At 29.5% G+C, this 118,324-nt stretch overlaps 17 protein-coding genes across 21 annotated transcripts; 10 read left to right on the forward strand and 7 right to left on the reverse strand.

The window, feature by feature from the left end:
- Positions 1-345: 345 nt before the first annotated feature.
- LOC109597208 (E3 ubiquitin-protein ligase SIAH1A-like) lies at positions 346-1,233 on the reverse strand. Its single transcript, XM_049966308.1, has 2 exons — positions 556-1,233; positions 346-426 (listed from the first exon to the last, which is right to left on the reverse strand). The coding sequence occupies exons 1-2, from the start codon at positions 1,231-1,233 to the stop codon at positions 346-348; spliced, it is 759 nt and encodes a 252-aa protein (XP_049822265.1).
- Positions 1,234-4,603: 3,370 nt separating this feature from the next.
- LOC109597221 (PDF receptor) lies at positions 4,604-23,557 on the forward strand. The gene is made up of 15 exons (XM_020012867.2): positions 4,604-4,648; positions 13,660-13,693; positions 13,962-14,063; positions 15,095-15,246; positions 15,501-15,592; positions 18,238-18,361; positions 19,669-19,883; positions 22,066-22,135; positions 22,188-22,273; positions 22,329-22,509; positions 22,568-22,689; positions 22,742-22,816; positions 22,889-22,963; positions 23,277-23,351; positions 23,410-23,557. Exons 2-15 carry the CDS (start codon positions 13,663-13,665, stop codon positions 23,420-23,422), a joined length of 1,413 nt encoding a protein of 470 aa, XP_019868426.2. The 5' UTR covers positions 4,604-4,648; positions 13,660-13,662; the 3' UTR covers positions 23,423-23,557.
- Positions 23,558-25,959: 2,402 nt separating this feature from the next.
- Positions 25,960-28,669, forward strand: LOC126265319 (PDF receptor-like). Its single transcript, XM_049966353.1, has 10 exons — positions 25,960-26,019; positions 26,661-26,685; positions 26,739-26,794; positions 27,320-27,411; positions 27,466-27,571; positions 27,620-27,837; positions 27,893-27,968; positions 28,022-28,107; positions 28,165-28,345; positions 28,401-28,669. The coding sequence occupies exons 2-10, from the start codon at positions 26,661-26,663 to the stop codon at positions 28,605-28,607; spliced, it is 1,047 nt and encodes a 348-aa protein (XP_049822310.1). The 5' UTR covers positions 25,960-26,019; the 3' UTR covers positions 28,608-28,669.
- Positions 28,670-29,077: 408 nt separating this feature from the next.
- On the forward strand, positions 29,078-32,251 carry LOC126265267 (dnaJ homolog subfamily C member 3-like). The gene is made up of 4 exons (XM_049966115.1): positions 29,078-29,305; positions 29,364-29,471; positions 29,526-29,725; positions 30,103-32,251. The coding sequence occupies exons 1-4, from the start codon at positions 29,242-29,244 to the stop codon at positions 30,895-30,897; spliced, it is 1,167 nt and encodes a 388-aa protein (XP_049822072.1). The 5' UTR covers positions 29,078-29,241; the 3' UTR covers positions 30,898-32,251.
- Positions 32,252-32,501: 250 nt separating this feature from the next.
- LOC109597216 (nonsense-mediated mRNA decay factor SMG8) lies at positions 32,502-35,500 on the forward strand. The gene is made up of 8 exons (XM_020012857.2): positions 32,502-32,743; positions 32,800-33,207; positions 33,260-33,472; positions 33,524-33,797; positions 33,926-34,322; positions 34,377-34,968; positions 35,025-35,220; positions 35,276-35,500. The coding sequence occupies exons 1-8, from the start codon at positions 32,703-32,705 to the stop codon at positions 35,456-35,458; spliced, it is 2,304 nt and encodes a 767-aa protein (XP_019868416.1). The 5' UTR covers positions 32,502-32,702; the 3' UTR covers positions 35,459-35,500.
- Positions 35,501-35,813: 313 nt separating this feature from the next.
- Positions 35,814-36,673, forward strand: LOC126265311 (ribonuclease P protein subunit p40-like). Its single transcript, XM_049966309.1, has 3 exons — positions 35,814-35,933; positions 35,986-36,295; positions 36,555-36,673. The coding sequence occupies exons 1-3, from the start codon at positions 35,814-35,816 to the stop codon at positions 36,671-36,673; spliced, it is 549 nt and encodes a 182-aa protein (XP_049822266.1).
- On the forward strand, positions 36,154-38,418 carry LOC109597211 (uncharacterized). Its single transcript, XM_020012851.2, has 2 exons — positions 36,154-36,295; positions 36,703-38,418. Exon 2 carries the CDS (start codon positions 36,706-36,708, stop codon positions 38,269-38,271), a length of 1,566 nt encoding a protein of 521 aa, XP_019868410.1. The 5' UTR covers positions 36,154-36,295; positions 36,703-36,705; the 3' UTR covers positions 38,272-38,418.
- On the forward strand, positions 38,335-39,180 carry LOC109597209 (uncharacterized). Its single transcript, XM_020012849.1, has 3 exons — positions 38,335-38,338; positions 38,476-38,938; positions 38,991-39,180. The coding sequence occupies exons 1-3, from the start codon at positions 38,335-38,337 to the stop codon at positions 39,178-39,180; spliced, it is 657 nt and encodes a 218-aa protein (XP_019868408.1).
- A 72-nt stretch (positions 39,181-39,252) lies between these two features.
- LOC109597219 (RNA-binding protein NOB1) lies at positions 39,253-40,736 on the reverse strand. Its single transcript, XM_020012865.2, has 2 exons — positions 40,579-40,736; positions 39,253-40,525 (listed from the first exon to the last, which is right to left on the reverse strand). Exons 1-2 carry the CDS (start codon positions 40,654-40,656, stop codon positions 39,332-39,334), a joined length of 1,272 nt encoding a protein of 423 aa, XP_019868424.2. The 5' UTR covers positions 40,657-40,736; the 3' UTR covers positions 39,253-39,331.
- Positions 40,737-40,871: 135 nt separating this feature from the next.
- On the forward strand, positions 40,872-46,749 carry LOC109597227 (E3 ubiquitin-protein ligase Su(dx)). 3 transcript variants are annotated; one of them, XM_049966946.1, is made up of 10 exons: positions 40,872-41,019; positions 41,411-41,490; positions 42,197-42,525; positions 42,584-42,842; positions 42,908-43,046; positions 44,048-44,373; positions 44,439-44,761; positions 44,818-45,136; positions 45,191-45,660; positions 45,720-46,749. In XM_049966946.1, the coding sequence occupies exons 2-10, from the start codon at positions 41,439-41,441 to the stop codon at positions 45,987-45,989; spliced, it is 2,487 nt and encodes an 828-aa protein (XP_049822903.1). In that variant the 5' UTR covers positions 40,872-41,019; positions 41,411-41,438; the 3' UTR covers positions 45,990-46,749. The 3 variants fall into 3 exon arrangements, with proteins under 3 accessions (XP_049822903.1, XP_049822902.1, XP_019868431.1); XM_049966945.1 differs by lacking the exon at positions 40,872-41,019 and adding an exon at positions 41,026-41,194; XM_020012872.2 differs by lacking the exon at positions 40,872-41,019 and adding an exon at positions 41,026-41,190.
- A 269-nt stretch (positions 46,750-47,018) lies between these two features.
- Positions 47,019-48,301, reverse strand: LOC109597226 (uncharacterized). The gene is made up of 6 exons (XM_049966118.1): positions 48,173-48,301; positions 47,896-48,113; positions 47,697-47,847; positions 47,515-47,644; positions 47,202-47,458; positions 47,019-47,143 (listed from the first exon to the last, which is right to left on the reverse strand). Exons 1-6 carry the CDS (start codon positions 48,235-48,237, stop codon positions 47,128-47,130), a joined length of 837 nt encoding a protein of 278 aa, XP_049822075.1. The 5' UTR covers positions 48,238-48,301; the 3' UTR covers positions 47,019-47,127.
- A 230-nt stretch (positions 48,302-48,531) lies between these two features.
- Positions 48,532-53,720, reverse strand: LOC109597225 (condensin complex subunit 1). The gene is made up of 14 exons (XM_020012869.2): positions 53,631-53,720; positions 53,102-53,249; positions 52,916-53,050; positions 52,159-52,865; positions 51,769-52,101; positions 51,388-51,710; positions 50,903-51,334; positions 50,738-50,844; positions 50,294-50,685; positions 49,915-50,235; positions 49,669-49,862; positions 49,446-49,616; positions 48,852-49,392; positions 48,532-48,801 (listed from the first exon to the last, which is right to left on the reverse strand). The coding sequence occupies exons 2-14, from the start codon at positions 53,214-53,216 to the stop codon at positions 48,622-48,624; spliced, it is 3,951 nt and encodes a 1,316-aa protein (XP_019868428.2). The 5' UTR covers positions 53,217-53,249; positions 53,631-53,720; the 3' UTR covers positions 48,532-48,621.
- Positions 53,721-54,062: 342 nt separating this feature from the next.
- On the forward strand, positions 54,063-55,160 carry LOC109597218 (60S ribosomal protein L35a). 2 transcript variants are annotated; one of them, XM_020012862.2, is made up of 3 exons: positions 54,063-54,185; positions 54,410-54,822; positions 55,085-55,160. In XM_020012862.2, the coding sequence occupies exons 2-3, from the start codon at positions 54,412-54,414 to the stop codon at positions 55,106-55,108; spliced, it is 435 nt and encodes a 144-aa protein (XP_019868421.1). In that variant the 5' UTR covers positions 54,063-54,185; positions 54,410-54,411; the 3' UTR covers positions 55,109-55,160. The 2 variants fall into 2 exon arrangements, with proteins under 2 accessions (XP_019868421.1, XP_019868420.1); XM_020012861.2 differs by lacking the exon at positions 54,063-54,185 and adding an exon at positions 54,186-54,251.
- Positions 55,161-55,713: 553 nt separating this feature from the next.
- Positions 55,714-58,542, reverse strand: LOC109597213 (dnaJ homolog subfamily C member 3). Its single transcript, XM_020012855.2, has 5 exons — positions 58,135-58,542; positions 57,960-58,070; positions 57,707-57,906; positions 56,294-57,232; positions 55,714-56,235 (listed from the first exon to the last, which is right to left on the reverse strand). Exons 1-5 carry the CDS (start codon positions 58,226-58,228, stop codon positions 56,089-56,091), a joined length of 1,491 nt encoding a protein of 496 aa, XP_019868414.2. The 5' UTR covers positions 58,229-58,542; the 3' UTR covers positions 55,714-56,088.
- A 1,161-nt stretch (positions 58,543-59,703) lies between these two features.
- Positions 59,704-65,350, reverse strand: LOC109597217 (UDP-glucuronic acid decarboxylase 1). 2 transcript variants are annotated; one of them, XM_049965970.1, is made up of 7 exons: positions 65,080-65,350; positions 64,784-65,025; positions 64,443-64,728; positions 64,279-64,392; positions 60,590-60,777; positions 60,399-60,531; positions 59,704-60,038 (listed from the first exon to the last, which is right to left on the reverse strand). In XM_049965970.1, exons 1-7 carry the CDS (start codon positions 65,120-65,122, stop codon positions 59,794-59,796), a joined length of 1,251 nt encoding a protein of 416 aa, XP_049821927.1. In that variant the 5' UTR covers positions 65,123-65,350; the 3' UTR covers positions 59,704-59,793. The 2 variants fall into 2 exon arrangements, with proteins under 2 accessions (XP_049821927.1, XP_049821926.1); XM_049965969.1 differs by having other exon boundaries at positions 64,784-65,034.
- Positions 65,351-65,785: 435 nt separating this feature from the next.
- On the forward strand, positions 65,786-69,868 carry LOC109607137 (E3 ubiquitin-protein ligase RNF13). The gene is made up of 6 exons (XM_020023660.2): positions 65,786-65,976; positions 66,063-66,232; positions 66,286-66,355; positions 66,419-66,843; positions 68,577-68,751; positions 68,808-69,868. The coding sequence occupies exons 2-6, from the start codon at positions 66,152-66,154 to the stop codon at positions 69,248-69,250; spliced, it is 1,194 nt and encodes a 397-aa protein (XP_019879219.1). The 5' UTR covers positions 65,786-65,976; positions 66,063-66,151; the 3' UTR covers positions 69,251-69,868.
- A 1,471-nt stretch (positions 69,869-71,339) lies between these two features.
- Positions 71,340-76,907, reverse strand: LOC109597210 (pickpocket protein 28-like). The gene is given in 11 exon segments (XM_049966310.1): positions 71,340-71,561; positions 71,616-71,707; positions 71,760-71,910; positions 71,913-72,130; positions 73,518-73,702; positions 73,759-73,966; positions 74,017-74,165; positions 74,217-74,331; positions 74,390-74,596; positions 74,648-74,797; positions 76,666-76,907. Coding segments are annotated over 11 exon segments (1,896 nt in total). The 3' UTR covers positions 71,340-71,382.
- Between the last annotated feature and the right edge of the window lie 41,417 nt (positions 76,908-118,324).

Genomic DNA, 118,324 nt, shown 5'->3' on the forward strand with positions numbered 1-118,324 from the left:
TAGGGCTCACTAGTAAATCAATAAAGCTTTTAAATATATTATTCGTAATTACTCGAATTTAATAATAATACTGGTCAACTCTGGAGGGTATGAGATTATTGAATAAAATTACAGTATTATAATAATAAATTATTTATTTATTGCAGTAACTAAATATTACTATCACAATAATTAATAGTTTGTGTGGGTACGCCCTTCTGGCTGACACCTACATTTTAGTTAATTAAAATATTTGTTTTTATGTGATTATCATCATCACATTGATTATGGTCTATTAATTAAAACAAATAAAAACATTAATAGACCACTTACATATTTGGGTATGTGTCACTGGATCTGAACAAATCACAACAATGTACCAACGTACAACTCTGTAGATTTGGTTTGTAGGCCCTTCAAGCCTCCACAGCTGTGCATAATGCGTTTCTACACCTCAGAATACATTTATACAAATGTATTTATATAAATTCATAAATATTTCATTCTGAAGTCTGTTGTTTTACTAAAAGTAATTTTATACCTCATATTATTACCCACCCTAAATTGATTAATTACTTCCATAGGCACATCCTGGTAATTATCAGGACTCAGCTCCTTATTCACATAGTCCCCATGGATTGTACACACACCACAAAACCTCGTTTTCATCTCGGTAAAGTAGTCCAGAAACGTCAGCTTATAATAGTACGGCCCTTCGACATCAGCGACCAGATAAACACCGAAGGAAAACTTGTCGTTCACCACAAAGCAAATAATGAACAAATGCCCGTCGTACTTCACCACCTTCCGCCAATAATGAGCCCCGCATTGAATCCGCTCCAAATAATTAACGTCCCGCGTACCTATCATCATCATGTGCGTATCCCTCAGATGCTCCTCCATCTCGGAGTAAGCCCCCGTCCACCGACAGTTATAACTAGTGAAGGGGCAAGGGTAGCTGATGAAGTCGCACCTCCTCTCGTGCGTCACTATCTCCGAACCCCTCGCCATCTTCATGCACCCGTTCCTCGCGTGTCTGCAGGGGAAGACGATTTTGTTGAACAGCCTTTCGGCGGCCACGTTTCTGGTGATGATCTTGTGGCCTCTGCATTCGGCACAGTTTTTGATTTGTTGGTGGCAGGACTCGCAGCACGAGTGGCCGTTTATGCACATCTTGATCGGCGGCTTCATTATGTCAAAGCAAACGCTGCATTGGAAGTCGGTTGTTAGACGATCATCGAGGGCTTCGGTCATTTTTGCTTTGCTGCCACTTCTGGGCCATGAAATGGAACTACCCTTGATTCAAAGTTGATTATATATTGCGTTCAATCTACCTAAGACTACTACCTAGTGTTCTTTATAGTTTGGATTTACATTAATAACCTATTTCTTGGTAAAATTTTTCAAAATATAGGAACATATAGTTTTTCTATTTTATATACTTCATATTTTATACTCTATACGTTTTATTCTATTTTATATTTTGCTAAAAAATATATTAAACTATATTTAAAATATATTCGAAATGATTTGTTTCAAATATTAAATAAAACTACAGAATTTTACTCCAAAAGATATATTACCTATAATAAGTATTCACAAGCAATAATTGAAAAAGTTTGAAATGAAATATTATTATAAAACAAATTCAAAATACACCAATTTTTTACACAATACAAACAATGTCATGGATTTATTAATTTACTACTAAATTTCTTGAGTTAAAAATTATTAACATGATTTTATTACATAAAGAAAGAAGTAGTAATGTTTCGGGATTCCAAAAAATCTCTTTGAAGTTTCCAGCCATTATCTAGATTAAAAGGAGATATAAGGAACAAAATTATCCTTTAAATAAATCCTTGAAACAATAGGAATATCTATGTGTCTTTAATTAATGACATAATCATGATAATTTCAAAGGAATATTTAATCTTAGTATATTTCACTGCAATAATAATTTCTAATATATTATTATGGACCATATATGTATAAAGAATGTTCATAAATATAATAGAAAATCACCCTTATTTCCTGTTTAAACCCATTTTTCTTGTTGATTTCTATTTTTAGAAATCGATATATTGTTGGGATGCACTCCCATTTACTTTGGATATTTATATGTAAACATTTATTTTACAATAAAGGCACGAAACCCTATGCTTTTGTGTGTTTAAAACAATCACAGCAGCCATTCCTATTAAAGTGGAACATTTTCATTACCTTCAGAGATTGGGATTGAAGAAGAAACTAAAAATATTGAACCTGTAACAATAAGGAGTCTTTTAAAAGTTGATACTGGTCATATTATAAATACATCTAATTAATAATGACTACTTCTACTAAATACTAATGTTTTGAGAACCTGAGTGTCTACTAAAACCTTGTGTGGGTCCAGGGCATCAATTTTTAACATCTTCAATTATACATTTATATGTTTCAGGGATTATTTTGGGTGTCGATACACTGTACACTTATTTTCTATGAAAGGTGTAAACACTGTGAAGTCATAATACATTATGAGGACGCGTGAGGGTGGCTCTAGTAGTACATCCCCATAGGTTAGCCGTTATATTGGTATTCCCCCACCTAAAATAAAGTTTCATCATTCCAGAAAAAATTTATTTTTATCGAAAATAAACATGTAGAAATAATATTCATAGATATTAATAAAATATTTATTTAATGTTTGAATCCATCTTAATCACAATCATAAGTTGTTATTTAATTAATAACATTAAAATTAAGTCTGTAACAATAATAATTAAGGAGTTACATATTATTAACTCTCTTTCAAAAGTTGGTCAAATTAAAAAACATCTAATTAACAACAACTACTTCTAGAGTTACCAATATGAAGCTGCCTATTTTAGGTCCTCTACCTATTGTAGCCTTATGTGGGTCCATTGCATCAATTTTTAGCATCTTCAGTTGTACATATACATACACAAATAATCTATTTATATATTTTTAGGCATTATTTGCTGTGTCGATTCTACAAAAGTTGTAAACACTGTGAACTCGTAGTACATTATGAGGGTGCCTGAGGGTGGCTTCAGCTAACCTTGGTCAGGTTAGTCCCTGACTACCTTAGTATTAATCTTTCCCCACCCTAAAATTTATGTATTTTCTAGAAGGAATAATATTCATAAATATTAAAGTGAACCTTCATTTAATAAATCAAAGAAATGAATAAACTGATAATGTAATAGTGATTACAATTAATTTTTCGTCAGTTTTATTTAATTATGAATTTATAATTATATAATAATAATTAATTATTAATGGGGTGAACAAATATAATAAATTTTAATTATTTTATTACATGGTAATCATAAACTTGTTGTTAATTTATATTTATTGTTATATTGTCAATGTTAATTATAATATTTAAAATTATTAAAATTCTAAAAGGGTGAAAAATTAATGGTAAAAATATATTATTAGTTAAAAATTTCAATGTAACAACAAAAGTGTAACTTTATTCATATATTTTTAAATTTATAATACACAAATACAAATAAAATAATGGATTAAATACTTGATTCTAATTAACAACATCTAATTAACAATAATTACTTTCAGAATTACCAATGATGATAGTAATGTGAGACTACATACTTTAGCCTTGTGTGGGTCCATTAGCCTTAATTTGACGTCCTTTCTCGAATTTTTCATGAAAAAATCCATTTATCTTTTTAGGGATTATCTCCGGTGTCGATGTATTGTACCACTAATTTTCTATGAAAGATAATTAAGTTGTAAACACGTAGTTCATTATGAGGTGGTTTGTAGTTGACTTTATTAGACACCCTCCACAGTTTAACCCCGTATTTTATTATTAGTAACCCCCACCTTAAAAGACACTTCACCTTTTCAAACTTTTCATATTAAACCTTTATTTAATATTTAGATCTGACCTAAAACAAAGAAATTAATAAAAAAATAATGTAATAGTAATTATTGGACATTTTTAACTATAATAATTATTAAATATTAGTTAATTTAATTATTATTTTATAATATAGTAATTATAACTTATTGTTAATTTATATTAACAATTATATATAATTATATGTACCCTTTGTAAAATTCTAAAAATGTTTAAATATGAATGATATTATAATTATTTTTTAGGGTGAATTTTTGTCTAAAAATACAGGGACAAATTTTTAATTATTCAACTAAGTATTTAATAATAAATAATATATAATATTTAACTTAATTGTAATTTTATTGATTATTTAGGAATTATTTTTTTCTATTTTTAATTACGATAAAATTATTAATCTTCACACTGCATTACACAGTTAATTACTGAATAATTTGTTCATAATTAAATTCTTAAACTTCTTGTCTAAGTTAATTAAATGGCAACTAAACCTTCTAATACAAGCATCTAAAAAACAACTGCGAATTTAACTAGTTTTCGTCCAGGCTTTGATCCCGATATTTTCCAAGTTTCCCTCGACCGCCCGTTTAACTGGTAACGCATCGGGGGCGCATGTCCGTGCGAAATTTTCAAATGGACCTGCTTTTCCATGTGCCACGGACACAGTTGGAAATATATCGCGCGTCCCGGTCCACTTTCAGTTAATCACACGTGTTCCCGCCATCCGGAAAGGATAAGTTCTCCGGGGAGTTCGACCGCCGATTAGTTATTGAGAGGGTTAGTATTCTCGCATGAGTTTTATGACAAATTAGGATGTGATTGTGCACGATAAAAATGCATGCATAACTATTATTATTTATCTGTTTATTTATAATAGTAATATTTTAATTTAAATAATTTATTTTAATAATATTTAAAATATTTTTAATACTACTAATAAATAAATACTAAAATTGAATAGATAACTAACTTTATGTTTTATAATAAGTTTACCACTGAAAGATATGATTAAATAGAATGGAATTTCAGCGCTTAATTAATTTTACAATTGAAATCCGTTTTAATAGAATTATGCCAATGTTGAGCTGTTAGCTATATTAAATTCTAATTGTAAAATTAATTGATAAATATAATGCAATCATTTAATAATGCTACATTTGAAGCATTTTTCAGGTTGAGTTTGAAATGGTTAAAAATACATTAAAAAATCTTAAAATATTTATAATTTTACACTATAGTTTTATATATTTATAAATACAAATTTATTTTAAACATTTTATTACATTTAAACTATTTTAGCATTATATTAGGAGTGTTTTCAAAATTCAATACTTCAAAACATTCATTGATAAATTTAATGTTTCGAATAATTTATTTATATGTGCTTTTATAATTACTTTGATGAAATTGAAAACGTTTACAAAAATTCATAATTTATATATACATGAAAATGTCGATGAATAATGATTGTTTGACATAAAAGAATTTATTTATATTTATTGATTTTCCTTACATATAAATTTACATATTTAATTAGCTCTTTTGATGTCATTTAAAATTATGTATATATATATATATATATATATATATATATATTAATTAATTTAATATTAATTTATTTTAAATTTTTAATTGAAATAATAATTTTGAAGAATATTTAAAAAATATTGATTAATGTCTATATTAATTTCAAAAGTACTTAATAACTATTTTTTTTAATTTAATAAGTATATATTTTTTAATTACTAAACCATAGAAATTTAAACAATTTCTCAATATTTCCTTTTTCTGTATTGATCAAATGATGATAATTAGAAATTTTTAAATATAAATTTGGTTTACTATTTTACTGTAAATATAACAGTGTCTAAGATCTGAAGGTACAATACTGAAATACTCATTATATTCGATTTTAATTTTTAAATTTTTAGCTATCTAACTCTCCTTTCTTCCACTGGTTTAAAAAATTTGTTAGTTTGTAAAAGTGTAAAGATATTTGCTCATTTATGGATAATTTGAGAGATGGCGTAACATTATGAACACCAACATTATGCAACTGATATTACATCATTTCAAAAATATTGTAAAAATACTTATATGACACGTTTCGCAGGATTTACTAGGTTGATTAAATTAAATAATTAAAATAATGTAAACCAATTTTTGACATATTTCAAATATATTTAAAAAATATAAACTTTTTTTCTTGAATATTCAAATTATAACAATTTTAAAAGTAATTAATAATTATAGTTAGTCAAAAATTTTTGAATTTATATTATGTTCAATATAAATATATTAATTATTTTATTATTCATTAACATTTTTAATATACTTCCCAATGCATTTATGTTTGATGAAACATAAAATTATAAAATTCAATCATGTTTTAATAATGTAATTAAAACCCAATTTAATTGCGACCACAAACATCAAATTTAAAATTTTAAATTAACCTTTCTACTTTAATAATAGAAAATATTGACTTATTTTTTTTATTCAATAATATGACTATTAATTTCAGTACATCACAAAGGAATGTGGATAATTAATTAGAGCTAGTGCTCAAAGCGTCGTATTCATGCCTAAAATAATTGCTTCTACCAATTAAAAATAAAGTCACGGACCGAAAATATAATTGCCAGTTTTTTTATTTATTTTCTTTTTTAAACGGGAATGAAAACAGAATAATTTATTGGCGATTGATTCATCATCGAATTGATATTGACTGCCCATTTCTGATGAATGCTGTTTCACATCAATTAAGTCCTTTACTCTATGTATGTATGTATGTATGTATGTTCAGTTAATTGATGCCTGAAAACAATTTTCCCATGCTAAATCAATTAGTGCATTCGATGTTAATATAGTAAGCTTGAGAATAATGTAACGTCCGGTTTGTAATACGATAGTAATTTTAGACGTTGCTCCTGACAAACTTAATTAACAAGTTTTTTACATATAGCCACAATGTTTAACATTCAGCAACAGTGTTTTGACAGTCCATCGATTATATCATTACATACACAAAGTATGGAGCCATGGTAAACTATGTAAATTCTCTATGAAATTATTGTCATAAGTAAATAAACTATTTACTTACTAACAAACTAAATATTTCAACCACAAATAAATATTTGTATAATGTTTGTTTAATTTATAGTAATTTCTGAGAACCACCAAATAAAAAAAAAAATTAAATAGTGTCAAAAACCAGTCATAAATATATTTATTTATTTATTATGAAAGTGCCTGGTCGGAGGTTTGTTAACAGAGTGACTTTTCTTGTAGCAGCATCAACGTCTTGTACTTTAGAATGGTTGCTAATAGCGGAAGCTCTTGGAACAATTAAATGGGGTGGCGCATTGTAAGAATTACCCTCATTCCAATTATTCGCACTATAATCAGGTCAGAGCAGTTTTCCAGATAAATACAGCACTTCTTTTATTGAAATAATTATCTTAAAATTTTATTATGTCTATACAAGATCCCTGTTTTATTAATATTATACAAAGAGGCCATTATGAATGGAAGTTTTAACAAACAAGACGTTTGAATGGGTTATTTAAAATAATGGCGAATGCGCAGTATAATAAATAAGCCTCGACAAGATATTAAAATTACTTGAATTTAAGTAGAATCGATCAGCATACATACAAATAATCAATTTCCTAATAATACCGGGAAAGAGATTTATTCCAGTAAAAAATCATCCCTTAAAAAGCCAATAAATAAGGAACTTTTAATTAAATTGGTGAGTTTTGCTGCAATAAAATTCCATTGAATTTTTAATAAAATGCAGTAAAGACCAGGCTCAAAAGACCTCAACTTTCTTTCAATATTACATGCTCAGAAATAATTAAATTCAACAAGAGCCATTAAAAATTAAGCTCTACACACTATTTACATGGAAAATAAATGTACAAAAAATTGTCCAATAACTAAATTAAGGGCTCAACATGAAACTCCATTTGTCAGCAGAAACTTGAAACCCCATTGACACCACAAGCCTTTTTGCCAAGGCGGTAATACTAATATAAACCATAAAAAAAAGAACACAATTAGGTAACTTTTAATTGACGTAAACTTTGAATCATAATTAACGGTTACCCTTAATAAATTCTCGTGTAATTATTAGACCAGTTGATCAAAAATTGTTATTGAATTTCCGAATGATCGATATATTTAATATTAATTCTATTTAATACGCAAATAATTTATGACGCTGAGGTATTCGGATTATTCGTGTTAAAACATTTAACTGTATTTATAATTTGATTATTCACTTGTTACTATTATATATTTAAAATTAAATCTATTTAATAGGCAAACAATTTATCACGCCGAGGTAACCGAATTATTCGCGTTAAAACATTTAACTTTGTTTTTAATTTAATTATTCAAATGTGCTCACACGATAATTTCACACGGCTGAGCTTTGGTCAGGACAAAATGTGGATGTGCATGAAATTGTTTGAGAGATATCAAAGCGTCCCAGATTCACTAACGTCAAAATAATATTTAAATACTTAATGAACTTAAATTAAATTAATTCCGTCTAATGTGTTTACATAATTGAATTATTAAAATTATGGTGCATGCATAAACAGGCAATGTTTTAAATAAATAAAGCAGTTAGGATAAACAAACATTAATGTTACACAACGATATAATTTTGATTATCTATAAATGATTCAGTTTAATTGATTACATGATTCACCATGTTTGGGGCTTATTATCTAGCTGGAAATTAATTAATATTTACTGATAAATTAATTATAAAAGCATAAAATTTGTAACATTATCATTAATTATTATATTTGGGACTATAATTGAAAAGAATAAAAAAATCAAAGGGGATTTTACATGAAAATTATTATTATTATTTATAAATAATAATAAACAATTAAAAAATCAATTGTAAGAAAACATATTAACATTAACATGAATTTTTATTATTATTACTATTTCTATTGAAAACAACTGGTTATTTTGAGAAGTAGTTATTCATTACTCACCTTTTAAAAAGTAGATTCTTTACGTTTAATTATCGAAGAATTGTTCAATTCCTTCTTCTGAAAGATGGACTAGGTACTTCTGAGAATGTGTCTTATTGTTGAATTTAAATTGGCGCCCTTTTATACCTATTAGTCCTATTAATATTATTGATATCCTCAATATAAATATGGCCGTAATTCTGACTACGTGACACCCTCCGCATCACTGGTACGCCAAACTTTGGGCACAGTTTCTTCCCCATGGTCCACTACCGCAAATGTTTTAGTAACAAACTGAGTAGCACTATATTTTTCTTGGTTTTTCCAATTTAAAGCCAGGCCAAGCCAAGATAAGTCACTTTCTCTAAGTCAGAAATGAGCTTTCTCTCTTAATTCAATCATATACTTAATAAAAACATGGATGACTTACCCATTTAAGTCTGTTTGTAGATGAACCACGTATTAATAATACACAACACTGACCATTTACAGAAAATACGTAAACACAACTTTACGCACTAAATCTCAATAATATACTGAGCTGGCTTAGGTAGACAGAAAGGTTTTATGTGTGTTGTGCCCAGAAGGGTAACCAGGTAATATCAATCGAATTAGGGGAAAGGTATGACAATTCTATTTCGATCCCAAAATTGTTTATTTCATGGCTTTATCAGAACTGAATAATATAATATGTATATTTGGACTGGTCCATTACTTTTCGACGGGGTAACCGATTTCTTCTTCGAAGGTACATCAGAAATGAAGATGATCCTGAAAATTTCAGCCTGATTTGATCAAATCCGGCCGTAAGAGATTTTTTTGAAATTTTAAAAAGTCAGTTTTTTAGTCATTTTCGAATATTTGTATCTCAGCTTCTGCATAACTTAGAGATTCCGTTCAAACGGCACTCTGCTTTAGAAACCTTCTACTTTTAAGATAAATATAGATATTAGTGTTAAACTCATTTCCGGCTTAGCTTTAAGCTTCCAACTGAACCACTGTTTTAGTAAAATTATACCTGTTTAAAAAATGTTCTCAAATCCACAATTTCCAAAGAATGGGGTTAAATAACTGCTGATATTTTTTGTTAAGGTGTTTTCTGTTGATATTTGCCCATTTTTTCTTTAATTGCCTCGATTCCGTTATTATTCGGCCATCCAAAGATTTTTCAAATTTTTATATGGCTGTAACTTTTTTCTCGGACCATAGATTTGCTTCAAATTCTCAGAGACGTTAGTCCATTGTGTCCCTAATAAGTCCTAAAAATTTTAACTATGGTATCGAACTTGTATCCGAGTTATAAATTTTCAAACATCTTGAAAATTGTAATGGTATCTAAAACCACAATTTAATGAAATAAAGCTGCACCAACTACAGAACTTTTAAACCACTAATAAAATTAATATGACCAAATTCCTTATTGAATTTTAACATTTTAAACAGAAAATAACATAAAAATATCGACTTATTTTTTTATAAAACTCTTGACTACATTTCCTCCGGTTTATTAATTCGAGATTTGGACTTCAAGTTGATGGTTGATGGTGGAGTTACGATTTATTATAATTTCGGAATTCTGGGTCGAAACGGTCATCGGACTCCTTCAGCATAATGAAACGTGTACATTGTGTTCCAGCTGGAGGGAAATAAAATGGACACTTGAAGTACTTGAAGCACCCTCAACAAATTCAGTTCATTACGAAAAAACGAAATGTACAAACTGTACACGTGTTTATAAATTATTAATTTCATTGTAAACTTTCGCCAATTACAAATTGGGATTATAATTTGGATTAATCAAAAACCTCATTAATTTTTCGACGCGTTCAATCCGTATTGAATGGACGCTGGAGCCCTTAATGTTAAATTATTCGGTGCACAAATTCCTTTGAAATAGTTTCCGCTCTAGTAACCAAGTTTTCCTTTCACCAGGAAAATTAATTTTAATTTAAAAATGTAACTGATTCGTACTTATAAGTTAATTTCCAATTATTAAGTCGGAGATGATATTTTCCATTGAATGAAATCAAGAATCTCATTTAAATACTGTAGTATGTTAAGAGCACCTAAAATTGTATTCATTTAATTAATTATTTGTTGTTGTTTAAACAACTATGTACATTTTAGGGTTTAATAAACTAATAGTTGTCTCTTTGACCCTCCAGTAACCTGGACATCCTTAAAATTCAATCGTCTGGAAGATTGCATACTCAGTTTAACATTCTCCTTTACTTTGAGCCATTTGGTTAATAAATAAATAAAATAAAAATATGCTTTGATAAATATTTTAAATAAAATGGACAGATATCTTACATATTATTTTCTTAAATGTTTAAAAAAATTGAGAAATACTTTGGGCAACTAATACCAAAAGCATTAAAGAATAATATTTAAGATGCTAGAAAGTTATTCAAGCTCAGCCTCTTAACGAGCTTTCATTACTAAAGTTTGTTTAAAAAAATCATAAATAAATTAACAAAAAGCTTCAATTACATATAATAAATTGGTTAAAATGAAAATAATTCATCAAAATTATATGAGACTCCATTAACTTTTTGTTGAAAGTTTTAATCACAAAAGTTTAATGACAATAAAATTGTCGAATTAATATTAATTCAGTTTCGTAATGACGAATTGGCTTCGGCCAGCAATCAAAACAGCTGTATTTGTCGTCAAATGAAATTATATAATATCGTGTAGTTGTCGTTTGTCAACGCAGGTGGAAAACAAGCGTCGGTTGCGTCATTGGGGGGTTGTAAAATTTTCACCATTATTTCGTTTCGTTTGTGTCTTGCCACGTGAGGGCGGATCACGTTGCAAGACATTTTCGCCGACATAATTGACTCGATTGGTCCTCGTTGGATTAATTAAAGTCCTTTATTAATTATTGTGGTTTGAGGGCTGGTGGTGTGGGTGATTTCGCAACTAGTTTATGTAACTTATTGGCTGAAGCTTTGTTCTTTTCATACGTATTTGTTATCGATTCCAATTCATTTTTATTGGGATTACTATTGTAATTGTTTGTTTGCCTTTATAATACCTGAATAAATTGCACTTTTTGTACAATACTTAAATAAGAATTCATGAATATTTAAAAATTTAATTAATTAAAACAAGTTTTATTATATTTTAAATTTTAACCAAAGGCAAATTAAACATTGGCAATGTTATTTTGACTAGAATGTTCATATTTAATATTCATGATATAAAAATTTAAGCTTGGAATACATTAAAAATTAGCCCCAGGAACTGGAAATGACAGGCTGGAAATTTTCCACGATATTACTACACGTGAACCGTACCATATGATCCCCTAAAGATAAATCCAGTACAAAATAAATTCGAAAGGAAATAAAACTTAAATCTAAAACATGATTGCTCTTGATTGTTCCAGATGGAATAAAATAATGTGAGAATTACTAAGTCCTCACCGTTTTTTATCATTCAATTTGCATTTATAAAATGTATGTTAGGGAAGTGGAATTTATTTTTCAGCACAGAGTGAAAATTAGAGCCTGTTTGGCATTAAACAAACGTTTTTTTATATCATGAGGGTAATTAATTAATGAAGATTTTTGAGATAAGGTAAAAAGGTGAAATAAAATCCGTCGTAGATGTTAAAAATAAAATTTTAAAAACACTTAAATATATCACATATATTATATGTACAGTGGTGGTCATTATTATAGCAACTTTTAAAAATGTTAAACTCTTAGCCATCTCTTCTTGTTTCTTTTTGTCTTAATAATGATTAAATATGATTTAAATTCACAGAGAGCAATGAAAGACCATAAAATAAAAAGCCAAAACAATCTTGTGAACTGAAAAGTAAAAAAATAAGTAGTTTTTTAAGAAATAAAATTAGATTAGTCAGTTACATAGTATTTATAACAATAAACAGCTTCCAACTCAAAGAATACACCTCATATTTTTAATATAATTTAATAAGTTGCTATATTTATGGCCACTACTGTATATATAGAAATAAATTGTTATAACACGAATAAACATGCTTTAATTGTCTCTTGTTAACTCTTAATTAAATTGACTTAATAATGGTTATGCTTAATTTATAAATGATTAATTTGTCTCTCTATATTTTTCGCATGATTTAAAACTGATTTATGTTAATTTATATTCAGACATATATATTAAATATCATTAAAAAAATTTTATAATTATAAATTTAAGCAAAATAACAAATTTACTCATATGTTTTATTAATTTACTTCAATAAATGTCACATATAAATTTCAAAAGAAAATAAATTAAATTTCAAATTTGATTTACATTAAAATTAACATCAAAGCTATTTAGATAATTTCTGCTTTATATTAAAGGCTTTATTGTATGGCTTTATTTTAATTAATGATACAAAAGTAATCTCACTGAATGGTTTAAATTGGAAGTAGTAATTAGTAGGTTATCAATACATCAATATACCATACTAGTAAAAGTTTAATTAGGTCATACAACATTTTCTGTTAGTGTTTAAAACTCTAATAAACATAACTGTGTTAATTACTTCCGGAAAACTTTTAAAGGACTTTTAAAATTAATTAATGTTGATTATAAAGTATATTTCCTGTGATAACTTGTTTGGTTTTTGTAAACTAGAAATATAAATTAATTAAAGACTAAGATCAATATTTCTGTAAACTAACTTTTAATAATTAACTAAGGTAATGAGAAAACCAGAAGTTATAACATTATTACAGAGTTCTCAGCTTAAAAATTCAGAATTTCAGAAGTTGCCAAATAAAGTTAATAACAACACATTTTTTGTTGCAGAATATGAATTGCTCCGGAAAATTTACAAATAATAGTAAGTTCCTTTATAAACCAATTAATTTACAAGTATTCTAAAATTTGCATGTATTTAATTGTTAACATAAAATTATATACATTTGTGTAATTTTAAATATTGATTTTAGACTGAAATTACAACAGCAAATGCAAACTATGAATATTTGAAACAATGATTAGTCATCAAAATGTTCATTTAAATTGTTTACAAGAATTAACTGTAAATTTTAGGATAAGCTATCCGGATTAATAATTGAATCAATCAATGATAATAATTAATGTTAAAGCTTGCCCACAAGAATGGGATGGTTGGATCAAATGGCCGGAAACATGTCCGGGGCAAAACGCCACCATGGATTGCCCAAAAATACCCGAAACACTACGAGGTGGTAAGTATTCAAATGGTGTAAAAGAACAATTTAACTCTTCGCCTTGCTGTGACACCAACCGTACATAATTCCATCAGCAAAGTTCAGTGCCAACAAGTCGCAAAATACACTTACTAATTAATCCGGTATTTATATTTAATGAGTTTTGCCATTTGTTTATTCCGAATGGGTTCGTCTTGAAAATAACGGTTCTGTTCTACTTTTGCTGCTGGTTAAAGTGTCTGGAAGTGGATTAAATCGATTTTTGTGCAACGGCGGACGCATCACGGACGACTTTAAAAGCTTTAATATGTGCTCCAGTAGGTTTCAAGAAAGTAATTAAAAGTCGTTTAGGCGGGCTGTCATTAAAATCATCTTGGTGTCCCACTCCAAAACTGTGTTTGAGGCATTTAAAACCTCTATATTTATTTATTTACACGTTCCAAACTCATTTTGGCTTTTTCACGTAGCTAATAACTTTTTTATTTATTAAATTATGACTTTATAATGCACTGGTTTAAGAAATTGACGGACCACATTCAATAATAATTGATTATTATTCATATTTTCTGAAAATGGGAAAAATAAAAATAGGTTTTTATTCAAAATTGTTACAAAAAATCTTAAAAAATATATTTTTAATAAAAAATTAACAGAATTTGTTTATAAAAAAATAAAAATTTGAACTTAATATGAGGTATTTCCATCTCTACTACAAATGACAGCCTCACATCATCTGATCATACTCAAAATCTGGCTTAGAATTTCATCTTGGTCCAAATTCTTCCAAATTTCAGGTAGAAAAAACGTCTCCCAAGAATGTCCCAGATATGTTCTATTGGGTTAAGGTCTGGACTGACAAAATTTTCAACTATGGTCACAGAAATCCTGACCTAGAACTCTTGAATAATCCTGATAACCTCTGTTCTATAACCATTTCAGGACCAATAATTCAAACAAACTTAATTGATAATTAAGTCACACAACTGTTAAGTAATTGCCAGGCAATTATCACTCGATGTTTTATTAGGAATCTAATTGATAATTTCCAGCGAAAGCCATAAAGATATGCAACGAGAACGGCACGTGGGAGTGGAACAGTCTGACGAACAACACGAAAAGCCACTACGAAATGTGCATCATGCCAAAATTTCAGGACATCGCCCGAATGTGCAACCAATTCGGCAACAACGCATGCAAACAGGTAAATCTGATGGATGAATTTAAATAACAAGGGGAAATTTAAATCCATTTCAAAATAATGTTTTGCCTTCAGCTCAGCTTTGTTACTTTGACATAATAAGGCAGCAATATGAGAGAGAGGAATAAATATTGTTATTATTTTTAAAAGGGACTGTTGTTCTTAGGATTTATATATTAAAATAAATTGTTTTATGTTAGAAATCCTCTTTCAAATAATGTAGTAGAAAAATAAATTAAAGAAGAAATTTATTCCAGATTGCTAAAGTAACCAGGAGTTTGGAGATGACCGGATTGTCCGTTTCGTTAGTCTCATTAACAATTGGATTATACATATTCTCTCAGTACAGGTAAGTTTTTGTGCAACACAATAAAATAAATAATTTTTATTTGCCAGGAGCAACACGTTTGTCTTTAAAATATCGTGGATGAAGTGGAACCCATTTTCCATTTTGAAGCTTCTTTTATGAAAGCTTTTCTTTAAACTTAGTCAACAGACAGTTAAACTTGATCTTCTTGGTACATCTTTAAAATTCTTCTTGGGTTAAAAGTACTGCTTCTTGAGATTTACCAGTTTCACCTCAATATTCAAAAGAGGCTCATTTACGTTGTGTGACAAATGGGAATTGACAACTCTCAATTACCTAATTTTATTATCTTCATTTAATTTATGGGAGAACCATTTATCCAACTTTTTGGTGAGATTTATTGCACAAAGCCTCTTTTTAATGTACACGAGGATTTTGCAGGAAATACTGCTTAATTTCTTCGTTGGTACAAGTTTCTGGAGGGTTCTGACGTTGTTCTTCTTCTATGTCCTCTTTAGCACTTCTAAACCAAGAAAGCTCAACTCCTGCCACTTCATCTCTTAAAATAGCTATGACATGATAATTCTGTTGCCTCAGGATGACTTTTTCCAATAACAGTTAACCCAAAAACTGATTTAAATACATTGTAGAGTAAAATTAAATTGTATAGCTGGAAGGTACATAATAAAAGCTTTCAAACGATATATATAGTTAAAATACACATAAAAATTTTGTCAAATAAATCGTGAACCAAAATCACAAATTACTTTATCTGGTATTAATATTGACACAGTTATTTGGTCATTTACATTTATTAAAACATTACCGCATCCTTCCTTGTCCTTTATTTATTACTTTAAGCTTTAAAATTAAGTACAAGTGTGCTTAAATTCCATTTAAGTTAAATTATGTCATAAAATGTTTAAAGACCTGTTAAAAAAGGCATAAACTTGCCGGAAGATTAAATAGGGAACGTTTAAAAAATAAATCTCGACTAATTAAAGTAAAGTTCTAATTAGCCTTCTTTGAAACTCAAATTACAAGAAAATTTTACTTACAGGTCTTGTTTAGTTAGTTCTTTCATCTATTATTTGATTATATTTTTTGTGCCACATATTTATGTAAATTTTACGTTACTTAAAATATTTCAAAGGAGTTTCTTTCAAACAAATGTACAATAATTTATTCAGTGCTTTTATGAGAAATGTATCGTTTTATTCTTAGCTTTTATGACTTTATTGATGTCTTTTAATATTAACAATACTCGAATATAACAATTTCTGATGCTGAAAGTGTATCAAATATATATTTAAATTGGAACAAAATTAAGATATACAAAAGATACCAACAATTCGGTGACTATTTTTAGAGCAACGAAATAAAAGATTCCCTTTTGAAAAAGGTCCATTTCGTTTTTTAACACGTGTACACAATCAATGATCAGTTCGTCCCACTTAATCTCTTTAATGCGAGTTATTCCGGGATAAAACGTCGGCTAAAATCCAGTAATTAAATACTTTATTATGTTCTATCGAGTTTGTTCACCCGAAACAAATTCAGTGGAACAAATCTACATTTTAAAGTGTTTGCCATTACTTTGCTAGTGAATTTAATATATTTTTTAACAAGCATGTAGTATACAGTGGTGACCAGAAAAATTAAGTAATGAATTCAAATTTAGTCCAGTCAGTATATAGCTATTTCTGTGGCCAGTCACATTTCACATTTATTTGGTACTAAGTGAATAATGGGAGAAAAAATGTAGTGTAATTATTTTATTTAATTAGAGGTTTCCTAATTAAAGTTGGGGTAGTAATGTGTTCTGCTTCCCTGACTAAATACACTCAAACATTAATAATTAAGTTTTGCAAGTAAATATATTTCACCTTCTTCGATTCAAGTTCAAGAATTACAATGAATTTTTGTTACGAAAACTTTGATAACTTGTTAAAGTTTAGAATCCACCCTCGGGGTTGCATGTTAAATTGTGTTGCATAACAAATGTAATAATCACAATGTTCTCCACAATAATTCAATTTTTGTTGTTTTATTTACCAGAAAATCACTTGTTTGAAGTTTGAACAATCTGCCTTAAGGATTAGTCTTCAAAGATTGGGCATTATTGAGATGGAAATAAAACGATTTACCTACATAATTGTCTGCTCCTATAATTAACTAATTAAATGTGTCTAATGGTAAGTGGAGCATTTTGAAATGAGATTATCTTCTTCTACAAAGATAATTAATTGTCTGGTTTCACTGTCGATGAATTTGATCTTCTGGAAATATAATATATTACCATTCAGCTAATCCACAACAAAACACAGATTTACAAAATTTAATCAGATTACATAAAGTTTACAACATACGATTTTGATCAATCAACGTCTAATACCAAAATTAAAGGCACGTTAATGCCACAATTATGTAGTTGAAACATCTGCGTCTCCTCCAAAGAATCGTTGCCACTAAGACCTTTATAAATGCTCCAGGATTATGTTCTATATTAATAAATTTTGTGTCAACCGTATCAATTTTCCTGTCATATTCTTTTTGTGTAAATTGGTAAAAAGACACCCCCAAAACAGCCTCTATTTCCAGCTGTGAGGCCCGTGGGAGTAGGACAATTGGATTATTTCGTTGCCAGGCATATTTACACATTAAATTGGCCGCATACGTTTTTGCAGGATACTCAGGAACAACAGGACGAAGATCCACATCAACTTGTTCATTTCGACGTTGCTCCACGTCGTTTTCCGGCTGATTAAATACACCGATCAGTTTTTACAAGAGGGTGTGCTTCAAAAAGTCGTGAGTAACGTTATATGTGGACAATTCGTGAATTTTGTTTAAATTTTAATCAATTTAAAACAATGGACTGGGCAAGTGTTGAGTTTTGTGGTTCGCATTGTAAACCTATCAAGATCCAATCAATATTTTATTTTGATGTGGTTTTGAATAATATTTTGTGTTTACATTCAATGCTGTAAAATTGAATTCACTTTGTACCTTTGCTTTTTTTGCCACAGCCATTTTATTGTTTATTATATTTTTGTAAATTCGTTATTCATTTGAAAAAATGTATAAACTTTTCATATATTTTGTATAATACAAAAAATTCAAGAAACCTTTTATTTCACGAGGAAAAAAATTATAAAAAGTAAAGTATGTGGATTATTTTCACCTTAAATATTTTATTATTTCTATAAGCTACTACACTTATTAATTAATGAATTAATACTCATTAAGTGATTTTAATAGTGTTCAATAAAAGTTCAAGGAGTTAAAAATATGCCAATCACTGATCAGTCAACAATTTCAGTACCTTACAGTCGGACATGCATTTACTGTAAACATAATTGAATGATTTTATCGAGAGCAAGAATGACGCAAATAACTCTGACATAGAATAATAAACCGAGACGAGTTAGTGTACAATGATACTGTCTGTAAGTAATATAAATGAGAAGCAAGAATTTCTATAAACAGCTTGAGACGTTACATTTAAATAAATCTGTTTCTATGAAGCTGCTTTCCTATATTACATTGTGCATGTGAAGGAACTCAAAACATCTAAGCTTTTATTTATTTATTGACATTTCAATGAAAGACTGTTCCAGTTCGTTCGGACAGAAATAAATATTAAATTACTTACAAAAAAATATAGAAAGAAGTTAATAGGTTTTGATACACGAGATTATTTTCAGTATACTGAAATTAAACATTGTGTCTGAAATATAAACAAAGAAAACACTATATTGGGTGATTTTATTTACCTGAAACTTCAGCTCAAAACTCTCATTACACTCAGGTGGGACAGAGAAGTAAATTAAAAGTACAGCCATGAGACACGTTTATTTTTGTTTTTAACCAGTCCTTCGTTTCCAGTTAGTTGGCACACTTGTTGGCAAATCGCTAAAACAAAACAAAATCCTTTTACTGCATGAATTAATCAAGAATGATCCAACGAACTAAGAACAAAAGACACTGATGTCAGTTCAAAGTGGATGTAAATGTGAATATCACAAACGTTTTAGTCTCTAGCTTAAAACTTTGCAATTTATAACTTTGAAATTACATTAAAGGGGCCATAAATTTATATTTATTATCCTTGACAGCCGTTCCTGGATAAAACCTGCATAGCACTATTGGAGTACACAAGAACGGCGATGTTCATGTGGATGTTCATAGAAGGACTCTATTTGCACAACTTGATTACGGTCACGGTTTTCCAGGAATATACGTACATCAAGCTGTATTTCTATCTTGGGTGGACTGGAGCTGGTGTTATGACACTAATTTGGCTCGTAACAATGCTCATAAAGGCTGATTCGTAAGTATGCACTTGTAAGAAATTTAGTGTTTCTCGTAATACTTAAAAAATAATTGTTTAATATTTAGAAAGTATGCTTAAAATATCAGGACTGGTTTATTTTATTTTCACATTCTTACTGCTCATTAGACTAAAATGAATGGGACTGAAAACTAACAGAAAGTTGATTCACTATTTAGAAGAATATTCTTAAAATATCTAGTTTAGATTAGTGATTAATAACGTTTTAATTTTATCTCTTTTAAAACAGTATTTGCTTCCTTTATTTGAAATTATCGTTTGGTTATATTTAAAATTTAACATGCCCTAGAGGAAATCACTGCAATGGCAAATAGAAAAGCAAAATCAATTTCAAACTATAAATGTTCTCAATTCAAACGTAAAATCATAAGTAAACTGGAAACTTATGCAATATACGTACAAATTTAAACTACTTGAGATACTTACATATTTACAATTAAAATTTTTAATTAAAAAGTTAAGTTTAACATAATTAACGGAGTGGAATTACAATAAAACTATAAAGAATAAAAATACTTGCTCAAATTTTAATTAAATTTTTACGTGTAATAAATAAATAAACTTGTCAAATGTTGAATACCAATGTTTAGTTAAACAAGGGGAAAAATAGCAAATTCTAAACTGTAAAATAATATCAATGTTCCACATAAAATGTTTATTTTTAAAATTTACAAAAATTACTTTTAAAATTTCCCCATCAATTAAATTTACTCAAAATGCAAAACAAACAAAAGAAATGTTGTTTAACATATGGATAAATCTGAATACTTAAAATGATGAGAAACCAAAAAATTACATCATATATTTTCTTTCAATTTTTATTTTAAAAATTAATTAAATTTATCAAAATTGTAAGCTCCTAAAAAAAATTTAAAAATTTCTTAATTTATTTCATTTGCAAAAATTTAAAATAAATTAAAAAATGCTAATTTATATTTGGAAAAATATATGAATTTTACATTTAATTTTTTTTTTTCAAAATAGTTAAATTTATTTAAACTATAAGTTGCTAAAAATAAATTTAAAAATTTCCTAATTAATTAAATGTGACCAAAATGCACAAATCTGAATATTTAAAATTATAAAAAATCAAAAGATTAAGTCAAATATTTAACCTTTAATTAATTAATTTTACCTTTAATTTAATTTTTCCAAAATAATTAAATTCATCCAAATTGTAAGTTCCTAAAAATTAATTCAAAATTTGTCTAATTGATTAAATTCACCCAAAATTGGATTTATTAACGATTGAACAAAAATTGAATATTCAAAATTGTAAATAATCAAAAAATTAAGTTAAATAATTAATTTTATCTTTAATTTAATTTTCCAAAATAATTAAATTTATCCAAATTGTAAGTTCCTAAAAATTAATTCAAAACTTTTCTAATTCATTAACTTAAAGTTAAACAAAAAAATTTATTTTTTCATAAATGTGTTTTATTTTTACGTATTAATTGTTTTTCTAATACTAATAATTAATTAAATTAATCCAAATATTATCATAAATATAAAAAATTATTAATGTCTAATGAAATATTTAAGTAACTGTGTTTTTTTAATTAAAATAAATTCTACGTACATAATAACTTAATTAATTATAATATAAATATTAATTAATTTTCATGTAGCACATCAACACGATTCCGTTTATTTATTAAATAATATTAATAGAGAATAAATATTTTTAATCACCTGTCTATTTTTAATCTACGTAGAAAACCAATTTGCTTTTGTGTTTAATTATCTAATGGATATTAAAAGTTAATTTAATATTGTATTGTATCTACTTTTTATGAATTAATCTTTTATACAAATGTCCCTTAAGTAAAACTGAAACAAAAGCATTTTTATTCACAATATTTAAGTGCTTTTAAAACGTAATAGTTAAGGAAACAAACAACTGAGTTTTAAATTTAATGTTCTGAATGTTTTAAAAGGACTTATTGAGCCCTTTTAAAACAAAATAATGAGTTACTTTCATTTTAATTAATATGTACTTAAACTCAAATATATTTCAATCATTCGTCCAAAGTTAAAAAAGTTTGATACTCACATTCAAGAACAAATATCTTGTGTGATCGGCTCCGGAAAGTAAAATTAAAAACTTCAGTCGTAAAGTATGGCCATCAAAAGTTCGGTAACATTTCAACTGCTGCAGGAACTGGAAGATTTATTACTTCTTCGATTATTATTGGATATTGGAGGGGCCGCGGTGCACTATAATACTGGTGAGCACGTACTGAATGATTTTGTGTCCTCGACAAGTTCGATTGTTTGCAGGTGAACTTCCTCTTCCTTTTCAACATCATTAGGGTGCTTGTGGTGAAATTGCGCGAGAGTCACACAAGCGAAATCGAACAAGTCAGGTGAACGCAACTACCGTTTAAAATAATCCCCGTAATAACCAATATTCCTTTGCAGGAAAGCCGTTCGCGCCGCAATATTCCTTTTACCTTTATTGGGCACCCCCAATCTCCTCTTTCAAATCAACTACATCTACGACGAGGCGTGGAAGTTCTCCTTGTGGTCTTACGTCACTTATTCGCTGAACTCCTTTCAGGGCTTCTTCGTGGCCGTTCTGTACTGTTTCCTGAACGGCGAGGTGATTGAATTGATTGTTTCGTCGTGCGATCCGGGAAATCAATTTCGGGATGTTTCAGGTGCAGACGGCCATAAAGAACAGCTATTACCTCAGACAGTCGTTGAGGAGCAACGAGTACACGCCGTGCAGGAATTTCACGCTCATCTCCATCGGACACGATCGGGGCACGTCTCCTAAAAAGTACGTAGGAATTTTCTCCCAACATACCCACGTAATGAGACGGAATTTTCAGGACGGGACTTCCTCAAGGATGGTTTGGGTGCTGCAAAAAGGTCGAACTGTCGTCGCCGGAAGGAAAGGACATGGAGTAAGTCAGTTTTTTTTGTTCAGTTTAAAAACACGTCAATGTCTAATGAAAGGTGTTTTTTGTCATTTGAAGCCTGTATGATATGAATGAGCGTAGAGATACCGCTGTACTCACTGCAATAACCACGGAAAATCATACAGATGACAGGTTTGTTGTGCCCGAGGTAGAATGGAAATCCAATAATGCATAAGTTTCGATGGTTGCCACGTAGTTGAACAATTTGTATTTGCATGGTTGATTCACCAAAGTCATGAACTAGAATTAGAATAGATTTCGGAGTACGTTATTCGAATTCGTCGACAATCAACCATTTTATTGATCCACCCTAACTGGCGACAAAAATTAAAGCAACAAATAATTTTTGCCTCCAGTTAACTACTGTGTTGTTTTCCTTAATTAGATTTTAATTATAATTTACAACCTAATTTAATGGAGACTGATCAGGTCAAATTGTTTTCAGATTAAAAAAGGAGGAATGGTCCAGAATTTCACACGAGGAAACTAACTCGTCGATTGTCGAAGAAAAGCATCTCGAGTAAGTAAAAGGAATTACAAAAAAATTACTCTTGTTAATATTGTTGTTATTATTACAGATTAAAGATGTGACAGGAGCCCTCAAATGGGCACGAAATGAATGTTGTGCAGAAATCCATCTCAACAGACTGCTGAAGCCTATTTTTGTAATTTGTTTAATGGTGTTTAGATGGTGTTTGTAAAATTAATAATGTACAATAATTTGTGTTGCCAGCAAATATTCTAAAATAAATATCTAGTATGTTAAGTCTTTTTAATTAATTAAACTGGCCCAAAATTTATATTAAACAAAAAAAATATGCATATTAATTTAATTATCAAACAACTAATTTTTTTTGGAGTTTGAAGCGTCCAATTTTAATTTCTTAATTGTTAAATTAATTAAATTTATTTAAAGTATATAAACAAAAAAATATTGAATATTCAAAATTATAAAAATCATGTCAAATTTGGTGATTTACATAAAAAAATTAAATTTAAAAATTTATGAAAATGTCTAGAATAATTTAATTATCAAAATACTAATTTTTTAAAATTGAAACATTATTTTTGTTTCTGAATTGTTTCAAGTTGAAGCTTTCATTTTTTAATTTCATTAAAATTGAATTAAAAATTTACTAAATTGTTTGGTGTTTTACATAAAAAGTTTTAATTTAAGTTTCCTAAAAATTTCTTAATTAATTAAATTTATCCAAATTTTATAATAAACAAAAAAATGTTGAATATTGTAAATAATTAAAATTCAAAAATTTTGACATGTTTAGTGCTTTCATTTTTTAATTTCCTTAAAATTAAATTAAAAATTTTAATAAATTGTTTGGTGTTTTTCATAAAAAGTTATAAATTTATAAAAATATGCAGAATAATTTAATTTTCGAAATACTAATTTTTAACAATTTAATAAAGAAATATTAATGAAATTAAAATTTATATTTCTGTATTTTTTAATGTTGAAGTATCCATTTCCATTACCCAAAAATTAATTTAAAAATTTCTCAATTAATTAAATTTATCCAAAATATAAGTATGCTGAATAATCAAAATTGTAAATATTTCAACAAATTCAAAATTGTGACAAAATAGGTGTTTTATACAAAAAGATTTAAATTTAAAATATATAAATATACTAATTTTTGACAATTTCATAAAGAAATACTCAAGTGTCCATTTTTTAGTTTCCTAAAAATTTCCTAATTAATTAAATGTAAAAATTTCAAGATTATATTAAAAAAATAATAAAATAAGAATTTAAGTTATTGATTAATTAATTATTAATTGTTTAATTTTTAAATTTCCAATTTTAAATAATTTCTATAAATCTTTTATTTTATTTTCTTAAAAATTAAATTAAAATTAAACTTTACATTAACATTTAATATGTACTTTTCTTGTCCACATAAATATCATTTTTAAAAATAAAGTATTAAAATTATAAACTATTTGAAATTAACAGACGACTTTATCCAGATTCATACTACAATTATTAGTGTGTTCAACAAATGAATAATTAATTTTATGATAATTATATATTTTGCATAATAGAAACTAATACAATTTATAAACATACATTGCAATAAATTAGCTATTCAGTAAATATTTTGATGAAGTGTCAAGTTTAAAGGTAAGTATAACCAGAATCAACTAACATTTTTAGTTTGAATCTTTTTCAAAATATTTTTCTTTAATTTTAAAACGTTGATTGAAACTTTAAAATTGTATTCAACATAGTAAATACTGAATTAATTAAAAAATAAAAATAAATTTGCTTAGTTTAATTACAACAATAAATTATAAATAGTTAAGAATAATTGTATTTATATTGATTATTAAAAATTAAGAGAAAAGTCCATTTAAAATAATAAAATTAACTAATAATAATAATAATAATTAAATATATAAAGTTCCATAAAAATGAAACAGGCTGAAGTTTTCAGCCTGAAAATAAGTATCAATAAAATAGAATATTAAAAAAATGAATAAGATTTACTCAATTAATTTAAACAATTAATAAATTTTAATACAAATGAAGAGAAACAATAAACTTAATCCTATACAGTGTGTTATGAAAATACACATTACATAAGATTGATCATTATCACATACTAAATAAAATTAATTGAAATCCTCACTATTACAATAAAATATTTTATAAAAAATAGAAAAAAAGGCAAAAAATATTCAAATTTAAAGCAAATTGTTATTGGACGAACCTAGTACTATCAGTTATCGATGGCTGTACTTAATATTAAAATGTTGTTTCAGTACACATAAAAAATATTTGGTGCGTCAATTTAACCATTAGATAGGTAGTTAATTCATAACATTAAATACAGCCATAGATAAGTTATTAAATTTATGACACAGCATGTCTAATTTGGCATATTTACGAGTACTAACATATGTGAATAAGAAAAATAAATCATATCCTGCAACAAATTTGTTATTACTAGTCCGTGATTTTTATAGGTTTGATTTTTTAATCAATTTTAGTGTGTTTTGATATTTTTATGTTGTTTAACGCGGTGTGATTTTGTTTATGTTCATGAAACGCATGCTCATTGTTGAAACTTAAAGTTTCAGCCAGAAAACGAACTATGTGTTTAGTTTGAGCGTCGACAGCATCGTGGACCACACAGATTTTTCTCAGACACCTTCACACACGGATAAAAGTGAGTAAGAACAAAAATTATTCATTAAACCATTTTTAAAGCCAGGTGCATTGAAATTTGATTTAGCGTTGATGTCCTTTGATGTTTTGCATTTATGTATTTACGTTGGCAAATGTTTATTAGCTTTTAGTTCCTGCATCTCACTTTTCAATTTTATTATGTGCAATTTACGCAAACATTTGTTTATTTAAAGGTTTATTATAACGGTGCAGTGTTAATAGGAATATTATTTATTATAACTAAAATACAAATTTTAATTTTTTAGCAGAGAGACAAAAAAGAATATATGTAGAGAGGAATCTCAACCAAATGTCCCTAATACAAATATTTATAAAATTGAATAAGCACACAATATAATTAGACTAACAGTGACTATTTATATGAAAAAAAAAGTATATCTAATATAAACTTTTATATTAAAAATAAATTTGATCAAAAGATATGCATTGAATAGACTTGGACCCATCATTATTTATTTCACTTTTTTAAAATGATTTAGAGCAACACATGTATAATATTAATTGACAATTTACAGTCGTATTTTGTAAATATTTGCAATTTTATGATTAATATCCTGGATATACAAATAAACAAACAAAATTATTTTATGTCACATAATTTAATATTAATTTTTCTTTCAGATGAACGTTTCTGAGGCCTATTTAAGTATAAACCTTATTTATATGATTCCTATTCTATTTTATCATGATATTTTACAGAAATAAAAGAGATTCGTATAATGTGCGACAATTTTCCAAAAGATGTCTGTGAAAATGTAAGTTTATTATTAGATATTGAAAAGAGTTATTTACCTCTTTAGTGTATATAATTATATTATTATATATGATGAAAGGATGTCTAATAAAATTCAATTATTAATGGTATAAAAAAATATAACGAAAGCTAAACATTCAAGCTTAAAAAAATAATTTTATCTACAAGATCTATAATACATTTCATTAAAACAACCTGTACACCCAGATGTACTACATTTTTTGGGTTAAAACTGGTTAATTGAAGTGCTAACTTTCCTCCCAAGTGGCCAAACAATATGTATAACTCTCTACTGTCACGAACTAAAGACTCAAAGAAAGTTTCAAAATGTCAGATGGCAAATTCTACCACAACCACCACACAGTCCAGATATTTGTCCATGTATTTTTATTTAGTAAACGATGTAATTCTGATTGAGGAGGACGTTTTTTCCTTGTAACATCAATAATTAATAGTAAAAAAAGTAAATTACTTTTTTCAATATCTAACACATCTATTGTAACAAATTCTTGTCGTTTATTTTCAGAATGATTTTTATATACGAATACTGGAGTTAGTCGGACTAATATTGTCTTGTGCTTCGTGTTTGGCAGCTCTACTTATTTATTTTAATTACAGGTATTTAATTACATGACATTATTGTTTATTTGTAGTGGAATAATCTGTTTATAGGTGTTTGAGGAATTACAGAACAAAAATACACGTACATTTATTTATAGCAAGTTTTATGCATATTGTTTTCCGTTTAATTAAGTACTACATCCCTCACAATACCAACGTAAGTCCCTCAAAATGAAATATGAAATAATAACATGTTTACTTCTAGTCGATAGTTAGAAATTTTTTAAATGCAGCTTTGGAATACAGTAGAACAACATCGATAACTTGGGTGTTTATTGAAGGACTGTACCTAAATAATTTAGTGGCAATAAGCTTTCACAAACCATGGAAATATATGACTTGTTATTATGTAGCAGGTTGGTGCTTGCCTGCTGTACAAATTATCATTTGGTTGTGGTCCATGCTAGCCAATAATTTAAATGAGTACGTCAAACAATCCATGAATAGTGGTTAGTTAAGAATATTTTATTATTTTTAGCTTTGATTGGATTTTTTACTCATTTTTGAACGATTACATGTACTATTTGGAAGGTCCACGAATTATTTTAATTATAGTAAGTGCAATTAACTTAACAATATAGGAATAAACTCCATTTGATTTCACCAGGTCAACTTTTGTTTCTTGTTAAATGTTGTCAGGATCATAATTAAAAAATTAAGGGACGAACAAACGACTGAAATACAACAAGTAAGGTAATATATTCAACTATTATACCATGTAGTTAATAAAACAACGAATTTCAACATTAGGAAAGCAGTGAAAGCTGCCTTATGCCTTTGCCCTCTGTTGGGAATCCAAAGTTTGTTCCATTGGATACCTTACATCTACGACCAACCATGGAAATATGAAGTCAGGATGTATACAGTTTATTTTTTTGACAGATTCCAAATATTCTTCGTTGCGTTGATTTATTGCTTTTTAAATAAAGAAGTACACATTTAATAGAACACGTGAAAGAATTATATTTTCAATTGATTTGTTGTAGGTTCAGAATGTGGTTGGAAAAAGTTTTCGTTTGAAAATGAATGGGGGACCTCGTTTCTCAAATGTTTCTAGCACTGGAAGGTCCAAAATGCGCCTTTTAGTAGCAATGGTACATTTTAAAAATAATAAACTGATAGAGATTGCTCGGGGGTCAAAAATATCGGGAATAACGTCGGAAGACACAAATGAAAGTATTGATATAGAATAATCAAGCATTATTATTATTGTTACTGTAACACCATAAACAAAATATAAATTGTATACAACAAAAAGCATATTTCATTCAAAAAATTAATATTACATAAGACAAGACAAAAACCAAAAAATTATTGGGAAGATGTTTGATATTACTCTTCCAATACAGAGAAAATAAATATTTAAAATTAATAAAAAATTTTAAATAGCTGGAATTCTATTAATATTATGATAGAAACCTGTTAAAGAATGTACAGGAGATAATTTACGAGGATAGATTAACACAGATAACATATATTTTAGGAAAGACTGAGGTTTGATGATTTTATAATAACACACAATGGACCAACCACACATTACAGTGGTTGTCCATCTTAAAACATATTTATAACATAATAAATATATTATTATATCCACAATTTTAAATATAAACACATATCGTATCGATTATATTTTCCAGGAAATTAATAAATCAACAAATTTTGAAAAAAATTGATAGGACGTGAGTAATAACACCCCATACAAAATTCACTTATCACAAATAAAAATCTTGTCGCATAATTTAATCTAAATTCAATTTATAAAACTTATCTGATGATTAAGTTGAGTCACTATCCAAGTAGAAACTGCAATAGTAACATCTGTACATGAGAAATATTACTACGATGGTGTTTTTAATAATATTGCTGACCATTAAATTGTCTACCGGACGTAAGACGCCATTCAACTATCACCATTTGATTATTCTAATATTATTTCTGTATTTTAGTATCCAGTGGTACCCATGATGAGGCCTACAAACATTTAAAGCTGGGCAAGGAGTGTATCTCAAACGATCAGTTACTAGATGCCTTAAGTAATTTCCACAAGGCTGTTGGCAGGTTTGGGCCAAATAAAAACAAACAGTATTATTGACATTCGCATTTTTTAGAGGCAGACCCACAAAACTATTTGACATATTTTGAGAGGGGTAATGCTTATCTCTTATTGGAAGAATTCAAAAACGCTTTAAGAGATTTTAATCAGGCTTTAGAACTGAAACCTAATTACACACCTGCCATAATCAAGAAGGCTAAAATTTATATGAAACAATGTAAATTTGATTCAGCCCGACTTCATTATGATGCTGTTGTAAGTTATAAAATATTTAATTTTTACTATTATTTATGGAGCTGAGCAGAGTTAATGAAAAAAATTGCAATAAACAATACACATGTTCTAAAAATTATTTTAACTTAAAAATGATTTGTTTCATTTAGGCCAATTTTCAAAAAAATTACTGATATTTTTTTAAAATACTGTTAAAATGGATTGGATATTGCATCAGTGCATCGTAGAAATTCCAACGACAATTATCGTTATCTAAACTGACAAACTTTCAGTAAACATAATTCATATGAAATCTAAATTTAGAAATTAGTCACATATACCTGGGCTCCCCAGAAAATAATATTAACTTGGCCTTTAGCTCTTTAGCTAGTTTTGCGATATGAATATTTCTCCCACAGTTAATGGAAGATCCATACAATAAAGAAGCCATCCTTGCCACCAAGATGATAGACCGAACAGAAGCAACAGTCCAAAAAGCAAAAAGTTTATACGAACGCAAGAAATACGATGCTGCCTTCGACAAACTGACCGATGCCATACAAACATGTCCTTGGTCACCTGATCTCTACGAGCTAAGAGTCAACATTAACATTGCAGACGGCTTCAAAAAAAGCGCAATTTTGGACCTACAGTCCATTCTTCAATTAGAAACGTACAATACCGAAGGATATTTTAGGGTGAGCATTCTATTTTACCAATTGGGGCAAGTGTTTTTTGCCTTGCAAAGCGTTAGAGAATGTCTAAAATTCGATCCTGAACACACAAGATGTTTCTCGTTCTACAAGAAGATCAAGAAGGTGAATAAGTTGTTGGAGGGTGCCATGAACGCTTTAAAGGAAGAACAGTACGAGTTGTGCGTAAATAAAGCGAAAAATGTGATGAAAGAGGAACGACAAGTGGAGGATGTCAGGCACGAGGCCAACGTATTATTGTGTAGCTGTTATTCTAAAGATCAAAAATCTTCAGAAGCAATTAAATTTTGTACAAAAGCGATAAATTACCAGCACAACCCTGCTCAGTATTGCGACAGAGCTGATGCGTATTTGCAAGCAGGAGCATACTCTTCTGCCTTTAAGGATTATAATTTCGCTTTGAAGCTCGATGGGGAGAATTTAAGAGCTCGCGATGGGATATGGGTTCTTAGCAAACATGTGAATTTGGAAAACTTGGAATATTTGAAGCGGGAATTATAATTTTATTCATTATATTTTATATACTATAGACAAATTGTCACGTTTTTTGTACAAAATTAAAACCTACAGGGTAATTTTTAAGTATGAAAACTGAAGAAATCATAATAGCAATTTTTCATGCCTTACAAATGGAAAAATGGTTTGTTGAAATAGGATAAAGAATACGAATTTATGGAGGTGTCTCGTTCTCAAATGGACCACACTGTATATATGTCACTTTAGTAAAAAGTAAAAAATAGAGGTGTAAAATCATTTTTCACTGTAATCTTTATTTATTAAACAGTATTTACAATGTATGACTAAGAACTTATCGATATTCCGTTTCCTTTATCATATATATCGATTTAAATAAAAAATATATACCATAGATAAAATAAATAAACTACAAACAAGTTAACGTGCCGAACTCTATGAACTGTTTATCTATTGTCTATGGTCCTAACCTAACATTTTTGTAAACAAACCATATTATGGAAAAATAACAGAACAAGTTTCTCCATGTACTTAAAAATGGATGATGACATATTTTCACTAAGTGAATTCACACAGGGATCACCAGTGCTATCCCGCATACACACACAACTGTCACCCCCAATTTACAACACAAGACGTTCGCCGGTAATAAGTACAATAAGGACAAGTTATTCCTTCGGACAAGTAAAAAAGAACGTTTTTAAAAATGCAACGTTAGGTAATGAAACAGACTCTTCAGATATATTTTGCAGTCAGGGAAGTGTAATGTCTGATAAACCTATTTTCCATGACAGTTCTTCATCTGATGATGAGGAAACTCTTATAGAACAATTCTCTAGTCAAGACTGTACAAAAGTGGAAATGAGCCACGTAAATAATTTATACTACAACCCCGTAAAACGACGGAAAAGACATAAAGGCTTGGCGCACCAGCTGCACAAGACTGTGGAACTACAGAGGAGTCGACAGACGTTTTGGAAACATGAAATGTCTTTTGATAAATGTGTAAATAAAGACTTTTATAAATTCAGAGTTACGTTATGTTGGCAGGAATATGGAAATGTTATGTGTGATTGTTCTGATACAAAAATATTATTGATAATAAACAGTTCTTTAATTACAAAAGATGATGTACCAAAGTGTAGTGATTTCAGTTGTATTTTGTATAAACCATTTAATTCACGTGAAATCTGTTTTAGGAATGAAAGTTATAAATGTTTATTTAACATTTCCAAATTTATTTTTTTAAAAGAGGTTAATTAATACAATTATGACACAGTTATTAACTTTAAAATCGTTTATTTATGAGGTGGATGGTGTAAATATTTGCAAATGATTTAATTCTTTTTGAAGGAATGTATCTTTTTATATTTTTGTAAAAATAAATAATAAATGTAATGTTTAGTGTATTATTTTCAAATTATAATCACGCCTAATTTATCAGTTTGAAATTTTGTATACATTTTTCTCTATATAGGAGTCAATTATTGAATGATATTAATTTACAATTAGTAAATATTCAGGAATAATTTTAAATGTAATTAATCAAATTCATATTGTACATTTGTTATTATCATTATTTGTAAACAACGAAGTTAGCTTATTAGTTTTGACTACAGATTTTTAAGGTAATATTTATTACCACCCTATAGATAGAGGGATATTTATAACAAACTACTTTTTGAATCAAAATACTTTAAGTAACTAACTTACAAATTAATACTCGGAACATCTGATAACTGCAACCCTAACCTTACTTTCAATAAAATTTATTGAACCTTCTTGTTTGTGATCTTGGAGCAAATGAATTCAATTATTTTACAAATTCCAACATGAGGAACACTTTTATTTTACCTGAATTAGATTCATTACTGTAAGTATGAGTACCAGGGTTAAAGTAAAAGTAAATAATATATAAAACCTTTTCAGTGATCTACCAAATATAACATCCAAAGTAGTGGTAATTTCCATAATAGGTAAAAGTGCTTGCAATGCATTATTACTAAAAACTAAATGTATAGGAAAAGCCTTTTCAAGCAAAACCAAAAAGTGTTCGATTGAAGGCTGGTATGATGAAGAAAATCAAATCATTTATCTCCATTTAATTAGTTTACTGGATACTGACTGTTTAATCGAATGTTATGATGCAATTAGGGAAAAAGTTGAGAGAGAAAAGAACTGCAATGATTTTCTAGCCATCAATGATGAGATTAAAAGTACATTCGCTAGATATTTACATTTATTGCTTTATATAAGTCATATTATTATATTGTCACATCCTGGGTCAACTTTGGATACTAATTATATTCAATATTTTAAAGCAATTGAAGTACTAAGGTAAGTTTTTTAAAAAAGCTAATAAACAAAAATAATCATTCATGGGTTGTAGCCAGAAAATGTACATGAAGATTACAGATGAACTGAGGAATTATGAGGAAATTGGACAAGATTGGATTGACAATGGCAGATTGTGTACACCCAGATTAATCTTTTACTTTGAAAGAAGTCCAAGGAATGTTAGAAACATTAAAAAACTTGAACACAATCTCGAGGACAAAATTTACCACATACTCAAAAAAACCAGAATTGTCAGTAATTCAGGGTAGGTACCCCAAAAAATATACTAAAAAGTGTCTTAATAGGAATTTTTAAGGGCATCTTTATTTGCAATTCCATTAAATGAGGAGTTTGTGTTCATGTCAACTGAAGAACCCTTAGACCCATTGGGTGATGCAGTCAGGGGTTTAATTTTAGATTGTCAGCCAGGAGGAGCCATGCAGGTCACACCACCCTTTTCCACTCAATCAAATTCAGATAGATCTTTTGAGAAGTTTCTTAAAGTGCACATTGATCAGGCCAGGCACAAAGGCTTTGATGATGTCATTAGTTCCACTAGGCACCAGCCACAACAACCCATTCACTTTGAGGTATATTATCTAATTCTAATTATACTAATAAAAGTAACAAACAATAAATAGAAGGAATAAATCTTTATTGTTATAAATGGATTATTAAGTAACTAATTGAATTGCTTTATTCTTTTTATTGATTTCAGTTGCCCACTCTAAAAAACTGGATCACTGTGACTACAGCCCTCTTCAATCTGGTAATCGAATCCGCCTCCGTGTCAGCCCTGTGCACCGACACTCGCTTCTCCGAACAGAGATGCAAAAAGGTCCTACCACTGGCGTTGGCCCGCTACCAGGAAGGTCTGCCGACCCACTACGCTCGTGGTGAACACGTAGCAAGACTCGCCATCGCTCAGGCTTTGTTCCGGGCCCAAGCTAGGGGCCCTGTGTTCGATCAGTTCGCCGCCCAGTTGGAGTTGGACTGCCAGAAGCACTGGGAAAACGGCAGGCAACAGTGCGAGGCCGCTTCGATGACGGGCAATCCTTGTAAACTGCCCAAACATTCCTCTGATCAGGAACACATGAGCGGTTTCGTTTACAAGGGTAAAACACCCACTTTTACAATATTCTAACGCAATTATAATGTGAATTTTGCAGCAATATGTGACTGTGGGAGAAAGATAGGCCCCAGGGATGACCCTTACACAGCAAAACAAGCAAATTACCAGTTCTATCAACAACTCAGTAAGGAGTGTCAGTGCTCGAAGTTGGAGAGGATAACATTCCCGATATTTCAACCCTCAATTAAGGAGTACAAGGCTGCCACTCTGACTGAAACTGAGGACTCACTGTCGGTCTTGTCGGACAGAAGCGGCGAGTTGACGCCGGACAACGAAGGAGGGCTGATCAGACAACCAAGCACGACGGAATACCTCCCAGGAATGTTGACTCTGGCTTCTCCGCCTGGTCTTTTGCCGGTTTTTTCGAGTTGGTCTTTGGTTTGTCTCGGGGCGTCCTCGCTTTACAGTCACAACTTGGGACTCTCCGATAACCATCAGCCTGGTTTTCTTAGCTCCACGAATTACCTTTTGCCTTGGGACGTGACCGTTTATTCCAAGGCGAAAAATACTTGGGCCAACATGAATAAGTACTCGACCAGAGGAAGACGTGGCAGACCAACTGGGAATATGCCCCAGTTTACTGTCAAAGTGTTCATTGGTGTCGAGTACGAATGTTCCTCCGGTCATAGGTATATTCTCGTCAAATCTTTAATGATTTATTTATATTTCTATTGATTATTTGCAGATTTATGTTGGCGGCTCCGGACAAGGTGTTAAAGGCAACTCCTGGAAGCATAGTAAAAGATACTGGGCAAAAAATCGCTGACTCTGACATGCCTTTGTATTTCCCCTGCGCCTGTCGTGCAGGGAAATACGCCCAATTGATGAGATTGCACGTTGTCACTCCCAAAGCACCCGTTTATTGTACACTAAATCCAAAGGTAAGTTACGTCGTCATCAAAAAGTTTGGGGGGTTTTATATAAGTAAATTTTCAGGTACAACCGGCTCCTGGGGCTCCAATTTTTATAAGCAACACTGATGGACCTTCAAAACTGTCTCAGTCTTCTTATTGGGTGATGAGATTGCCTTATGTTTATGTGGCTGATAAGGAATATTATCCTCAACACTTATCAGGAAGATTATTACAAGGAGTATTTGGTGTCACGGAAGTAGAATAATAAATATTTACTATTGTGTATTTAATAAATTTAATTATTTAATTAAATCTGTGTACAATTGTTGTTTTATTTAACATTGGTTGAATAGTAGACTAAAAGAAGGAAGAAAATAATTAATGTAAAGATACTCCCTATATATAAAACTCTAAAATCACATCTTGGATATCTTTCTCAATTATTTTTGTTAGAATGTTTAAATAATTTTTAAATTATTAGTTCCAGAATTGCCAACCTAAAACCAAATTGTTTTGCGCGTTGTATTTCTTGAACCTAACCTCAAACTATAATTGTCCGACCAACAATGCAACAATGAGGAGAATTTTGCGTCTTGTCCAAGCGCCGTAAACCAATTAGAATGCAGTGCCCGGAAGTTTGGAACTTCAAAGAGCCCGAGACAATATTCAAGTCGCACGTCGTTGATCCGGACGATAAGAGCTGTTTCAGCAAAATTCGCAGCTTCCACTACAATCACTTGGTCCGTGTTATGTCATGTTTACAAAATGGTGTTGTCAATTTTATGTTTTCAGGCCTCAGTCGTACTTCCAGACACGTTAAGGGTACCTCAAAGCTTGACAGACACTTTGAATACAGACTGTGATTATTACAAGATTTCTGAATTAAATGCCGCTGATTTGGTCAATGAGGATTTTCTCACTTGTTTTGTTAAGAGTGGTCAACTCACTTTACTAAGTATTAACACCAGGATTGATTGTGATAGTTGTCTTTGCATAACACCTCTGGGACATTTAATCTTAAATGTTGACAAGGAGACTTATCAGGCACTTGGATTAGAGGGAAAAGTCTCACACTTTCACTCAAAAGTTAAGAGCAGATACAGTAAGTGGTTCCTAGTAATATTTTTACATCTAGTTAATTTAATAAATTTTGTTTTTTCATAAATCCTTGATTAACTTTTTATTAACTAAAAAATTAAGTAAAAGTATGGCACAGAATATTACATTCAGTTTTATATAAGAATATTTTTATGTACTTTTGTAAATATCTTTAAATTGCCCAATTTTTTTATAGTAGTAGTAATTACTGAAGCAAAACCTATTTCCATATCTAGATATTAAGATTAAAGCGTCTATTAAAGGCATCGACGATACCAGTGACAATATTCTGGATACCAACAGTCTTGCATATAAAAAATATTGGAATCCCTTCAGTCATGAATTGAATTTATCTCGAATATTGTCACTGATGATGGTGTGACTCCCATTAACACCATCATGTTGTTTCAGACGATGCCGAGATACCGTACTGTACCGTCTCTCCAGACGCTCAGTCTGAAGGCAATCGGCTCTCTAATTGAGTCGCTGCATCCGATCGTGATTTACAATATAGCCGTGCATTCGGACTCGCAGCGGATGATCGGTGACTTGCAACGCCAACTGGACTTTATATCCAGGCACTTGGTCTCGCACGTTCCCTTCTATCTCTGGGATAAAATGGCTGTTGATGTGTTGGAGGCGGTCACCAAAATTGTCGAGGGTACGAGGAAAAGATACAGACAGACGGCGCCGATCTCTCATTTCCTGACTGAAATGACAATCGTGCTGAGCATGGCTGAGGTTGTGATGACTCCTCTGTTGAAACACATCGACTTTTCCATGTGGCCAAAGATGATGCGTTATATTTTGTTTAAGAATCTCAACAAGGCACATAATTTAGAGCACCTGAACCTGGGGTCGTGCACTGGGGCTTGGCGGAGCAGCGAGAATGATCGTCTGTTAATCACGAGCATATCACACATGAGAAACTTGAAGTTCTTGTGCTTGTGCTTTGATTGCACTGACACCATCATTCAGGCTGTCAGCGAGAACTGTCCGAACATCCAGAGCTTGGATGTGACTTCCTCTAAATCGGTGACGGACCGGAGCATTCAATCTCTGTCCGCCTGCCAACAACTAACGGAACTACTAATTTTACAAACTTCGATAAGCATTCAAGGCTTGGCCGAGATAATTACCAATTTACCGCAGTTACAAAACATAGGAAAGTGTGATGATTTTAGCAAATTATTGACATATTTCCGCGAAACGGGTTTCGTGGCCCAATTGCCTTTAAAAAAGGTACACACGAAAGATATGTGTAACGCAAATATGCATACCCTAGTCAATACTTTCCCAAATCTGGAGTCCTTCTCGTTGTTCCTCAACGACGAAGAAATCGTAGATTTGCGAATCTTAATTGCCTTGAACAACCTGAGGGAGCTGAAAATTCTCTCAGGGGCATTTTATGCTCACTTTTTGGGTGATACTCTCGAAGCTCGAGGCTCTATTTTGGAAATTCTCTATTTGGAACAAATGGAGGAGATGGATATAAATGTTGTGATAATTATTAGTCGGTGCTGTCCAAACTTAAAGCAATTGGTTGTCTATAACTGTGATTTCAGGGATTCGAACACGAATGCTCTCCAATACAAAAAATTTAAAATACCTCCTTTCGTAAGCCTAGAAAAACTGACGTGGATCGTGGACGGGGGCTTGAACATACTCGAGTTCCTGCTGATGAACGCCTTTAATCTTAAGTCGTTGTATCTCGGCTCCTCCACCGGCATCAACCATGCCTCGGTGGTCAATATCTGGCACACTAACCCGTTCCGCCATCTCGAGGAACTCAAGATCTTGTACAGCAACGACATGAACATGAGGACGGTCCAGTTGATTTTGGCCAGCTGCCCCAATTTAAAGTCCTTGTCTGTGCTGGAGGGGTGGCAAGGCATACAGACCGCCGAGCTGCAAGACTTCAGAAACCACATTACTTCGGTCAACCTCGATCTGGATCTGCGACCCACCCTGTCTCTTTGAGTTGCGCATATAATACTCATGACGGCATTATTTTAGTCTCTTTGTGTAATGTACTATTTAATTATGTGTTAGTCTGAATATATTCTATTTATATTTAAACAGTGTATTTTATACTTTTGGATCACACAAATAAATTATTTTATGGCATGTGTGCTTTACTGTCATTACATACACGTTGTAACACACAAACACTATTTTTTCTAGCTATTGACGTTAATTTGGGCGATGCCAAGTTTTGTGCTGGAAGCTACTTACACGAACGGACTAAACTTGCTTTGGGGAAGTTGCCGAAGCTTACGGTAATTTTCATTTGGAAGCCACCACAAAGTGATATCTGTCCATCATCCATAGCAAACTTTTTAGACAAAGACTATAATGTGAAGCTGTGCAAGCTGCAACACAATTCTGATGTACTTTATTCAGTTAAGGTGCCCCAAATAGATGATTTGAAAAATTTGCATGAGGATGATGTGGCAGATATAGTTGAATGGTTGGGTATGATTTGTTTGAATGGGGACTTGGAAGAGAACTCGGAGGACGTGTACAAATCGTATTTGTCTACGTATGAAATTCCTCAGCCACACATTGAAACTGGACAAGTCCGTTTTCTACAATGGAAAGGATTATTCACATTTGAAGACGTGGAGAGCTTAATTGAAGAAACACGGTAAGTTCCAAGTTTACTAACAAGGCATCGCAATTTTATTCATTTATTACAGCAACTACGTGAAGTCACTTGATAAATCTTGGGCAGCAATTCACATCCAAGGATTCTCAGACTCTCCAGTTGCTTGGTCCCATGAAGAACATCATTATTATACCAGTGGAGACAATGGATATGTTTTATTAATAAAAAGCGATAAAATGTTGATTTTTACTCAAGAATGTTCTAAGAAAAAGTACAAATAAATATTATAATTATACTTGTTGGCATTTTTATCCTATTTAACTTAATTTTACAACAAAGAAGGTAAAGGATGAAAATAAATTTTAGTTGTACTTAATATTTTTTAATATAAAAATGTTAACAAATTTTATAATCCAAAAATAAAAATAAAATTCACTTCTTTTTCCTTCTAATTTCATTGGGATTTCTACTCATCCAATACTTAACATCTTGCCCAGGCCTGATACAAAGCTGTGCTGATTTGGAATTCACATCTCTCATGACAAATGGAGAGAAACCTGCAATGTAATCATCCTCCATTGGATTAGTTTTCATCCTAGCTAATCTACTGGGCCTGTTTTCTGGCATGGGTTGATCAGCCACCAAAATTGGATTATTTGGATGTTTGCCACCTTTAATTTTAGGCACTGAGAACTTCTTACCCTTTCCACTTAGTGGTCTTCTGGCATTAATGTGAATTTGCATCTTGCCATTTTCATCTAAGGACACAGCTACTTTCTTCAAAGTATTATTGCCACACTTAGGGCAAAACAAATGTGTCATTACACTTGTGGTTTTGAAACAGGTGTAACATCTTAATATGAAAGTCCTTAACTGCCTGATTATTCTACCATCTAATGCTGAGACATTCAAGTTCATTTGCTTTAAGACATTTTGCATTGCAAAGTCAGTAGTCATACAAGCTACAGACACGTGTTTTTCTTCCATTAATTCAGAGTTTACTTGTTTTTTGGCTACTTTTACATTGGATGGTGTGATCCAGCCACCTTCATCATCATCATCGTCATCCTCATTAGTTTTATCTTCCTCCTGTTCTTCATCAGAAACATCTTTTTTGTCCCCATCCACAGCCACAAGTACATCCTCAACTGGTTCTTCTGTAGTCACCTCCTCTTCACATTGCAAAGTGCCAAATTTTTCAGCCAACTCACCTACATCTTTTGGTTTTTCATCTGTTTCTCCACTTGTTTCAGTGTTGTCTTCCTCAGTGTGGTTTTCAATTGGTTTTGTCTGGCCAGGAATGAAAAAGCCAGTGACATCAGCATTCATATCTGGAGCTGAAGTTGTGATAATAGCCTTTTGTAAAACAGGCTCTTTCCTTAAATGATCGACGCCAACTTTTTCCTTTTCGAGCTGGTAAGTTAAAGCCATCACTTTGATATCTGTGGCTGACAAACTGGGATAATCACCAGTCTTCTTGGCAAACTCTGTAACAACTTGTATGCTTTCTGGAAACACAGTTTTCACCTCTAAGTCGTAGGGAAGAACGACCAGCCTGCGAAGCTGTCGCTTATTTTTAATCTCGTCAACCACCTCGGGACATGTTATAATTTTTTCGGCTACATCCTGAAAACATTTAATAGGTTATATTAGGAAACTAAGAAAAGTCACTGACTTACTTGTAGCGGCGCGTTTTGTATGAACGCAGTTGTATCCACAACTAGATATTCTACTTTCTTTTCGTCCGTAACACCCATTTTAACACATAGATTCGTAAAATTAAGCTAAAACACGTGCACGTTTGTTTTGATGTGTCTGTCAACAAACTGACAGATTCGGTAAGAGCAACATGCTAAAACGAAACTAACCAATTTGCCGTCAAAATGCATGGTTGCCACTAATTGAAGATGACATGGGTGTTAAATACAAGAATATTATGCTTTCAAAATTTGACGTTACTTTACAAAAACATTAGACAGTTTATTGAATTGTTGCATTTGCATGAAGAACATTGATGATGGTCATAAAATGTAATTTTAGGATGCGTGTGTCACCCTCATGTTTGCCACACTGAGCAGGACATTAATAAAAAAAAGTGTATCAATGGAGGCGACATTTCGGTCAGTGCATACATAAATAAAGATTTATTTGTAGTTGGGTCGCGTATTTACCGAAATGTAATAGTAGTTTCACGGTCGGGTATTAGAGGCGTTGCAAAACACCAAAACACATTTTGTGCAATAATATTTTGTTCATAGTTGTTGTGCCATGAAAATTTACGTCAGCGCTTGGTAGGTAAATATAACAACATAATCTTTATTATTTGAACGCGTTTTAAAGAATTTGCCAATTCCTTAGCCAAAATTTTCTCCTTAGAACATGTAACTAAGTAGAAAGATTGCGAATTTCATGTTGTGCAATTGGGAAATGAATTCACTCAGGTGTAAAAGTAGAAAACAGGTGTTCTCTATTGGATAATGCAAAATATAGTGTGTTTTCGTGTATTTACAGAAATTTAATCTCAATATAAGGATTAACAATGGATACTAGTTCATCAGATGTATCTGCTTTCCACCAACTTAGCATTACGGGTAAGTTTGACCACAAAGACTCATTAAGATAAAAATAGATTTTTATCTGTTCACTGATAATTTACAAAGAACAATTATAATTTTAATTTAATTTATTTGATTATTAATTAGTTCTATGTGTGTAATATAGCTTTATATAAAACTTGTTATTGTAAACATTTAATCCAATTGAGCGTAGGATAAATATTAGCTAAAAATAAACATAGCATGGCATATCATTCTATTAATTGATGATTTTTATTTGAATTACTATAAATCAAATCATTAATTGTATAATCTATTAGTAAAAATTACTTGTTTGTACATTTTTGTTTTATGATTTCAGTCCTTTCTATGTTGTTATAATATTAAAATATAAAAATTATTGTTATTAATAATTATTCTAGAAATTTTAATTAGTCATTAGTCTGGTTTATCTGGTCTAATATCAAATTATGAGATAAAAGATGGATTATGGTGACAATTAATAAATATAAAGATAATTTAAGTACAATTACTATTATTTTGATACAAAAGTATATTAAATAATATGAAAAAATATGAATTTATTATAGTACAGTACAGCTTTTTTTTATTAGAAATAAATAGATGGATATTTTATTAATAGAACACAAATATGTTGATATGAAGCCAAAAAAACGTTAAGAAATCTCTTGTGTAACATAAAAAAACCACATAGCGTAAAGTACATGCAACATTATTCCAGTGGAATGCGCCCATCTGCGCTCAAACACGTTCCTGAAGCCGAACCCCTACGTGGAAATCGTGGTGGACGAGCAGGCGCCCCGCAAAACCGACACGGTGAAGAACACCATCCAGCCGAAATGGAACGAGACGTTCACGTTGCTGGTGACGCCGCATTCGTCCATCAATTTCGCCGTGCTGGACAAAAAGAACTTCCGCAAGGACGCGGTCTGCGGCGAGAAACGCGTCGACCTGTTCCAGCTGCTGACCGCCTGCAACGGTAACTGTGATAACCTCGAGCTGACGCTCGACCTGATCAACGAGAACAAACAGTCCGAGGCGCAAGTCAAAGTAAATTGATGACCCCTAATCCTGGACAACGATTTTTAATTGTTACTTTTGTGCGCAGGTGGGCGAGTTGATGTGTTTCATGAAGGGACTGAAGGTGGACATGTCGAATCATGTTCGACCGGGCGCCAGTTCCTCGGCCACGCCCCTCGCGCAGAACAACTCGGACACGACCAATTCGAGGGCTGTGCTTAATGGTATCAAGGTCAGGCAACGGTCTTCGGGTTCGGAGAACGTGCTGCCGTCGTCGTCCAGGGCTGGATGCTCGGAACGGCGGTCTAACATCACCCCATCGATGAGCACCTCCAGCTTACCCAACGGTAATACTTTTGAGTGTTTTACGGAACAAAATAGGCTAAAAAGATGTTTCTCTTGTATTCTTTAGGCAGCATCGGCCCACCCATCACTGTGCCAAACGGCGCCTGTGTGGAGGAGGAGCCGAGGAACGAGGAACCGCTTCCTCCTGGATGGGACATGCGGTTTGACAGTTATGGCAGACGATATTATGTTGATCACAACACAAGGTAAGATTGATTGACTTGAGTGGATTAAAATCTCATTAATTTAATATTATTATTATTAATTTTATCAAGACTAAGTGTAAACAAATGAGTAATTTGAACTCATGTGATGTGACTAACAGAAATCTTAACAATTTTCATATCAATAGAGGAAGTGTAATTAATTGAAGGACTCGTGGGTTTATGAGACTGATTAAAACTGTGATTTTATTGATGGTATATTTATAGATTAATTGTGTTCACTTCGCTTCTCAGAAAATATGAACTATTCGATTTTCCTTGTTATAAATGTTATTTTTACTTGACATTTATTTGAAAAATTAATATGAATATAATATTTTGTCTAATGCAGATGAAAATCATTTATTTTAAATACTTTTTAGAGGAAATAAAACTCATTTTTCCAAATCTACTATTTATTATGGGACCATAAAAACTAATAAAACTAATTTTTTCAAGTTTATTACTTATTACAATGCGACATTAAAATATTTCAATAACATTATTTTCCTTCGCTAAATTTGCATTACGAGGCGATACATGTGAATTCCCACATTAACTGATATACTTACTTTATCAAAGTCCTGCGTATTAATAATTAATAGCGTTCACACAAATTAATTTAATCCGCCTTGACAAAACGTGCCACTTGAAAAGCTTGGTAATGCCAAATAGATCAAAGTATCAATAGCATGTGTATTTTGTGGGTTGAGGACGAGATTCGTATCGTTGTTAATTATAATAAAACCATTATCTCGATTGTTAAACGTTGGTCGCATTAGTTATAGCAGCATGTATCTTTTAAAACCCACTTTTGTCGATTTTATGGGATGGTCCTTGCCGATTCGAAACGAAAACGAGTAAGATTTATTTTAATTTCATGTTTATTACGTCTTTAGAGTTAATTAACTATAACAGATTTGATGGCACACTATTGTTTAACATAATAACAGGTATATTTATTGATAAAATTGTAGTTTTTAAGGCTTAAACATTGTTTTTAGATCGACATCATGGGAGAGGCCGTTGCCGTTGCCCACCGGGTGGGAGATGCGACGGGACAACCGGGGGCGGGTCTACTACGTCGATCACAACACACGCACCACCACGTGGCAACGACCGGACCACCAAAGACTGCAGCACTTCCAGCAATGGCAGGGCCAAAGGCAACATATCGTTCAGCAGGGCAACCAAAGATTCTTGTATCCGCAGACTCAGAACGGAACGACGGCCGGACCGTCCGGTCCATCCGGCCCGTCGGCCAGCGCCGACGAGGACGATGGACTGGGACAGTTGCCGGCTGGTTGGGAGAAACGTGTCCAACCGGAAGGTAAAGCCTTCCACTTATTCCTTTAATAAACGGTGACATTAATTTGTTTTATTGTATGTTTTTAGGCAGGGTGTACTTCGTGAACCACAAGAACAGGACGACGCAGTGGGAGGATCCACGCACGCAAGGGCAGGAAATAAGCTCCGACATAGACGACGTGCCCTTGCCCCCCGGATGGGAGATTCGCTACACCGACGACAACAAGCGATACTTTGTTGATCACAACACCAAAACTACAACCTTTGACGATCCACGACCCGGCGCCCCTAAAGGTCCCAAGGGCATTTACGGCGTGCCTAGAGCTTACGAGCGTTCCTTCAAATGGAAGATCAGTCAGTTTAGGTTCCTTTGTCAAAGCAACGCAGTGCCAAGCCACATGAAAATACAGGTATTAACTTCAACAACATTCACAACGTTACAAAAACTACATCTAAACGTTTCTAGGTGTCGCGACAAACTTTATTCGAAGACTCGTTCCACACAATAATGCGTTTGCCAGCCTACGAGCTGCGCAGGCGCATCTACATAATATTCAAGGGCGAGGAGGGACTGGATTACGGCGGCGTCAGCAGGGAGTGGTTCTTCCTGGTGTCGCACGAGGCTCTCAATCCGATGTACTGTCTGTTCGAATACGCCAATAAGAACAATTACAGTTTGCAAATCAATCCGGCTAGCTACGTGAATCCCGACCATCTCACATACTTCAAATTCATCGGTCGGTTCATTGCGATGGCTCTCTATCATGGGAGGTTTATATACTCAGGTAGGTACAATACTTAGTTGGTAATTAAAGGATTCACAAAACATAAAATGTTAGGTTTCACAATGCCATTCTACAAACGTATGCTGGGCAAGAAACTGGTGATGAAGGACATCGAAAGTATTGACCCGGAATTCTACAACTCACTCGTGTGGCTTAAGGAGAACAACGTCGACGACTGCGGCTTGGAATTGTACTACAGCGTAGACTTTGAGGTGCTGGGCCAAGTGGTGCATCACGAGTTAAAGAAGAACGGCGACAAAGAACGTGTTACGGAAGAGAACAAGGAGGAGTATCTGACGCTTATGACTGAGTGGAGAATGACGAGAGGTATCGACGACCAGACCAGGGCGTTCCTGGACGGTTTCAACGAAGTCGTGCCGATTGAATGGCTGAAGTATTTCGATGAGAGGGAACTGGAACTGCTACTGTGTGGTATGCAAGAGATTGACGTGGAGGACTGGCAGAAGCACACCATTTACAGGCACTATCAGAGGAGCAGCAAACCAGTCGTTTGGTTCTGGCAGGTAAAAATGTTTTACATTATATCAATGGACAAAACTAACTAACCAAGTTTGTGTTTTAGTTTGTTAAACAATCGGACAATGAGAAACGTGCCCGATTGCTGCAGTTCGTGACGGGCACCTGCCGAGTACCCGTCGGTGGATTTGCGGAATTGATGGGCTCGAATGGTCCCCAACGCTTTTGCATTGAAAAAGTCGGCAAGGAGAGCTGGTTGCCACGCTCGCACACCTGCTTCAATCGACTGGACTTGCCGCCGTACAAGAGCTACGAGCAGCTGGTTGAGAAACTGACCTATGCTATCGAGGAAACCGATACGTTCGGACAGGAATAAATAAATGGAGGTGCGTCGAGGCGAATTGAATTGGACGGAGTTGGTTGTGGGGACTCGCTGCTAGGGACGTAGAGAGTCGATGGTTTCTAGTTAAACAAACAGAGATAATACTTACATATGTGACTACAAGATCTCATGATAATGTTCGATTTGTAGGTATCATGAACTGCTCAAAAATGTATATTATTATATATTTTTATATCTTTTATGAGTTATACACTACCAAAATACTTCTCAAGACATTCAATAATTTCTCAATTAGAAAATGCTTCTCGCAGTTATATTATATTTATATTTTATTGATTATATACTCCAAAGACTATATTTTTTATTTTAATTTTTTAATGTCGAGGGGTGCTTGTTTTGGGAAAGACTAGAAACCTCACTTATAAAAATGCTGAGTCCCGAAAACAACTCTTCTCTAGAACCAAATGAAATTTCTCTCTTATATGTGACTGTACCTGAAAATAGTATTAAAAGTCTGGTTAATTTAATTTTTGTTTTCGGGCAAATGGAATGGTACCTAAGCAATCTTTGAATTGATCTATTTTCTGTCAAACACAATTTTGTGCTTGTGCAATTTACTAATTTAAATTGTAATTGAATGTGATAATTAGACTATTGGCCTATCATTTTCTAGCTTCACCTAAAAACATACAATACTTAATGTATATATATTTTTTAAAGATATTCTACTTGTATATTTTTAAATATTGTAGAACAATTAATTTATATTGTATTAAAATATTATTTACTCACATTCCAAATTATTTTAATTTAACTGTTTTGCCAACAATATATCCAAAGTTTATTAAATATATAAATTAATTTTTGGATTAAAGATGTAATAAATAATTTTAGTGATGTTGTAGAAATGTGTAAATGCAAACATGTAAATAGTGTAAGAGCATGTATATATAGCATAATTATATTAAATTATTTAAAATATAAATTATTTTATTATTGAGCCTAAACATTCCATATTTTTTACATATTTACAAACATATATGATAATGAAATAAAATACAATTTAAAATATTCGAAAATTTATTTACAAATTGTATGGTCTTTCATATCTATTTACAATTATCACAATCTCAGTTTTGTAATAGATATACAACCGCAAATAATATTTTCATTAACATTTAAGCAACCTAAAAATGTTGTAAATAAATAAATACTGTTATTTCTATCATTAAAATATAAGATCACCATTTGAAAAGTTTGTCAAATAAATTACTATCATATCCATCTATTCTCATTTGTGGTGTATAAATTTGTGACTGACTATTTGACATGAATTTGTCTTTCTCTGACTCTGTTATATTTACAAAGTTTTCAGTTATTTCCTCTTTACCAGTGTTATCCCTCTTTTTTATCATAGTGTACTCCTTATCACCTAATTTTTTTGTTATTGTGGTTTCTTCATTCCCCTGGTTGTCTCGAATTGTCTTCCTAATTTGAATTGACTAAAACAAAAATTGATTAATTAGTTTTCTTAAAACTTATGTAAGGGTGAACATACCCCATCAGGTCCAGTTGTTGTAGAAGTACTTGAACTCTGTCCAAAGAAGAATGTCTCTGGTTGACTTTTAATGTAGGGCATTGTTGCAGAATTTTTGTCCAGCATTTGATCCAATTCTTCAATTTTCACCCTAATTAAAATTTTATACATAAAACTTGTTAATTCGTTAATGATTTACTTACTGTCCATCCACATCTTTGTCAACTTGATTGTTTCTAGCAGGGAGCTCATAACCTTTCTTAAGAAAATGCTCTCGAAGGTCCCCAGGGTTGGCCTCTGGCTCTGAGTAACCACCTTCAATCATGGGGGGGCTGTTGGAAAAGTCAAATGATCCTTAAACCAGTTGTCAGTGTGGAATGCCTAATATTATAAAGAACTCACCAAAGAAATTGTCAAAGCCAGGAAACCCAAAGCTTTTAAACATGTCACTCATTTGTTGTTCAAAGAATTGTTGCATGTGCGCGGGGTTCGTGAATATGTCGAAATCATTTCTGGGTCGTTCTTCAGAGTTTCGAGGATCTGATGTACTGTTACCGAAGCTGAACACAAACGTTCTTGGTTGGTTATCTTGTGCTGGTGGAATATTCTGATCAAATGTTCTAGAATATTGTGTAATGTGTAGTAAATCCAATTGGAAGTCACCAGTGGTTTGCGTTACCTGTTGTCGTAGGGCGGACGATGATTAAAGCCCAGGAATCCACGGATTTTATCCATGAAATCCATTATTAGCACTTAAATTTGCAATTTCAAAATAACAGTGTCAGCTGTTGAATGACAAAACATCGACTGTTCATTATACCTACTCATAGACATACTGACCGTGCCTACTTTAGGGTCATGGTGCCTACTATGGAAAATTTTCAAGGTTGGACAAAAAAATTGCATAACTGATTATTTTAATCATATTAATAAATTTATAACAAGTTACTCGGTTTTCTTACAGGTCATTACAACTTTTATTATTTTTATTTACTTGTCAGTGAACGTGTCAGTGTCTTTTTCTCAATTAAAAATCTATTGAAAATATATAATTTTTTTATTGACGTTTATAAAAGTAATTTTATTAAAACTAACTCCTAAAAACTAAATAAAATAAGTATATTTGTACTAATCAGAATCGGATTCGTCACTGTATCTTCGAGCTGCTTTTCTTCCTTTTTTCTTTGGTGCAGCCTTCTTGGCTTTGGGCTTCTTGGTAGATTTTTCTACCGGGTTTGGTTTCTTCGTTCCGTCTTCATCCAATTCAAACACCGAATTTATAGATTGTTCTAACTCTGTACACAATGGCTAAAAAATTATATTATTAATGGAGTAAAACAGTTGTTAAAGGTGCTTACCTTCAAGTCAGTCTTTCCTACTTGGATCTTATTACATGCCTGGATAATATTTTTGAAGCACGAGTAAATTTCGGTGTCGTGCACCAAGTGTTTGTAGGTAGGGAAGTTTTCTTGCAACTTCTTTAAGGCTTTTTCGTTGTAATGAATCAATGTGAGGCAATAAGCGATGTTTTGGTGATGTCGCAGGTCTTCTGATAATCTGAACTTAGTACAGAATCTGTCCACTAGATTCTCCATGTGTTTAGTTTTGTCCATTAGTTCAAAGAGGAACTTCATGGTTTGTTTCATCTGCGCATCTGTTACAGTGTCAGATTCTATAAGGTGTGAAAAGATGTCAGGTAGAACGTTGTACAGATTGTTCTCTTTATGTGACAGATTTATAAAGAATGTCTTGCACATTCCACTCAGTTCTGGATCTTCATCATTCAGGCATGTGACCATTTCCGATATATGGCTGTGGGCACGGATCATATCACGTAGAATTAAATTCGACAAAGTGAAGAATGTAGCTTTCCTTATGCAGTCCAATGGGTCTTTCAGTCTAAAATTCGTATGTGTTATAACAATTGAAATATTTGAACACTTTGGAAATACCTTTGACATATTCTTGGCGTCCATGGTTCCACTATATTCGGGAACCTTGTTAATAAATCAGAAAGGTGAACCAGAATTGAACACTTGACCTCTGGATGGACAGTTTTCTCAAATATGGTAAAGAGAAGCTGAATGTTTTCTTCACAGAACCTGCTGGATACCAGCATATACCTAATAAAGGGAAAAATAATAAATTATGATTGATAATTTAGGTGTCAAGTACCTAATTAAAGCAATAACCGCAGCTCCTTGTACCACGACGCAATCGTAGATGTCTGGCCTTTGACAAATACCCTTGATAACCCCAGCTAATTTTCCAAGTCCGCCAGATCCACAGACCGTATCGTTTTCTAGGACGTTCAAAATAAACTCAGCATCCATATCTTCAGCTTGAGCACCTTCCATAACACTTTCATTCTATAAAATTATTGTTTATGAACATGTTTACACAAAAACAGAAAGAAATTACCAAGCTTGCAATCGTGCTTTCGTTAGCTGTGGCGGACAATTTGTCTTTATTCTTCTTTTTGCCTTTCTTTTTGTTCTGATTCTCGCTCCTTTTATTTTCCTTCCTCTCCTCCCTGATGTTATTACGTCGTTTTAACTCCTTGTACACTGTGTCATCCAGGAAATCAAGCTGCCTAATCGCCACTAGCCCCAGCAGCTGACAAAGTCTGATAATCAGAAAGGTGTCCACTTCTTCTGATTGAGCATTCTTCATGTCATCAATTAATCTACCCAAAACACGATTCAAGATGGTCTCACAAGTAAGTTCGGGCTTCGAAGATAACTGCAACGAAGCAAAGTTTAAATAAATAATGTTCGTGCATTGCTAATTACAAATATACTCGATAAATAAAATCGATGGCTCCGGACAACGCTTTGTAATAGTACCCCACAGGCTCAAAGAACTTCTTCACCAGTATCTCCACCATTTCGGTAAAGATCTCGTCGTTCGCCTTGATTTTAAACGGCGGATTTTTGCTCTGCATGTCCAGCTTCTCTTTGCCGGCGACCGCCAGCAAGTCGCAGCAACTACCGAAGAACAACATGTTGTTCTCGCCACGCTCTTTGAAAGCGATGGTAGCCACCAGTTTGATGTTTCGAGTGATGATAGTCTTGCGGCCCAGCGAAGCCATCCGCAGCAGCTCGACGGCCGCCCTCGAATCCTCGTCCGTCACTGAGGCCTTTTTGGTGAAGTACTGCCACAGCATGTCGATGATCAGGTTGTCGAGAACACCTAGTAATTTAATTGAAATCAAAATATTATTAATTTAGAATTTTGGACATACCTTTGGAAGTCCACTCTGCTACAATCAACTCCAAATCGTCCAAATTGCTGATGGGGACAGATTTTACAAGTTCTATCAATCTGTTCACAATTGTATTGGCATGCTCCCTAAATAATAAAACATTTTATTATATTAATAAATTACTCAGTAGTATTTAAAACCTACGTCACGTTTTTCGAGTCTGTTTTGAGGTAAATGGTCTTGAAGGCGTCAATGATAACTTCCTTGCGATCCTGCTCATTTCTCTGCATGATCTTCAGCATGGCCAAGACGCCCTTGTTCGAGTTATCTATGTTAAACTGGTAAGCTGTGATGAAAAACTCTACGGCCTCCTGCATGTCACCGATGGCGGTGGTCTCGAGCAGTTCGACCATCGTATCCAGCGAATTGTCGATGAGTTCGAGAAACTTAACAGAGTCTTCCAGGTAGGTGACGCTGGCCTCCAAGGATTCCATGTTCTTTAGGTCCTCCTCGGTGATTTTCAGGCCTTTATTTACGATATTTTCTCTTAATTCCTCCATCAGTTTGGTCGGGTTCAGGTATATTGATGCGAGGACGGTCATGTACATTGACACCTGGTCCGCCTCATTGGTCTTTCTGAAATTAATAATTGAAAAACTGGCCATAAATTTGAATAAACCATTTCTTACTGCAATTCCTGCCAGTCCACGTTCTCCTTTCCAGCAGCCTTGCACATCAACACTGCATCTTTGAATTTACCCTCTTTTATATAAAGTCGGATCATATCAGCAAACTGTTCTTTTGGTAATTGATTGTCTCCATCATGATCCATTTCCAACTCTTCTTCATCCAGCATCTCCTGAATTGCCTGCGTAAGGGCGGCCTTTTTTTGATTCCATTCATTTTCGATTTTCTCTTGTGTTGCCTGTTTTATGCCCTCAAATTGCTCTTTAATTTTGGCCAGGGCTTCATTGTGGTTTTGTAACTCAGCACGCATCATCTTTAGTGACAACTATAAATTACCATAAAATTAATAGTAATTAGAAAATTGGCAAGGATAAAACACTTACATTAGAACTGAAACAATTATGTGACAAGAATATTGTAACACAACCAATGGCAGACTTTCTGACAAGTGCTCCTTTGTCATGTAACCTTTCTATAACTAGCTGTAAAATTTCATGCTGGCTCTTTAAAGGGATGGCATTTTCCCTTTGTAGCCTTGCAAAGTTTTGTATAACTTTAGATCTAACTTGGGCAGACACATCATGCACATGGTCCATTAAAATCACCAAAATCTCATCTCTAGACTCTCTTTCTTCATCTGTTAGGTCATGTTTTGTTAACACATTTAATACCACTTCAGTTAAAACATTTAAAACTGAATTCCTTAAAGTAGCAGACTAAAAAAGGTACAAAAAAACTAATACAATAAATCATAATGTATAATCAGAACTTACATCATGGGCTAAATACTTGTTCAAGTACATTAGTTCAGGGATCATTAGTTCAGGCAATAAAACAGCTGTGGCAGATAAAATTTGGGCACAGTTTCTTGCACCCTGTGAGTCTTGGTATGTCTCTTCTGTCTGCCACTCAGTGATTTCCACCACCAGATCATGGATTAGACCTTTGCAATTGTAATTTGTAATCAAACATTGTACACCTTCAGGTAAAGAGTGCACTAGGTGTTCATATATTTTGATTAGTTGCACTATTCTGATCACAAAAGATGTGCCATGAGAGTATTCTTTTATAAGAGTGCCAAGCAGATTAAATATCTCCATTTTTAAGTCCTTTTCAATTTTAATTGTGGGATTTTGTAGAAATATGTAGCACACTTCTGAGACTATGGTCACTAAATTTGAATCAACAACTGGTGGATCCCAGAATAAGAATATGTCTCTTTGCATGATATTGTTTAAAACTAACATAATGGCCTTTTTGTCTAAACTGAAGCCCTCATTTTCCTTGTTACTTTTCTTACGCCCCTTCAAGTTTAAACCTTGATTTTTTGCTTCATTTTTTTGTTCAATCAGTAAAATTATTTGAGTATAAATATAGATGGTCATCTTAAGAATGTTTTGAAATTTTATTTTCATCTCATCTGATAAACCCTCTTTGTCTTCCATTAAAAATCCTATAGCTTTATTAAGCTCACATGTAGCTAAAAAGGACAATAAAGATCATACATAATATACGAATATTTGGCTTTACCTCTATGCAAGTCCTCATAGGATCTAAATATGACATCAGTTGGAATTGTATCTCCATGATGTAAAACAGAATAGTATACATCAAAGCAGTCAAAAATAAATTCAGATCCTTCTTCTCTTAGTTGTGATCTGGTATCTAAAATAACAAATCAACAATTATACTAAATCAATTAAAAATAACACTTACTTTTAAGTTTCAGTGCAATATCCTTTGGTCCCAATATATCTCTAACATAATAATCATCTGTTTCATTTAGTAATTCTTGTTTATTTGATGGAATAACAAAATTGAGGTGAGCCATTTTTAATCCTGGAACACCCCCGCTTAAAGGAGCCTTAAAAAAACAAATAAATTAATTTTGATAATCTCATTAGTTTCTAAAGAGTGGTCTGAAGATAAACTCAAAAAAGTATAAAATTGCTTTGAATTAGTGACTAATTAACAACAATTTAAATATTTTACAGGTTAGATACTAAAAATATATCAACAGTTTTGTTATCGTCGTTTTTGTATTATTTAATGTATTTTAAATTGGTTTAAATTTACCACTATAAACTTAAAATTACTGAAAGAGATTTATATCACAGTAAATGCTTTGCAAATCCTATGGTTCATGTTTATGCAGAGATTTACCGCCAATAATATGCCGACATATTGTTTATCATTCAAATAACATTATCTTTGTACTACAAACAGGCAAACTAAAAATACTTACTTAATATTAATGTATCATGGAAACAACAAACATTTAAATAAATCACAAAAACTTGTTGTTACCTTGAACACTTTTCAACACATACCACGACAGTTACAAGAGAATTTGAACAATCTAATTTGATTGGTTGGAAAAGTCCCGCTGTCTTTTGATTGGATGATTGAGCGTCATGATAAATTAGAGTTCTATTTATTTTTAAGTATTCCATTAAATTATATAATTTTATTAAAAAATGTAAAACGGCGTTAACATAATTTTATAATGTGGAATTCGTAGTTAAAAATATACCGCAGAATCAGTCTGTGAAACCCTGTCTGGCAACCAAAGTTGCATCAAGGTAGTTTTTATTATTTAATTTAGTTTTATAAAAATATAACACTACCAGAGACAACATCCTTATGTGCATATAAAACTATATGTATAAACATAAATTAAATAATAAAATAAAGAAAATATTTCAAATTTATTTACGCATGCGCAGAACAATCTGGGGTCAAAGTCGTGTTAGTAGTTCACTGCGGTTGGTACGACTCTTTTGAACTAAAGTAGTATCCGGTAGGTATCGTCATTGCAGTTCTGTGATATTTTATTTATTTTTTCAAAGAAATATACAATTATAAGGTAAAATACCGTGCCCAATTTGATTCTAAGTGATCTAGTTTCAATTCTACGATTCGAAAAGTGTCGATTGTATGAAAATGTTGCAGATGTTGACGGATAAAAAATGTTGTGTTGTTGACATTCGTGAGAGTAACATGCATGTTGTCTTTAATTTTTAGACATGGCAGACGCCGCGAAAAAGCAAAAGGCCGAAAAGAAGACTCCCGCGAAGGAAGCCGGTGAGAAAAAGACCGTGACCAGAAGGCCGTTGAAGAGGCACGGCAGGTTGTACGCCAAAGCCATCTTCACAGGTTACAAACGTGGACTCCGCAACCAAAACGAGAACACTGCCCTGCTCAAGATCGAGGGTACTACAAACAAACAAGACAGTTGGTTCTACGTAGGTAAGAAGTGCGTGTACGTGTACAAAGCCAAGAACAGGACCAGCGTACCAAACAAACCTAAGGGTGGCAAGACCAAGGTACGTGCCATCTGGGGCAAAGTCACCAGACCACATGGTACCAGCGGTGGCGTCAGGGCTAAGTTCCAGAGGAATCTGCCTGCCAAAGCCATGGGACACCGTATTCGCATTGTAAGTACATATTCAAATTATCCAGTTTATACGCTTCAAATATAACATATAAGGAATATCTTATGTTCATTAAGTCTCTTTTTCAAAATTTTAATTATAATTTGTCTTACTATCTTAACTGATTTAACATGATGCTTTTAGACATTTGAAACCTGAACTTCAATTAGAAGTAGTGTTGACAAATTTTACTGATTATTATGTACAACATAAAACTGTGTAATATTTGTAAATTCTGTATATTAATAAGTTCTTTTTATTTCAGATGATGTACCCATCCAGAATTTAAGTTAATTCTTTGTAATATAAATTAAAAAATTATCAATAAAAGTTGGTAAGAATTCTGTGTTTTATTTGTATCTGATGGATAATATCCTGGTGTTAAATTAGTTTATCTTAAAATAGTTAATTTTCCATTTTCTTAAAGTTCAGCAATCACATTTCAGAGGAATCTACCTGGAGAAGCCAAAGGACACCACATTCACATTGTAAGTATATTTCTTTCAAAGAAAATGAATTTATTATTTATAATTAAAATGATGTCTTTAGACATTTGAAACCTGAACTTCACTAAGAAGCAGTGTAGACAAATTTTACTGATTATCTCATTTAATATTTAAAAAATGTGTCGTTTTCTTTAAACTGCATATTAATGATTGTTTTTTGTTTCAGTTGGTATACCCTCCAGTATTTAAATTAATCCTTTGTAAAATAAACAGAAATATATTCAACAAAACTTAAAAAGAACGTGTTTTATTTAATTTCTATTGAAGTCAAATAAACAGTGTCCCTTAAAAAATGTTAAAATAATAAAAATTGATTACAATTTAAGTTTTAATTAATTTCACAATTAATTTAATAATAGCTAAGTAAAATCAATAAAAAAACAAAAGATGTATTATAAATCTTTTATTAATTCATATTATATATTAAAAATATGTACAATAATTTATATGTAAATGCTTTGCATTTTACAGATGATAATTCAGTCCATTTACACTATTTAATAAATAGTATAATACATGTGGCAACATGGAAAGACAAGGGCGGTTCAACAAGAGTCTCCTCAAAACCCCTAATTTAATTAGTAGTCATGAAACAGCCATAATGCCCTTAAACCATTTGTACTCAAAAGGACTTCGTTGGCACCGCCATTGTACAATAAATAATAACATGTCCTGAGTTGCACTTGCACAATCACTTACAACATTGCTTCTCACTTTTCATTTTAATAATTGTCCATAGCAGTTATTTTTAGTCCTTATATAATTAGTTAAAGTGGAACCTAAACTGGAACGGACTACCGTGGAAACCGTGGAAGTGTTGGAAATTGGGCATTCCTCCCCTGCCTGACTCTGGGTCCAGAGGATCTTCACCAGCATCAAACTGTCTCCTCTTCTCTTCGTCGGTCAACACCTACAAAAATGTTACACGATTTATTTTAAATAAATATAAAATTATGAGTATTATTTACCTCTTTAGCTGCTGCGATATCGATGAATTTCTTCTCCGCGATGGGCTTCATTTTCTCATCGTTTGCGTAGTTATCAGGATGCCACTTCTGTGCCATCTTCCTGTACGCCTTAACTATTTCCTTTTTGTTGGCGTTCCTCTTAACACCCAAAATCTTGTAATAATCTCTACTTTCAGCCTGCTTCCTCACTTTCTCAGCCCTATTGAGCCCCTCCTTTGCTCTTTGGAATGAGGAATCCACCTCCAAGGCGGACTTGTAATCCCTAATAGCATCATCGTACATCTCCGCCACTAAATAGGCGTCAGCCCTATCACAGTATAGATTGGGATCGTCGCTATGATGCAGAGCTTCGGTACAAGACTTGATGGCTTCTTCCGACTTTTCATCATTGGAGTAACAGCTGCACAACAGTCTGTTGGCCTCATTCCTAATATTTTGTACCTCTTCTTCGTTTTTCAGCACCTTGTTGGCGTTCTGCACGCATTCCTCGTACTGTTTGTTCTCCAACCCGCTTTCAGCCTCCACCAAGAACTTCTCCACCTTCTTAATCTTTTTGTAGAACGGGAAACAGCTCTTGTGCTCCGGATCCAGCTTCAAACATTCCCTGATACTTTTCAGAGCGTCCGTCGCGTGCCCCAACTTGTACAACAGCTGACTCAGCTTAAAATAGCCTTCGGTATTGTCCTGTTGCAGCTTGGTGGCCGACCTCAGGTCAGAAATCGCCCCCATTTCGTAGCCGTTGTCCATGTGCAATTCGGACCGGAACTCGTACAGTTCTGGCGACCAAGGGCAGACTTCTATCACCTCGCTTAACTTGACGATGGCCGAGTTGTAGTCGTTGTGGCCGTAGAAGTATTCGGCTTCTTTGAGCGCCGCTTTGGTCGGGTCGATGCGCTGGATGTTGAAGTTGGCCTCTTCATTGTATGGATCCACTTTTATCTGGAATTAATTTTTGTTGGGTTTGTTATAATTATTCTATTTATTCTATTATTTAATAAAATTGTGCTTTAAAAAATTATAAGACAAAGTATTTTATATCATTTTTAAGAGAAAATTCAAAACATTTAATTTATTCAATATTAAATAATATTATTAACGATTTAAAAAAATAATATTTTAACAACAGTTTATCAAAAAATTCAGAGAGACAACTTGAAATATTTGATGAAAATGTAGTTTTGCATAAATTACTTATCACATATATTTAAATCAGTGCACATTTGCAAGGTCAGTTGATGTAATTTTGAACAACAAATAATGAGAAAGTAGCACAATGTAATCATTGTGTGGTGCCATGAAGTAATTATAAAATATTTACCTAATAACTTGATAAATATGCACTTAGTTTTATTTGTGTGATAAATAGTTTAAACTGATATTAGTTTATTAATTTTATCAATTTATAATACTCACCACATTGTAAAAATCTAGTTGGGCTAAATCAAATTTGGCCTGCTTCAGGTAGATATTACCCCTGTTGATTCTGGCAGCTGTAAAGTCCGGTTTGAGTTCCAAAGCCTGATCTAAGTCGCTTAGAGCATTTTTAGCTTTGCCCAAAGCCAAATAAACTGTTCCCCTTTTAAAATATGTTAAATAGTTGTTTGGGTCTCCTTCTGCAAAATGCCACACATTTATATGATGTTTTAAGGGAGTTTTTTGCACTTACCAACAGCTGAATGGTAGTGACTAAGGGCGTCAGACAACTGGCCTTTCATCAAATACTGAGTGCCCAGCTCTAAATGCCTGTCGATTTCAGCCTGAGTTGCACAGTCTGATACTAAAATAGACAAATAACATAATTATAAATAGCCCAGTGTCACGATAGTTAGGTTAGGACTTACGGTCGACGAACAACTCAACGAGCAACAACACCAAATACGGCATAAGCATGGCAGACTTTGGGAACAAGTCGTAGCTGTTGAGTACCTGCACCATCTTCAACACACGGTATTATGTTTGTCTCTGGAATATGTCACACACACATTACGAGCCGATATCCATTGAAAGATAACTTTTGACACATGAACACAACAAATCCTCTTCGTGGTTTGATGCTATTGGTCCAGCACCATGTGCAAAATTGTGCGCAATGCGGTCATATTCCCGCATAGTCGCGTAAAGCGCAACATACACGTAAACGTTGGCGGCCAATCCGGAAGCGATTCCGGCGTTAGCAATTGTTTGAATTTGTTCTAAATGCGGAATTTATGATTGGCGGATGCATTTACTAATTTTGCTTCTATGGTTGAACGAAATGTTTAGAGAAATTGCAACTTTATGAAATAAAGGGAACCACGCACAGAATTATTTAAATTTATTTTATTGAATTAAAAATCATATTAAATTTTATTATAATTTAAATTAATTAGTTTTATTATTTCTAAATGTGTTATAAACTATTATTTTCATATTAGTACCCCTTTAAGTATTATTTAAAAACTTAATTTAATTATTCAAATGGAAAATGTTTTTTTTTTAATTAAACAGGATTATTTATTTTTTTAAAAAGCAATATTTTCTTTGTAATACAGATTTATCTGTATTAATGTTAAATGTGAGCAAAAATAAAATAAAAGAAATAATAAAACAGTATATAATTATCTAATAATTACAGTGGTGGACATTAATTAGGAAACACATGCCTATAATTTCATTTAATATAATTATTCTATATTCGTTATTAATTTTGTACCTAAATCAAAATAATTTCCACTTAAATTAAATCTTAAACAAAATAAATACAGAATATGACTAGTCACAGAAATAGCACCCTTTTGAAAAATATATATTTGTTAGATAATTTATAGATGTAAAATCCATGTAATCGGTAAATTATCGACTCTATTACATCTCTCATGATGTCTCAATATTCGAAACGGTCTATTTTTTTTATAAAGCTTTTATACCATTCCAAGGAAAGGAACCTCACCTAAAACTTTTTCTCTACCAGACACAGAGAAAGAGAGACACAAAGCATAAACACCATAAATATTGATAATTATAACTTAATTAACGTGGAGAAAAAGATTAATGGTTTCTTATAGATATTTTTAGATTTATTTTAAGAATATTTCTTCCAGTGATTAAAATAAACGTGGAGAAAAAGATTAATGGTTTCTTATACATATTTTTAAGATTTATTTTAAGAATATTTCTTCCAGTGATTAAAATAATCTGACTTCAATTTACGCTCATCATTTTATCTAAATTTAAAAATAACTCAACACAATAACACACTTATTTGACTAGATAAATAAATCAATAACAATCGATTGCTAGTTCTTAAAAAGAACATATTTAAAAAATCTTTTATAAATAAATCTGAGAATATTAATTTCATTCATCATTCGAAATTTTCTTCATCTTAAAATAGTTGTAAAAACTTTTCTTTCAACAATAATAAGCAGTAATAATAATAAATATTTAATAAACAATTGTTAAATTTACAAATCACATAAAATTGGTAAACAAGCAAAAACAAGTAACAAAAACAATATGTATTAGCTCGGGTGATCTTCGATGAGGTTCTTGCTTCTGTGAGTGTAGGTGTCTTCCTTCAACTCTTGTCTAAAATAATCGATCGTCTTTTTCAAACCTAGGTCTATGTCGTAACGGGGTTCCCAGTTTATGTACTGTTTCGCCCTGCTTATGTCTGGTTTCCTTCTCTGGGGATCGTCTATGGCACCGTCCAGGTGGACTATTTTACTTTTTCCACCTACTAGTCCTTTGATTTTCGTCGCAAATTCTAAAAAATATGTGTTTAATTATAGTATTTTGGTCTCAACTATAATAAATTGATTAAATGTTGATGAAATTTTACATTTTTATGAAATATCATAAATATTAGCTATGTAACTAGATAGTTAAGATATGAATTGTATGTTTATTATATACGTTTAAACAATAATGTAATATAGATATTTAAATTGCCTATCAATTTACATGTATATCAGTTTCATATATGCATGTGTAAGTAGAATTTTGTTGTTACAAAAACAACTGGTATTATGTTTATTTTTCAAAGTTGAATACATTTAAATATTTTGATTAAATATTTTCTAGACTTATATTTAATACTGTATTAAATGGAATTATTTGATTTTACCATTTATCGTATGTTCTATGGGATTCCCCAGATTAACAGGCAGCGAATAATTTGAATTCATCAAACTAATCAGGCCGTCCACCAAATCCGTAACGTATTGGAAAGATCTGGTCTGTTTCCCACTTCCATAAACCTAAAAAATTAACAAATCCTGAATCTAAACTGTAATTATAAATAAACAAGTAATTTACAGTGATGTCCTCATTCTTGAGAGCCTGCAGGATGAAATTGGAGACGACCCGGCCGTCGTTCATGTGCATCCTGGGGCCGAACGTGTTGAATATCCTGGCTACGCGTACGTCCATCTTCTCCTGTTTGGCGTAGGCGTATGTAAGGGTTTCTGAGACACGTTTTCCCTCGTCGTAACACGCTCTTGGGCCTAAAACATGGATTAATTTTTAGTTCTACGTTTAGTTAGTTAATAATTTATTTAATAAAAGCTAATTTAAATTAAAATATATATAGGGAACAGTTTTAGTTATTCATAAACCTCTAATAAATTAGTTATCAGGTGAGTCACCCTGAGTATTGTTTAATAAATAATATTAAGATAAATAATACAGTAAATTAAAACTTTACCTACTAATATTTTACAAAAAATAAATATTAAGCAATGGAAATATGACACCTAAAGTGATATCTGACTGGGCGATAAGTGCCAGAAACAACTTGTTGACCTCTGGTAATTTACTGCAGCAACATTATTACAAGCAGTGCCCTCTGCTTACGCGACGGCGAAACAGTAAGTTGTGACTTACTTAGCGTCCGCTAGTTTGTGACCAGAAACCAACTATTAAAAATGGCTGAAGCTTCCACAAGCGGCACGTGCAAACCAGAAACCGTTACGCCGACCCCAGTGCTCAAAATGAAACGCGTCAACCAAACCCTGTACACAGCCGAAACGGCCTGCTGCTCCACCAGATGCATCCCCGTCACCCACAGCCAATGGAGGAAGGCGGGCGAACGTGCCAACAAACGCGAGAAGAGGGCCCGCAAGCTCATCTCCAAGCTGGGCCTCGACAAGATCGAGGGGGTGAACAGGGTGGTGATCCGCACCTTGGACAAGTTTCAGTTCACCATCACCAAGCCGGACGTGCTGAAGAATCCGGGCACTGACCACTACGTCGTCTTCGGCGACGTGAAGATCGAGGATTTGACAGAGGACGGTCAGCAGTTCGATAGCGACGACTCGAGTGATGTCTCAAGTGATGAATCCTCCAGCGAGGCTTGCGAAGATGAGGAGGTGGATACGGCCAACGAGGGTGAGGAGGAGACCGAGGAGATCATGGTGATGAGTGATCCGGGCACTTCAGATTCGCAGGATCACAATTTTGATAACATTACTAGTGCAATGCAACGTTTGTCACTAAACTAAGGTGTTACTTATATTTTTAACAGAATATTATTTATTTTAAAGAATATTCATTTAATTATTGTCTAACTCATTCATTACATTTATTTTTATGTTTTTGTTTACATAATAGATTGTTGATTTGTTGGAATCCTCTTCTAAAGCTTTGAAATGTGTTTAATCTTCTGTTGTTTAATAATTTAAACTGTTTTTGATCATGTATTAATAAATTATCTTGTCCTATAGGACTGGAATATTCCTTGTATATTTTTAATAATATTTCAATATATTTTAATTCATAAATTTGTTTTTGTTTATATAGTAGTTCAATAAACTGGATAATTGGGAAATTAAGTTCAATTTTTGAATTAAAACCCCTTGTCCTATAAGACTGTCAGTGGCGACACGTGAGGTTTAAAAACTCGGTGAGGCATATTATATAGAACATACAAAAAAAATAATCCACCAACATACATACAACTTATCTAGAATTAAAAAAAATAAGATTTCAATAAGTTGCCATCCTGTGTTAATCTGTGGTTCATTCAAAATTTTAAAAACTATTACCAACAGTGTTCTAGCAACAACCCTAGTGTTTCACACAATTTTTTTTTTTGAAATTGCCAAAGACTATTGTATTTAATTGTCCCACAAACCACAAAAAATTTAGTTTCTTGATTATTTTGATCAAAAATCAAGTTAGACAGTGAATTAGACAGAAGCTGAAACCTATCCCCTCCATTACGGTACCATCTTTCGGATGAACTATCAAACATAATCACCAGAAAGAGCTTCGTCACGGTCTTCAGTTAATCGCAGTCGCCGGTAAACCTAAAACCAGCCAAGATGACCGACCCAACTCCACCCAACACCGGAGCAATCCCAAAAGCCAAGAAGTCCCCCGCGACCGACGAAACCCAGTCCGGTTCCGAACGCAAGATGGGCAAACGCGAGAAAAAGGCGAGGAGAACGCTGCTGCAAATGGGGCTGGAACGCGTGCCCCACATCAAACGTGTGGTGATCCGCAAATCGCCCCAATTGCAGTTCACCATCGCCCAGCCGGAGGTGTACAAGAACCCGAACGGCGAGTCGTACATCGTGTTCGGCGAGGCCAAGCTCCAGGACCCGTCCGACATCGACGAGATGGTGGCCACCCCCGATTTCTTTCTTAACGATCTGCTTTTCGCTAATACGGAAGTGCATGACAATGATGACATCGATGAAGGGGAGCTGTATTTGAGTGGTTGTGACAGGGATGAAGTGAAGCTGGTTATGCAACAAACTAAAGTTGGCCAAGCTAGGGCCATTCAAGCCCTGAAAGATCATCATAATGATATTGTAGATGCCATTATGTCACTTACTATTTAAATTTTTAATGAATGGCAACGTAAATGTTCCATTTGTATCATAGAATTGTTTATATTTTGTTTAGTTTTTGACAGAATGTTTTTTAAGTTTGTATTTTATGTTGTTGTTAGTTTAGTTTTAAGAGAATTTAGTTCATTTTGTTTTAAGCTGTATTTTGAATAGATTAAAATATTCTTTTGAAATACTTGCTTATATGTTTTTAAAATTAAATATAATTTTTTGAATTTCTTCAGGATTGAATCCCCACCTTCCCCTATAAGGCCAAAATAATACTTGAAATAACTATTGGAAAATGGAAATTTTGCTGGCCACTTGTTGCTTCTAGTAAGCAATTTGCTTTATAATTTCTTGTATCAGAGAAATTGAAAATTGTATACTGAAATTAACTCAGCTTGAGTCTTATTTTTTTGGATATACTTTCTGTTTGAATGGATCAGAATATTATTTTAGGAAAATATATAAATAATCAAAATTCACTGGAACTTTACTACCTGTTGCTTGTACAACATTTTTGACAGTTTCTTGTTTTATAAGAATATTAAAAATGTTGTTATAAAATAAACTTTTCTATTTCATGTAAATTTTGTCATATAAGAATTTTATTTTTGTAAAATATAATTATAAATTGAGAACTTAGTTATATGTAATTTGTTACAAATTAAATAATATTTGAAAGATTATCTAATCTTTTTAATTGTGTTCAAATATTTATAAAAAGCTTATAGTTATCTATATTACTAAAATTAAATTTTGTTTATCTTTAGAATGAATATGTAATTGTAAATTATTTATTGTAACACAAAATTATAGTTTGAATAAACAAAATAAATGAATATTTATACATTTGTAAATGAATTTAAAAGCTAAACAATTCAACTATGAATATTTAAGTAAATTTAACATATTTAAAAATTAAAATATTCTACGATTTTAATATTTTTGACTACCAAAGATGTGTTAATTCTAAAATTACATAAGTAAAAATATTATATAGCAGTAATGGAAAGTATGAAGTGCATGGAAAACTAAAATGAGGGAGGAAAAGGATATCTACTCTACTACAATAAATTACACCAAGATCACCAAACCACAAATAACTTTAATAATTTAATTTTGTTGATTACCTATACACACCAAAAAAGGATGAAAGACTATACTCACCAATAGGATTTACATGACCCCAATATGTTTCAGGTTGTGGATGTATATCAGGATCCCCATAAACTTCAGAGGTGCTCGCAATCAGTACTTTGGCATTACACCTTCTAGCAAGTCCTGAAATTTTAAACATCATTTCATTTACTTTAAAGTCTATAAAATCTTACCAAGAATATTTATGGTGCCCATGGTGTTAGTTTTAATTGTTTTGACTGGGTTGTGCATGTAATGTGGTGGACTGGCTGGACTAGCTAAGTGATAAATTTCATCTACTTCTATAAATATAGGATTGACAATATCATGATGTATTAATTCAAAGTTTTCGTGCCCAACCCAATGTTCCACATTTCTTTTCCTGCCGGTGAAAAAGTTGTCAACTACTATGACTTCATGCCCTTGCAGCATTAATGAGTCCACTAAGTGAGATCCAACAAATCCAGCACCACCAGTTATCTGTATAAATATCTGTGGTTAGTTTACACTTAATAAGTTGAAAAAAAAATTTTACCAGGATTCTTTTCCGGGTAACATAGTTGAGGAACTTTACATCTGGATAGGTTTTTGGCACTCGACTGTCCACAGCATTTAGCCTTTGTTCCAGTTCTTTAATTCTCATAGAGGCTTCCTGCAGAGCAAAATTGGCCTTTTGCACTTCTTCCAGGTAGTTTAAGTCATTCTCTGTGTCTGAGATTTGTATTTTATTTGGCATATAAACCTTAACATCTACCACTCTTAATATTATGAACAATACTGAAATAACTACAGAGAATTACATTTAATTTACTAGTTATGTAATGTACTTACTACATAATGAAGCAATACTTAATAATACAAGTCTAGATCTCATTATTGAACAATGTATATTCGCTCGTTCATTTTTCACTTCACTCTTTTTAGTAAACACAGACTCTTGCAGACTGAAAAAAATATATCACGTCGAGAGTTTATTCAGGTATATGTAGCCACTCGGTAAAGATCAGCATGATAATTATGTAGAAAGTTTCACATGATATCAATACGATAAAAAATTAAAATATAAAACGGCTAAAAATTTTCAACCATTTGGTGGGGTTATCTTAATCCAGTGACGTTCTTATTATCGACTACAATAATATGCGACGTTGTCAAATTGTGCGACGCAAACATTATTTGTTTATCAAATAATTAAAAAACAAAGGATTATGGAAATGAATTCGGTAAGGCTTCACCTTAGTACATTATTACAAACATTATTTACGATTAAAATATTTTAAATACGAGGAAATATTTATTTATACCTTTTTTGTTAATAACGAATTTTTTTAATCGTTTATATTGTTAATCGGCATTTATTATGTACAATTTGTAGTATTCAAAGTAAAATGTTAATATAAAAGTAAATTTTCTATGAAAATTTTGAAAATCTGTAGTACAGACTCTGTAGTCACATTTATAACTATTTCAAGCATTATTTGTTACAAATCTCGATTATAGGAACGACCCCGCACAGATGTCAAATAGTAAGGTTATATTTTTGTGAATTTGCATGACTAATGTCGACAATTGTTTGTTATTTTCGTTCAGAGCAATGTTAGTTTGAGAGTCCATCAGAGAAAATTTTCAAAATCCTCCCCCGAACTTTGTGATGTGTTGTCCGCAAATCGCGTTTAAATTATTTTTTTAAGACGTAATTTGATGGCAGCAGTTTGACAGTTAATAATGGTACATGATTAAATTAATATAAACTTCCATCATTGTTAATTATGGTTCTGGAATCAGCCCTATTACGTTATGAACGCACTTTTTAGGTTATAGGCAGGAGCCATTTTCCTAGTGGCAGATTCTTTGTTTAGTAATTTGTTGTGACATGTGATAATTTAGCATTACACAAATCAAAATGATTTCATTGGCAACAATTTGTGTTCTGTTCACATTCCTAATTGACTACACATCAGCAGAAATCTATGCTTTACAATTTGTGAGTATGACTATTATACTGTCAAGACAACAATACAATTTTTTTCAATGCAGGACTCACAGTTTTATTATAATGAATTCGAAGATATGGAAGCATTGTTTGGGCCTAAATTATCAGACGAAGGTAGTAAAGTGTTGTTTTTTATAGATAACAACTTGTTTGTTTGCAAACTTAATGTTTTTTCAGTGTCCCTACGGGCTATGCTACTGTATGCTGACCCACCAACCGGCTGTGAACCAATGAAACCACCCCCAAACAACACAGAAAATGAAACAGGAAAGTGGGTAGTTTTAGTGCCAAGATACAACAACAAAATTAACTGCTCGTTTGAGGAAAAAGTCAGATATGCACAGAGGGCAAACTATGATGCTGTCATAGTCCATAACATTAATTCCAGCCAGTTAGTGCCTATGTCAGCAAAGAACAGCACTGGAATTGTTATTCCATCAGTGTTTGTCAGTGCCAGCTCTGGTATGGCTTTGAAAAGTTACACACATCCACCGTACTTCATTGTGATCACTGGTGAGGCTCCATTCAACATACAGACTCATCTGCTGATACCGTTTGCTATTGTTGTGGGCATATGTTTTATAGTGATGATTATTTTTATGGTGAGTAAATTATTTGTTTATTATTTATTTAAAATGTTTTTAATGTGCAATTTAAATACGACAGAGTCATAAAAATATTGTTTATATAATTTTTAGAATTATTTATTTATTTTCGTGATATTTGTTTTTAAATTATGCTGAATTCAGTATTCAGTAAACCAAATTATTTGCACATATTTTCTGGTCACCTCAATACATTTTTTATTTCCAAGGTTTATAATATTTTGGTACAATATATAATATAAAACTTTTAATCTATCCAATTTACAATAATTATATTTAATTATATAAAATTAATAAATTATTTATACATTGAATAAAATCAAATTTAAGAATCACATTAACAGTAATTTAAATGACTAATTTCTTGATAAAAAATTACAATTAATATACAATAAAATAGCCAAGAGTTGAGTATGAAAAATTGAAATCGGTCGCCTCCTTTGTATGAATAACTTGGCTATTTATCGACTTTGCCAGTGATGTTTTTCCTCTGATAAACTATTGATAATATTCCTGAGATAATATGTGAATAAAGTCTGTCGATGTTTTCGCAATACCATTGTCCAAAATCTAATTAAATATTATTATATCACAAGAATTTTAATTTATTTGAAATAGATATAAACTACTGGCAAACAGACGTCATATTCGATGCATAAAACACCGTGTGAATATCAATGAACTGGTATCATCCAAAACACATAACGACAGAAATAATTATACAACATTGGCAGTTATTGACTTAAACAGATATCCCAGAATGTGGATTATTTCTATAAATATTCAACACATGAATACAATAATGGGAGCAAACAATACGTTTGATGGCCAAGGTCGTTGTTTGTGGGTGGCATTTAACAATTAAAATATTAAAGTATATTAAAAGTAGCAGTATAAATTCACAAACCATAAAATTTACTTTGCTTTTAATGTGGGAAATGTTTGATATATTAAAAAGTGTATTATTGGATGTCCCCATAAATCAGAGTTTTATGAAAACACAGATAAAAAGACTGATAAGTCAAGGCTGATGCAGTTTATTATTTATGTTCGTTGTTAACAGTGGGGGGAATGGCGAAATATTTAATTATATTCAAAACACAATGAAACAACGGAAGTTATTGTTTATTTACAAATTTACAAACGTTCACAATTGTGTTTCTATTATATATCAGTTAAAAATAAATAAGTGATGATCAAACTTTGTAATTTCTGGATCAATAAATGTTTCAATAACATTATGTAATATTTAAAATTAATTTATGAATATGTAAATACAATAGTGAACAAATACTATCCTAATGTTAATTTCCATTTATTTAGTCACAATATTTTATTAAAATATTATAATATTTACACTATATTCTTTCTCCCATTATTCATTTTGTACCTAAATTAAAATGATTTCTACTTAAATTAATTAATTAATTCAATTTTTAACCAATATTCATCTAAATTTGATGTTTTTTGGTGTTTTAATTGAGACTAGTTTTTGTTTCACAAGTATTCAATTGTATTTAGATCAGTACTTTTAGCTGGCCCATTGAGAATCTCAACATTAATATATTTTAATCAACTTTGAACAAGTTTGGATCATGTTAATTATTATTTTCCTCTTCTCTGGAGTGCAGGTTTTTTCTTCTCACTTAAATTAAATTTATTCATTTATTTACGATTGTAAATTCATTAAATTTTGAAGTAATCTTCTAAATGTAATCTTGTGATTGCAGATCGTGAAGTTTGTAAAAGACCGCAGACGACAAAGGAGACACAGATTGCCGGCCTCGACGTTAAAAAAGATCCCCACGTGTAAATACCAACGCGGAGACCCGTACGAGATGTGCGTGATCTGCCTGGACGAGTACATAGAAGGCGAGAAGCTCCGGGTACTGCCCTGCAACCACGGTAAACCACCCAGTCCCCCCGTTCTCCAACCCATCTGATCTCTCCTTTTTACACAGTCTACCACATGAAATGCATCGACCCGTGGCTGACGAAGAACAGACGAGTGTGTCCGATTTGCAAGAGGAAGGTGTTCGCCCACGACGAGTCGCAGCACGACTCGGACAGCGACTCGGACGCGGACGACACGACGCCGTTGATCAACCCGAACAGCAACAGGGGCACGCAGGGCGGCACCTTCGACGAACAGACCGAGAATCCGATCCAGAGGGCGGGCAGGTCCGTCTCGCAGATATCCGGGGCGACGACGAACTTCGTCACCACGTCGGACCATCACAGCATCAACGGGGAGTACGACAGTTTGAGTAATTCGCAGGTGTCCGCGTCCGATGACGAGACCAACAGCAAAACGAACGAGAATCCGTGCGCCAATCCGGACCAGATTCACGTGCACACGTTGCCCGAGGCTGGAGGCGAGAATAAGAATGACTTGAACGTCTGAATGTTTTGCGGGGGACGTTGCTTAATAACTGGAGTTATACTAACAATGCGGCTTCCTCGGGTTCGAGTTGATGTTCGATAAATGTTTGTGTAGAGTTTGTCTGGTACAAATCCGGCGACAAGCATTGTTTTATTATATTCTTGGATTTTAGACCAACTTATTAAAAAAAGCTTGGCACAAATTGACGGTTTACTAAAGCTCATAACTCAATTATTAAGGAACTCTTTAAATGATTTGCTTTATAGCCTTCTAGTCTTGTTTATCACTGTAAAAACTACTTTACATGGTGCTAGCCCGTATAGATCTAATTTTTGACAAATTAAAAACATATTTAATGAAAGAACTGTCAGCGTATATCACAAAAATCTCAACGGAACGATTTTTATATATTTACTCATACTTTAGCTTTGACATTGTTGTTATTGTAACATTTTTTAATGGTTGGTAAGGAATGTTGCAATTAAAAATTTGAATAATTTCATGTTAGTGTTATGTTAGTTATAAAAAACAAATGTATATATAAATAAAAATACAAGGATTATCTTTTGTATTACATATGTGATTCCATTTTATTGTGTATATAGTAGATTGATAGTAAATAAAATAATAAGTGGGAAATTAACTTTTTATTTCTTCCATTTGTTTCGGTAAAAAAAACAGGAAAACTGTCATAAAAAAAAATATCTACCCTCTTTAACTTTAATTGTATTTATATCTCTAGGTCACCATCATGTACTGTTTGTATTTAAAGTATGTGAGGAGATATAATCAAGTGGAATTTTATTTTAATTTCGTGGTCGTAGTTTTATGTAACAGTCAATATGCTCAGAACAAAATGGTATGATATTTTATCTTAATTACGCAAAATTTTAAATTAAAACGTGCTTAATTTTGCTCCCAGTGTTACATAAAATGTGATTATCTAAAGAAAACAAGGACATTAAATAAACATTATCAAAATATGAGTAAGTACAAGCACACATGTTATAAATACAATCAATTAGAAAACAATTAGTTGATGGGAACATGTGAATAAGTAATATAAATCATTACTTTGTTTGTACTATTGTGAACTAGATATAATTTGGGGTGACAGCTAATATCGAATAAATAGAATTTAATAGAGGTAACGATTGCTTGTATTTCCGTATTAATACTACACTAGTAATAGTAGGGGAGTAGAGGATAATAATATTTATTAAACAAGAGAACTAGAACCCTTTGAATTTGTCTACTCCAGTAAATGGTATATTATTTTATAAATTAAGTTGATTTAAGTGAAAAATTTAGTCTAGTTTACACAAGGTAAGTAAATTTTACATATTAGATCAACAAAAACATGCATTTATCTTCAATTATATTACCCACACTTAATTTAAAAGGTAATTATAAGTTTAATTATTCATAATAAGTGTTTAAGTGTAATGCAGCCGAGATTTATTCTTCTATATTCTTTTTTTGAAGTATATGTGATATAAAATAATATTGAGAATATGAAAAATATTTTATTATTGGTACAATTTTTATTATTACTCTTGAGGTAAATAAATTTACTAATAACAGTTATAGACAGTAATATTTTCATTTATCTTTACTTCAAATATTTAAAATATGATGAGAAAAATTATTTAAATCTATGAGTTTAAATTACCCACAATTAGAAAAGAGAAAAATGTATAAATCATTACTTTGTTTGTGTCAATGTAATTTAGTTAACAAATAGTACATATTTAATATAAATATGTATTAGGAAGAGAGTGTCAGAATAATTGGACTTTACCTCCAGCTCTAAATTGTATTTTATAGTGTAAGGTAAGTACAGCATCTTATAAATCGAATAATATAAAATATTTAAGTTTTATTTACTCTTTAAAATATATACAAATCAATAATATTACAAATTTATTTGTATCTAACTCACATTCACCACTCTTTGTGGTTTTATATAATCGTATTTAAAATTCAATAGATATACGTAATGTAAAAAAAAATAATACAAAAAACGTTTGATAAAATACTTTATTGTTACTATAATTTATATTATTACTCCTGAGTTTATTAACATATTACACACATAACTAACATTTTTAATAAATTATCAACAGTTATATCTATTAATATTTTAAATACCTTCATCTGACATAAGGATACATTGAAGAACTACTTTTTTCCAAAGCTTCGACATGTCTGTTCCTTTTCCTCTTCATTCTTAAGATCTTGCAGCACACTCTGATGGTTACAAAGTACAGGAGCTCAACAAAACTAAGGAAACTGAAACCCAGACATAGCCCCAATAATCCTCCAACATTAGCTGAAAAACAAACATACTAATTAAATCAAATAATGGGTAAGAGAGAATACTTACATAATATTTCTGTGAATCCATAGAGTTCACTTTTAAGTTGCTTGGTGAACTTTTCTGAAGTGAAGTAAAAATGGGCAACCACCATGTTCTCCCTAAAATTCCCCAGGTGAACATACGTATATATTAACAGTATTTTGTTCTTACACAATGTATTGACTGGAATAGTTGCCAATATTTTCAAACAGTACGTTTTCCCTAAAATCCAACTTGGTCGATAAAGTACCGGATGACTTGGATTCCGAGTACATGACTTCATAGCACCCTGGTAAGCAATGGCAACTAGATCTAGAAGCAAAAAATGTATTTATTTTTGAAGTCCATAAAATACAGAAATAATATACGCATTGCCGTTGGTTTGTTCCATATTTTTCTTCGATTTTGTGGTACAAGTGTCTTTGTCTAGACCACAGACTTTAATATTCTTACTTCTGGGCAAGAAGTAGGGCACACAGAGACAATTACGCAGGGTATAATTTGACAAACATTCTAAATTGCAGTTCCTCTGGGTGTAAGTTCTGAAAATAAATAAATTATTAGGAAATTACCTAGTTAAAGAATACTATTGTTGGATAATTAATGATGTGACATTATTGTGATAGATATTTAATCTATTAACGTGTACGGTAGATAAGTAAAATAGTGTTAAGTAGATAGTAAATTGTAAAATCAATAAGGAAATATATATTATCTCTGAAAGAAGGGAAAATCTACAACCCTAATTTTCGAGGGTAAATAATATACCTTAAATGTAATCAAATATTTTAAATACATTATTATAAAATTATTGGTTTATATTTATTTAGCCCCCCTAATAATACATTATTTACAAATATTTATAGAACAAATATAATGATACATTTTTAATAATAAATATAACAATTACAATATTTTGATAAAGCCACTTAACAAATAACTAATACTAATAATGGTGTATAACAAAGTTAAGTACAAAAACATTATAACAATTAATAAGTAGTGCATTTAATTTGAAATATTTGGTTTTTAATAATACATTAGTATTTAACACACAACATTTTAAATTTACCCCCTATTTAATGTAAAAACTGTAAACGTGTAATTTTTTTCTGATTTTTCCTCCTGTGCTTCATATAAAGGCAACACAATCGTAATGAGAAATGATAAATCACCTCAACCACACTCAATAAACTGAAGCCCAAGAAAACTCCCAACAATCCTCCAGTGTTAGCTAAGAAGTCAGTAAAGTCGTACATTTCACGTTTCTTAATCTTGGTGTATTTGGTACTTTCGAAAAAGAAGTGCACTATTGCTGTGTTGTTGCTAAAAATTAAATTACTTAAACCGGATAATTAAAGTAATGGATCTATAATTACACAAAGTACGAAGCATTTACGTTTTCAGGTGGGTTAAAGAGGTTGTCTGAAAGTTTTGCTAGAGTGTGTGTCTTTTTGTAAACCAATTCGAAACAACCTGGCAGACATGAACAATCAGTTCTAAAAATAAATAAACCACTTTAATTTTTATACAGTATACTTAATATGAGTAAGGTTTACCCTTGTTCAGTTGTAAGCTCCATATGTGCTGAAAATGTCTCAATTTAATTTGTCAGGGATAAAATAATACATATCATACATAAATTGAAATATACTTACCTTTAGCTCTATTAACACAGTCTTCATCTGAGGGGTCACAAATTTTCATGTAAGATACTTCTAAAATGTCGTCAAAATAAAATAAAATAAGAGGTGTTTATTTACATAACTTACTTGGTAAAAAGTATGGTATACATTTACATTTTTGATACGTATAATTCGATAGACACTCTAAACCGCAATTTGCCGACGTGTAAGTTCTAGAAAACCGACAACGACAATAAAATCCGAATTATATACTAACAAGCAAATCTTTGAACAAAAGTGGTACCTGTAATATCTCAGTGGTCTTTCACTGGCAAAGTAACATTGTCTCTTTTCAATCTCGATGGATCTTAAAGTATCTGTTGCTTCCCTTATTGAAGGAACCACAGCAAATCTGGTCTCGGTTCCTGGGCTCACCAAGAATCCAAAATCCGCCATCTTGGGCGTTTCCAGCGGGTTCGACAATATTACCTATGACATGCGTTAATTAAGGCCTTAAGAAGCAACACAAGAAGTAATTGTTTTACCTTGAAGCCAATGCTACTGGTGGATGAACAAAAGTACTCGTTTATTTGTGCGTCCAAAATTACCGTCAGCCCTAAATGGGCTCCGGCACCTAAAGGCCTTCTGGGTATGTAATCATCGTCTCCAGTTTCATCTTCGGTGAAGCCCTTTTCGGGACTCCAGTCGTACACTTTTTCTGGGTAGGTGCGATTTAAGACACCTATGTCTTTGCTAAAATTATCTAAAATGTGGAGGAATAATAAAAATGAGGATTGGCTTACGTGTTTCTGTAAATTTTGTTGTCGGGTAATCGATTAAATGAGCAGCAAAGTCCTTCATCAGTTAGGTCATTGTTGAAAGCGGCCTCACAACTTACTATTTCGTTTCTCCATTTGCAAAGGCGAAGCATATTTTCGCATGAAGAGCCCACCTTCAAAAATTAAGCATATTAAGTCGTTCATTACAAGATTGATCATCCTACTCTTATAAGGAAGTCTCTGAGTGTTTCCCATCTTGTGTCTTCTTTCTTGGTAGTTTCCAAAGTGGCGTTGTCCGCATTGCACAAACCGTACAAGATCCTCTTCTCGATGTCTGGTCTGCAATTTGTAAAAGAAATGCAAAACCAGTTGAGTTGGGCATATAAAAAGTGTTTACCCTTCTTTGATTACTTTTTCAGCTTCGTACTTCTTGGCTTGGTTCATGTTGCATATGGTGATGGCGGGAAAGGGGATGTTAGTGAGGTCAGCATCAAATGGGCTGAAGCTGATTATTACAGGGCTTGAGTTCCACTTCTTGTAGATGTTAGAGATGTAGTAGGCGGCGAAAAATATCGCAATCGAAAAGGACAACAACCAAAACAATCTTAAAAAGTAAAGGATAACGTCGAAATGTTCAAAATTAAGTAGGTTTTACCTCTCTCCCAACGTCAGTGAAGTATCGCCAACGTATCGAAGTCCATGGAGGGTGGTGTTGTCACAGTAAGTTTCTACTTGGTTTAAACATTTTCTTGCCACACTTTTGTTTTGTTCTTTGTCATGTCTTCTTTGTATTTTTGTATCTTTTCTGTTCGAAACGAGAACAGTAAGTTTAACTACTTAAATTTTTTTTATTAATCAGTAAAGTAACCTTTAAAATACTATAAAAAATATGATTTTGATGTTTAATAAATGTTTAAAAATCGTGAATGTGCAAACAAATTGTATAATTACAACTATATCCAAAAGGCAATTAATTTTATGTTTTCAAATTTCTTATCCTAATTCATTTGAATATTTTAATTAAGTTTTTTGTTGCACATCCACCATTTTTACAACAGTTGTTAAAAATGGCGAATGCGCCACAAATTCAATAATGAGTTATTATTAAACAAACTCTAAGAATAAGTTGATTATATTGAAAGTAATTTATTTTATCCACTGTTAGATCCATTTTTAACAGATACTATTTAATTTTTTTTAATTAATCAGTAAAGTAACTTTTAAAATACTATAAAAAATAGGATTTTGATGTTTAATAAATGTTTAAACATCGTGAATGCGCAAACAAATTGTATAATTACAACTACATCCAAAAGGCAATTAATTTTATGTTTTCAAATTTCTTATCCTAATTCATTTGAATATTTTAATTAAGTTTTTTGTTGCGCATTCACCATTTTTACAACAGTTGTTAAAAATGGCGAATGCGCCACAAATCCAATAATTAGTTATTATTAAACAAACTCTAAGAATAAGTTGATTATATTGAAAGTAATTTATTTTATCCACTGTTAGATCCATTTTTAACAGATACTATTTAAATTTTTTTAATTAATCAGTAAAGTAACCTTTAAAATACTATAAAAAATAGGATTTTGATGTTTAATAAATGTCTAAACATCGTGAATACGCAAACAAATTGTATAATTACAACTACATCCAAAAGGCAATTAATTTTTTGCTTTCAAATTTCTTATCCTAATTCATTTGAATATTTTATTTAAGTTTTTTGTTGCGCATTCACCATTTTTACAACTGTTGTTAAAAATGGCGAATGCGCCACAAATCCAATAATTAATTAATATTAAACAAATTCTAATAATAACTTGAATATATTCAAAGTAATTTATTTTATCCACTGTTAGATCCATTTTTAACAGATACTATTTATATTTTTTTAATTAATCACTAAAGTAACCTTTAAAATACCATAAAAAACATGTTTTTGATGTTTAATAAATGTTTAAACATTGTGAATGTGCAAAAAAATTATATAATTACAAGAACATCCAAAAGGCAATTCATTTGATGTCTTCAAATATCTTATCCTAATTCATTTGAATATTTTAATTAAGTTTTTTGTTGCGCATCCACCATTTTTACAACTGTTGTTAAAAATGGCGAATGCGCCACAAATCCAATAATTAGTTCTTATTAAACAAATTCTAAGAACAAGTTGATTATATTAAAAGTAATTTATTTTATCAACTGTTACATCCATTTTTAACAGGTACTATTTACATTTTTTTAATTAATCAGTAAAATAACCTTTAAAATACTATAAAAAATATGATTTTCATGTTTAATAAATGTTTAAACATCGTGAATGCGCAAACAAATTGTATAATTACAACTACATCCAAAAGGCAATTAATTTTATGTTTTCAAATATCTTATCCTAATTCATTTGAATATTTTAATTAAGTTTTTTGTTGCGCATCCACCATTTTTACAACTGTTGTTAAAAATGGCGAATGCGCAACAAAGCCAATAATTAATTACATTACATTTAACATTTAATACAAATAATCAAAATAAACTTTAAAATTGGAAAAAATAGCAATAAATATTATAATAAAAAACTATACTAAAGCATTAAGTAGAAAAAGTACTTTATTAAATTAATTATTATTAACATAATTAAATGAAGTATCAAAATCCCTAAAATCTTACCCTGACGTCATATTAATGGAATAATCATTGTTCTCATACTCCCCAATCCTGAAAATAGGCGTCCTATTTTTGACGACCTGATTATCCATAGCATTGACCCACGACCCATGGTTCGACCTTCTGGGCCTTGCATTATCGATCTTGTACATCTTCCTCAGCACCTTAAAAATCTTCAGTCGTTTGCTCTTTTTTTGCAGACTATTTTGGACGGCGTCAGAAGTTTGTACGTTGACGGCAGTCATCGAATCTACATAGTGACGATTCGTGTCCCGCAAAACGCACACATTTAAAACTGGTCACCCGTCAATTTATACACATCAGTTTTTATTGTAATTACTTTTCCAGTTGCGTGTCTCGCGCTTGTATGTCTAGTTTTTAATCAGTCCTAATCTAATGTATGACGTAATGGAAACCGGCTCAATGTCTCACCTGTTTAGAGACGATTTTGGTTTGCAGGATGGAACAGTGTCACAGCGAACTGTCGGTGTAATTTTCGTTCAAACAATGGATGGACGTGGTGCCAGTGTAATTATGTCAAGTTCGTTCGGACTTTCTATTAATCTCGATCTGGCAGAGACAAAACGCAATTTGTTTGCAGCAATTAATTACGCATGTCGGTAATGGGTTATTTTGATTTGATTCGGATTGGAATGTTTTCGATGCGTTTTCAGGTTGTTGTTTTACAATTAGGGCTTGTGCCGGCTGTTTTGATAGGAAATATCGTTAAAACGGTAATAGTGATGAATCGATGTCAGAGTTAATACATAAATGAGACAAACAAATCAGATAATCCAATTAGGAATTTGACAAATATCAAAAGTTTATTTGTGACAATCATAATAAAATGTAAAAACTTTCAATATTCTATAAATGATTAATATAATTTTAATATGTTAATTTTATTAACAGTTTTAAAATTTTATTATTTTTGAATTATTAATAATATATATCTTAAATAAAAATACATCAACTGATTTAGAGGAACAGAAAATACTAAAACAAAATTCTCAATGAGTATAATATAGAAATTCGTATAAAAAATTGAAAAATAATCAAAAAAAAAAAAAATATGGAAATTGATTTTTTATTTAAGAAGCTTCATTAACATAGATTATATCATAATATTGAATTAGTAGTAAATTTTAGTATTTTTTATAATTATAATTTTCATATATTAAAATTTATTAAAATTGAGAAAAATATTAAATTTGGAATTAAATTATTTTTATCAATTTAAGTTCTAATCTATAAAAAATTCAACATTCTATATACAAAGTTAAAAAATTAAAAAAAAAATATTAACGTTACGTTTTTTAATGTTACAAATATAATTTAAAAATATAAATTTTAAAGATTGAAAAAAATGTCAATTCGTTTAATAATTTATAAAAAATTTGACAAATGGTTAAAAAATATGAAAATTGATATATAATTTAAACATTTAATAATTTTGTTGAAAAAACTTTAATTATTAATAAAAATGAATATTTTTTAAATTAAATAATTATTAATTATTAAGCTCTCATTAACTTAGATTATCATAATATTGAATTTGTTGGAAACTTTATTATTTTTTATAATAATAATAATTTTCGTATATTAAAATTTATCAAAATTAAGACATATAAAAAATTGACCTAACTTTGAAAATAAATTATTTTTATCAGTTTAAGTTCTAATCTTTAAAAAATTTAATATTCTATATACAAATAAAAAAAATTTTTTTTAAAATAATTTTAAAAAATGCTCAAAATTAAAAAAAAATTGACAATTCGTTTAATAATTCATAAAAAATTTGAAAAATGGTAAAAAAGTATAAAAATTGATTTTTAATTTAAATATTTAATAATTTTGTTTAATAATTCAATCCAAAAAAATTGATAAATGATTAAATAAATAAGGAAATTGATTTTTAATTTAATTATTTAAAAATTTTGTTAATTTTTGACCTAAATTTAGAATTAAATAATTTTTATCAACCTGTAAACTAATCTATAAAAAATCAATATTCCATATAGAAATCTATAATTTCTACAGTTCTTTAATTTAAAATTATTTACAATACATTTTCAATATTATAAACATAATAAAAAATACTCAAAAATTAAAAAAAACTGTTAATAATTCTTAAAAAATAGATTTTTAGTTTAAAAACTTTTATTAATTTAAATTATTTTAACTTTAATTTCGATATATTAACATTCATTAAAAATAAAAAATATAATTCATTATAATTAAAAATATATAAAATTGATCTAAATTTAAAATTAAATGATGAATTAATCTACAAAAAAATTAACATTTCATATACAAGTATGACATTTTATATCTTTATTTTAATGATATTTTGATTTTTAGTTTAATTATGTAATAATTTTGTTGTATTAATCTTTAATTAAAGAATAGGAGAAACTTTTATTAACTTATAATATATCCCAATATTAAATCGTTAATAAAAATTATTATTTTTTTTAATTTATTAATTCATTTATTTGAGGCAATTTTATTATATTAAAATTTATCAAAATTAAAAAAAAAATACAAAATTAACCTAAATTTAGAAGTTTGAATTGAAGTCTAAATTTAAAATTAAATAGCGAATTAATCTACAAAAAATTTAACATTTCATATATTTTAAAAAGTTAAAAAAAGATGTTTTATATTTTTATTACATTGAGATATTGATTTTTAGTTTAATTATTTAATAATTTTGTTGAATTAAATTCTAATTAAAATATAGATATATATTAACTTAATTCATTTTTTAATGTAATTTTGATATATTAAAAATTTATGAAAATTAAAAAAATTACAAAATTGACCTATATTTAGAAGTCATTCTTAAATTCCTTGAAAATAAATACTTAAAAGTTAAAAAAAAATGGTAATTTGTTTAATAATTCATAAAAAATTTGAAAATAATTAAAAAAAAATGGAAATTACCTTTTAATTTAATTATTTAATAATTTAAAAATGAATAAAAATTAGGTTATTACATAATATTAAATTTTAATTGTATTCATACAAATTATTAATAAATATTAAAATTATTTTCTTAAATAATAATGCTAATTTTGAATTATTTTTCAATTATTCAATGATTTATATTCAAGAAAAAAATTTGAAATTTTTTCTTGAATTAAATCTTGAATCAGTACTTGTATAGTATTTAGAGACGAATTGATAAATTACAAATGTATTCAAAGAATAAGAGAAAATATATTAAAATTAATTATTTAAGGCATCACAGTAAAATAAATTAAAGATATGGATAATTTTGAGTCATTGGTATTCGATATTTTAGATTAAAGAGTTACAAATACAATTGATATACATATATTTTTAAATTAATTTGATTTATTATGAAATTTAAACCACTCTGAATGAGTCCAGCAGAATAAGATAAAATTAGAAATGAAACATTGAAACAATAAACATCACCATATAGAGATGAATTAATAAATTGAGGTGAATTTCGAAGAATACATTCAGATCATTGTTAGAAAAATTGTGCAAATTTTAATTGCAACAATAGACCCCCAATATTAAATCCGATTGTTGTGTCGTTCCTTTTGATCGTGCCATCGAAATCAGCAATTCAAAGGTCGGACTCGTTATTGAGACAGAGGCGTACAAAGGTGGCATCTCGGCACGACAACGCAGACCAGAAAACAGTGCATGGCATTGTGCATACAGGTGTACCATTTCGCCTTTCATTCGTCAAAACACATCATTTAATTAATTATGACGCCCTCCTTTGATCGGCACCTATCGCCTTTGAAGAGCGACCGAAACGCCGGGCCCCCCCGGCGACACAATCGTTAATAAATAATAGAAACAACTGTTCATCCTTTAATGATTTTGCACATTCGTCGTTATTATTGACTCCGTGTACTCTTCATTCCGACGAAAATTAACATCGAACCCGATCCTTTGTCGGGTCGTAATTGGTTGTACCGGCACGGTGATATGTGTTCCCATACATTCTCAAATACACAACCGGACCTCTATTGTTTACCATTGTTAGGAACGAACTCGACTTTAATTACACCATTTTAATTAAATATTTGTTACTATTATTGATTTTTTCACTGAGTTCTTTGGTAAGTGGAACCACAATATAATATCTAAGAGATTTTATCATTTTTAAATTATCAAAAAATTAGGTTTTTGGTTTTATTAAACTATTATTTATTGAAAAACTGTTATAAAGACATCAAATAATATAAATAATATACTGTCTGAATTTAAAAACTAAAATCGATAACTGGATAATTTGAGTCAAAAAACAATTCAATCTTATCATCAACTGAAATTAATGCCAATCTGGAGGAAATGGAACTTATTCAAATTAGTTCAAGGACTGTGGAAAGATGGTTTTTCCAAAAAGTGTTAATGTTAAATTAACACAGATTTAATAATGAAAAATCTCCTTCAAAATTAAAGTTTCAATATTTATGTCCAGCATATATGAGAATAATATGTGTAACATCTTATAGAACAGGAATATACTAGTTTATACAATACTGTATAAAAAACAATAGTAAAATAATATTATTTTAATAGTTCACATTAAATAAAAGAATTATGACTAAAATATTTAATATTTTAAAAAGTTGCTACAATCATGTCCACTACTGTAAATGCAAACGACGAGTGCACATTATAAATAATATTAAAACAAACAAAAGAAAACTTTTTTTGAATAGTTATATAATAAATTATTTCTTTTATTTATCACAAAAAGTAAATTAATAAAAATATTTATAAAAATTAAATAATTAGTAAAACCAATATCAATTTGTTTTATTTTAAATATTTAAATCTCTTCAATTAACTTAAAATTTATTAGAAAAAAATTATAAAAAATTAATATTTATATTAATTGAAAAATTAAAATAAATCGAACGAAACTTTTCTTTTAATATATTAAAATATTAATTAAAATTATTTTTATTAAAACAAATTAAAACTGATAACTGAATTGTTGATATCTTTTAATTTAATAGATTTACTTATTTTTCATCATAAAATTTATTAGAAAGTTATTGAAATTATTGAACATATTTATAAAAATTGATAAAAATATTAAATTTTAATAATAATTGAATAGTTTTTAATTAATTTTTCAGTTAGTACTCTTTTTATAACATATTTTGAATCCAGATTTACTACCTTTCTAAATAAATTTTTATTAAAAATATATATAATAATTTTAGTAAAATTATTAAATTTAAATTTTTAAAATAAACAATTATTCCAATTACATTTTATTTAATTTAATTTTCAATTATTATAAATATACTCATTCATTTTACTAATTTTCTAATAAATTTTATGATGAAAAATACTTTAAAAAGTTGCTACAATTATGTCCACTACTGTAAATGCAAACGACGAGGAGTGCACATTATAAATAATATTAAAACAAACAAAAGAAAACTTTTTTTGAATAGTCATATAATAAATTATTTCTATTATTTATTAGAAAAAGTAAATAATATAAATATTTATAAAAAATTAAATAATTACTACAGCCAATATCAATTTATTTTATTTTAATATTTATCTCTTTCATTAACTTAAAATTTATTAGAAAAAATAATAAAAAATTAATATTTATATTAATTGAAAAATTAAAATAAATCAAACGAAACTTTTCTATTAATATACTAAAATATTAATAAAATAGATTATTTTTATTAAAACAAATTAAAACTGATAAAAGAATTTTTGAAAATTAAATTAAATAATAAAATATTAAATTAATATTTTCATTATAAACTTAAGACAAAACTATTTATTTTATAATTGGAATAATTGAATAAATTAAATTAAAAAAAATATATACATTAAATTAAATTTAAATTTAATAATTTTACTAAAATTATTGTATATTTTTTAATAAAAATTTATTTAAAAATGTAGTAAATCTACTGGATTCAAACTGTTTTATAGTAACATTAATAAATATGTATATTTGTAATAACTGATAAATTAACAATTATTATTAAAATTTAATATTTTTACTAAAATTGTTATACGATATTTTAAGTAAAATTTACTATAAAATGAGTTAAATTGAAAATAAAAAAAATTTGGTGTTGCTATATTTTTTATTACATATAATTAAATTTAAATTTAATATTGTTTGCCAAAAATATTTTATTTTAAAGCAATTATGAACTGAAAATATTAATTATATATTCTATATAAATTTTTATCTAAAAAATATTATTGGTTAGAATTAGAACTTTCCCAATTTTTTTAAATTTAATGGACTAAATTATATAAATTATAAAATTAATGATGATAATTCTTATTATATATTTATAATAACTGAAAAATTAATAAAAAATTGTTCAATTAATATTTAAATGTTTATAATTGTTTATTTATTATATATTTAATTAATATTATTACAAAAAGAGTAAAACTAATAAAAAATAATTTGAAAATAATTAAAAAAATAAATAAAAAAAATATATTTATTATTATTATCAAAATTTGTATTTATTAGAAACCTTAAAATTTAAGAGATATTTTTCGTTTTTAAATCATTTTTGAATTTAAAACTAATTAATAAAATTAGAATTCAGTCATAATTTTTTAATTAATAAATATAAATAATAAATTTTATAATTAATTTTTTATTATAAATAATTAATATATTAAAAAGTTTTATAGAAAGTTATCAAAATGTATATTATGTATTAATATAAACGAATTAGGCTCTCAAGATTAAAGCTCTGAATTTTTGTAATGCGATTAATTTTGCGCTAGACAAATAAAATGCTCAAGCCTTCGTTCACCCCCCGAAAAAAAAAAAAAATTGGATTGCATTATTATATCATACGGGGCCGAGAGAAAAAAACGACAACCGCCAATTACTGGGCGATTAGTCGCAAACAAATTGCAGACTCAGTCGTTGGAAATACCGCACATGGGGCCCGCGCATGTGGCCCCCTTTCAGCCAACGCGCCCCCGTCGCGGTCCCCATTCTTCGCGAGCGGCACGCGGTGCACTACATCCAGACCCCCCACACGGACCCCACAAACAATTTTTACAACTTTTCTACGGCTGCGACCGCTGCCGGTTTTTGTTTAAAAGTCAAAAGTGTCCCGGATGCCCCGCGGGGACAAACGGGCCCCCCGCACGGCACTCACTGCTACTCGGGCCCGTGTCGTTGCGTTCGCCAACGTGAAATATGCGTGCCGCGGGATTGTTTGCCGTGAAATCGGCCGGACAAGCAGTTCCGGGACGCGGTGGTGTGGTGATGGAGACGTCACGGTGATGCCGCAGACTCCCGGCCGGACAGATGATTTGCTAGAGTTGTACGGACTTTGGGCTGGCCGTGTCTTATCGGGGTGACATCCACAGCAACATCCCTGCATCTGCCTTCCCCCAAATCTTTCTAGAAATTTGTTCATCATAGATTATTGGACATCTGTATTAAGAAATTCTCAGTTTATATATATTTGTAACCAATAAATGTGTAATAAATTTAAATACAAATAGGTCTTTACATAAATAATTTAATTCTAATTACAATACGATTATATTTAAGTATTTTTTGTTTGTCTAGTCTAATATTAGATACAAAGCAAATTGTGTTAAACTGATAAAAATCTAAAATGACAAACATGAAAATGCTATTATGTTTTATATATATATTATTTTCTACTTCAACATGAACATTTGTTGACTCTGAATGAATAACGATCTTAGTAAAGCAATAAATACTAAAGATTAAGAAAATTATTCAAATTATGGAGAATTAATTGTCTCATTATAATTAATTGGAACTGAATTTATGACACAAGTGGTATTTAAAGAAAAAATCAGCACTTGATCAAAAAATGAGTGTCTGGAATCAATTTTAATATTTCTTTTTAGATAAAAATTTATTTAAAATATATAATTAACATTTTCAGTTACATAATTACTTTAATTTAGTTATATGTAATAAAAATTAGAGCAACACCATTTTTTTTTATTTTCAATTTACCTCGTTTTATAATAAATTTTAATTAAAATATCGTATAAAAATTTTGGTAAAAATATTAAATATATTTTAATAATAATTGAACAGTTTTCAATTAATTTTTCAGTTATTACACTTTTTATAACACATTTTAGAGATCCAGATTTACTACGTTTTTAAATAAAATTCTATTAAAAATATATATAATAATTTTAGTAAAATTATTAAATTTAAATTTTTAAAATAAACTATTATTCCAATTAAAAAAAATAGTTTTGTTTTAAATTTATAATGAAAATAGTAATTGAAAAATTTTTTATTTAATTTAATTTTCAATTATTATAAATATTTCATTAATTTTACTAATTTTCTAATAAATTTTGTGATGAAAAATAAATAAATTTATTAAATTAAAAGATTTAAATAATTCTATTATAAGTTCTAATTTGTCTTAATAAGTATAACCTATTTAATTAATATATTAAAAAGTTTTCTTTGATTTATTTTAATTTTTGTACTAATTAATATTAATTTTTTGTTTTTTCTAACAAAGTTAAATAATTAGTATTAAATTTAAATATTTAAAATAAAATAAATTGGAAAATATTACTAATTATTTATTTTTATAAATATTTTTATTAATTTACTTTTCCTATAATTTTATTAAAAAATTATATAACAAAAATATTAAATTATTAAAAAATTAAATCATTTTTAACTATTTAAGAAAAGTTTTCTTTTGTTTGTTTTAATATTTTAATTAATTAGTATAATTTTATCACATTTTCAATAAATTTTAGAATTAGAAGAATTAAATTTTTAAAATAAGATGAATTGAAAAATACACTAATTATTTAATTTTTATAAAAAAATTGTTAAAAAACTGTAATATTTTAAGCAAAAATATTAAAATTAAATTTTTAAATTAAATAATTATTATATTTAAGAAAGTATAAATTTTTTTTTTTAATTTATAAAATATGAAGAAAAGAAAGAAAGAAAAGTTTTTAATATTTTAATTAATTAGTATAAATATATTATTAATTTTTTGTTTTTTTTTTTTTAATATTCTAAATAAATTATAGAATATTAAATTTAAATTTTTAAAATAAAATAAATTGAAATATATTTATTGTTCCAATTATTTAAATTTTATAATTATTTTTATTAATTCACATTTTCTATAATACAATATTTAAAAAAATTATAAAAAATTACATTTTAAATTAAATTATTAAAAAGGTTAATTAAATCAATTATTATAAATATTAATTTTTCGTTCTTTCCAATAAATTTTAAATGAATTAAAAATTTTAGTTATTCTAATTACTAAATTTATATATTTATAAATATACAGTACGAAAAAGTCTGTTTTAAGTTATAAAACTTTATTTTTATTAACATTAAATTTAAATTTTTAAAATAAAATAATTTATAAATTAATTTACTTATTTTATAAAAAAATATTAAAAAAATATAATACACTTCAAACAAAAAAAGTGAAAATAAATTTTTAATTTAAATAATTATTCTAATTAAGAAAATATACTTTATTTTATTTTTTAGTTTTTTGTTCATTTTAATTTTGCAATTATTTAATATAAATATTAATTTTGTAACAAAAGTTAATAAAATCATCAAGCCTAAAATTATTTTAAAAGTTTCTCTATTTTATTATTATTTTATATTCAAAAATTATTAAACAATAAATTTTATATTTAATTTATTTTTAATTTTTAAATTTTTTATAAAATTATAGAAATTTATATTTATTAATTTAATAAATTAATTACATATAAATACATTAATTTTCCATATATGTGTTATTTTCTATTTCCAGTGCACACGTACCCCAAGCAAAACATTTCCAAATCACCTTGAACTCTGAAGGGTGCCAGTTGCGTCGTGTTTTCACCTGGAAATCAAACACATCCGGAGTACGTGAGCGCTGAAGAGTTCTCGAAGTCAACGGAAAGGGGGCCGCCAGGAGGCCCAGCACGTGTGACGGGAGACAATGCCGCGACACGGGGTGGCGTCGCGATTCGCGACCGGGGGCCCGTCCGTGAGCTCTCGGCCCCATTGTCAAACATGCTAAGCAACGTTTGATCCGGGCTTGTCTAGGGTCATTCCATAAATGGGTCCGACAACATTTTTTTAATAATTATTATGTCCGACACTGTACATATAAGTTATAGCTATTTATTACTTATTGATTAGCAATTAATATTCATATTCAAGATATTTTTTATTTTATATTTTTATGTATGTATGTATGTAAATTTATTTTTTATTGTGTGTCCAATATTTTTTATAGATTTTGTCCTATAAAAAAATATAAAACTGTCTAAGATGTTAATCATGTGACAATTAAGAGTCGGACAAATTAGTCAAAAAAGGCCATTCCACCGGAAACTTGAATAACAAATTGAGTGGAACATCTCGTCCCGGCGAAAGCGACGAAGGAGGATTCCTCGGTGAAATTTTCGTACGTACGTGTCGCGGCGTAGATCGTTGACGCTGGCACTATGTCCAAACCGCGGGGGCCCCCTGATTAATTTCACCTTATTTCCCGGCTGATTTATTGGGCCTTGTACACACAAAGATTCACTGCGCCATCGTCGTACCTTATTATTGATATTGCACGTTACTCTGCCCCCGGGGATCTTTATTATCCACGTCGATGCGATGTTTAATTAAAACCAGCCACGTAACCACACGGTTAGTTCACCTCTATCAGTTTGTTAATTCAATTTATAAGGTATTTTTTACACTGATTTTAACATAATTGTACAGTTATTTGTAATAATAAAATTAGCATTAAGTTGCACATTAATTCTCGTAAAATAATTAGTGGGTACTTTCATTGATCTGGTGAAAAATTACCACAAATACTACAAGTCATTACCCCAGTCAATTACAACCCTTAGTTTTCACTCCAAGATCTGGAACCACTGTCAATTTATGGTACTACTTTGTGGTCATCATATAGTGGTAAGGCAATTTTATGGTACCATTAAATTCTGTCGGTGTGTAAAAGATGTACCTGAAACAAAAGTTCGGACCTACTGAAAGGTAGTAATCCATTAGGCGGTAGCCAATCAGAAATTTGAGGCGTGGTTCCTTTGCCTTTCTCAGATGAGATGTTGTCTTCTTCTGGAGAACACAAATTTCATCTCAATGGTCAGTTTACTTACTACATTTAGAGTTCATCCTTTTAAAATGAAGTAAAAAAAACTATTTGTAGTTAGGTTAAGAATAGTACTGCTTCTTAATTGGAATATATTAATACTGATATTAAGTTTTTACTAAAGATTGCAGTACCTGAAACTTCTTGTGCATTTCTTCAATAATCCAATAAAATATAAAAAATATACAAACTCACCCGAAAATTTAAAGAATGAAACAAATATGAGGAATTTAGATAATCTGAAGAAAATTAGATCATCTAAAAAATAGTGATTTTGTGTAATAGAATCTAGATATTCTACGAATCTAAAGAATCCAAAGAAAGAATCTAAAGAAAGAATCTAAAGAAAGAATCTAAAGAAAGAATCTAAAGAATCTAAAGAATCTAAAGAATCTAAAGAATCTAAAGAATCTAAAGAATCTAAAGAATCTAAAGAATCTAAAGAATCTAAAGAATCTAAAGAATCTAAAGAATCTAAAGAATCTAAAGAATCTAAAGAATCTAAAGAATCTAAAGAATCTAAAGAATCTAAAGAATCTAAAGAATCTAAAGAATCTAAAGAATCTAAAGAATCTAAAGAATCTAAAGAATCTAAAGAATCTAAAGAATCTAAAGAATCTAAAGAATCTAAAGAATCTAAAGAATCTAAAGAATCTAAAGAATCTAAAGAATCTAAAGAATCTAAAGAATCTAAAGAATCTAAAGAATCTAAAGAATCTAAAGAATCTAAAGAATCTAAAGAATCTAAAGAATCTAAAGAATCTAAAGAATCTAAAGAATCTAAAGAATCTAAAGAATCTAAAGAATCTAAAGAATCTAAAGAATCTAAAGAATCTAAAGAATCTAAAGAATCTAAAGAATCTAAAGAATCTAAAGAATCTAAAGAATCTAAAGAATCTAAAGAATCTAAAGAATCTAAAGAATCTAAAGAATCTAAAGAATCTAAAGAATCTAAAGAATCTAAAGAATCTAAAGAATCTAAAGAATCTAAAGAATCTAAAGAATCTAAAGAATCTAAAGAATTTGAAAAATGTAAAGAATTTGAAAATTTCTTTAGAGAATCTTGAGAATCTAGACAATGTAAGTTGAAGATTTTGGAGAGGTTGAAGATTTAAAAAAAAAATAAAAATCTAGACATTCAAAAATTACAAGAGTAAAAATATTCTATTATATTCTATTCTTTATTTTTTGGATTCTGTTGATTCTATATTCTATAATTTCAGTATTTGTTTAGTTTATCCATATTATTCACATTTTTCAGGTTTTTCACATCTTTTAGATTCTTTAGAATGCTTAAATTCTTCAGTTTCTTCAGATTTTTTATACAGTCATTAAATTCTTTATATGTTTTATCCTTTTAATTAATTAATATGATAAAGATTCAGACTATTAAGACCTGGTGAAAAAAAAAGAGTCAAAACAGTTAATAAAAATGTCTTCAATCCATCAATTGTTCAACATTTGGGCGAAAAGTGACCAAGAAAATATTTATTTCAAAATTAAAACCGCATTGCTGTCACCACCAGGTAAAACTGTCTCACAATGACAAATTAAAGAAAAAGCGCCTCATCATTAAATTGACCCTTTTTACAAATTTCCCGTTATCTCTTCGAAAAAGTGGAAGATACAAACCTCGATAGCGGCATAACAGCGATTAATTTAAGCTTAACAATAAATCAAAACGTCAAAACCGAATCGGAATGCAATTCTGGTAATATTCTAATATAGAGAGGACAAAGCGACCGCAATCGTAGAAAAAAAGCTGGCAAAACATCAATTTTCGGCTGTGTCCTTTATGTAGATCTGATAAGGACCCTATAGGGTTCCTTTATGTCTTGGTGGGCCGCCACCATATTCACGTGTACCACCAAGACGTTTGGGTGTTTGTTTTAAAAAAACTCGGGACCGTCGGTTAAATTTATGGTCGTATCTACGAAATTGTCCCATCATTTATGCCCGGGACGTGTCCACCAACATTAATATTTTGTTCGGCTCGTTTTTGATAACAATCTGTGGGCTTTCCTTAATCATTTCACATAAATAAGGAATAGCTGGTTCGTGGTTTCGTTTTATGGTAATAGCCACTTGTTTATATTTCCATGGTTGCATAAGTTTTGTTTCATTTCCATTGGGACATCGTAAAAATGCGATCATTAAGGTTTTCATCCCGGCTTAAGCATTCTAAATGTAATTACGATTTAGGCTCCCGCTGTTCAATTAAACTGTGCCCGTACAATATTATTGGATTGTTTGTTGTCTTGTAAAGTTATTGCCATTTGACTTTATGTACTGTATACAGATATAATAATTTTTGATTTTTAAATTGTGCCGGTTAATAATTACGAAATTTCCGTGTCATGGTTATTAATTTGATTGCCATTGAATTGATTAATTAAAATTGGAAAAATTTGACGTTTATCGAGGTTTTCTGCAAGATATAATAGACTAAAGAGTCATTACTTACAATCAGAGGTAATACTTTTTCTAGTATTTATTTATTATGTTAAATATATTGTTAAGTTTTAATTGGACTATTGAGGAAATACGCAAAAGGGTTCAGGTACTGCCATCTAATTTTATTTATGTTATTCGAATCATTAGAATTTTGATTGATTTCAATTATTGATAATTTTTAGATTTCTTATATTCCACGAAGAAACTGAAGAATTTAAGCATTCTAAAGAATCTAAAAGATGTGAAAAACCTGAAAAATGTGAATAATATGGATAAACTAAACAAATACTGAAATTATAGAATATAGAATCAACAGAATCCAAAAAATAAAGAATAGAATATAATAGAATATTTTTACTCATGTAATTTTTGAATGTCTAGATTTTTATTTTTATGGTATATATAATAAGTTATTTGATGTTTTAGTTTTTTGATTGAAAATCTTCAACCTCTCCAAAATCTTCAACTTACATTGTCTAGATTCTCAAGATTCTCTAAAGAAATCCTCAAATTCTTTACATTTTTCAGATTCTTTAGTTTCTTTAGATTAGATTCTTTAGATTCTTTAGATTCTTTAGATTCTTTAGATTCTTTAGATTCTTTACATTCTTTAGATTCTTTACATTCTTTAGATTATTTAGATTCTTTAGATTCTTTAGATTCTTTAGATTCTTTAGATTCTTTAGATTCTTTAGATTCTTTAGATTCTTTAGATTCTTTAGATTCTTTAGATTCTTTAGATTCTTTAGATTCTTTAGATTCTTTAGATTCTTTAGATTCTTTAGATTCTTTAGATTCTTTAGATTCTTTAGATTCTTTAGATTCTTTAGATTCTTTAGATTCTTTAGATTCTTTAGATTCTTTAGATTCTTTAGATTCTTTAGATTCTTTAGATTCTTTAGATTCTTTAGATTCTTTAGATTCTTTAGATTCTTTAGATTCTTTAGATTCTTTAGATTCTTTAGATTCTTTAGATTCTTTAGATTCTTTAGATTCTTTAGATTCTTTAGATTCTTTAGATTCTTTAGATTCTTTAGATTCTTTAGATTCTTTAGATTCTTTAGATTCTTTAGATTCTTTAGATTCTTTAGATTCTTTAGATTCTTTAGATTCTTTAGATTCTTTAGATTCTTTAGATTCTTTAGATTCTTTAGATTCTTTAGATTCTTTAGATTCTTTAGATTCTTTAGATTCTTTAGATTCTTTAGATTCTTTAGATTCTTTAGATTCTTTAGATTCTTTAGATTCTTTAGATTCTTTAGATTCTTTAAATTCTTTAGATTATTTAGATCCATTAGATTCTTTAGATTCTTTAGATTCGATTGTTTAAATTCCTTAGATTCTTTAAATACTTTATTGTTCCTGGACATTCTTTCTATTCTTTTTATACTTCAGATTGTTTATGTACTTATTTCAGATGTAGATTATACATAGTTTATTATTTTTACAAATAAATCACTGATGGAGTCATTAATTTACATACATTTCCTGTTAGTTTAAATCAGAGCCCCAGTATAACAAAAATAGTTCCTCATTTTGCACTGATTTATTGGCTACAGACCATCTGAAATGAAACATCTATATTTCCGTCATTTGCTTAGCTAATACACGTGTTGTACACGAGCATAAATCTTTTACTCTCGAACATCTTGTTGTTAATAAAAAAACATGAGTTTTTCACATTTTTCCTCCAGCTACAGTTATTTCCAATAAAACATCGACGGTAATTGTGACGCAAGCGTAATTGCCCCGAGAAATTTTTACGATAATTTACGACCAGTGACTTCTTAATGCCTTTATGGACTTTCGTGTTTACTTATAAACTATAATTTTCAAGCACCAAATTTACAAGGCGTCATAAACGTAAACGGTCATATTTTATTCTGTCACGCACCGAATAGAATTATTGACTTTTGGAAATCTCAGAAATATGTAATTGGGGTACGCTGAAAACAGGTAAAAAATCCGAAAATATTACTTGAAAATAAAATATGAATTGTACGATTGTAATGGGCCGTTGATGTCACTGGCTAATGTAATATCGATAACAATTTACTGTTTATAGCCGATGCACAGTTTTATTGGTTTATTAAATGTGCAACGGCCTATAAAAATCATATTGTATTTAATTCAATAAACGGTCGGACGATGCGGCCGTATTGTTGGCAAATTATTATCGATTCCCCACATTTATATCCTCTTACAAGTTAATAACGTTTTTGCCGATGACCGGTGCATCCTTATGTGGTTTTATTATCGTCGCAACTTTAATACACTTTTTGTTGGCGATAAATAATTTTTGTAAAATGTAATCAAATGACCGTCATACATTGTAAGGCTTCTTGTATATTTCTTGGTCATTTAATATGTACTCTCTATTGGTTTATTTGATTTTAACCAAGCAATTAATTAATTTATTACTATTAAAATATTTATTCTCAAGATCCTTTCTTTATTTTATTAATCTGCAGGATTTAAACAAGTTAAAGAGTTCTTTAACTGTTAAATTCTTTATACTTTACAGATTCTTTAAGTTTAATAAGATCTAAAGAATATAGAAACCAAAGAATGTCCTGGAACAATAGAATATGAAAAACTTGAGAAACTAATGATCTAATAGTATATAAAGGACTATAAAATGAGGGAAAAAAGTATTTAAAGGACATAAAAGAAGATAAAGAATCTAATGATCCTAAGGTATTCAAAATTTGACAAAATATAAAAAATTAAGTATTGTGAAAACTAAAAAAAGGACAGAAACAATCTAAAGAATTGAAAGAATGTGGATAATTTAGAGAATATTAAAAAACAAAGAAAGAGAACCTAATAATTTAATCAATATAAAGGACAATAAAATTTGGAAAAAATATTTAAAGAACCTAAAAGAAGATAAAGAATCTAATGATACTATAATATTATAGTACTATAACATGTAGGAAAAAGTATTTAAAGGACCAAAAGGAAAAGAAGAATCTAATGATCCAGAAGTATCTTAAATTTGACAAAATCTAAAGAAAATTGAGAAAAAATCCAAAGAATATTAGAAGAAGAATTAAGAATTGAAAGAATGTGAATAATTTAGAGAATCTAAAAAACTAAAGAATATCAAGAAATAATAGAATATATCTAAAAGATATAAAATACCATAAAATCTGGAAAAAAAGTATTTAAAGGACCTAAAAAGAAGATAAAGAATCTAATGATTCTGAGGTATCTAAAATTTGGTAAAATCTAAAGAAAATTAAGAATTTAGAATCTGAGGAATCTAAAGATTTTAAAGAATTTATTCTTTAAAGTAGCCAATAGTGTTAAATTAATTTTTTATCATCATCAACTATGAAATTCTTGTAACTAGCGATGTCTATCTGATCTTTGCCCAATAAAAGTGAGAATCTACTTCTGACATTTTGATACCCATCACTTCTGACTGTGTCAATTAATGGAACTGATCGACCAGCAGTAATAAAACAGGTGAAGCAATTAAGAAGAATTTACACATGTTGGCGTCTCACGAGCCGTAAACGCAACAGCGAAACGCCGCAACCCTAAATCATCCGCGCATTAAAACACAACATAAATAATCAGTCGCTCAGCGTGAGTATGGAACAACAGATCCAAAAATTAACCAAGAACCCGGCCCGTAACAAAAACAACAATAAAACGTAGCAGAACATTGATAGATTCCCTTTTATAAATTAATTCGTTTTTTTGTTATTGGCGCATTTATAATAATTTGCCGACGATGCGCAGATGTTGTGTCACTGTTGTCCCTTCAACGCCACCCCGCTGACACGGCAAGGGTGGATTTTATTGTGAGCTTTTCACAGGGCCTTCCATTCTTATTAATATTGTTTTTATTGTGGAGTTAATTTATCGTCCGGTTATCTTCGGTTCAGGATCTTGGAATTAGTCAGGACCATTACAATTTACTTCGTTCCTCGTTGGCTTATCTACCATCAAGTTATGTGTTTATTTAGTTTTATTAATTTAATTGCGGAAGGGTTGATAAGGCTCAATTTTGGGCAACCCTTCATCACATAGATGGTAACTTAATTAAAGGACTAATTTAATGAAGAGGTTCCTGTCTTTGGCAACCAAGGAACAATTTATTAGACAAAGAGTTAAATTACTTATTTGTAACTGTAGAATTGGCTCCAAAACCAGCACCACCAAGTTGCTACACTTCCCAGTAAAAGACAATAAATATGAAACCAATAATAATGTTACTAAATTTGCCAAATCATCCATTCCCTCAACCTTCAAAGACAACTTTTAAGGGAACATTTAACACAGTGCCTAATTTAGTTGTATACTTTTTGTCCAAAACAATTTTGGGTAACCCTTCACATAGATGGTAACTTAGTTGAATTATTAATTGAATGAAGAAATTCCTGTCTTTGGCAACCAAAGAACAATTTATTAGACAAAGAGTTAAATTACTTATTTGTAACTGTAGAATTGGCTCCAAAAACCAGCACCACCAAGAAGCTATAATTCCCAGTAAAAAGCAATAAATATGGAACCAACAATAATGTTACTAAACTTGCTAAAACATCCGTTCCCTTAACGTTCAAAGACAACTTTTAAAGGAACATTTAACACAGTGCCTAATTTAGTTGTATACTTTTTGTCCGAAACAATTTTGGGTAACCCTTCACATAGTTGAATTATTAATTGAATGAAGAAATTCCTGTCTTTGGCAACCAAGAAACAATTTATTAGACAAAGAGTTAAATTACTTATTTGTAACTGTAGAATTGGCTCTAAAAACCAGCACCACCAAGTTGCTACAATTCCCAGTAAAAGACAATAAATATGAAACCAACAATAATGTTACTAAACTTGCCAAAACATCCGTTCCCTCAACCTTCAAAGACAACTTTTAAAGGAACATTTAACACAGTGCCTAATTTAGTTGTATACATTTTGTCCAAAACAATTTTGGGTAATCCTTCACATAGATGGTAACTTAGTTGAATTATTAATTGAATGAAGAAATTCCTGTCTTTGGCAACCAAAAAACAATTTATTAGACAAAGAGTTAAATTATTTATTTGTAACTGTAGAATTGACTCTAAAAACTAGTACCACCTAGTTGCTACAATTTCTAGTAAAAAACAATAAATATGAAACCAACAATAATGTTACTAAACTTGCCAAAACATCCGTTCCCTCAACCTTCAAAGACAACTTTTAAGGGAACATTTAACACAGTGCCTAATTTAGTTGTATACTTTTTGTCCAAAACAATTTTGGGTAACCCTTCACATAGATGGTAACTTAGTTGAATTATTAATTGAATGAAGAAATTCCTGTCTTTGGCAACCAAGAAACAATTTATTAGACAAAGAGTTAAATTATTTATTTGTAACTGTAGAATTGGCTCTAAAAACTAGTACCACCTAGTTGCTACAATTCCCAGTAAAAAACAATAAATATGAAACCAACAATAATGTTACTAAACATGCCAAATCATCCATTCCCTCAACATTCAAAGACAACTATTAGGGTAACATTTAACTCAGGGCCTAATTTAGTCGTATACTTTTTGTCCAAAACTGACAACAATAATTTCTAAACTGTTCCAAGAATAGAACTGGACCTTAACAGCTTTTAGAAAGTCAAAGATCTTTTATTGGTGATATATATCATTCCCTTTGTTACAAGTACGGGGTGACACGTTTTATTCAGGGTTGTTTACACCACTGGATTTGAAAAAAATTTCATGGGTGGTCATTTATTCATTGGACACAATGACTTATGTTTCTATTACCGGCTTTGTCCCGTTTTTCTGTTACGTTGAGGTCAAACAAATTATAAATGAATAATGAAATCTGGATGTTATTCAATGCGGGACAGAAAGATAATAACACCCATAATGGATTTCTGATCTAGCCTTGTTTATTGTGAAGGTGATACTAATAATTTAATTTTAAATTACTTCTTTATTGTATTGTATCATGATTCTTTTCCATGATTAAGTCCAAAATTTATTTCCATTATGTACCGGAGACAATCCGGGCAAAGTTTAAATTAAAACCCGGGGTAAATGTAAGTTTCTGTTTTAGCGAATAAGTAGCGAAATTAATTAATTTACGAGCTGCCGCTCGGGCTCGCTAATTAAGTTACAATTTTTGTTTTAATCCGTCGGGGCGGAAAAACACAAATAAATTACGGGTGTAATTAAGAAGCGCGAGCGGGGTTTATTTACCATTTTATAACATCGATATTAAATCTTACCGCCGTTGTAATAACATTTTAATTAGTAGTTGCTTTAATTAAAAATTATCTTGGCTGCGTTTACTTAGTTAGGCCTTATATTAATGCCAACCACACAGTGTTGGATTAAATCTTATTCTTCAGGGGGCAAACAATCTACCTATGGCAATTTTGTTCCATATTTTTGTTCATATAAATTTTAAATTAAATTTTACCATATTTTTATTATTTTATATTATACTTAATTAACTGTATTGTCTTAGAGGCATTTAAAATAGTTTTTTTAACCTGAATCAAACCAATTTCTAAATTCTACAATTATTTTATTTATTTAAATCTCCAATTTTATTTATTTTTAAGTCAGTACTTAATTTTTTTACCAAATTACACAATTTTTTATGAAAATGATTCAAATTTTTATGAACTAAATCTTTAATTTTATATACACATTTTTAATAAATATTTGAAAGATAAATAAATATATAAAAAACATGGAGAATTTTGAAAAATATATGGAGAATTTTGTTATATTAATTTGGTTTCCTAAATTCTAAATCAATATATTTTAATAATTTTTAATTATAATTATTTTTTATAAAAATTATCCAAATTTTTAAAAACTAAATCTTAAATTTTATATATGTTTTACATAAAAAGTATCGAAAATTTAGAACAATATTTGGAGAATTTTGAATTATTTTTTGGGGCAAAAAGTAAATAATATAGTAATATAATATTTACTGTGATTATTAATTATTTTTATTAGATATAGATATTTTATTCTCCTATATTTTATTTTCCTAAATTCTATTTATACATTTTAATATATATTTGAAATATAATTAAATATATAAAGAATATGAAAATATTTTAATAATATTTAATTACAGTTATTTTTTATAAAAAGTATCCAATTTTTTAAAAGCTATATTTTATATATACTTTTATAATAATTATTTGAAATATAATTAAATATATAAAAAAATATGGAAAATGTTAAATTTTACATAAACTTTTTGACCTTGAATAATAATTATATATATAAAAAATATAGAGAATTTTGAAATATTTGGGACAAAAAATAAATAATATATTAATACAATTATTTATAGTAATTAATAATTTTTTACTTCAGCTATTTATTATATATATCATCCAATTTTTTTAGGACTAAAAATTAAATTTTATATATACTTTTTTAATATATATTTGAAATATAATTAAATATATTTAATATATGAAAAATTTTGAAAAATATTTGGAGTCTCTTCAAATATTTGTTGTGGCAAAAAATAAATAATATATTAATATAATTATTTAAAATTATCCATATTTGTATGAAAAATTTAGAATAATATTTGGAGAATTTTGAATTATTTAAAATTTAATTACAGTTATTATTTAAAAAAAATATTCGATTTTTTAAAAATTATATTTTAAATTTTACATAAACTTTTTTAATAAATATTTGAAAAATAATTAATATATAAAAAATATGGACATATTTGAAAAATATTTGGAAAATTTTGAAATATTTGTTATATTTAGAATAATATTTGGAGAATTTTAATTATTAAATATTTTTATTAGTTATGATATTTTATTCTTCATAAATTCTTCTATTTTTCATAAATTTTAATTAAATAAATATATTTTAATAATATTTAATTACAGTTATTTTTTAAAAAAATTATCCATAAATAAAAAATTAAATATATATAAAATATATAATTAAATATATAAAAAATATGGAAAATCTTAAATTTTACATATACTTTTTAAACAAATATTTGAAAAATAATTAATATTTAAAAAATATGGATAATTTTGAAAAATATTTGGAGAATTTTGAAATATTTGTTGGAATTATATTAATATAATTATTTACACTGATTATTAATTTTTTTTCCTGAATTCCAAATTATAGTTGTTTATTATAAAAATTATCAAATTTTTTAAGGACTAAATCTTAAATTTTGATATTTAATTATTTATTCTATTTTATAACTTAAATTTCTAATTTCTCAGAATTATATTAAAATAGTCTTTAATAATAATATATTTTTTAAATAATAATTAATTTTAATATATAATTTTTATATGTAGAAATATTTTTTTATTTATCATAATTTTAAAAAATAGTTTTTAGATAATTTTGTTGTTTTCTAACTCTTCTAGGATTTCTGCCATTTGTGTATTATTGCTGTAAAAACTTTTTATTTAAGCATTGTTGGTAATTTTCTTTTATTAGATTTAAAATAATTGAATTAATGAAGTAAGAAGAAGGTGAAAAATGGAAGTGAAGAAAGTTGAATCAAGTTTTCGAAAGATGTCACCTGACCTGATTGCCTCCTGAAAACCGGCAAGTTTGAACAACATTCACACCCGGTGAATCGTAGGCGTCGCATTTGGTGGGAGCGTTAATTAGCGAGGGAGCAAGAGCAAGAGCAAGAGCAAGAGCAAGAGCAAGAGCGTGGTGTGGAAGTGTGGTGTGGTGCCGGTGTTGGTGTGGAGCGGTGCATATGTAGGCGCGTTTGGTCCGCCCCCGTTACGCCTGCCAGCGCCTCACACACATCAACATCATCAATCAAACCGTCACTTTATATTCAAATTAGCCATTTCTGCCTTTCCTGAGCCCATCTCCAAACGCCCCTCCGACCCTATGTTGAGTTTCTTTCAGGCCTGATTGCATTTACTAAATTAACTCAGACTTTGCACTCAACAGTTATTTATACGAGCCTTTCAACATTAGGTACCAACCGTGGAACCTGCCCAACACAATGTTCACCATCGTGGAAGTAAAAAGTTGTAACTCACTTCAAAATCATCCATAGTAGTAGGATAATAATAGAGCTAGGTAAAATAAACGGTGAATAAATATCGCATTTATTAGATAGAAGCAGTAAATCACATTGGAAACGATGGTTAGACCTGGGCAAGGGTTAGACCACAAATCAAATTTCAGAGACGGACTCCTAGTCTACGAGGATTCTACGCAACGGGCAGTCCCACAGTGTGGCGCATCAGGATCACAAATGTTTCATCAATCAAACGCTGTTTTATGGGACATTTGCCCATATGAACGATCCAACTACCAAAACATCCATTATCGTGCCATCTTTCTGAAATATATGGGTACTGTTTTTTTTAATAAAAATATTTTGTTGTGGTGTTAAACTTTCTTAAAGTAAAATAAAAAACTAAAAAAAAGGATAGTTATATGAAGAAAAAGTATGTCTTTAAACAGCTTCAATTTCTACTCTTAACTACTTTCTTCGAAATACATTAACAATCATCCTTATTATAATTTAAACTCTAGCTTATCATTATTTAAAATCATTTTTCAAAATAAAATGTAACTACTTTCTCAAAAAAATAATGAATTGTAGGTGAAAGTTCTTCAGAAGCTTTTATTTTCTAGAATAACTCCTTTATATATAGTTTGCTTTAGAAATACATTAAACCACTCTAGTTTATCATCATTTAAAACCATATTTTAAAAAGAAATTTAACTACTTTCTCAAAAAAATAATGAATTGTGGGCTAAAGTCTTTCAGTAGCTTCTATTTTCTAGAATGACTCCTTTATGTATAGTTTACTTTAGAAATACACTAAACCACTCCAGTTTACCATCATTTAAAACCATATTTTAAAAAGAAATTTAAATACTTTCTCAAAAAAAATAATGAATTGTGGGTTAAACTCCTTCAGAAGCTTCTATTTTCTAGTATAACTCCTTTATATATAGTTTGCTTTAGAAATACATTAAACCACTCTAATTTATCATCATTTAAAACTATATTTCAAAAAGAAATTTAACTACATCCCAAAAAAATAGTGAATTGTAGGTTAAAGTCCTTCAGAAGCTTTTATTTTCTAGAATAACTCCTTTATATATAGTTTGATTTAGAAATACATTGAACTACTCTAGTTTATTATCATTTAAAACCATATTTCAAAAAGAAATTTAACTACATTCTGAAAAAATAGTGAATTGTACGTTAAAATTCTTCAGAAGCTTCTATTTTCTAGAATAACTCCTGTATATATAGTTTGCTTTAGAAATACATTAAACCACTCTAGTTTATCATCATTTAATTTAATTTAATTAGTGAATTATAGGTTAAAGTCCTTCAGAAGCTTCTATTATTCTAGTGTATCATCATTTAAAACCATATTTCAAAAAGAAATTTAACTACTTTCTCAAAAAATAATGAATTGTAGGTTAAAGTTCAGAAGCTTCTATTTTCTAGAATAACTCCTGTATATATAGTTTGCTTTAGAAATACATTATACCACTCTAGTTTATCATCATTTAATTTAATTTAATTAGTGAATTATAGGTTAAAGTCCTTCAGAAGCTTCTATTATTCTAGTGTATCATCATTTAAAACCATATTTCAAAAAGAAATTTAACTACTTTCTCAAAAAAATAATGAATTGTAGGTTAAAGTTCAGAAGCTTCTATTTTCTAGAATAACTCCTGTATATATAGTTTGCTTTAGAAATACATTAAACCACTCTAGTTTATCATCATTTAATTTAATTTAATTAGTGAATTATAGGTTAAAGTCTTTCAGAAGCTTCTATTATTCTAGTTTATCATCATTTAAAACCATATTTCAAAAAGAAATTTAACTACTTTCTCAAAAAAATAATGAATTGTAGGTTAAAGTTCAGAAGCTTCTATTTTCTAGAATAACTCCTGTATATATAGTTTGCTTTAGAAATGCATTAAACCACTCTAATTTATCACTATTTAGAAACAAAAAGAATTTTTATACTTTTTCAAAAAAATTGATAAATTGTGAGTTAAAGTAAGAACTCAAGGAGGAGCTTCTATTTTAATGTGTTGTGTATTTTAGAAATAAACATTTTAAACCACTTTAGTCCATCATGGCTTGTTCTCAGTTTCAACAACTAATACCTTGCGCCCCTTCGTTCTTGATTAAAAGCCACTCAAATGAACATTGTGTGAGACATAATCAAGTGCAATCGCAGTATGAGCAATCGTCAAAGGAACAATCTGATAAATTGGCAAATTAATCGTTGAACAACCCGATATGGACACCATCCGGCTTTGGAGTGTGCTCTTCCTCATCATCCACGACCGTCCGCAATTAATAATTACAATTATCGGTTTTAATTAAGACGTCACGAGATAAAGGAGTTTCGTACCAGCTTAATGTAAGCAACTGGACTCGTACCTCTTCGCATCATCAATCACCATGGTGATTTGAGAGGTATGTCTGGGAAAATGTAAATAATTCCATCGATAAAGGTATAAAAACAAACGGGACGTATTAACATATCTTTGAAGAACTGAAGCAATATTCAGATTTGCCTCAGTTCACCTCCACTTATGGCAGTGGCTTAGACACCGGTTCGTAAAATTTTATTGCCTTTTTACGCCTGTATGCGGCTCATGTTTATACAAATAACGCATAAAAAAATACGTTTTATAGTTGCTAAGAAATATGACTTCATTTTTTCCAACGGTTGAATTATTAAACATTTTGGCGTCCATTGTTGACAACGATTATTTACGGCATTATTTGCGTTTGGGACAGTATATTTATAATATTTAATAATGGCGAATTTTTTGGATTGTTTTGGGGTCACGTCACTTTAGGTTTGGAGTCATTTCGCCAATTATACGGCTTTGTTATGTTAATGCCGCTTTCGGGCGGTGATAAATCAGGTTTAATGGTTGGAATAATAAAAAACAAACTAGAACTACACTAGTTAATTAAGTACAACCTGCGAGGAATGTTCGGAATGCCATCTTAACACCCACGCATTATGCACCACAAAATATATGGAGGCCACTACCAAAGGATTTTATAAATATGTGAAGTGATCCTTTACTTGGACCAAAATTTGTGAGTTTTAAAGTATTTTTCTTATGTTCAAATTACATACAAATATTGGTTCTTTCTAATGCTGTATCAACTCAAGAAGTAATGAAAAAGAATACCTTTCTAATTGAAGGTTATTTTATGTTTTATCCCAAGAAAAGTTTTTAGAAAGTTTAGGTTCTTTACAAGAAATTGTTTTCATCTGCACTATTCCAATATATATATATATATATTGGTTTAATATCTTGACAAAAGCTTTCAAGAAGTTAAAAGGTTCTTTTGAAGAATTTATTTTCTTCTGTAAAATCTTAATAAACCTTGGTTTCTTCTTATTTTATAAAAACCCAGAAAAATGGAAGAATACTTATGATAATTCTGGTTTAATTTTGCCTGTTAAAGGTTATTTTATTGGTTTATTATCTTAAGACAAGTTTTTATATATTGTTGTTCAGAAGAAGTTCTTCTCATTTACAACATATAAACATTGATTGTTTATAATTTAATAACAATACAAAAAGGGCTGTAAATTACTTCTAATTATTCAGGTATTATTTTACCTATTAAAAGTTATTTTGGTTTAATATCTTGAGAAAAGCTTTCAGAAAGATAAAGTGTTCTTTTGAAGAATTTCTTCTCATCTGTAAAATTCTAATAAATTTTGTTTTAACCTATTTTGATAACAAGTTTTTACATATTGTTTATCAGAAGAAGTTCTTCTCATTTACAACATATGAATATTGATTGTTTATAATTTAATAACAATACAAAAAGGGTGGTAAATTACTTCTAATTATTTAGGTTTTATTTTACCTATTAAAAGTTATTTTGGTTTAATATCTTGTGAAAAGCTTTCAGGAAAATAAAGTGTTCTTTTGAAGAATTTCTTCTCATCTCTAAAATTCTAATAAGACTTGTTTTGATAACAACTCAGAAAAATGGAAGAATACTTATGACAATTAAGGATTAATTTTGTCTGTTAAAGCTTATTTTATTGGTTTTCTATCTTTAGAAAAGTTTTTAGACAGTGTTTTTCAGAAGAAATTGTTCTCATCTGTAAAATTCTAATAAACCTTGCTTCTTCTAATTTTATAACACAGAAAAAGAAGTTATTATGATTATTCATGTTTAATTTTGCTTGTTAAAAACATTATTAAATAACTGGAAAAAAATGGAAGGAGAAGGATGAATTGAGATTGAAGTGCCTCTTTCTATAGAAGAATCATTCTTCTTTCTGGAAGTCAATTTTTATTTGGACTTTGACAATCAATATTTTCATTTAATGTATAGATTCAGAAAATGAAGAACACACTTTTAACAAGACTATGGAAGGGTAATATTCAATTAAAAGAACCAATGTTGAAACATTTAATGATTAAAGATGAAAGAGGAATGCAAAAATGAATAAATTCCTCAAGATTTCTTGAATGAAAGTCAAAAATTATAATACAATGTATATAATTAACCAAAAACAACAGATGAAGAAAATAATCAATATTAAATAACATTGGAAGGAGAGGATTAATTGAGACTGAAGTGCCTCTTTTTATAGAAGAATTCTTTTTCTTCCTGGAAGTCAATTTTTATTTGGACTTTCATTTAATGTTAGTGTAGATTCAGAAAATGAAGAATACACTTTTAACAAGACTATGGAAGGATAATATTCAATTGAAGAACCAATGCTGAACATTCATTAAAACAACCTTTAATGATGAATTTAAACTTCAAAATCTTTCATTTTTCAAAAAAAGTCTTTCTAGCATGTTAATTTTAATTTGGTACTGTGAAACTGAAGAAAACATTTGTCAACAAAGTTATGAAATGAAAAATTGTGATAACTAAAACAGTTAAATAGACTGAAGATAGTCAACAAAGAAAATAATAATTTAACGTGTCTTCTTCCTGAAAGAAATTTTATTCCTTAATAATATTTTTCGTAATCATTGGAAAGATTCCTGCTGATGGATGAATGTTTCAATAGAATATTTACATACAATTTCAATAGTATTTCAATCAAGACGTTCTTCTATATTTAGATACTGGTTCTTGTTCACACGGACTGAAAGGTTCGCTTAATAAACGTCCCGGATCCAAACATTAATTACTACCGTAAAACTACGCCAGTTTATGGCAGTTCGAATACGGATCGGGGTGAAAAATTACTTTGTATAAAGCATGAAAACAAAATGTGCCTCCACTTAATCATACTCCAAGATACTGTACACAGGCCACGATTATAAATAACAAACATTGGAAATGTTCGTCTCGATTATGAATGCTTCGATTATGTAAATGCGATGTTTCGAATATGTGAATGGAGATTTATCTTCCTCTTTCTTATACACGGTGAACGGGTTAGAAGATATCTACGAGGTTAAACATGTCTGGCTCCACGATTGTATTAAGAAATTTAGTAGAAAGCAATTTGCACTGAATTAAATAAGCATAAGTTAAAAAGGGTCCCGTGTTGTACATTGTACAACCGCATGATTTAAACGCCCTATAAATTACCACCAGGAATTTTTTTTAGGTCCAACTCGTGTTGGTACAACAATGGACACCAATGATATTCAAATTTAAAATATCCTTTTGGTGATATATGGCCCACAGTTAAACCGTCAATAACCTTATTTTCTGATGACACCAAAGAGTCTCAAAGGTCACTCGAAATGACCAAAATATTGACCGTTTTAGCTTACGATCTTCGATCGATATCAATCAATTTCCCCTTTCCAAACACCATCGAATAAATCGACGCAGAACTGTTTAAGACATCAGGTTCATTAAGTTTGATTTAACGTAATGGATGGACGGGATGAGGAACCATTTAAAATCTCACTGGCTCGAGACTAATGGTATGCTGCGCGTATTTATTTTTTAAATAAATGAATTACACTTTTTTATTTACGTCCGCAGCAAAACCGGGCAATGACAATGGCGTCCGTACATTAGCCGTAATGGCTTCTAGAAATTACGCTATTAATCTTAGTCCTTCGGGCTGTCAGGTAAAATATCGGCTCAGCATTTCTGTTTTATTAAATTACAAGAGCATTATTTTTTTTTTTGTTTGGTACGTTGTCTGGACGACCAGCCATTTTTTTACTAATAGAATATGGAGCAGATGTCATTTGTTACTTAGGTAGATTTGGATTATTAAGTAGGAAACTGGGGGAAGGTGTCAATCCTATCAATCAGAAGAAACAACGACAAAAGAAACGCATTAATTATAATGTTGCATCTACAAATGAAATAATCCCTTCTGCTTTTAGTAAAATGAGGAAATGTGGTTACGTGACAATAAATTCATCAATAACACTTTCAGCATTAGTTCTTTTAATTCCACAGTCTTGTTAAAAGTGTGTTCTTCATTTTCTGAATCTAAACTAACATTAAATGAAAATACTGATTGTCAAAGTCCAAATAAAAATTGACTTACAAGATGAAGAAGAATCTTTCTATTCAAAGAGGCTCTTTAATATCAATTCATCCTTCTCCTTCTGCTGTTTTTAGTTAATTGTATACATTGTGTTATATTTTTTGACTTTCATTAAAGAAATCTTGAGAATTTCAATCATTTCAGCATTCTTCTTTCACCTCTAATCATTAAATGTTTCAGCATTGGTTCATTTAATTAAAAATTAATCTTCCATAGTCTTGTTAAAAGTATGTTCTTCATTTTCTGAATCTACACTAAAATTAAATGAAAATATTGATTGTCAAAGTACAAATTAAAATTGACTTATAGGAAGAAGAAAAATTCTTCTATAGAAAGAGGCACTTCAATCTCAATTCACCCTTTTCCTTCCAAGGTTATATAATATTGATTATTTTATTTATCTGTTGTTTTTAGTTAATTATATAAATTGTGTTACATTTTTTGATTATCATTAAAGAAATTTTGAGAAATTCATTTATTTCAGCATACTTTTTCATCTTTAATCATTAAACGTTTCAGCATTGGTTCTTTTAATTGAACCATAGTCTTGATAAAAGTATCTTTTTCATTTTCTGAATCTACACAAATATTAAATGAAAATATTAATTGTCAAAAACTACAAATAAAAATTGTCTTACAGGAAGAAAAAATCTCAATTCACCCTTCTCACTCATAGGTTGTTTTAATATAAGTTAAGTTCTTCATTGTTGTCCTCAGTTCAAATTTCAATATCTAAACATTATTTATTTATTTATTCTTTTCGTCATTGATTATTTACTGTTTTTAGTACATTTTTCCACCGTCGATCCTTAAAGACTTCAATATTGGATGATCCAGTTATAAATTAACATCGAAACTTTTTAAGACCAATTAAGTTAAGCCTTCACTTTTAAATTTATTGTCAATTAATAATTCTTTGAATCTATACCATCGTAAACTGAGTTTGTAGAAATAATGATTCGAAACAATTGAGGGGTTATAACCACCATTTGTAAATTAGTTGTCTTACTTCTAACTATATATTTAAATGTAAAACTCACTATTACACATAACACAGTTAACAATTAATTCCAAAACGGCCATTCCTAGTCTTTTAGAAGCACATAAACAACATCCAGTTAAAAAAAGGCTTAATTATGTTATGAAATCTCCGATACAACAGAGACACGTTGTAAATAAAAAGGAGGCTCATTCAGGATCGTTTTTTATTAAAATTTACTAGACACATATCTATTAAGGAGGCACTAAACAGTTTTCGTCTGCGTTTTATGACGATTTTTCGACTGTAATTCATGCAGTTTATCACATGGGTCTGGGGTCCTTCTTATTAATTAATTGGGCATAAAATTTTAAATTAAAAATTATAGTTTGTGGGTAAAGAGTGGTTATTATAATAAATGACCATCACTCACTGCCTAATTATAAGACATTTGTATTATGTAAGGCCACAATGGACGAATTAAGTAAATAAATGTTAATGTATGCTGACCAGGTTGGTTAGGTTTGAATATTTACTGGGTACGTTGTAAGGGAGTATGTAAATAAGGAATCACTAAAGAATGTTGACATTTATAATTTTTATGAAGCTGATTATTTATTGGAAACGTTAATTTTGTGATATAAATTTTCCTTTTAGAAAGATCATCTTTTAACAATTTTTTAGTTGTAAATTAAAATGCTGATTATAGAATAAAAAATTAAAATATTTAGAAAGAGATGGAGTATTTTATTTATACCTTGAAGCTTAATTTCATCATAAACCTGAAATAAATACAATTATTTCCCCCTTATTTTTAGAAGAAAATTGAATGGGACTTTATTAAGCACATTACATAAATGACATTAAGTGAAAGGAGCTTACAAAACACTAAAGAAAAACAAAATAATGAACCTAAACAATTTAATTTAATGAAACATAACCAATGAGTGTTGTTCATGGTTACATAAAACTTCAAATAACTTTTTTCCTCCCCATTTTTTGTTTAGAATTATATCATTAATGTATTGAGGAAGTTGCAGCAGCAAAACCCAAACAAAAACTTATAAATAGGTAATAATATTTAATGACGTGATCAATGGATGTTGTTAATCTATCAGAACAACACCGTATTATATCGTTTTTAGTGGTAGGAGAGTGCCACTCTCACCCCCACTGATTACATTTGCGGGACAATAATTGAATGGGCAATTAGAGGCTGTGGACCCTTGCTATCCATTACGGATCTCCACTAGGCAGATGCAATTAATGCCATTATCATCCTGCTCGACAATCATTGCTGTTACCATTACTTAACCATTTCCTACGGTCGCAGCTTCTTCCTCTTCAATGTAATGCAACTGTAATGTTGGAGGGGAACAAAGATATTTATTCGAACTATATATAAATGGTTAGTCAAAATTTCAACTACTTTTTTGTTTTAAATTAAAGAGAAGTCTTAAGTAGAATTTGTTACTTCAAGTTGGATATGGCAGCAACTTTCAGTTTCTAGAAGAAATTTCTATCCGTCTTTTCAAATATTTTGAAGAAATTTCTGTTATGAGTCGCCCTTCTTTTTATTAAATCAAATTCCAAATTTTGGAAGTGATTTCTGTTAAAATAATTACTATTGTAAGAAGAAATTTGAAGAGACGTTTTAATATTGGAACTACAACTTGCTACTTCAGGTTAGATGTGGTGCAACTTTCAGTTTTTAGAAGAAACTTCTATTCATTTTTCAAAAAACAAGTTCCAATTTGTGGAAGAAATTTCAGTTATGAGTCGTCCTTTCTATTTAAAACAAATTCCAAATTTAGGAAGTGATTTCTGTTAAGATAATTACTGTTGGAAGAAGAAATTTGAAGAGAAGTTTTAATATTGGAACTACAACTTGCCACTTCAGGTTAGATGTGGTGCAACTTTCAGTTTTTAGAAGAAACTTCCATTCACCTTTCAAAAAACAAGTTCCAATTTGTGGAAGAAATTTCAGTTATGAGTCGTCTTTTCTATTTAAAACAAATTCCAAATTTAGGAAGTGATTTCTGTTAAGATAATTACTGTTGGAAGAAGAAATTTGAAGAGAAGTTTTAATATTGGAACTACAACTTGCTACTTCAGGTTATATGTGGTGCAACTTTCAGTTATTAGAAGAAACTTCCATTCATTTTTCAAAAAACAAGTTCCAATTTGTGGAATAAATTTCAGTTATGAGTCGTCCTTTCTATTAAAAACAAATTCCAAATTTAGGAAGTGATTTCTGTTAAGATAATTACTGTTGGAAGAAGAAATTTGAAGAGAAGTTTTAATATTGGAACTACAACTTGCTACTTCAGGAAGAATCTTTCATTCATCTTTCAAAAAACAAGTTTCAATTTTTAGAAGAAATTCCAGTTATGAAGAAGAAGTGCCTTTCTTTCTTCAATTTTTGGAAGAGATTTCCATTTTCAAAAGTGGCTCTTCACCCTGTAAAAATTAATGTTAATTATTAGTTTCTTCAAAGTTAATAGCAAAGACTTCAAATTGAGTTTAAACTTTCAATGGGCATATTTAATTTACCTACACAAAATTAATAATTTTGCCGTGAACTGAGATATTGATTTAGTTCTACAATATTTATTTATAGAATCTACTGTTGGACATATTTATCTCTTAACTAAATAAAGATCTGTTATTATCCAAGTACAATGGAGGTGTATTCACGTAACAAGCGTGACTGTGTAATCCAGGATTAAGATCCTGACGCGATAACGAGTGCATAAGCTGATTTAAGTCGACCGATTTTGTGTAAATACCAATATAAATGCAACACGTTCCCAACACAAGCTGATTGAGAAATTGATCTCTATCAAGGAAAATCTAATAAAACTGTCAAACTACGACACAATCATCGAGTCTTGTGTCTGGGGAAATTGAAACTGAACATTTTTACGACCGGTGAATCTTCAAGAGGACGAGGTTAATGGGAGGCTAATGATTTAACCCCCATGGCACAGTTCTTGTACATGTTTTAAAAGGCTGAAGAGAGCATAAATAATTCAGAATCCTTTCAGTTTGACCCACTTGTAAGTCGGTTACATTGGAAGCCATCAATCGGCAAAAATACGTTAAGGACTTTCTTCGTCCCCTCGACGTAAATCGCATTTAAATATCACAAATTCGCAATAGCATCTTTTATTCGACGACGTCCATTGAAATCAAACATTAAACGCATAATTACGTCGAGATATCGCGCTGAGTGAAAGAAAATCAAAAATAGAGGCGACAATAGAGTGGTAGTGAACAGAAGACATTACAATACATGTTACCCCTGACTCCAGTCTATAACAATAATTACATGGCTCCGGCGAAATTACACGTGCAACTTCCGGTTAAAGGGAGAGGCATAATTACTACACATTCGTACGTTCGATGTTCATCTTAGATCCGTGGGAAATGCATATCAAAGACGATACGTGTTGACTTGATTTTTAGCTCGACGGTGATTTTCAATGACAATAATAGCTCCGCGGAACGCCTCTTTCTTTTGCCAATCGCCCCATTGTTTGACTTTCGATTGTCTTGGATCAGACTTTCAACCGACTTGTTTCCTTGTCTCCGCGATTATCGAATGTCCGTTTTTATTTTACAGGATGAAGGGGAATTATAACGGAAATCTCTTCCAAAAATTGGAACTTGGCTTTTACAGGAAGTAGGGCAACTCCTAACGAAAATCTTTTCCATTAATTGGCACATGCTATTTAGAGGAAGAAGGGCGACTCATAATTTAAATCTATTTTAAAAGATGAAATTTTCTTTTTACAGAAACAAGAGAAAACCTAAAGGAAATCAACTGAGAAGGTCTCTTCAAGTTTCTTCTGTTTATAAACTGTTTATAATCGAAACTTCTTATAAAAATTTTTAAAAGAAGAATGGAAGTTATTGGCAAACAATATTAACTGGCAAAAACAGACTGGAAGTAAAAATTAGAGATAATTAGCTCAATTTGTAGGCAAAAATTAGAGATAATTAGTTAGATAAAGTTTGTAAATTTGTTTGAAACGTAAAATATTTAATTGTTTTGTAAATATTTTTAAAAATACTAAAATAAATACTTCAATTTTACTGTTGGCAATAAACTTTTTTATTTATATTTGCAGACAAAAATACACTGGAGGCAAAAATTAGAAATAATTAGTTAGATAAAGTTTGTAAATTTGTTTAAAACGTAAAATATTTAATTGTTTTGTAAATATTTTTAAAAATACTAAAATAAATACTTCAATTTTACTGTTGGCAATAAACTTTTTTATTTTTATTTGCAGACAAAAATACACTAGAGGCAAAAATTAAAAATAATTAGTTAGATAAAGTTTGTAAATTTGTTTAAAACGTTAAATATTTAATTGTTTTTTAAATATTTTTAAAAATACTAAAATAAATACTTCAATTTTATTGTTGTCAATAAACATTTTTATTCATATTTACAGGCAAAAATACACTGGAGGCAAAAATTAGAGATAATTAGTTAGATAAAGTTTGTAAATTTGTTTGAAACGTGGAATATTTAATTGTTTTATAAATATTTTTAAAAATACTAAAATAAATACTTCAATTTTACTGTTGGCAATAAACTTTTTTATTTATATTTGCAGACAAAAATACACTGGAGGCAAAAATTAGAGATAATTAGTTAGATAAAGTATGTCAATTTGTATGAAATTTAAAATATTTAATTGTTTTATAAATATTTTTAAAAATACTTAAATAAATACTTCAATTTTACTGTTAGAAATAAACTTTTTTATTTATATTTGCAGACAAAAATACACTGGAGGCAAAAATTAGAGATAATTAGTTAGATAAAGTTTGTAAATTTGTTTGAAATTTAAAATATTTAGTTGTTTTATAAATATTTTTAAAAGTACTAAAATAAATACTTCAATTTTACTGTTGGAAATAAACTTTTTTATTCATATTTTCAGACAAAAATACCCTGGAAGCAAAAATTGGAGATAATTAGTTAGTTAAAGTTTGTAAATTTGTTTGAAATTTAAAATATTTAGTTGTTTTATAAATATTTTTAAAAGTACTAAAATAAATACTTCAATTTTACTGTTGGCAATAAACTTTTTTATTCATATTTGCAGACAAAAATACACTGGAGGCAAAAATTAGAGATAATTAGTTAGATAAAGTTTGTAAATTTGTTTGAAATTTAAAATATTTAGTTGTTTTATAAATATTTTTAAAAGTACTAAAATAAATACTTCAATTTTACTGTTGGCAATAAACTTTTTTATTCATATTTGCAGACAAAAATACACTGGAGGCAAAAATTAGAGATAATTAGTTAGATAAAGTATGTCAATTTGTATGAAATTTAAAATATTTAATTGTTTTATAAATATTTTTAAAAATACTTAAATAAATACTTCAATTTTACTGTTAGAAATAAACTTTTTTATTTATATTTGCAGACAAAAATACACTGGAGGCAAAAATTAGAGATAATTAGTTAGATAAAGTTTGTAAATTTGTTTGAAATTTAAAATATTTAGTTGTTTTATAAATATTTTTAAAAGTACTAAAATAAATACTTCAATTTTACTGTTGACAATAAACTTTTTTATTCATATATAGAGGCAAAAATACACTGGAGGCAAAAATTAGAGATAATTAGTTAGATAAAGTTTGTAAATTTGTTTGAAATTTAAAATATTTAGTTGTTTTATAAATATTTTTAAAAGTACTAAAATAAATACTTCAATTTTACTGTTGGAAATAAACTTTTTTATTCATATTTTCAGACAAAAATACCCTGGAAGCAAAAATTGGAGATAATTAGTTAGTTAAAGTTTGTAAATTTGTTTGAAATTTAAAATATTTAGTTGTTTTATAAATATTTTTAAAAGTACTAAAATAAATACTTCAATTTTACTGTTGGCAATAAACTTTTTTATTCATATTTGCAGACAAAAATACACTGGAGGCAAAAATTAGAGATAATTAGTTAGATAAAGTATGTCAATTTGTATGAAATTTAAAATATTTAATTGTTTTATAAATATTTTTAAAAATACTTAAATAAATACTTCAATTTTACTGTTAGAAATAAACTTTTTTATTTATATTTGCAGACAAAAATACACTGGAGGCAAAAATTAGAGATAATTAGTTAGATAAAGTTTGTAAATTTGTTTGAAATTTAAAATATTTAGTTGTTTTATAAATATTTTTAAAAGTACTAAAATAAATACTTCAATTATACTGTTGGCATTAAACTTTTTTATTCATATTTACAGGCAAAAATACACTGGGGGCTCAAATTAGTGACAATTAATTAATTTTTTAATATTATTTTATATTTTACCATTATTTTAAAACTAAAATTGATTTTTTATATTATTAATTATTATATTTTAATTGGTTTTATTGAAATTTTTTTATAATTTATTGTTATATATAATATTAATTTAATAATTAAATTTTTCCTTTTTATAAGCATTATAAATTTTATAATATAAAATAAACATCATTCTTTCCTAAACTTAATAAGACTTTTTGTATAAAAAGCATTTTTACAAATAAATATAAATTAGGTGAATTTGAAAGAAATAATCTTAATATTTAATTTTTTTCATGTTTTTTAAATTACATATTTCATTTGAATTTGTGAAACACTTTATAAAAAATCAGTTTACATTTAGCCATAATCAATTTTTTACATTTTAATTTTGCCTCCCTTAACCGGCGTGTCCACCCCGTCGCCACGGGCCGCCTCTTGAGGTGGCCGCGACCGACAAATTAATATCTGCAAATATTTGCACTCACCCACTGCGAAGTCAAATTGAAAAGTTAATAAGGAAGGCCGAAAACGGTACGTTCCCGGCAGCCCGCACACTCTCCCGACCGGGCCCAATTTCCCATTTCCGAGTAAAGAAAACCGCCGGGGTGAAACGGATAAAGTGCCACCCATCGCTTTATTGCCCCACTGTTAAATATTAATTCTCGTGGAGGAATACGTCGCCCGGTGCGGCTTTGTCTGCGATGACACCGGAGAGCGACACTTTATTGCCCCGTGTGTCTTCTTCGGTGCGGTTTTGTCGTTGGGACCAACCGCAAAATTGGAACAAGAGTTAATTAGGGTTCGCATTCCTTTGTTGCCAGCCAGATTGCTTTGAACACTTACCACGAAGCTTTTGAGGTAATAAAATGGATGAGGAAATTGAGACTTCACAATATTTTGTGGTAAATGGGAAGGGTGAAGTCAAAGCTCCTCCATAAATTTTATTTTACTTGTCACAAACTAAAAGATTCTATAAAAACGATTAAACAAAACATTAATACGATTTATTTAAATGAATTTTTATTATATTTTAACATGTTCCTTTAAAACTTTTCTACTGAAAGCTTTTATACCCTATTTTTCAGCTTTTATAGGGTAAAGCTTGGAAGAAGAATATTTAACTAAAGAAAGATTTTGATGTTTGAATGATGAAGCTTTTTTATTGAAAGCTTTGATATGCTTAACTATGCTATTGTTGAATTAAATTGGGATTAAAAAAAATTAGGTATTTGACAATTGTCAATTCTCCTCTTGTAAGTAAAACAAATGAGCTTTTATAAATGGAGTGAAAGTTTGAGGAACAATATTTAACTAAAGTGAGATTTTGATGGTTGAATGATGAAGCTTTTTTATTGAAAGATTTGATATGCTTTAACTATGCTATTGTTGAATTAAATTGGGATTAAAAAATTAGGTATTTGACAATGGTCAATTCTCCTCTTGTAAGTAAAACAAATGAGCTTTTATAAATGGAGTAAAACTTGGAGGAACAGTATTTAACTAAAGAAAGATTTTGATGGTTGAATGATGAAGCTTTTTTATTGAAAGATTTGATATGCTTTAACTATGCTATTGTTGAATTAAATTGGGATTAAAAAATTAGGTATTTGACAATGGTCAATTCTCCTCTTGTAAGTAAAACAAATGAGCTTTTATAAATGGAGTGAAAGTTTGAGGAACAATATTTAACTAAAGAGAGATTTTGATGGTTGAATGATGAAGCTTTTTTATTGAAAGATTTGATGTGCTTTAACTATGCTATTGTTGAATTAAATTGGGATTAAAAAATTAGTAATTTGACAATTGCCAATTCTCCTCTTGTAAGTAAAACAAATGAGCTTTTATAAATGGAGTGAAACTTGGAGGAACAGTATTTAACTAAAGAAAGATTTTGATGGTTGAATGATGAAGCTTTTTTAATGAAAGATTTGATATGCTTTAACTATGCTATTGTTGAATTAAATTGGGATTAAAAAATTAGGTATTTGACAATGGTCAATTCTCCTCTTGTAAGTAAAACAAATGAGCTTTTATAAATGGAGTAAAACTTGGAGTAACAGTATTTAACTAAAGAGAGATTTTGATGGTTGAATGATTAAGCTTTTTTAATGAAAGATTTGATATGCTTTAACTATGCTATTGTTGAATTAAATTGGGATTAAAAAATTAGGTATTTGACAATGGTCAATTCTCCTCTTGTAAGTAAAACAAATGAGCTTTTATAAATGGAGTAAAACTTGGAGTAACAGTATTTAACTAAAGAGAGATTTTGATGGTTGAATGATTAAGCTTTTTTATTGAAAGCTTTGATATGCTTAACTATGCTATTGTTGAATTAAATTGGGATTAAAAAATTAGGTATTTGACAATTGTCAATTCTCTTCTTGTAAGTAAAACAAATGAGCTTTTATAAATGGAGTAAAACTTGGAGGAACAGTATTTAACTAAAGAGAGATTTTGATGGTTGAATGATTAAGCTTTTTTATTAAAAACTTTGATATACTTAACTATGCTATTGTTGAATTAAATTGGGATTAAAAAATTAGGTATTTGACAATTGTCAATTCTCCTCTTGTAAGTAAAACAAATGAGCTTTTATAAATGGAGTAAAATTTGGAGGAACAGTATTTAACTAAAGAGAGGTTTTGATGGTTGAATGATTAAGCTTTTTTATTGAAAGCTTTGATATGCTTAACTATGCTATTGTTGAATTAAGTTAGGATTAAAAAATTAGGTATTTGACAATTGCCAATTCTCCTCTTTTAAGTAACACAAATGAGCTTTTATAAATGGGGTGAAACTTGGAGGAACGGTATTTAACTAAAAAAAAATTTTGATGGTTGAATGATGAAGCTTTTTTATTGAAAGCTTTGACATGTTCTAACTATGCTCATTTTTAAAGAGAGCTTTAAATTTTGGTTGAACAAAAGTTATATTATCAGTTCAATAAGGAAATAAAAATGATTTCGTAATGGAGTTAAATTAAATCGACATTTAATCACGAATCAAACCGCCATTTTAATCTCGCCGACCGCAATTAACACAAATAATAAAAATAATTAGCCACGTCTCACCTCGCCGGATTAATTACGTGCGCAACTGAATTAAAATCGTAAAAATTAAAACGGTTCAGCTATAGATGGAGACGATAATTGTAAGAAGCAATTAACTCGACCATTATTATTAGGTAGCTTAATTTAAATCGGTGGCTTTGATGTTTACCGTCGAGGGCAGATCGTAGCCACTTTACTTGATTAAAGTTGCTGTTGCCGACATCTTTATGTAATTAAGCTCGATCGTTTCCAACTCAGAAGTCAGTTTGTGTTTTTACTATTTTTAATAATCTTCAGATGTTAATGATATCTAAGGATATCAATAAAATAAAGTGTCTATTAAAGTAAAAGTCAAAAAACAACACTAACTAAATATTTTATTTTTTATGAATTTTATTGTTTTATCTATTAAAATAATTGAGAGAAGATTAAAAAAACAAAATATGTATTTATCTTATATTTATTTTAATATTTTATTTATTCAATCAATAAAATAAAATCTCTATTAAATTAAAAGTAAAAACATACTATATAAATATGTTATTTTTTTATAAATATGAGGCTTACTAAAAATAATTAATAAAAATATTAAAATATTAAAATAATTAATAAAAAAATTAAAATAATAAGAGAAGAGAATATATCTCATATTAATTTATGATTTTTTCAATCAATTGTTTGTATTGAACAACAATATATAAAATAAATAAAAATAAAGTGTTAAGGTTAAAAAATATTTTTTAAATATTTAAATTTCAAAAAATTATATATAAAAATAAAATTAATAAATATTATTATTATTAAGTATGTGAAGTATTTCAATTTTTAATAAATTATTAATAAATTTAAATATTGTTTTATATATCAAAATTATTGAAAGAATATTTGTAAAATTTAATATATATATATACAAAATATATAAAAGTTAAAATATCTGTGACGTAAAAAATAATAATAAAACTTACGTTTTATAAAATTAGGTATAAATATATTAATAAAGGAATTATTTAAGAAAATATAAATTATAAAAGGAAATAATTTAATATATTTTGTAATATCTTTACCTAAACATTATATTAATTCTATTTTATATTATTGTTATATATTTTCATATTATTTTACTTTTTTCAATATTTATTAGAACAATATTAAACAGATTTAATTATTTATTTAAATTATTTATCATATTTTACTGAAATTATTGTTTTTTTTTTTTGTAAATAATATTTTATTAACAATATTTATTTCACAAATTTCATCCTGTAAAAAAATTAATTAACTCATAAAAGTGATTTTTGTTTATTTGATTTAATTTATTCTTTTTGAATTTCCTAAATAAAAATTTACTTACTCAGAATCATATTTATTTATTGTAATAACCTTAAAAATAAATAAATAATAAAATTTTTTTGTAAAATTTTTAAATAAAAAATAATATTTTGATTTATTTTTATTTTCAATTCTTATATAAAAATTTACTAAATCACTCTGAACAATACTTTTATTGACATTATCTTAAATAATAAATAAATAAAAAATTTGTTATTTTAAATAATAATACCAAATTATTATTATTTATTAATTATTTGATTTAATTTTATTAATATCTTAAATAAAAATTTACAGAGTCACTCTAAATAATATTTTTTATTAAAATTGTCTTAAAAAATATATTTTTTATTTGTAAAATTCTTAAATATAAGTTTGAAAAATAATATTTAATTATTTAATTGATTTATTTTTTTAATTTTTTATATACAAATTTACTGAATCTCACAGAATAGTATTTTTTATTGAAATTATCTTAAAAAATATGATTTTTTGTAAAATTTTTAAAAATAAATTATAAAAACAATATTTTATTATTTAATACTAAATTATTTATTGTTTATTTCATTTAATTTATTTTTTTTATTTTTATTTTTCTAAATAAAATTTGACTGAATCATTCTCAATAATATTTTTATTGAAATTGTCTTAATAAATAAATAAATAAAAAATGTATCTTTTTGTAAAATTCTTAAAAATAAGTTTATAAAATAATATTTAATTATTTAGTACCAAATAATTTATTGATTGTTTGATTTAATTAATTTATTTTTTTTAATTTCTTAAATAAAAATTTACTGAATCACTCAGAATCATATTTTTTTTTGTATTGAAATTATCC

The sequence above is a fragment of the Aethina tumida genome, chromosome 4 (genome assembly GCF_024364675.1).
Source record: "Aethina tumida isolate Nest 87 chromosome 4, icAetTumi1.1, whole genome shotgun sequence".
In the NCBI taxonomy this organism is placed as follows: domain Eukaryota; kingdom Metazoa; phylum Arthropoda; class Insecta; order Coleoptera; family Nitidulidae; genus Aethina; species Aethina tumida.

Excerpts from the sequence above, each read along its gene's own strand:
- LOC109597208 (XM_049966308.1), bottom strand. The coding sequence starts at position 1,233 with ATGACCGAAGCCCTCGATGATCGTCTAACAACCGACTTCCAATGCAGC. Across the intron at positions 427-555 it reads ACCAGGATGTGCCTATGGAA|AAACGCATTATGCACAGCTG; the intron begins GTAATTAATCAA and ends TCTGAGGTGTAG.
- LOC109597221 (XM_020012867.2), top strand. The coding sequence starts at position 13,663 with ATGAATTGCTCCGGAAAATTTACAAATAATA. Across the intron at positions 13,694-13,961 it reads CGGAAAATTTACAAATAATA|CTTGCCCACAAGAATGGGAT; the intron begins GTAAGTTCCTTT and ends TTAATGTTAAAG. Across the intron at positions 19,884-22,065 it reads ATGCTCATAAAGGCTGATTC|GAACTGGAAGATTTATTACT; the intron begins GTAAGTATGCAC and ends CAACTGCTGCAG.
- LOC126265319 (XM_049966353.1), top strand. The coding sequence starts at position 26,661 with ATGAACGTTTCTGAGGCCTATTTAA. Across the intron at positions 27,969-28,021 it reads CACGAATTATTTTAATTATA|GTCAACTTTTGTTTCTTGTT; the intron begins GTAAGTGCAATT and ends TGATTTCACCAG. Across the intron at positions 28,346-28,400 it reads ATTGCTTTTTAAATAAAGAA|GTTCAGAATGTGGTTGGAAA; the intron begins GTACACATTTAA and ends GATTTGTTGTAG.
- LOC126265267 (XM_049966115.1), top strand. The coding sequence starts at position 29,242 with ATGAGAAATATTACTACGATGGTGTTTTTAATAATATTGCTGACCATT. Across the intron at positions 29,306-29,363 it reads CATTAAATTGTCTACCGGAC|TATCCAGTGGTACCCATGAT; the intron begins GTAAGACGCCAT and ends TCTGTATTTTAG. Across the intron at positions 29,726-30,102 it reads GACTTCATTATGATGCTGTT|TTAATGGAAGATCCATACAA; the intron begins GTAAGTTATAAA and ends TTTCTCCCACAG.
- LOC109597216 (XM_020012857.2), top strand. The coding sequence starts at position 32,703 with ATGAGGAACACTTTTATTTTACCTGAATTAGATTCATTACT. Across the intron at positions 32,744-32,799 it reads CCTGAATTAGATTCATTACT|TGATCTACCAAATATAACAT; the intron begins GTAAGTATGAGT and ends AAACCTTTTCAG. Across the intron at positions 35,221-35,275 it reads ATTGTACACTAAATCCAAAG|GTACAACCGGCTCCTGGGGC; the intron begins GTAAGTTACGTC and ends GTAAATTTTCAG.
- LOC126265311 (XM_049966309.1), top strand. The coding sequence starts at position 35,814 with ATGCAGTGCCCGGAAGTTTGGAACTTCAAAGAGCCCGAGACAATATTC. Across the intron at positions 35,934-35,985 it reads GCTTCCACTACAATCACTTG|GCCTCAGTCGTACTTCCAGA; the intron begins GTCCGTGTTATG and ends TTATGTTTTCAG. Across the intron at positions 36,296-36,554 it reads AAAAGTTAAGAGCAGATACA|GCATCGACGATACCAGTGAC; the intron begins GTAAGTGGTTCC and ends CGTCTATTAAAG.
- LOC109597211 (XM_020012851.2), top strand. The coding sequence starts at position 36,706 with ATGCCGAGATACCGTACTGTACCGTCTCTCCAGACGCTCAGTCTGAAG.
- LOC109597209 (XM_020012849.1), top strand. Across the intron at positions 38,939-38,990 it reads AGCTTAATTGAAGAAACACG|CAACTACGTGAAGTCACTTG; the intron begins GTAAGTTCCAAG and ends CATTTATTACAG.
- LOC109597219 (XM_020012865.2), bottom strand. The coding sequence starts at position 40,656 with ATGGGTGTTACGGACGAAAAGAAAGTAGAATATCTAGTTGTGGATACA. Across the intron at positions 40,526-40,578 it reads TACAAAACGCGCCGCTACAA|GATGTAGCCGAAAAAATTAT; the intron begins GTAAGTCAGTGA and ends AAATGTTTTCAG.
- LOC109597227 (XM_049966946.1), top strand. The coding sequence starts at position 41,439 with ATGGATACTAGTTCATCAGATGTATCTGCTTTCCACCAACTTAGCATT. Across the intron at positions 45,137-45,190 it reads TGGGAGGTTTATATACTCAG|GTTTCACAATGCCATTCTAC; the intron begins GTAGGTACAATA and ends ATAAAATGTTAG. Across the intron at positions 45,661-45,719 it reads CAGTCGTTTGGTTCTGGCAG|TTTGTTAAACAATCGGACAA; the intron begins GTAAAAATGTTT and ends TTTGTGTTTTAG.
- LOC109597226 (XM_049966118.1), bottom strand. The coding sequence starts at position 48,237 with ATGGATTTCATGGATAAAATCCGTGGATTCCTGGGCTTTAATCATCGT. Across the intron at positions 47,645-47,696 it reads GACAAAGATGTGGATGGACA|GGTGAAAATTGAAGAATTGG; the intron begins GTAAGTAAATCA and ends AATTTTAATTAG. Across the intron at positions 47,459-47,514 it reads CAACAACTGGACCTGATGGG|TCAATTCAAATTAGGAAGAC; the intron begins GTATGTTCACCC and ends TTTTTGTTTTAG.
- LOC109597225 (XM_020012869.2), bottom strand. The coding sequence starts at position 53,216 with ATGGCTCACCTCAATTTTGTTATTCCATCAAATAAACAAGAATTACTA. Across the intron at positions 50,845-50,902 it reads ACAGACTCGAAAAACGTGAC|GGAGCATGCCAATACAATTG; the intron begins GTAGGTTTTAAA and ends TTTATTATTTAG. Across the intron at positions 50,686-50,737 it reads AGCAGAGTGGACTTCCAAAG|GTGTTCTCGACAACCTGATC; the intron begins GTATGTCCAAAA and ends TTAAATTACTAG.
- LOC109597218 (XM_020012862.2), top strand. The coding sequence starts at position 54,412 with ATGGCAGACGCCGCGAAAAAGCAAAAGGCCGAAAAGAAGACTCCCGCG. Across the intron at positions 54,823-55,084 it reads TGGGACACCGTATTCGCATT|ATGATGTACCCATCCAGAAT; the intron begins GTAAGTACATAT and ends TTTTTATTTCAG.
- LOC109597213 (XM_020012855.2), bottom strand. The coding sequence starts at position 58,228 with ATGGTGCAGGTACTCAACAGCTACGACTTGTTCCCAAAGTCTGCCATG. Across the intron at positions 57,907-57,959 it reads TCACTACCATTCAGCTGTTG|AAGGAGACCCAAACAACTAT; the intron begins GTAAGTGCAAAA and ends GGCATTTTGCAG. Across the intron at positions 57,233-57,706 it reads AACTAGATTTTTACAATGTG|ATAAAAGTGGATCCATACAA; the intron begins GTGAGTATTATA and ends AATTAATTCCAG.
- LOC109597217 (XM_049965969.1), bottom strand. The coding sequence starts at position 65,122 with ATGAGATCTAGACTTGTATTATTAAGTATTGCTTCATTATGTA. Across the intron at positions 65,035-65,079 it reads AAGTATTGCTTCATTATGTA|TTATTTCAGTATTGTTCATA; the intron begins GTAAGTACATTA and ends AATTCTCTGTAG. Across the intron at positions 64,393-64,442 it reads GGGCACCATAAATATTCTTG|GACTTGCTAGAAGGTGTAAT; the intron begins GTAAGATTTTAT and ends TTAAAATTTCAG.
- LOC109607137 (XM_020023660.2), top strand. The coding sequence starts at position 66,152 with ATGATTTCATTGGCAACAATTTGTGTTCTGTTCACATTCCTAATTGAC. Across the intron at positions 66,233-66,285 it reads AAATCTATGCTTTACAATTT|GACTCACAGTTTTATTATAA; the intron begins GTGAGTATGACT and ends TTTTCAATGCAG. Across the intron at positions 66,356-66,418 it reads GCCTAAATTATCAGACGAAG|TGTCCCTACGGGCTATGCTA; the intron begins GTAGTAAAGTGT and ends ATGTTTTTTCAG.